Source organism: Astatotilapia calliptera, chromosome 18 (genome assembly GCF_900246225.1).
Source record: "Astatotilapia calliptera chromosome 18, fAstCal1.2, whole genome shotgun sequence".
Classification (NCBI taxonomy): domain Eukaryota; kingdom Metazoa; phylum Chordata; class Actinopteri; order Cichliformes; family Cichlidae; genus Astatotilapia; species Astatotilapia calliptera.
In genome coordinates, this window is record NC_039319.1 from 28,423,096 (window position 1) to 28,567,274 (window position 144,179).

General features: G+C 39.8%; 3 protein-coding genes and 1 long non-coding RNA gene across 8 annotated transcripts; 2 read left to right on the top strand and 2 right to left on the bottom strand.

Moving 5' to 3' along the window:
• Positions 1-17,163: 17,163 nt before the first annotated feature.
• On the bottom strand, positions 17,164-96,266 carry slc6a9 (solute carrier family 6 member 9). Of its 5 annotated transcripts, none has more exons than XM_026148788.1 (14): positions 96,170-96,266; positions 79,691-80,008; positions 36,339-36,495; positions 30,725-30,856; positions 30,296-30,569; positions 27,139-27,271; positions 26,894-27,028; positions 26,669-26,772; positions 25,203-25,440; positions 22,630-22,764; positions 22,376-22,475; positions 19,869-19,969; positions 19,165-19,335; positions 17,164-17,773 (listed from the first exon to the last, which is right to left on the bottom strand). In XM_026148788.1, exons 2-14 carry the CDS (start codon positions 79,718-79,720, stop codon positions 17,501-17,503), a joined length of 1,983 nt encoding a protein of 660 aa, XP_026004573.1. In that variant the 5' UTR covers positions 79,721-80,008; positions 96,170-96,266; the 3' UTR covers positions 17,164-17,500. The 5 variants fall into 5 exon arrangements, with proteins under 5 accessions (XP_026004573.1, XP_026004571.1, XP_026004572.1 ...); XM_026148786.1 differs by lacking the exon at positions 96,170-96,266 and adding an exon at positions 95,256-95,648; XM_026148787.1 differs by lacking the exon at positions 96,170-96,266 and adding an exon at positions 81,066-81,180.
• On the top strand, positions 95,055-105,849 carry LOC113010018 (uncharacterized). Its single transcript, XR_003270272.1, has 3 exons — positions 95,055-95,181; positions 105,418-105,643; positions 105,728-105,849. It is a non-coding gene; the product is annotated as an uncharacterized LOC113010018 (long non-coding RNA).
• A 3,277-nt stretch (positions 105,850-109,126) lies between these two features.
• Positions 109,127-111,642, bottom strand: klf17 (Kruppel like factor 17). Its single transcript, XM_026150973.1, has 3 exons — positions 111,477-111,642; positions 110,198-111,323; positions 109,127-110,088 (listed from the first exon to the last, which is right to left on the bottom strand). The coding sequence occupies exons 1-3, from the start codon at positions 111,540-111,542 to the stop codon at positions 109,913-109,915; spliced, it is 1,368 nt and encodes a 455-aa protein (XP_026006758.1). The 5' UTR covers positions 111,543-111,642; the 3' UTR covers positions 109,127-109,912.
• A 25,110-nt stretch (positions 111,643-136,752) lies between these two features.
• LOC113011406 (zinc finger BED domain-containing protein 1-like) lies at positions 136,753-138,955 on the top strand. Its single transcript, XM_026150975.1, has 3 exons — positions 136,753-137,695; positions 137,872-138,124; positions 138,297-138,955. The coding sequence occupies exons 1-3, from the start codon at positions 136,845-136,847 to the stop codon at positions 138,711-138,713; spliced, it is 1,521 nt and encodes a 506-aa protein (XP_026006760.1). The 5' UTR covers positions 136,753-136,844; the 3' UTR covers positions 138,714-138,955.
• The last annotated feature ends 5,224 nt before the right edge of the window (positions 138,956-144,179 follow it).

Below are 144,179 nucleotides of genomic sequence, written 5' to 3' on the forward strand. Positions count from 1 at the left end.
AATGAGTGCTAACAGTCTAATCCTATACTCACCAGCTCTGTTCCATTCTCAGCAAGCCTGATTATTTTTCTTATAACGGCATTAAAAAATACCCAACAGTACAAACACAGTCAACATGTCCAGTCTGATGAGCCAAAATTTGCAGGGGTGAGGCCTAACAGACAGCAAGCAGCTACAGGGTCCTGTCGATTAAAGCAGCCACACTTTTAGATTTTATGTCTTACCAGTATCGATGATGCATGAGTTATTGAAAACAAATCACCCTCTGTACAGTCGTTAGACATAAACTATCCAAAACAATTAGTTTAACTAGGCTGTAAACATGCCTTATAATGCTATTTAGTTGGCCATCTTACAAAGAGAGTCTATGGGGACTGACTTGCTTTTGGAGCCAGCCTCAAATGAGCATTAGAAGAACTTGGTTTCATTTTTTATCCAAAGACGTTACAGCTTGATGTCAACAGCACTCGATTGATCGCATTTTAAATAGGTTTAAACAGCCTACACAATTACTGAATACAGAATTAATGTTAATGTTGATGTGCATTATACTCCTTAGATTGACAAAATATGGTCATTTAGACTCTTTATCCTCTGACACTTTAATGTACGTATACTGTGGCTCTTGTGAGAAATTTAATTGAAATAATTACAAAGAATGAAAAAAACATAGTTTGCATGTGTCAGGGGGCACACAAACAGACATGTCTGGAGGTTAATGAAAATCACTAGTGTCAGTCAAATTGTAAATTGGGTTCACTTTTATCCATAACTTTCAACTTAACGATATCCACCTCTTCTAGCTAATTTTCTCTTTCATCCATTAAACTTCAACTTGAACAGATAGGATATATAAAATACAGTTAAATGGTTGACTCAGTGTTTTTGTTAATAAATAGCTCCAAATGCTAATTATGCAAAATGTCAAACAGGATGAAATTAACGATGTGATCACATTTTTTTCTTCCAATGGGTCGATCGTCTCTTCACTGTAATATCATTATGTCATTATTCAAAGCCATAACTCAGAAACAGGGAGGTTGTAACTATATTTCACCTGGGGGAAGCCACTGAATCAGCTTCGTCACTAAAACTAGGTGCCCTCCCTATAGCTTGAACCTGCCAGACTGATATGTGTGAGTCATCCACTAGTTAGAATTTGCAGCATCTTTGAAGCAACAGTCACGTTTCAAGCACCGTCTACACCAGCGGTCTCAGCTTGGTGTTCTGTCAGAATCAGCTTTATTGGGCAAGGATAAATACATTGAGCACATTTGATCCAGTCCTTTTCAAGTCTTCACTGTAAGTTGGGATTCTGGACAGACTTGGCTGGTGGGGGCATTCAGCTGTGAGGTGGTAATTCTTAGTGATGTGCGGATCGATATTGATTGATATTGATACCAGTTATTTATGTTCTAGAATCGATTCTCATATTAAAATATCGATATTTTAGTAATTTGGGGTAAATTTGTAGTTTATCATTAACAGGAACACAGTGGAAAGAAACTATATCATTTGGAAGGAACTACTTTCTCTTACAGCTGTATGAATGTGTGGCAGCCCCTTGGCATGTGCACTCACAACAGCAGCTGAGCATAAACGGAGTTGTGTGTAGACGTATATTTCCTCCACAAACAGCCAAGATGCGGTTTGCGATACATGTGGCAAGACAGTGAGGTGTTGTGGCAACACTACTAACCTTGTCAAACACCTCAGAGTAAATCATATCACAGAATATGACGAGGCGAACTGAAGAGGAGGAGAGGAGAGGGACAGGTGCTGCTAGGGTGAGGCAGACGTCTCTTGGAGTCCTTTAGTGCTGCAGGCAGGCAGCGTGTTCAAATAGCTCACAACTTCAGGTTTTTTTTGTTTCTATATGATAATTCTGCATTATTAATAATAATAATAATGGATTGCATTTATATAGCGCTTTTTGAGACCCTCAAAGCGCTTTACAATTCCACTATTCATTCACTCTCACATTCACACACTGGTGGAGGCAAGCTACAGTTGTAGCCACAGCTGCCCTTGGGCAGACCTATTAAACAATAGGAACAAGTAGTCTGATGCCCTGTAATCATAATGAAGCTATAATTTGAAATACAATAAAACATTAAGTTTTTGCACAAAGTATCGGATCCGTATCGTCGATACCACCCTGAATTTTACTTGGTATCAGATCGGAAAGGAAATCAGTGGTATCGTACATCACTAGTAATTCTAGTTATTCCAACTGTTTAATGGTTAAAAGCTAGATAAACCTGCTTTTAGCTGTTTTAACTGAACATATTACCTACTAATTTAAGCTAGCAGTTTTAGTCATGCTAATTATTTTAGCTATTTTTTTGATTACTTTTAGGTAAACTATCTTTGACACTCCGTTGTTATTGTAATTCTCTTAGTTAGTCTTTGTACATTTTTTTCCCAAAATCTTTTTATATAATTTTACGCTAGCAGTTATATAGCAGTTAGCTAACAGTTTACATCACTTTCTTTACTTGCTAGCCAGTTTCACACTCTTAGTTACAACAGGTGGCATGCCTTTAGGTGTTAGGGCGTGTATTTTTTATTTTTTTTAAGTACTTATGCTGCACTGAAATGTTACCATAAAACCCACTGCCACTGCTCAAGTCCACCTGGTGTAAGCTGTAGTTTCCAAACCTGGTTGTGAATCAAAGACACACATGCTCCTGTGTGTCTTTGATGTTGACTTGATCGCACGCTAATCACACAGTAGTTAAATCCGTGCTGACCCATATTTAGCGTTGCTTGATTGACAGCTTGTGCGTGCATGTTCGAGCACACACGCATACGCTCATACTTAAATGTGCACTGATGCATAGCCATATGTGAAAAGGTTCCCATGCCTAAGCAGGTATATTAGCTGGTGCCTAATTGCGTGTCTTTGTGATGCTGAGCGCGCCATACTGTGTGTTTGGGCTTGGATTTTAATGATCTCCTCTTTCCCCCTCTGGGCCAGGATGAGCCTATTTCGACCCACATCTGGATAATTAACATCACACTCAAATGTCTGTACGAGCACAGAGATCCTTTCACCATCTTCCTTGCTGCTCTTAACTCATCTCTCTTTTTTTTGGCTCACAGGAGAAGCAACAAATGCTAAATTACAACCCGCTGGCTATTTGTATGCATGCAAAGTCCCATACACATTTTATTTGCACATTAATTGCTCCATAAACTTCCCCAACAAGTTGTGTTTTCCAGCCATAAAAACCAAAAGCGCCTTATTAAACAGCTTAATGTGAGACAATCTGGCTTATGTCATAGTTGCCAGCATGAATCCCCGGATCTGCAGGGAAATCACTCCACTACACCCACTCACTATATTGCTCAACTGTCTAAGTGCACTTGAACTAGTCACACTTCCATTAGTGCTGCTCTCAGTCCAGCCTTAGAAGACTGAGGTTCTCTGGACTGTCTCCAGGTATGTGGGCATGTCTGTGTGTGTGTGCTTGAATAAAAACCCTTCATCCCTTTGCAGCTACTCCCACAGGGATTGACTGTAATTAGGAATGTTCTCTTTTCTCAACTTGCCTTGTAAATGAAAACACCTCTATATCAAAGGAGCACGTTGGATACAACCCTGCTACAGAGGTTTTCCCACCTCTGATCTTGCAATGACGGGCCTTTGTAGCTTTTTGCTTCCTCTGTAGTCGAGAAAATTCAAGTAGAAAAATGAAACATTGTTTTTACTTTTCCCTCACAGCATGCGGAGGAGGCTTAAATTAAGACATGCAAACTGGCACAGAAAAATACACAAGCTCTTTGTCACTGCAAGAAAGATAATTGTGACTGAATCATTCATCTTTTTGTTACTAAAATTGACAGGTTTGAGCAATTTTCAAAATGGCTGGCAAAGATAAAGTCTGACGAATCGACTCACAGTCCGACAGGCAGATGGAGATGGAGCGATACAGACGAAACCAAATTACCAGTGGGGCAGTATAATTTCCATTTACATATTTTACGGAGCATTATAAATGAGCGCAATTTCCATATAAATGCGGGGAAGAAAATATCCAGGTGAGGAAATCGCCTTTTTGTTTGTGGTGTGGTCTACAAAGGTTAGAATCAATAACATGCACAGAACAGATGCCGGGATAACAGCGATTTAAGGCAGACCTGCATGCACACACACACACACACTCACTCTGCTGTGTAATGAGATGATCTCCCAATGAAAAACATGCAAGACACAAGAGCTTTACAAATGGCCGGCAAAACAACAGTTGTAATACGACAGGCAGATATTTGTTCCACTAATCACTTAGGGGATTGTCAAATGCGACCGAATGGAGGCCAAGAGAGTCTTATGATATTAGGCTCTGCAGTCGGAACGCCACAACACAAACATACATGTACATTGTTGACAAGTGTGCAGTCCGTCATCCCTTGCCTTGGCCCTCACACCTTAACAGCTGTCAATGATTTTGACACGTGACATTACAGAATAAGGGGATTACACTGACCGGTGGAGAAAAGGAGAGCTTCAAGCAGATACATCAGAGAGCATGGGCTACACATCAAGTAAACAGCGGTGGATTGTACAAGCTTGCAGATTAAAGACTTAAACCTATTTAAATAAAATAAAAAACTAGTTATAGGGCAACAAAATCGAGTTTTCAACATCGTCAAAGGACACATTTCATATGCTATAACTTGTTTTGACCAACCCCCTAACCCATATGGCGATATGAGCCTTGAGCGTTTGTCCAGTGTGCAATTTTTATAGCTTTTTTCCAGTAAATTAGCAGAAACATTCATTACTCTATGACACAGGCATTGAATCGGTGCCGTTTCATTCCTGAAACTATGATACTGATCCTCAAAGTTGATCCTAGAAAAAATCTGTGCTGAACAAAAAACTAGAAGGCAGTTTTAGATTGTAAGACTTTAAACAAATGTCATCATCAGAGGCTGTAAATAAGACTTTGTAGTTATGGACCCCCTGACCCCCAAGTTTTTTGTTAGACTCCAATGGCTAGTAGTGCAATAAGAAGAACTTCTCCTTTTCGGTGTCCACTAAGGAGTGTCTTCTTGCCTTGAAAGCTAGGCCATCTAAAGTGCATCGGTGCATGGTTAAGTTTAAGCAGCTAAAACACACTTGGCTAAGATTTTGGTAAAGGTCAATGTTGCAATGAGCACATTGCAACATGAGGCAATGCATGAGGTTTTGGGGTACTCAACCTCAGCTTTCTCACCATTTGGTTATATTAATAAGCTTATTACAGAGCACATGTCTACCACTGACTCTGGATTAGGTTCCAAATTTTCCATTTTCCATTTGTGAATTAGAAACCATGAATCTGGAGCTCTAAGGAGCTTTAGTCAATTCAAGGCGAGCTAGAAGTGAGCACCTAATGACCGAAATATTTGCTCACGGGCCAATGGCCAAAAACAGAAAAAAATCAACAAATGATTATTGCACTAACAGAAGACTGACTCCAACTGAAGGCTAAAGGAAACCTATTGAGTTTAAGAAGGTAATTATCTTGTCAGCACTACAAGATAGGGTTCGCTTCCAGTCTGGTAGATTTAGATTTTTCATGTTATGGAGAACTGATCCCTTAATAGGTTTATCTATGTAAGCACATTATTAGACAAAATGGTGCTGCCTGGCACTCACACATCCAAACAGATAACAAGGTGCTAACAATCATGGGAGCAGTGTCTCCCATCTTCCTCGATATCCCCTGATGCCTTTTCATTTGTGATTTCAGGAAGTCCATTACTATTGCAGACGGGTCGTGCTTCTGCACCACAATCAATACTCTTCCATTAAGGTGATGAACGGTCCGTTTCTCCAACCTTCTGCAGTCCAGAATAATTCGCAGGACCCACTGATCCGAATCAGTCAATGTGGGCATGACAGCCCAACACCTCGGCAAAGGGAAAGAGAATGACTGACCTGGGAAGTCTAAGCAAGTTCTCAGTTTCCACATGTGGCCTATGCAACCCACTCCCCCGTCAACCTAAACCTTAATGCAGTTGACTTAAGCACTGTCAAGGCTTTCTCAAACTTCGGCCTGGCAAATAAGTTAATTACTTTGCTAGTGGGTGTTTACCCCCAAAAAGTTGGGAGGTAACATCCACCAGACCATTGCATTGCAGGGTTTTTGTACAACATGAATACTTATACCCACAAACAACAATATTCAGAAGATATCAAGATGTTAAGTGGTTTAAATGTTCTTTTTGTATAAAATAATAGGTCATATGAGCAAGAAAAACCCTAGGAAGAATTATTTTCACTCTATTCTGGCATCAGAGGTTTGGTATTACAACAGACTTGGCACATGTGGGGTTTAAACGCTAATGCAGTGCCAAGAAAACACATTTCCCAACATGCTCTATAAATATTTGCATCAGCACCAACAACAACACTCGCTGTTCTTTAATTCATAAGAGATATGCTGAGTCACCCTTCAGGAAACAGGAATTAACTTTTCTTGAGATGGACATATTGTGAAAACCTTGGCAAAGACAACACTATGTTAATTCAATAAAGTCTGTGTTGTTAGCTTACTACAGAGACTGTTTTCCTTCAATTTAACAGCTGACATGTTCTACTATCTTTTGGTAATCCGAAAAGAAATACAGAGTGGCAAAGCAATTACTGGGAGACTGACAGGTTTGCGGCTGAACATTCAGCTCAGCCAACATAATGCTCAGACAGTGTTCAAATCTGTCAGCAACACAGACAGATTGAACAAGGCTACACTACATTACTGAATGAATCAGACAAAGTAAGTGCTACGTCAATTAAATCAGTAGTTTTTACCAATTATAAATACAAATCAGCTAATTAAAAAGAGGCAAACGTAATGATCAAGTGCAGTCATCGGGTTGACATGTTTACTAGCCACAACTACCAAGCTTATGAAAATGGACGTGTGGTCATTTGTAAAAAATAACAAGAGAACAACAAAGTTTTTGAGATCGAAATATTCAGAGCCAAAGCTGGAGTGTCTTAAACTTGTATTCTTTTAACAACCATCAGGGGGCGACTTCTCTGGTTGTTAAAAAGATTTCTGATTGTAAACAACAAGTCCCTGCCTTAAGAGTGTGGAGTGTCCTCGGTTTCCCAGTCAGATCTACGCCCTTACTTCTCACATGTGGTTTCAAAACACCAAGATGGAGGTAGCCAGAAAGTCAATATTGGGGATTCAAATATGGATTTCACAAGGTAGTCATGGTAGCCAGTACATGTTATTTTTTTTCTAATATTTTATTTATTCTAAAACTAGATTTATCTGAGGGTAGGTTTATTTTCATTTTAGCTTGTGAGAGTTCAAAAAGTTCAAGGCTTTAAATATAATGCAATTAATTTAGGAAAGATATTGCCATGTAACAAATTATGACTTAAAATCAAATGACAGATCAGCTATTTAACAGGGACTTGTTTCATGAACAGCTCAATGAAAGCAACATTCTTGTATTCATAAATATAATTATGTATTAGAATCACCAACTACAGTGTTTATCCTTGAGCCACAAATCACTGATGTCATAGTCACTGATTTCTGTGTCGGTCCACAGTAATTTAGGTCATAATATTCTTAAGGGCTCGAAATGAAGGCAGCTGGACTTCTTTTTGGTCCAAAATATAATAAATGGGCCTGTCAACATTAGTATTAGGTGTAATAGGTATAGGTGTAAATAATTAAAAACCTTTCCATCTGTTAAATCTCTGAACTTGAATGGTTATTTGATACTTTCGCATCACATTTTCATTGCAGTAACATGTTTTTGTTGCAGTTGTCTGTAAGACTTACTCACTTTTACTACTGGAGAATATATAGAATCCCTTACATCAGTAATGTCATCTTGTCCACCACATTCTCCACAGCAGGATCTTCTCAGCATACCCTGATCTCTGGTAACATGTTGTCATAGACAACATCACAGAACTACAGCAAATTTGTCTTTTTTAATAAATTATTAAGTGAATAAATGAGCAAACATCATGCATTCCCATACTAGGTAACACAGTGATGCAGCAGTTAGCACTCTTACCTCACAACAACAGACCACTGGGTTCAAATCCACAATCTAGAGTTTGCATGTCCTCTAGGTTTCTCTCCTGGTCCAGAGACGTACATGTTTCACGATAGCTAGGCTTAAGCCCAGCAGGGATAAATGGCATTTCCATATTCATTTCCACCTGGCCACTTTTTTGTACATAAAGAGTCGTGTCCCACTCTGGAATGCTCGATTCTAGACCCCTGACCTTTTGTAACCAACAAAAAGTTACAAAATCGGGCCAAAATGTGGTGTGAGCTTCATGCTAACTTCATGCTAGCATTCAATACTTCAGTATTCAGTTCCTACATCAAGCTGTAAAACATCAGCTAAACTAGTATAACTAAGCTTTCTATATTCCTCCCATATGTCATATTTGTGGAACTTATTCTGAGGTCAGCAACTGCTGCTAATCAACAGAATATATAACTATGCTAATTAGCCAAGGTTAGCCAAGGTTTTTGAAATAAAAAGGCTCATAAAAGAGTTCTCTTTTAAAAAAGGAGAAAAAAGTTGCATGCTTTTATTTGACAAATGATTTAAAGAATGGATCCATTATACAAAATATACTGTAGGTTAACACTTAAGGTTGAACTTACTCATGTGGCCCGCAGTATTATAAAGGTGTCACAGCAGTGGGTATGTCATATATTACTCCTGACAAAGGTGAAGGACCAATAGCTTGCTTGCCTGTGACCCTGAATGAAGGCTGTTTTTCTCGTAAGATGGATTCCCAGAACTAAAGTCACCTTTCAAACAACAAGCAACAATAGACCCACAAGCAGCAAAATTACTTTCTGTCAAAAATGAAAACCTCAGTCTGGGAAATGTCCTTCAGCCACCCCTCAAAACAAAGGCTGCAACACTCCACTGCTGTTCTCAGTAGAATATGGTAAGTATTCGTGGATAACAATCAGCAGTTACGCCTCCACAGTTGTCCTCTGTCTGTTACTGTCCAGAAAGGTACTTAGAATTCAGCAGCTATGAGGCACTTCATTGCATCATGTTGTTTTTCTAACAAAACTGCTGTAACTGATGGGATTCTGGAACTTATAAGCAGACCTGATAGTTCACCAGCAAAGAGAATAACAAGCCTTGTGTGTGTGTGTTAGCGGCTAACAAGCCAATGACATCTAGTTGTGTTCATTATGTAGCTTAATCCTGTAGTCTGGTGGTACTCATGATGGATGTTATGACCCAGTGATAAAATAGCTTGGCTGCAGTTGCTGTGCCTGTAAAAGAGTCTGTTGGGTCTTACAGTCACACTCTCACTGCCCTTTTCTGATTACACTTGATGAAGGACCTCACTGAACATTTTAAGGATGATGAATCTGATGTGTCCATTCATCTATCCTACGTGACATTTCAGCCACTTTAGCCCAAATTGCTGCGGGGTCCGGCAGTCATCAGTCTCAGTCGATGATTCCTTTGGATTTTGGTCTCTTAGCACAGTGGGGTTAATGCTTTTGGTCTGCGACAAGATGCCTCACAAATGAAGAGAATGTGCTGTCGAGGTTACATACTGCACCTATGGTGACTACTGGGCTGCTTATCTCAGAATCTTGTCTGATGTGTACAAAAAAGATTTGATATTTATGATATCTTGATGTGTTACAAAGGTTTTGGAAGAGGACAGAAGCGGTGGATGTATCTGATATAATGCAATGAATATCAGCATAAATATAAAAAACATTTTGGAAGCATTCACACTACAAGCCTTCATTTGGATGAAAAGGCACAAACTTTAGCAAAAATGCTGAAACAGAATCTAGAAATATTACAACTGAGCTATTAACTGAGGGTTTTTTTGAAAGGTTTTTACTGATGACTATAATGTAATTAATTTAACACTGAAGAAATCTTTATATCCTCAGGCTAATTCTGAAACCTTACAATCCCTGAGCCATTAATCAGTTACGCACTGTACTGTGTTTATGAGTTTCCTTAGATCAATGATGAGATATTTTTATGCCAGTGAAACAAATGGATGAATGAGAACTTAGTAATACAGGTTATATATCAAGGATGTTTTTTGGGGCTGTTGTACCAGTGAAGATAAATAAGACAGAAGGCTCTAAAGGCATCTCTTTTGTATCTTAGGTGTCGATGAACATTACACCACCACGCATGGCTTCATTTTAGGACTCAACTAAGATATTAAAATATCCATATCCAAATAAAAGAGAAGTGAAAGCTACAATCTTTCCCCCCACATGAATAAAAATGTGTCTTTTTGTTGCTCATCTTTTGCTTGTACTCTTCACATCAGTGCTGACTAAGAAGGGTAAAGCTTTGCCTATGTGTTGATGATTTTCTTTTATATTTACAGCCATACTGCCCTCTTCTGACTCCACATGGGTAGTGTGATCATTACGTCCAGCATCCAGGACATACAGTGGAGTAAGTGATCACCTGTGCAGCTTCATTGGCATGGGTGCATATATGTTGAATCACTGTACATGCACTATTTAAAAAGCGTGAAGAAGAAAATGGATCTAAGCTTAGCCGTGTTAAAGAATTAAATGTTAAGAGGTTAGCAAGACTGAAAATTTTGCTTAACAGTGGAAATTACAGTTTAATACCCTTTCCCTTTAAAGTCCCTTTATTTCCCAAGACTTTCTTAAGTCACCATGTTTAATTCTAGGCATTGTATTGTAAACCTTGACCCTTTGACCCATAGAGTGAGGAGAAGATTGGTTTGATCCCACTCAAAATAATTACAGAGCAACCCCTTATTTCCTGTGATGAAAGTTTTCATCCTGATACAAGTCCTCTGTTCTTAAAATTGTAACATTGTTTTACAGTTTTGCCTCAGTACACCTCCAAAGTGGATTTTAAATCAAACAGTTAGTGCAGACTTTCAGCTTAAATTAAATGGGTTTTTGAACAACAACAAAAAGTATCAAGTGTTTAGTGAATTGCAGCAATTCTTTTACATGTTAAGAGGCTGAAAGTTAAAATTTAGGGACAAGTAGTTTCATGACCAGGTTAGATCTGTGACCTTTTACTATTTCATGAAAAATAAAGCAAACATGATATCTCAAGTTGAATCAAAGTGTTGATTTAGTAGCTGTACACTGTAATTTTAAACACGAAGGCTCTATTCAATTCAATTTTACATATATAGCACTAAATCACAACAGTTGCCTCAAAGCGCTTTATATTGTAAGGTAAGACCCTACAATAATTCAGCAATCAAATGACCTCTATGAGCAATCACTTGGTGACAGTGGGGGGGAAAACCCCTTTTAACAGGAAGAAACCTCTAGCAGAACCAGGCTCAGGGAAGGCTAGCTATATACTGCGAGAAGTTCAAGGATAATGGAAGGAAGATTTAAGTTTTGCTGTTGTGTTCAGAGACTTAAAGAAAAGTTGGTCGGCCATCTGTACATCTTCAAAATATGATGCAACAGGATGAGCAGAAACAGTGTGTCCAAACTAATTGTCAGCAGAAAGATGTAAAACTAACATTAGTCCTAATACAGTGTATCAAACTGAGTAAAGGTGCATTTTACACTGCATGCTATCAACTTTAACTTTAGTCCATACTGCACAAAAGGATGAGACTGCGATGGATTAAGTGGAGACTGCTCCAGGCCAGAAAAATCTAGATTAAATTGTTAACATAACTTCGGCTCTTCACAAGCATCTGTACAGACAGCATGCTAACGCTAAGCTAGCCAAGAACATCCATCTGGCCAAGAAGCCAGAGTGACGTTAAAGCTGAGTGATTGGTAAACCCAAGCCCAGCACAGTTATAAAGTGAGCCTTCATTTGCAGTGAAGCGGATGAGCAGTAAGGCTGCAGCCTGTTTCTAACTGTTCATGTTTCTGCAGTAGAATCACTGTGACGATCGCTTTAAAGTTTGTGTTGTCGGCTTTATGTTCATACCTAAATACTAAGGGAAAGATCACAGGGTTAATTGGTAATTATGAGACAGTGTGTTTAAGATCATTTTACAGAGTAACATGAAAGTAACGAAAAAATTAGTACAACGAATGTCTTTTTCCTTAGTGTAATTAAATAACGTACTGCATTACCTTTAAGAAGAGCGTTCTGTATAACATGTGTAGTAACTGTTTTGAGTAATAACCCCAACGCTGATCACAACAAAGAGGGGAAATACCTCCAACATGTTCAAACATTTGACCACGCAGCATGTAATTCATTTGTATGAATGCCTTTGATATGCTGGTGACTCTCAAAGTGGAGCCAATGAGAATCGATAAGGGAATTGATAAGGTATTGAATCTTTAAGCGATATCAATAATAGAATCGGAATCGCTAAATTCTTAGCAATTCCCATCCCAACTCGCAAAAAGATGTGAACATTTCAATCTTGTAGCCTCTGTACTGTGATTTGTGTGTGTGGGAGGTGGGGGGGTTGTAGCTCAAGTCATTTCCATACATATAAAGTACGTGCATTATTTTAATGCACGTGCATTAAAATCAACAAAAGTTTAAAAGACAACACCGAGCAGTGATCTTTAAAATAGATTTTATTTATCATTTTGTAACAGTTTACGATACACAGCTGACAGGACTAAGACATTTCAATGAATTTTGGCCCTAAAGGTTGAAGAACACGAAGAACAGACATGGTTAGATACACAGACAGATATGATAGAAGGTACCAGAAGAACTGTGCTCTTTTCTTTTCATTTTTTCTTTTTACTTGTGCTTTTTCCCCCTCCACTCCACCCATGAAACAATTCACATTGGCATATCAACAACAAAGCAATGTCCTTCAGCCAGAACACTGAACGGACATGATTTACTTTTCTTGTTTTGTTTAATTTTTAAAAAAAATGGAAGTTTGAGTTATTATTGTAATTATATATTTATACATTGTGTTGCTTATATAAACACTCATGATCTCTTTAAAGTGCTGTGACATGACATTATGCTTTTATGACCAGTAGTAAGAAATACAAGAGGTAATGTTTTGTAATTCACAGAGAAAGCAATGCAAAATGCAAAAAATGTTTTGTTTTTTTCACTACAGTGGAGCAGTTGTCCTGCAAACCTTTGCCTAGCTAATGTTCTTCATCAACACCAGTGACTTTCTGCACAGCCGCCAGCAGTGGAAAGCGATGGTAAGTAGTCAAGTTTTATCTTTCTATTCATGCAGTTATCAAGAAATCATAGTTAATCAAAACCAAACAATAGATGGACCCATTTCTGAAACATATGCCATGTAATTTGCCTACATTTCCACACAAAACAACATTACACGCAAGAATAAAAACTGTGTATTCCTGATGCCGATTCCATCGTGGTTGCTGAGTAATTTTGGTGTTTTGATTTCATAAATTTTTTTTGTTTTTAAGGACTACACAGAAAAAAAGGCAAACTGTTCACACTGAGGGCCACAGGATATTAAAAGTAAACAGTGATGTATGACTGTTGGCACTGCACAGATGAAAGTCAATGTAATACTGTTAAACACACACACATACAAAAAAAAAAAAAAAAAAAAAGCATTGTCATGTAGTGGCTGCCACTGTCTACACCAGAGCACACAGTAAAAACTAACCACTCTTTTGTAGTTCAAGTTTCAATACAAAGCTTTTTGTTTGGCAATGCTTTTGTTAATACCAGCTGGCTTCGTCGGAATTTCTCTGTGGATACAGTGTCAAAAACCAACAAAAAGTTGCGTCACTGAACGTGGATAAACGACGGTTAAAATCAGAGGATAAAATATGTACTTGTCCTTCTTTTAGTACAAAAGATAGACTGTATATGATTAGCAGAGTAGGACTAGATTAGAGGTACATGGACATCAATACTGACACTACGCCTGCTCTACATGCAGGCTCAGCAGTTAGAGCTAATCCACTACACGCAATACACAGTACACTCGACATTTTCTACATTACACTACAAATCAGGGGGAAAAAACAAAAAAACAAAACAAATAAAAACTGAAAACAACAACAACAACAAACACAACAACAAAAAACCTCAGTCGATATCTGCCCCTCAAGACCCAACCCCCCAAAAGAAAGAAAAGAAATGAACACCCACCCCAGAAATAAAAGCAAAGTAAAACACGCACAGTCTGATTATATACGTTTTTCTTTACATTACTGTACAATGTGAGGAGGAGATGCGGGGGCCAGCAGAGGTGGCCAGGGTTGAAATATATAGAGATAGCATTGCAGCAGGCTGGCTAATCTTCACTTATTACAACATGAACACAACGAGGCAGGCAATCACAGACAGGACGTGGTCTGAGCTACAAGCTGTCCCGACATACACTGAGAATAATCAAGTTCTTCATCATCTTTTTCAGCAAGCACGACTTTACCTATAAAGCAGACTTTCTAACCTATCCAACGTGGTAGGTTAAGCTAGGTTAGCAGATGGTGATAATGTATTGTTTCACAGAGCACCTGGTTTTGGAGTAATTTAATTAGAAATAAACACTAATCACCCCCCTGCCAAAAAAACAAAACCACATGTAGCCTGATAGTTTAGGAGTAAATCAGAACCAGAAGGTCCAAACAGTCGGCTAACTAACTGAAGTTCATCTACAAGAACAGCTTCCTATCAGCTTTCCTTTCCTGTTCAAAAGCTCCTTAAATACGATCAGTAGAATTGTGCTCATCTTAGAATGATCACTGTGCTTATTGGGCTCTCTTAATGTTTCTTTCAGGATATTTAGCCTCTTCAGCCAACTTTTCCACCCCCCAATCTTGTGCTCCATCTTGTGGATTACTGGAGCAACTGCGCTGATATACTAAAAAACACTTTCTGCTTCTGAAGAAACAACTGTGGGGACCTGAACTTGTTTCTTGACATTTTATTGGTCACAGATGCAATTAATGACGGCTCAGTTCCATTAAGAGTAGAAGTAAGCTGTGAAAGTGCTCTGGCACGGTCAAAAGAAGGCCCTCCAATAAAGCAGTATGTAGCTTTTCTGCGCTTTTCCTAGAGTCACAAGAATATGTGCAAGTCCATGGTGACATTGTGCTTAAATACATCTGATATAGGTATGTACTGAATCATTTACCATTTTTGGGAGTGTGCTTACTCTAAGTTCTTACTGAAAGTTAAAGACTGAATACACTACAGCTTGTGTTAGCTAAGCTTACAGCGTTAGCTTAGGCAACTGTGACTGTGTAGAAAAATTCACATCCTGCTCTTCAAATGGCCACTAATTAAAAATGAATTTGCTATATTTCTTCTTAATATTACTTTTTTTTTTAAAACCGAAAATGAAATAAGTTGCCTGTTAATGACTGAGACACCAGTCAAGGCACAGCGCTGGGCTAGCTGTAGTCCAGTTGTTATGCTAATGTAAGCCAACTATAGCTATGAGATTGGCATCGATATTCTACTCTAATTCTGAGCAAAAAAGTGAATATGGTTTCTACAAATAAATATGGGGAATATAATAGACAGTTTGGTTTATTATACTAACATGTTCACTGCCTGCACATCACAGCCCTCATTTAACCAGTCTGGATAATCTGACAAACTATAAGAACCTGGAGAGACAACTTTGCCTTTCAAGCTAAAAGCATCTCACAACATCTAAGGAGGAGTGAATAGAAAACCCTTGCCTTGTTCTTCCTTCACACCACCATATAAATCTCTGACATCACACTTATACAGCAGTCTACCAGAGGCCTTCTGGTCTCCGGGGAAGCCCGACCCTGCATGCTAAAGAGTCCACTCCCTAATGCGTGTCACCCTCCGACATAACCACAATAAGTCAAGTAACAGATGAGGAATGGTAAACACGGTTAAAGGTGATTCCGTAGTGTCACTTCTTTTGTACAAAATAAACATATGCGGCCGTTACTATTTACTAAGTTTACAAGAATGAGAGGTAATAAAGAGACGTCTAGCGAGACAGTACTATGCAGCTACATGTAAAACTACATCAATGAAAAGGTTTTCCTTCTGGAAAGAAGCAGCATCTTCTCTGCTTTCCGTCTCTGCCAGTTACAGCACAGCTTGGCTCAGAGCTTTTAAAAACAAATGTCTGTAAATACATTAAAGGTTTACACTGACTGTAAGTGACTGACGTTTCAGTCTCTGAGAAACATGTGTTACCAAAAACATGTGTAGGACTCAGGTAACTTAGGAAATGTTTTTGGTAACATGCCTGAATGGGGCAGATTGCTACAACCCATAGGACACACAGACTACGGCACACTTTTTAATACTTCCTAGCCTGGATTCTCCTTCACAGATCACATCTCATGATGAGTTTCACTCAAACAGAATTTCTGGAAGACTTAATAAGAGATGGCACTTCTATATATATATATTTATATACTTGTATATACGGAGTTGCATTGACCTGGTTTGCGTGTATGTGTATGTGTATGCGTTTTTGGACAACAAGGAAAGTCCCTAAAATCTAGAACAGGCCAGCTCAGTCGAAGCAAGGTTTCCACTAGCGAGGAACCACAAAGTTCACCTTCGCTTCGATCCAGAGAATTGGGCACTGGGACCTCTTCTGTTAAAAACAATGATTGCATGTCTGTTTATGTGTGCACATGTATGCGAATGCAGAGTTACAGTACAGTTCACTGATGTTTCTCTGCTTAAGGTTTAAGCAGCTTTAGTAGAAGGAAAAAAGTTACCAGTGGAGAAAATTTCCAGAGAAAATAAGCCCTAAGTGTCAGTTGTCATCTTGGGTGTTTGTTAAATATTTGTGCTCTTTCGATTTTTTTTCCTTTATAAGAAGAAGCAGCATAAAAAAAACAACAGGCTTAGTCTTAAACTGAGATCAACTACGGTTGAGGTCACTGTGTGCTGTAAAATATACAGATTGTATGAGTGTGAATGAGAGTATTCGCCTCTTTTTTTGTCTGGCTAAACAACAGAGCCTTTTACCATCTTTGTCAGACTGTAAATGGCCCGTACAGGCACATTTTACCCTTCTCCTCCATGTTACAGCACCACAACAAGTCTCCAGCTGCCGCTACAAAGTCGCCCATCCCAAACAGAACCAGCTAACGGTATAAAGGAGAACAGTGTGTGTCTCTATGCTGCTGCATGCACAAAAACATAACCATGCAGCATCACAATCTACTGTACCTCTAATGGCATATGAAGATGACGTATACAAGTTTCACAAAAAAAAAAAAATGAAAGGAAACCCCCCCCCCCCCCCCAATATTATTAAATTATGTAGAACAAATTAAAAACTCACTCACGCACATGATGCCATACGCACAAATCTTTTGGGTGATGAGCCAATTTTTCTTTTTTTCTTCCTTTCATTTTGTTTTTCTGCACTTATGTGGAGACAACACACAGATAGATAGAAGAGGTTAGGATAGATATAATAAGCCCTTACAATATGTAAAGGTCTCCAGTGAATGGGATCTCCCCCACAGAGGACTGTGGGAAAGTGGGGTTGAGGATGAAGGAGAAGGGAGGAAAAGGGAAAGGTGTGAGGCTTTTGCCCCCTGATGCCGATAGAGCGGAGTGCCATCTATGCGCTGGGGTTGGGGTTGTTGTGTGTGTTGGTGGAGCCGTTGCTTCCCTGGATGGTGAGGCTAATCTCATCCTTCCTCTCCTTCTCCTTTCCCTCCTCCTTCTCCTTCTCTTTCTCCTTCTCCTTTTGTTCTTCCTTCAGCTCATCCCTCTCCTTTAAGGGACGGGCCTCCACAGTGTCTTCGGAGGCCATAGGGGCGTAGCGGCCTGTCCGGTGCTCCTGGAGGGCAGGACCCCACTTTGGATGCGCTCGGCACGCTGCCTTCAACCTCTGAGAGAGAAAGACAGACGCGCCTTTTAGAGCAGAAACATCAAGACTTATGAAGTCAAATTAGGTTTTCATTAAGTGACGCTTTCCTTTCTTCAGCTGCTCCCACACATAACCACTGTGACTAAACTCCACTTAACTTTCATTTTCCCTCCATGCTTTTTAGTTCATCTGATAATTTAGCAGCTGCCATTGCACATTCACATCTCTTAAACAAGATTTATGGCCTGTCTAATTGTCAGAAATTGCAGCATTCCAACAGCAGGGCAGCTTTGTGCTGACACACATTATACTTTCTATACTTTCTCCCATTTGTTATTAACAGTTCTGCAGCACTTGTGGTCTTTATAAAACCAAACATGTGGCATCAGTGTGGTTACAATGTCCTCCAAAGATTGTATAAAAAAAGTGCACTGTTATAGCCTGCTCATTTTCATGTGTGTGGGTTTTTTGTTATTCTTGTTCCTTTTTAAAAAAAAATATGGCACTTCACTTGCGTTTCTTAATTCAGTGTTATTTATATAGCACAAGTTCACAATAATAATAATTTCCAGGCATTTTATATTGTAAGGTAAGGGTGGTGCAGTATTAGAGAGAGAACATCAGTAGACCAAAAATTCCCCTGTGAGAAAATGCTTGACGATAGTGGGGAGGAAGAACTTCCCTTTAACAGGAAGTGAGCCAGACTCAGACATGCAGAGAGAGAAGGAGAAAGAACGAGAAGGAAGCTAGCCATGTATTCACTGTGAGGTCATATTTTTCTGTTTATATCTCGTCATATCTTCTTGCTTTTTCAGTTTTGTTCATTGTTGCCTGCCTGTTTGCTGCAATGTTTGCATTTAGGCTCTCTACCCCAAACGAAGACTTAACACATGTGGTCCTTCCTCTGTTTTCCCAGTCTCTATGACAACCAGCTTTTCCCTCCTAGTGTAGCTATCGGCAATAAGGATCATAAAATTTCAACCGGCAGTTCAAGTGACGTCATCACTATCTGACACCAGCAACAAATTCTTTCCTCCTCAAACTAATTTGCCAAAAGCAGAGATGCTTGGATTGATATTTAAACGTCGTTTATGGTGTAAACTAATAGTTCGTCTGCTTTTAGAGCTTACGTAATGCAAACGGGCAATTGAATTATGGAAAGAGCTCTTTCCGTTATTCGGCAAACATACTTCAGCTGATATGCAGTTGAGAGCTTTTCAGTTGCTCAGATGATGTTAAAACTTTAAGTGCTTTAATTTGTAGTGCAGCTCTTGCATGCAAAAATGTTTTAACACGTTGACTTTTTTGAAAATTTGTTTAAATGCTTCAGAGGGAAATTTAGCCTTTTGTATTGAACTATAGAGCTGTTTATGTCAGCTGAATGGAGAGGAGACTTTCGGGGGAAGCTGTACCTCTCTAAAGGTAGCTCCTGGTGACTTTGAGATCTTGTAGAGGGCGTAGATGGGTATGCAGACCACCGAGGACAGAGCCATGGCAAAGCCAATAGCCAAGGACCAGCCGGGATACACGTAGTCATTGTAAGTAATGGGTTTGTACTGGATCACTGTGAAGATCAGGATGAACTGCAGGGACAAAGAGAGAATAGAAAGAGCCTGAATGTGTGCAAAATGCATGTATAACACAGTAATAAAGACATATGTCACATGGGTGGGTAAAAGCATGAAAATTAAGTCAGTGCAGGTGAAACCACCGTTGACAGCTTTATTTAAAAGTTGCAGATGATTGGGGCAGCACTCTGTGCAAAAGAAATGAAAGAGAGAGGAAAATGACCAGTAAGCCACAACAATGAATTTCTTGGTTAGCCCAGCAGCTTAGTGGACTAATACGCCTGCTTGGGAAATACCATTGATATCAGCTGCATGTGTCCATTTCCCAGTCAGAAAGCTTTGCTTTTGGAGGTTTTAACTGGAAACAAAGCCAAAAAGATTAGCACTGATGGCAGCTCAAATGTAGGTCGGGTCCATAACAATGCGTCAGCAGCACAGGGAAGTTGAGAACCTTCCACTCAACATCCTGCAGACTATGCAAAATATTGACAAGCTATTTCGTCACTATGTCTGGTCTTAGATCAGTGTGCTTGTGTGTGTTCACTTACAGAGATAATCACAGGCGAGATGAATCTCCAGCAGACTTTGAAGAAGAGAGGAGGAGGGAAGCCCAGCATCATCTCTACATCTTTGAAGTAGTTCCTGTGGCCTGCAAAGGAACAAAAACCCAGCATTCGTCATCATCATCAGCTTTGATTACTTGTACTGGATTATGTGACTAATATTATGACTCGCTGTGGTAAGTGGTATTCTAGTTTTTATTAGGTCTGTTAACTTAGCACTTCAAATTAGAGCTGGGCGATAGAACGATAACGATATGTATCGCGATATAACTTTTACTCGATAGAGAAATTAAGCTATCGCGATAGACCTCGCCGCTCTTGTCATCTTAAAAAAAAAAAAAAAAAAAAAAAAGGTCAGCCAAATTCAGTAGCGCAGAGCCGAACCAATCACAGCCGCAGCGTCACGTCGTGTGACTTGTTACGTACAGCACAAGTGCCAAGCCGCACGTGTGTTTGTTTGGGAAGCAGCCAGCGCGTAATGGAGGAAATGAGTGTGCCGACTAGAAAAATCAACCGAGCGTGACCGAAGAGAAAACAGATGATGGTTCCAATGCCGGAGAGATTGTCGAACGGAAGAGCCATAGAAGTTCCGTAGTGTGAAGGTATTTCGGCTATTTCAAGTCTGACAAAAAACAGAGTAGCGTGCACTGTAAATTGTGCCGAAAACAAGTCTGGAAATACAATAAACTGGTGCATGCGTCACACTGTGCGCCACGTTATTGTTTCGGTGAAATGAATTTCTACAATACTATTACTGTTAATTCTACTCTCTGCAGTGTTTAAATGCTTACACATACACACAGTTACTGTCCCTCCACACATACGACTCTGTTCTGCTTCTATGCCCCAGCTTTGTTTACTTTTTCCCACCGAGGCTTCTAGACTTCTGATTGGCCAACATTTCTGCACGGTTAGGAATCTAGCGCCACCTGCTGCTTTGGCATGTTCATAGCAGCGTTTTCCTTCATTTCTGCCTTTATGTGTGGACGGGATTCTTTTTTAAAACGAAAACGGAAAGTCTCCGTTTTCAAAAATACCCGTGTATGTGTGGACGTAGCCTCAGTCTCTGACTGGAAGCGCTAATTCGTCATTCGGCTTTTGTCAGACTAAAGTAACTGTTAAAACTGTTTGAAAAGCTCAGCTATACAACAAGGAGAGATTGAGAATTTCCTTTTAGTTCTCAGTTTATTTGATATTGACAAAAGTTAGTCAGTTTTGTCTGTTCTTCTGTAAAACAAACTAAGATTTATTTTTAGAATTAATATTTTGTTTCTAAGTGGAATTGACAATTTAGTCTGTTTCGTTTGTTCTATTTTGAAACTTAAACGCTTTAGCGGCTGCCTTTTGTGTAGTTTGCAATATTTGCCTTTATTTATCTGAAAAAGTCTCATGTTCCTTAAGTACATCTACCCTGTTGAACTTATTATGAGAAATAAATATTTAAATCAAAACAAGCTGCTGATTATTTCACATTTTACTTGTGAGCAACGGCACATTTAAATCTTACAAATATAGTTATTTGGCTTATATCGTGATAGATATCGTTATCGCCTGAAATGAAAAAAACATATCGTGATATGAAAAAATCTCATATCGCCCAGCTCTACTTCAAACTATGGAGTCCAAAACCACTGGGTGACATCACAGTGACCACGTCCGTCTTTGATACTGTCTATAAATGGTGAGTCATAGGGATAAAGGTCAGGTAACTGTTGAATTAGTTGTTTAAGCAGTTCTTTCAAAGCCCTTTGGTGTATTTGGGCTCATACTGAACCATGACCCCTTCTACACACAGATGGAGAACAAAGCCATCTATAAACGATGGAGTGATACTTGGATGGAGTGACCCATGGCCAGTGTTGAGTTGAATCAGGGGGTTCAGGGGGTTGGGAAGCTCATCTTGTAACCGGAAGGTTGCCGGTTCGATCCCCTGCTCTGTCTGTCTTGGTCGTTGGTCGTTGGCCTACTGGTGTTGGCCAGAGGGGCCGACACCAGTAGGCAGCCTCGCTTCTGTCAGTCTGCCCCAGGGCAGCTGCGGCTACAACTGTAGCTGCTTCCACCAGTGTGTGAATGTGAGAGTGAATGAATAGTGGAATTATAAAACGCTTTGAGGGCCTCCAAAAGCACTATACAAATACAATCCATTATTATTATTATTATTATTAATCAGTGCAGGTGTCCTATTCCTGAGTAGGCAAAATGCACAACACCTACTACCAGGTTTCACTGTGGGTATGGTCCACTGTGGTATCACTATCTCTCCTGTTCATATTCTGAATGACACCCCACTGTTCCTGCTACTCATCTATAACTTGGATCCATAAGTAAATTAGACCTTTTTCGATCATCCACTGAGTGTTGGTCATATATCTGAGATCAGCTTGAACACTTATTTAGGTGTGTTTCAGTTTGTGCCTGTGTGATTACATATTTGTAAAATTGAACTACCACACTTAGAAAGTGCACCATGTTCACTCTTTTTCCCTCCTTACCGTAAATATACATGATGCAGATGCACATGATGCATGAGATGATCACCAAAGAGAAACTGGCAGCATAGTTGTCCATCAGTAAAAGCCAATAGATTCCTGCCTGCGCACGCGTGCGCACACACACACACACACACACACACACACACACACACACACACACACACACACACACACACACACAAAGAATGAGTAAAAAACATCAGTCCAGTGAGAGAGTGATTGTGTTTAAGGATGTGCTCTCCATATGTTTGTACCTGTGTCGTTAGCGGCACTCCCAGTAGAAAACCAGCTATGGCCACTGACAGCGTGACTACGGTCTTGTTCTTGATGATCCAGTCTGTACCAATTTCATCGACGATGGCCGTCACTAAGGTCTCCAGCAGACAGAACTACATGAACAGGGAAAAGAATTTGACAGGAGATGAATTCTTGATCAAACTTCTGCTTACATGACGACAGACCAAAAGGAATCTTGACCAAAGGGATAATCCATTGTTGAGTAATTGTGAGAATAAAAATTCCTCAATTTCATTGTCCTGTCTATTTAAATGTATTTTTTAATGAAATACAATTGGTTTATTACAGCATTCCTTAAGACCAGCCACATATATATCCACTGTACTGTGAATTTGATCTGTAAATATTCAATATATGGAAGTAAAAATCCACCTCTGAAGCATAATGTCTATATTTTACCAAAAATACGCAGAAAGTCAAATAAATGTCTGAGAATAAAACACCTCTTATTCATACTGGCTAAAAGGTTAGAATAGTACTACAACCCTGATTCTGAAAAAGTCAAGTACACACAAGCAATTTCTACAGCCAAATGTTTTCCTGTTCTACACTCAGTGGCCACATTATTAGGCAGATACTGGTAAGTATCAGGTTTGACCCCCTTTTCCCTTCACAACCAACTAAATTTTTCATGGCACAGATTCAACAAGGAAATACTCAGTGGAGGTGAAGTGGACTCAATTTCATGTTTAAGAAACTAACTGTAAGCTGACTATAGCCACATTGATGGACCACTGTGGCTATAAAGGGATGGACATTGTTAGCAATGATACTACTGTAGGCTGTTGCATTTAAACAATGCTCAGTGTGTGTAGAAGATATCCCCCATACCATTACTGCACCAGCAGCAGCCTGAAACACTGGCAGGATGCTGGTGCCTTCATCTTGTTTATACCAAATTGTGACACTACCGACTGAATGAGACTCAGACTATTTTTCCAGTTCTGTGCTGGCCAATCTGCTGGAGCTCATCTGCTTCAATGTGTTGGCCATTTAGAGACGCTCTTCTGCATACCATGATTGTTATGAGTAGTTATTTTAGTTACTGTTGCCTGTCCATCAGCTTGAATCTGCCCAATCTCCTCTGACATCAAACAAGGGATTTTTGCCCAGAAAGCTGCTGCTTACTGGATATTTTCTTTTTTATGGACCATCCTTTGCAGAGATGCTTGTGCTGGAAAATCCTAGCAGATCTCCAGTTTCTGAAATCCTCAAACCAGCCTATCTGGCTAACAGCTATGCCACATTTAAAGTAATTTAAATGGCCTTTCTTTTCTATTCGAATGCTTGGTTTGAATGTCAGCAAGATGTCTCGACCATGTGCTCGTGCCTAAATGCTGCCGTGTGATTAGCTGATTAAACAATTGCGTTAATGAGCAGTTGGTGCACCTAACAAAGTGGCTGTTGAGTGTATTGCTTAATATAAGATTTCAGCAGCTTAACAGTTCAGAGCTGCACTGTAATATGTGCTGTGCATGTTATCTTGATGAAATAAACAAGCCCATCCCTGCCACAGATGTCCCCTGGATAGCAGCATATGTTGCTCCAAACTTGAATATATCCTTTAGCATTAATAGCACTGATGCCACGGTCACTGATTAACTTTACATTGAGAAATGTTAAGGAGGGTGAACGCCCATCTTTACTTCTGAAACACTCCATTTCAGCTTCTTTCCACTCGATAGTTTTGTTTTGCTGGCATCAAATACATCATTCCAGATACAAATTTCCCAGTTTCACCTAAATATATAATGAAGTAAGATGCAAATGGTTAGCAGCAGAAGACCACAGAGCGTGCCACTCCTTTATTTTAAATATTTAGCAGTTTAGCAAGTCCAAACTTGGAATCAGGGTTATGAGAGGTTATGTCTATTAAATTCAAACACTATTATTTAGTGGGACATAATGTTCACCATCTCATTTTAGCAGGAATATAATTTTGTAGCTACGGGGCCACAATCACTTCAAAAAGATAGCATCTAAGTTATACCTACAAACAGCACCTATAGTCTCCCTGAGTCAGCAATGAAAAACGTGGCACACAGGCAGACTAACTGTTGACTGTAAATGACTTGTAAGCTTTTTAGCATTACACATCAGCAGATCCAGATCAGATCTAATCCTGATTTCCCCACGCAAACAATTCCAGTCAGTTCTCATTCCAGTGAGTTTATTTGGTCTATTTAGAGTATCAGCATGGAGGTTCACTCAGCATGCAACAAATATGGACTAAAGACAGCATTTGCATGTTGTTTTGTTGTTTGAAGGTAAACTGGAATTTGGTAGACCGCTCCAGCTGAAAACATGAAAAACAATCTATACTAATGACTGCACATATACAGTCACCTATCTATACGTCTGTCTCCATACACATTTAGTGCAATGTTTAATTGATTATATCCACAAGGTCAATGCATATTAATTACTTATACTGATTACTAAGCTTAATTAAGAAGTTAATTATATGATTTCACACAGTTCATAATGAAATCTTTGAGCGGTGCGTGACGCTGCAGTTTCTTGCTCTCACCTGAGTTCCCAGTCCCAGAAGGATGAGCATGAAGAAGAAAAGCAGCGACCACAGCGGCGAGATTGGAAGCAGAGTGAGGGCTTCTGGGTAGGCCACAAAGGCCAGCCCCGGACCGTGGTCAGCCACCTCTGACACGGGGACGTTGAGGTGGTGGGCCATGAAGCCCAGGATGGAGAAAATGACAAAGCCAGCATAAACGCTGGTGGCACAGTTGGTTATACTGATGATGATGCTGTCTCTGTATGTTGAAAGGAACAAAGAACAAAGCCAATTATATGAATACATACCGAACACATTTTAAATGGTTAAAGAAAAACAAATGGGATCAGCTGATCTCGATCTGTCTGCTGAAATATCAGTGTTTAATAAAACCGTGAATTAATATAGAAGATGGCTTCATTAGTCTTAATAGGCCCGATGTATGAGTCACGATAGTGTTCTAAGCTCATTTACTCTGTTTACACTAATACACTAGTGCTGGTTTTCTGCTCTTTTTTTGACATCTGACTGTTGCCCGGGAAACACCTTTTCATCTTCTCTTCCTCCGACACAGACTCGGACTTTGACCGTGTTCAGATCTAAACAAGGGAATACTGTGTTTCCACACTGCTTTCCTTTCTCACATTTCCTGTTAAGGTTACTGCAGAGGATGTCTTTGATCACTTTGATGCCAGTCCGTTTCCCCACGCATACGGATTCTGTTCGATCCCACTCTATCTGCACTTCTGCATGCGCACCAACTGGTGGTGTTACAGGAGTGCAAAAAGCATCTCCACCAGGGATGGAGCTGCAGAACACAAGCTGATTAAGTTGCCGTGCAGCTGTGTGCACTGATAGCACAACTTCAAGCTTCTGGCAGAGGAACACATTATATCTTTAGCTTCTCTCCTTAGCCCCCTCCACCGACACCCTCACTCCATCAGCATGTGTGGACAAGCTCAGGAGAGTAAATGACATCGTTTTCCCTCCTTATCTCCTTCTCTGTCCTTTTTCCTCCATCTTCACCTTCTCTTTGGCTTCTTGCACGCTCCCCTGGTGTTCAAGCACATGGCAACCAGCCTCCTAACACAAGTCCAAAAGAGCATTTATCTCTGTGCCCACTTACCTCACCTTCTCTTTTTGCGAATGACTATTTTACCCCACTGCTCATAGTTGCTCCTTAGCTCTTGCTCTGACTCATTAGGTCATCTGATGCATAAACTCAAATAAAGTCAGGCTTTTTCCCCAGAGCGAGTTATACTCAGCACAGCACTCACCACAATGACAAAACCAAACCTATATCGTGGTAATGTTTTTATAGGTGTGCTTTTAAGGTGCTGGCAGTTGGATTTTAATCCCATTAGACAAAGCAAAGTCTTTTCCTCAGAATTTCTTCCTTAGTAACTCATCATCGCCTGGCCCTGAATGTGTATTCTTTTTTATTTAAAGCATAGCTTATAATGAGTTTACTCATCATCTTTACCAACCTGAAACAGTTGTTGTGGAACTTGTTATATGAAGCCATGGTAATGAGACCACCCCAGGCACAACCCAAGGAGTAGAAGATCTGTGAGGCGGCATCTCCCCACACCTACACAAACAAACCCACAAACCGTCAGAGGCAGTACAAAGATGGGGGAAAAAAACCCAGTTCAGAAACATTTCTACATCCAGCACATCTCATTTATCTACATGCTAATGGAAGTGCATACCTTTGCATCAAGGACTTTCTGCCACTGTGGAGTCAGGTAGTACTTGATGCCGTTGATGGCTCCATCCAGGGTGATGCCACGGATGAAGAGGATAGTCAGAACAACATAAGGGAATGTGGCTGTGAAGTACACCACCTGAACACACAGATGATCACACAAGCTGATAAAATCATCCTATACACAAGCGCCTTAAAATGCCATCAAGCCAGGGTGTGTGTGTGCATGTGTGTGTGCTCTAGGCTCACCTTTCCAGAGGATTTAACGCCCCTGATGAGACAGAGGAAGACAACAGCCCAGGATACAGCCAGGCATCCCAGGATAGGGAGACGGACCTCTCCAAAGTTCCCAATATCATCAGAGATGTTCAACACATAGTGTCTGATAGACAGACACACAGACAGAGAAGGTTTCAGGTGCTTGAAATACTTTACATTTACACGTCTGACTAAAGTTGTGCAAGAGAAGAAAACTCTGAAAGAGGAAAAAAAGCCCAGCTTTGCACTCTATCAACAGTCTTCAGCACATAGATAATAGAAAACTTTAAGCAGAGCCACAAAAACCTTGTATCTTGTGATCAAACAGATCCATCAATCTGAAATGGTATTATATGTGGTATTGTAATTAGTAATGAACAGGTAGTCTGTACCGACAAGCTGAGCAGTCCCACATTACATAATCATATGTACCCTCTGTCATTAAAATGCCAAGAAAAGCATCAGGGAGTGCAGTTACAGGGCTGCTCCTTCTGCAACACATTTGAATAAGAGGCAGCAGATAATGACAACACTCTGACTTCCACTTTGATGGCCTATATTAATGCTACTAATTATGGATGTTAAGTGATGCGAATGCCACAGGAACTGCTACACTGGCACAAAAATGATGATAAAATTCTAAAGAAGTTGACAGTGAAATGCTACTGAAAGTACCAATGTTTTTGGAGATTTCTGCAAGCACTAGAGATCCTGTACAATAACAATATGTGGAATGGCAGCGGCAGGTGCAGGACAGGTCTACCTCAACTTTAGTAATTAAAATCGTGATATTTCTCTTACACTTTTGCTCCCTGTGCAACAAACTGTGAGGGCAAAAACTGAAGCCAACGCGGAAGTGCCAAAATCTGTAGTTCCTGGAGTGTCAAGTCAGTCACCATAGGATTAAAAGCACATTTCCAGCCTTTCCCCATCATAACTGTATGCTTAGAGCTGGGCGATATGAGATTTTTTCATATCACGATATGTTTTTTTCATTTTAGGCGATAACGATATCTATCACGATATAAGCCAAATAACTATATTTGTAAGATTTAAATGTGCCGTTGCTCACAAGTAAAATGTGAAATAATCAGCAGCTTGTTTTTATTTAAATACTTATTTCCCATAATAAGTTCAACAGGGTAGATGTACTTAACTCATTCACTGCCATTGACGTCTATAGCCGTCAATTGCAGTGAATGAGTCAATGGGTTTAACTCATTCACTGCCAATGGCTGGCAGTGAATGAGTTAAGGAACATGAGACTTTTTCAGATAAATAAAGGCAAATATTGCAAACTACACAAAAGGCAGCCACTAAAGCGTTTAAGTTTCAAAATAGAACAAACAAAACAGACTAAATTGTCAATTCCACTTAGAAACAAAATATTAATTCTAAAAATAAATCTTAGTTTGTTTTACAGAAGAACAGACAAAACTGACTAACTTTTGTCAATATCAAATAAACTGAGAACTAAAAGGAAATTCTCAATCTCTCCTTGTTGTATAGCTGAGCTTTTCAAACAGTTTTAACAGTTACTTTAGTCTGACAAAAGCCGAATGACGAATTAGCGCTTCCAGTCAGAGACTGAGGCTACGTCCACACGTACACAGGTATTTTTGAAAACGGAGATTTTCCGTTTTCGTTTTAAAAAATAATCCCGTCCACACATAAAGGCAGAAATGAAGGAAAACGCTGCTATGAACATGCCAAAGCAGCAGGTGGCGCTAGATTCCTAACCGTGCCGAAATGTTGGCCAATCAGAAGTCTAGAAGCCTCGGTGGGAAAAAGTAAACAAAGCTGGGGCATAGAAGCAGAACAGAGTCGTATGTGTGGAGGGACAGTAACTTTGTGTATATGTAAGCATTTAAACACTGCAGAGAGTAGAATTAACAGTATTGTAGAAATTCATTTCACCGAAACAATAACGTGGCGCACAGTGTGACGCATGCACCAGTTTATTGTATTTCCAGACTTGCTTTTGGCACAATTTACAGTGCACACTACTCTGTTTTTTGTCAGACTTGAAATAGCCGAAATACCTTCACACTACGGAACTTCTATGGCTCTTCCGTTCGACAATCTCTCCGGCGTTGGAACCATCATCTGAACTCATTTCCTCCATTACGCGCTGGCTGCTTCCCAAACAAACACACGTGCGGCTTGGCACTTGTGCTGTACGTAACAAGTCACGCGACGTGATGCTGCGGCTGTGATTGGTTCGGCTCTGCGCTACTTAATTTGGATTGGCTGACCTTTTTTTTTTTTTTTCTTGAGGACAAGAGCGGCGAGGTCTATCGCGATAGCTTAATTTCTCTATCGAGTCAAAGTTATATCGCGATACATATCGTTATCGTTCTATCGCCCAGCTCTATGTATGCTGTTTGAGTTTATTTTTTTAATTCATCTTTTTGGGTACCGATGGCTACTGTGACTGATAGTTGTTCTTACACAAGCAGCATCTGCCAGTATAATATATATTATATATAGTACGGTACGGCCTCTAACATAGTAAGAGTCAAAATGCTAAAGTTGAGACAAAATGCAATTTCCAGAAGCCAGCTACTAACCTCATGGTTTATGCACACTCTACAATGCAAACCACCAAATTTCTAGCATTGTCACATCCCTGATAATTGATGCATATACACCACTCTCACTTTTACATAACATAGCAAAGCCTGCACTTAAACAGTAGATGTACCTGGATATCCGCTTAAAGATCTCCTACTTTATGCAGATTTTTGTGACTGTGCTGCACAACAGAGTGCGCAGGGGTATGGTAAACACCCTGCATGTCAGCTGAGATGATGCAGACCCAACACTGTACAGAAACTTCTGCTAGTCCAGTCAAATCTAGTCCAAATATTTGAATACTTTCTGCAAACATGAGGCCTCTTTGAGTCAAACTTATCTGATAGGTCTGAGTCAATTTCGACCTCTGTTAAGAATGATAGGCCTACACAACCAGGTTCTAAGAGGTTACTGGTATAACTCGGCAAAACAAAGTGCATTACAAAACTCAATCATTGCATGAGCAAGCATTCCTGATTTATTTTATATATAGTACTACTTCGCAGAGAAAAACTTTTGGTTTAACTGTATTTTTAGTGTCAGCCTAAGTGCATCATATACTTCCTGTTCTTACTTCCAGTACTCCTCGCTTGGGCTGGTCCTCTTGGTCCGGTTCACTACCTCAGACACCCCAGCTACCAAGCTACTGGTAGCATTTGCCAGGCTAGCGTTCAACTGGTAACTGCTAACGACACCGCTGCAGTCTGGCGTGTTCCACGGGTTGTTGCAGTAAGTCCATGGAAGCAGGTTTGTCATGGACAAGAAAAAGTAGTAGAAGGCAATGCAAATGACCACATTGTAGTATATCCCAATGTAGGTGGACACCACCATCATGCCGTAGCCCACGCCTTAAGGTAGGACAGGATGGAGAGAAAAAGATAACCAGGTAGAGAGCATTAGAAACTAAAATGTGAAGTGGATGTAACTACTGCTGCCTAATTAAATTTTCATATGAACAATAAAATCAATATTCACACAAAGACATACACACGCATATACTTACCTTTAAACATGGGGCTGATCTTCCAAACCCCCAAACAGCCCAAGCTGGCAAACTGACCAAAGGAGAGCTCGAGGAAGAAGAGTGGAATGCCACAGAACACAAGCATGATGAAGTATGGCAGCATGAAGGCACCTGGAGGAGAAAATTAACCAGGAAGTCAATTTCTCTGGTCCAGAAAGACTGGGAAGGATACACGAACACATTGATTTAAAGGGACATGTCATATTTGTTTTCAGCTTTATATTTATATTCATGGATTTTGCTAGAGTAGCTTAGTATGAATCCCAGTTTAAATGTGAATCATCTACTGCTGGGCATTGGTGGCCTTATTTCGTCCAATGTCTGGAACAAGCTGTTTTAACTCTGTCAAAGCCAACTGTCTTCTGATTACAGCAGCTGGATGGGCCTTGTGTGCTTACAGTTAGAGCTATTAAGATATATCAGAGAAAATGAAGACAAGCATAACTCGTCCCCTCTGATATAAATGGTGCCCTATTCAGTGTTTTGTTGCTAGCAAACTCTTAAACAGCTAGATGCATGGTCTGTACAAATTACTGTGTTGTTGTGAGAACACTTTTTGTGTTAGTCGTGACAAAAATATCCAAACCTACGAGGCAAACAAAAGTCAGCTGCCTCCTATTCTGTTACCTGACAAAGATAATAACTACCATGGAGCCAGATGAGCATAATTACTGCAGAGATGCCAAGTCCACAGACACCAGCAGACAAAAGAAATCAGGCACATTATATAAGCTGGCAGACGTAGTCTATAAGTATTCTACATAGGTAGGCTCTCCAGCTACAAGCCAGAGAGGCACAATGGACCATATGTTGTCATTAAAAACAGGCTGTGCTATTATACGGTTTAAAATACTTACGTGTAAGCAATGACGTGCAATTTAAAACTTAACCAAATCAAGTCTTACATGAATTGGACCCATGCCATACAGACTTATAACTGAACCTGAAATTATTATTATTATTTTTTTAAAAAGCAAATGAATTTCATCTGTTATATAACCTCCCTAGAGTGAGCAGAGAGGTCACTAAATGTCTGTTCAGCAGTGCAGCAACTCTCTGGTGGTTCAGACTGGACCAAAAACCAGACGGTCAACTAGAGGGACAATCTGTGCGTGTGTGCACGTGCTAGTATGCTTTCATAAGATACTCCACATGTGAACTATGTTGGTGCAACCAGCTGATACTGTCCAAACCTTTTCACTGCTGATAAAGTGAACGGTCACTGCTGCAGTATCTGCAGCTGTGTGTTGAGCTAATGCATGGCCTCCATATACAAAGTCCTTGCGCAGGAACTCAAGGCTCCTGCATGCATGACACAAATCCAAATATTTGCACTGTAGGCTTATTATCTGCAGCTGGGGTCATGCCAAGGAAATCAAGCACTGAGTGAGGAGAACTGGACCAACACTGCTGCTTTTCACTACACGTTGGTACAATTCTTGCGCATGTTTTCAAAGGAAGATGCAAGGTATTTAAAACACAATTTAGGCTGTTTAATGTTTAATCCACAGGTTTTAGGATGCATCAGAGTAGGGAGCAAAATACTGACAAAAGAGCTTATTTTGCTGTCACGATGTTCTTACGCACTGAATACGGTAGCTTTATTATGAAAGCAGCATAACAGCAGCAGCACCTGGATCTGTTCTATGTGCTCAGACATATTTTGACAGCAATCACAGCCCAACAAACAATAACTGCAAACCTTTATGCCTAAAAAGATGTTTTGCATTGATGTTGAGCACGTAATGTGTGAGCTATTGTGGAAAAAAGACAGCTGCACCGAGTATAGGTCTATGAAATATGTTTGAAACATCCGGCCTGCACAATGATCTGACTTTATATCTCAAACAAATACACACAATAAAAGATCTTGCTAATAATGTTAGCACAAATAAGTAATCATATCTGCTAAATTTCCCTTTTTTTTTTTTAGATTCTAACCCCAGTTTAACTGTTAAAGACCTATTATTCTTTTCCTTTTTACTGGCACGTATTCAGTGCCGTGGAAAAGTATTTCCCCCTTTCCAGATTTCTCCTTTTTTGTGCATATATGATATATAAAATAAAATGCAGCTTTTAAATTTTGATTTCATTTATTAAGAGGGAAAAAACTATCCAAACTACCTGGCCCTATGTGAAAAAGTAATTACCTCCCCCCCTTGTTAATCATGAATTAACTGTGATTAATCACATTTGTTTGGAAAGTTAAGTTCAATTTCATGAGCCAAACCAAAGCCTGATAACTGCCAGACCTGAATCAAAAAATCACTTAAACAGAACCTGTCTGACAAAATGAAGCAAGGTAAAAGATATCAAAAAGCAACACATCATCCGAAAGCTAAGAAATATAGTCATTGACATCTTTCAGTCTGGAAAGGGTTACAAAGACATTTCTAAAGATGTGGTACTTCAGGGAGCCACAGTGAGAGCCAATATCCACAAATGGAGAAAACTTTGTGGTGGACCTTCCCAGTAGTGGCAGCCCTACCAAAATTACGGTGAAAGTACACAGATGACTCCTCCAGGAGGTCACAAAAGAACCCAGACCAACATCTATAAAACTGCAGGCCTCACTTGCCTCAGGTAAGGCCAGTGTTCATGATTCAAAAATAAAAAAGTCTCAGCAAAAATGGCATCCATGGGAGATGTCCCAAGAGAAAACTACCCACAGATTAGCTAAAAAAAACAAAACAATTTTTTTTTTTTTTTTTTACTGTTCCCCAAGACTTGTGAGAAAATATTCTGTGGACTGACGAGACAAAAGTTGAAAACCACCATTTCATATAAAGAACATCATACCAACAGTCATATTTGTTTTCAGCTTTCTATTAGGGGCAGGGATAGCTCAGTAGGTAAAGTGGTCGCCCCATGATCGGAAGGTCGGCGGTTCGAATCCACTTAACGGCTACCCTGAGGTACCCCTGAGCAAGGTACCGTCCCTACACACTGCTCCCCGGGTGCCTGCTTAGTGGGCTGCCCACTGCTTCACTGAGTGAATGGGTCAAATGCAGAGAAAAACAAGTAATTTCCCCATTATAATAAAGTATCCATTATTATTATTATTATTATATTTATATTCATGGATTTTGCTAGAGTAGCTTAGTATGAATCCCGATTTAAATGTGAATCATCTACTGCAGGGCCTATTTCGTCCAATGTCTGGAACAAGCTGCTTTAACTCTGTCAAAGCCAACTGTCTTCTGATTGGATGCCCCTCATAAACAGAAGGTTTGTACAGCAGCTGGATGGGCCTTGTGTGCTTACAGTTAGAGCTGTATGCTGACAATAATAGACAATATTATTATATCCCCTCTATATGAAATCACTCGGAGCCAAAAGTAGAAAAAACAAAACACAAAACTGAAACTGAGTGTTTAGTGAGTCTACTCAAAAGTCTGAGCTGACCTGATTATTGTACCACTCAGTGGTAGTGTGATGGTCTGAAGCTACTTTGCTGCTTCAGGACTTGGATAACTTGCCATAACTGATGGAACAATGCATTTTGCTCTCTACTGAAAATCCTGAAGAGGAATATCCGGCCATCAGTTTGTTCCCTGGAGCTCCTGCACACTTGGGTTATGCAGCAGGACAGTAAACCAAACCACCTCTGAATAATAATACATTTAATAATACATCTTATTTGAAAGCGCCTTTCAAAACACTCAAGGTCGCTGTACACAGTAGAATAAAAGCAACATAAAAGCAAGAAGTTTACAGAATCATAAAAGCATAAGACATAAACAAATAAAATAGGAGAGTGGAAAGGTTATGTGGGATAAGCTATTTTGTACAAGTGGGTTTTGAGTTGGCTAAAAAACCCAAAATGACATGGAGTGGCCAAGTGAAAGTGCGGACTTAAATCCAATACAGATGCTTTGTCATGACCTTAAACAGGTCAATCAAGCTCAAAAACCCTGGGACAAAATTTCTCCATGGCGATGTGAAAGACTCATTCCCAGTCATCACCAACGCACAAACACTAGTTCTTAGGTTTGGGGGTAATTACATTTTCACACAGTACCAGACAGGTTTGGAAAGTTTTTTTCCCCTTAATAAATAAAATCATCAATCCAAAAAAGGATTTTGTATTTACCCGGATTTACTCTGTCTAATATTTAAAAGCGTTTGATCATCTGAAACATGTAAGAGTGGCTAATTTGCAAAACAAATTGGAACTCAAACACTTTTTCTTGGAACTGTATATCCGATTACAGCGTTGGATTGTCATTTTAAACAACACTTAAACAACGCTTCGACCAACGATGTAAAAGTAGTTTCCGTGAGTCAGAACAGAAGGCTTTGCAACCAATTAGAAGAAAATAGGTTTAACCTCCTGAGACCCGAACTCTTTCATGGCATGTATTTTTAATTTCTGTTTGCTATTTGGGCTGATTGGGACCTGTTGAATATAAAAAAAAAAAGAATTATGTGATTTTTCTGATTTTTGTTTCTGAGAAAAATGAGATCCACATATAAGGACATTCGCTTTAAATTTCGATAGGACAGTGGCAGTATAACGGCCTCATAAGTGGATAGCAGGCCCTTGTAGAGCAAAATTTAGTATGTTGGTCTAGACAACCCAAAGTGTGATGTCCACATACAGTATGTGGACGCCAGGTCCTAGGAAGTTAAAGGAAGGGGGGTCTTAAAGGGAGAGGAGCCATCTTGTTTCAAACAGAGGATTTCTCAGCAGCTGATAAATTCTTAGTATCTTACTACACTAGGGTTACAACCCAAAATACACACCTGATCATATATACAGTGTAGCGAATATAATGGCAAAGTACAATCTCAATACAACAAAAAAAACAGAAAAAGAACCCTGAGAAAACCCGAACTTTCTCAGTTCTCGACCTATAGACTGTGTCCATCTGCATGCCTATATTATGCACAGGAACCCCCTTTTAACAGAAAGAAATCTCATTCTACTTTTGAATATCCTCTGAACCACAAGTAACTCAGCAGTCGGAGAGCAAACTCCTTCGTTAGGATAACATGGTACTATGGAGGTCTTTAAATATGATATCATTATTCCAGTACTTGTATGTGAGGAGGAGGATTTTAACTTCGAGCCTGTAATAACAGGGAGCCAATGAGGAGCCAATATAGGAGAAATACACTCCCTCTAAAGATATTAACAGCTCATCATAAGTTTATAAAAGTCGATAAACAGAACAATAGTACATAACTGATATGGAAATATTACACCTGCTAGGAAGGTATGAGAGGGAAGCAAGTCTAAAGGTTCACAAGTCTATTTTCTTTTGTTTTAGTTAGAATTTATTCTTAAATTATATATGATATATACATAGTAAGCTTCTTTTCAGCTTCACAGTTTCATTCTAGTATTCCAGTGCAGTAATTTGTCATCATTTAAATGTACAAAAATAAATAAATAAATGAATGAATGCAGCCTGTAAACGATTGCCACTCGTTTACATATCTGGACCTCATTAATAGAACAATTATAATAAATGCGGCTTCTGATGTTTCATAAAAATCAGTGTCTGTATCATATTATGAACATGGGTACACTGTCGTTTAGTTTGTCAATGCAAAGATAATGGGCTCAGGTCGTCATTGTGATGCTTACCTCCTCCATTTCTGTAGCAGAGGTATGGAAACCTCCAGACATTGCCCAGGCCCACAGCATAGCCCACACTGGTGAGGACAAACTCAATCTGGTTTCCCCAGTTCCCTCTCCGGGAGTTTTCATCCTTCTTCACTGGCTCTCCTGGAACTGCTCCGTTCTACAACAAAGACACACAGAGAGATAGAGGTGACTTCAGGTGACACAGAAGCGAGTGTGTTCCTGAGATAGTGCTGCTGCAGCAGGTCCGGCAAGTGCACCAGGCAAATGAAAAATCAAAAGGGGAAAAAACCCCATCTCATTTAGAAGCATGAATGGGAAATGGATGCTATGACAGAGAGAAGAATCCTGAGAGCCTCTTTTTTCTACTTTTTTAAAACTTATTTGGCCATCGGATTCAAATGGATTGAAAGGATTGTTAGCAATCATCTTGGAGTGCATGAGTTTAATTATTCACTGCTTGCACTCCCGCTCATGGAATATATTCTGTAAGCTACTATCTCGTCTACTGCAAAGTTTAACATAAACATAAGGTGGGTGCGCTGGAGCAAACAGGATGAGAAGTGAAATCAGTGCCTTAAGAACAGCCGATAAGCTTTCGGTCATGTCGTCCTGATTTGCAGCTTCTCCTCTTCCTCCACTCCCTCCCTGCATCCCTCCATCTGCTGGCATCAGATGGTCGTTCTCCCCTGACCTCCTCTATAACCTCAGCTGTGTCTGGCTGTGTGTCTGTCTGTGGGTGCACAGCAAGGTACTTGTGCTCTTTCAGTGTAATAAATGCTGCTAATTTAGGATGTACTTTATTTTAGTGAAATTTGAGCACTGCCAGAGATGCATTCCTTCACCTGCCTCGCTACGATCTACGAAGTCTTGGGGTTTTACATAGATTTGCCTTCATTCTGGTAATTCAGTTAGACCAGTGGTTCTTAACCTGGGTTCGATCGAACCCTAGGGGTTCGGTGAGTCGGTCTCAGGGGTTCGGCAGAGCCTCCGCCATGACATGCATGGCTCATTTTGTGCATCAGTAAAAAACATATCTGTGTCTTGAATTTGAAAAAAATCCTATTTTATTTTTCACTAAAGAGGGGTTCAGTGAATACGCATATGAAACTGGTGAGGTTCGGTAACTCCAACAAGGTTAAGAACCACTGAGTTAGACAAAGGCTTGGTCAGTACAACAACACAAAACTATTAAAAAATTTTGCTAAGTTTTCAAGAGGTAAAATTTCTGTATTTATGTATGGTTCTGCTGGAGGTTTCCTTCTGTTAAAAGGGAGATTTTCCTTCCCGCTGCTGCCAAGGGCTTGCTCACAGTGAGTCGTCTGATCTTTGCTCTGTATTATTGTAGAGGGATTTGGTACTGTATATATATATGAATACAATTTTTTGAGAGATTTGTATGAGATTCATAATGTGAAATAAGTGGAAACTTTCTTTTTGATATTGACCTGACAAAGCATCATTTTCATACATTTAAGTTTTTTACCTTTGTGTTAAAAGCAAGATGGTTGGATGGACTATTACATTAGGATTTACTTTGCCAGTTTTTTATGAATTTTCCTTGTTTTAAGATGCTTTTATACAGCAGTCTGGTTCTGGCCAATATAAATATATGTCTTATAAGCTCTTGCAGTCTGCTGTATGAATGACACCATTCATTCATCTGGGCTCCCTGTGTTATCTATGTGCGGCAGAGGCTGCTCTCTGAGACTCGTTGCATGAATACCCTGGTATTTTCAATGCGATTGGCTTTGAATCTGACGAAAATGAGGAATACTGGTCATAAAAACACACCCCCTCAGTGCAGCAGCAAACTGGTAATTCTTCTGCAATGCCATAAAAGTTTAAAAATATATATTTTTATTTCTTAGATTTGCATGTTTGGTTTTAACATTACAAAAATATTTCAGGACACGATGTTCTGGAGAGAAAACTGTGCACAGACAAAGAACCACGAGCCTCACACTTCATGCTTCCAGAATATGGCGAGACATCTTGTTCATAAACAGAAAATTACAAATAGAATTTTTTTAAAGTCAGAAACAAAACAGCAACAACCGCACAAAACAAACAAACAGCTGTGCTATTTTCCCCAAAGCCCTGTAGTTTGTCTTTGAGTCTAGCTGTGCTTGCATGTTAGAAGAGCAAAACAAAGATCTTTTTTTTCCCCTAGCATCCTTGACCTTTCGTCGTGCTAGGCTAAAGGCTGCAGGTGGGACACACAGGAAGATCAGCAAACACAAGTGTCGTGGACAAGGAGCTGTTCGCAGTGAAAACCACGGCCACAGCGGCGTGCAAGTGGAAACCATCAGCGGTGGGCCTGCCAGCGCAGCGTGTCGCACATTATGACATCTCCGTCTGGAGTTGACTTTGGAAGGAAAAGAAACATGCGAGACAGCTGCGTGTTCTTGCTGTGCCTCTTGTACGTCTTTCCCTATTAGAAACCAGGTGTGGGCCTTTAGAAGATACACACAGGCACATGCACACGAACACAGGTTGACACACGCTGTGTGTCCGAGACCAGACAAACATGAGCAAGAGACAAAACACTAGGAATAGTACTGACCCCTAAATCTTAGGTGTCAGCTCTTCAAAAGTTCAACCTGATGTTTTAAGACAGGCACGCACGCACGCACGCGCGCACACACACACACACACACGCACGCGCGCGCGTGCGCGCACACGCACGCACGCACCTCTCTCACAGTGAATTTGAAGTTGAAAACAAGCAGTGGACATGAATCTTTTGAAAAACAGACACTGTGTCAGTGCAAAGTTCATACATTTAAAATGCAAAAATCATTATGTACTGTGAAAAACCTGATTATTCTTGTAGCAATAAAATACATTGGAATGAATTGGTATCCAATTAGGTCAGACCTTTTCTGGGAAACACACTTATTTGGTCACAGTCAGATGAGAAACCTGATACTGCTCTAACGTATGCCATATGCAAACGGACAGCCAGCAGTAGCTTAGCTTGGCTAACTTGCTGTAAACAGGAGAGACTGGGCGCATAAAAACAACATGCTTGGGATTAAATTTCAGAGTATTTGCAGCTATCTGAAACATGCAACCAGACCTGACTGGTTGCTTAGTAACACAACAGTATCATCAAGACAAGATTAAAGGTCACACCTAAAATCACTCTGAAGAAAAAGCAGGCAACTATTTAATCACAGGGAATAGTCCTCATCGATCAGACAGCAGGATAATTATGAGGCACCATCTTTCTTTTGCATCATGAGAAACTATTTTTCATGCAGCAGTCTCCATCCATCCAAGTCCACCAATTCATATAAAAGTTGTGGGAGCATTTATAGTTTTAACTGGGCAACTTGAACTTTTATATAGTGTACCTTTATCATTTTGAATATAAAACCCTCCCAAAAGTAACATTAAATGTCAGATGTCACCATCTTAAACTCTCAAAAGCTAAATTAACCATTTGAGAGCACTTAACATGTAGATGTTTAGAGGTTGGGCTTTAATAGCATACATTTTCCAGACTCGTTTGCTCATTTAGATGCAGTAAAGCCTCCTTCATCTGCTTTGTTGGGTCCTGTGGCTTGCTGGATTTGTCCAGAAATGGATGCCCAGCAGCAGCAATTGTTGGATTAACACTATGTGGAAAACACAACATTTGTTTGAAGATGTGGACGAGCAGACTGAGATACGTCACTTTAAAAGTGCTTTATCAGAAAACGTATAAGGCAAATGTATAGTGTTTGGAGATCATTGTTGGGCTTACTGAAGCTGACTTTAGGCTCATCTGTAGTAAAAAACAAAAGGTTTAACTACTTTATATACACACACATCTGTTTGCACTGCGCAAAAGCAACACTTTGTGTTTTTCATGACCCCCCTTGCTTCCTTGACTGACCCCAATATCTGTATCTTTCCATCCAGGTGTTGTAGCCTTCAGTCACTCAGTCAGATGCACAGATTCCGCTCTCTATTTCCCTCCACCCTTCCATGTCCCCATCATGCGCTTCCCTAGAACCATCTGGGCTTTATGTAAGACCCACGCGTGCCCTCTCCCCGTGGCTCTCCTTCTGTTTCGCTTTAAAATTCTCTCTCTTTCCAGGGTCTCTTTCGAGTGACGGTGACTTCACTGAGACTCATGACTGTATCATCTCAGTTGCTGCTTCGGTACTCCAAACTGCTCATAAAGACTTAAAATGAAAACCACTAAATTTTGTTCAGCTTAAATCAGTTCTTAAATCGTGTCACATTATGCTTCATATAATGAGTGCATTTCCTGACCAGGGTCACAAAGAGCGTGCTGTACCAGAAACCTCCTTGTCTTCATCGGCGTCTTCAACATACAGCGCGGGCGACGACAGTAATCTGCTTTCAACCAAAGTAAAGTCTACTTTGGTTGAAAGCAGATTACTGTCGTCGCCCGCGCTGTATGTTGAAGACGCCGACTTGTCTGCAAACATTTGCCATTTACCCTCCGAGCCCTTGCTAAACTTCAAAAAGCGTGATGCAAACCAGAAATTGCCTTCAAAGAAAAGATAGTTGGCAACTTTTACTTTGAAAGTAAATAATTTCCATTTCTGTTTTCCAATGTACATTTTGAATTTTCACTTGGAAGCTTGCGAGCATCTGCAGACAAGTTATCATTTCCCATACAAACCACAGTTTGTAGTCAAACCAGTCACAGGGACGTTTTTGGTGCAGCACCTTCTGTGTAACTAATTTCACACTAGAGACTTCAAGTAATCTCCAGCAACCACTTGTCAACCGGTCTGGAAATATGCTTTTTTCTTAGTGACTGGTTGTTTGTCAGGTGCTCACTGACCTGATGTAGGCCTCCCTGAACATGGCTTTCACAATCAATTTCACAGCAACCAACAGCAAGCATTCACAACTGGTTGGGGAATACACATTTTCTATTGCAACTAGTGGTCAGTTGGTCACCAGCTGGGCTTTAAGCCTGTGTGACTGAGGCCCATTACTATCATTATGTCAAACAAAGAAGACAGGAAGTAGATCTGACTAAGAAACCAAGGGACGGTGAACGCTCATAGGCTAGTTACTTGTCAGCTACAAAGAAAAGCATAGCTGATTTATCCTCCTATTTGACTCTAATGTGGAACCAAAATTTACAACATCAGCATTGTGTTGTATTTATTAAGACATTAAACTATTGAGGGAACTGCAGAGTCCCATAGACTTCTGTACAACCTCATGTTATGTTTAAACCAGAGGTGTCTAAGACATTTCCATAATAGCTTCATTTTTACAGCCTTTGTTGTTAAAAAACAGAGACTACAAGAATAACAAATTATTATTCAGCCTCATTGAGGAAACTGACTCGTGGAGTTCAAAATATCTTAATGGAGTTTTATAGCAATAGTTTAATGAAACATAGACATACAAAAACATTATTTACATTAAAAAAAAAAAAGTAATCTACCCTTAAATATAAAAACTACCAAAAAAAGATGGCAACCAAACAGAAACTAAAATACAAAAATATATTTAAAAATGACTTTGAACCATTGACACACTGAACCTGTTAGACACATTCAGTAAAATATCAAATGACATCATTTGTGGCTGCACAACACAAGTTGCATCACTATCATTTTACTAAATGGTTTACTAAACAAGGTGACAGGAAGTGTGATTAGCTGAATGCTCTGCACCAGCACCAAATAAACAGAATAGATGGAGCTGGGGCAGGTTTGTACTTTTGCTTTCACAAGCTGAAATCAAGTATTGATTCAGCTTGTGTCTGATTCATTTCTGATTAGCCAGTGTTTAATTACATTCAGAGCCTGCTGCATATGGGCACTTAGCAGTAACAATACATCGATACTCGCAATATTACCATTAGTTACCTATTCTGCAAAAGTAATCTCACCAGTGGGACTCCAACATTTTGTCAAACTGCAGCTGACAAAATAAGACCATCTAACTCTTCTCTCCCAGAAGCTTAACTTGAAAAGACTGTCAGCTCAGTGCCTGAAATGTAAATGAAACGAGAACTGCTGATCTGCATTGTGCAGGCTTAGAATGGAAAGTGACATAAGGTGGAATCAGTGCGATTTACACAAACATGCGTAACTCTAAAGGCTTGCAGGTGTTCTGTGAAGAGAATAACTGCTCTCCAGTAGGACGGATGTATAGCCCTTCAAAAACTCACTAAGATGTTTTTCACAGCATGTCACATGTCTGCTGCAGGTAATGCTTTATCAAAAAAACAGAACAAAAAAAACATAGACGTGTAAATAAATGAAAAGCATGTTAGGATGTATCACATTCAACATCAGTGTCAAGTATCACCGCCTGCTCGTTTTGGAAACCCGTCATAAATATTAAATAAATGTAATAGACCTTATTGGTTTGTGTTCTCGCTGCAAAAGTAATTCAGTTTTATCCCGCCGCTGCACCTCTCCCCTCATGTGTTTCCTCTTGAAGTTGCTGTTGCTCATCCTCCCTCCTCTCACAGCCCACAGAGAGCACTTCAGCTTTGTGGACTATACACAATATCACACACACACATGCGTTTAAATGCACACACTGGGTCAATTTGACAGACAGCAGCACAAACCTTCAAACCGACATCTCCTGACAGCTGCAGCCATGTTTGTAAGAGATACTGTCCACTGGAGTGTGGCAAGAACAACAAAATTCCTTTCAGCTTATGGAAACGCACATGCACGCGCACACGCACACAAAATTTACTTTGGCTTCTACAACCACAAATGTGGTTAGGACACTATGTTCTTAGAGCACAGTGTACTGGCGCTTCTCTTATTTTGAAAATTCCCTGTACTACTTCCATCTCTCTCACACACTTCAATAGTCACGGGGAGCACAGTGCTGGGCTCTGCAAAGACTTGCTTGATAATCTCTCCTAACAGAATGTGATTTGTTAATATCGTGCAACTGCTTACTGTGCGTGTCATTTCCTATCTGAAAGAAATGTATTTTTGAGATGTCTCCTGTAGAGCGATGGCATTTTACCGACAGTTCAGCGGTCTCACATGGGAAGCTGGTTCTCCATGCACATCTGCAAGTTCCATCCAGTGAAAGTTTAAATGGCTTCTTTAAGCAAATAGTTACATCCATGTTCATTTTAGAGACACCATCAGTTGTGTGATATGTATATTCAAGGACAGAAGTGGTTTAGTAAGAAAAACAATTCAACTAAATAGGATTTGATAATAATTTTTGTATGCCATAAACTGGAATCATCCTGCTAATAATTCATATGTGTATGACATGTAACAGCACTGTGGGGCGACTGTACCAAAGGTTTCCACAGTAAATGCAAAGCTCTTTACAGATGCCGTAATGTAGGTGAGTAACAACAGCTGTTAATTTCACACAGGCACTGATTAATCTGCCTTTTTGCACGTGGGGATGAGTTTACAATGTTTGTCCTGTTGCCTAATAACACTTGTAGTTTTGGGTGTGACCTGAATAAAAAACAGCCACAAATCGAGATTCATTTGTAACATAAAATGTCTTTTAAACGCTCATAGACGCTCGGGTTACTTATGTGTGATTGTAGATGTTGTGACCGGAATCTCTGTTTTCCTCTTATAAATCCAGATGTTACTATTCGTGGTTGTAGTTGTGCTCTGCAAATCATCCTCCAGCGCTTGAAAACACTACATGGGAGGGGAACTTTATGTTACAGTGTTAGAGCCCTACAGAAAGCACACATTCGTTGTGGTTACGCATGAAGGCATTAGGGGTGGGGGAAAAAAATCGATACTGTGTAGTATCGTGATATTTTGTTTGCTAATAATGTATCGATACAGGGACAGCAGAAATTGATATTTTGTTACAAAAAAAGTTTTTGTGGACTGGAACTCTGACTTCAGAGCATGTTGATCAGCTCCTTTTTGTGAGCAAGAATCCTGACATTCCTTCACTGTCCAAATGTGTTTAACTTGTTTTTTGGCAGCAATAAACATGACAGTTTACTTCTTTTAATTTAAGACATGTTTTATTTTAATTAAGTTTAAAACTTTTATTTAATGTAAAATTATATTTTGTTTTAATTTACTTTCAAATTCTTCAGTTGCTGAATGGGCTGCATAGTTATCATAAATTGCATAGTTCAGAATAGCTATAATTGTACCAGATGGTTGCATTCAGTTAAGTTGGACTAGACTGTAATACAAACTGTTCAGTTTGTCAACAATAAAACTGACTGAGATGAGAGAAAGACTGAGTGTGAGACTTTGATATTAGATAAAATGAATATTGATAAAGTTTACCTTTATGTACAGAATCTGAATATCGCAAAATATTTTTAAATTTTGCAATAATATCGTATCGTGCGTTAAGTATCGTGATAATATCGTATCGTGGGATATATGGTGATTCCCACCTCTAGAAGGCATATTTCAAATGAAGACCTATCCTAGGTGCCGTTATTAGCCTTTTTAACGAAGCACTCATTGAAACAAATTGCCAGAACATCAGTCTGACTGCTTTTGTCCGTTCAAATCTCAAACAGATCTGAAGCAGTGGTAAAGATTGAGCTTTATTACAGCAGCCAGTGAAAGATGGCCTTTTTACATGAGGGCTTTGCCTTAATCAAACGTACCAGATAGTAGCTGTGATTATTTTACTTACTTTATTTGTTTGTGACCATTTTTGGTCACCATTTCATTACATACTGTCATATATGTGAGAGAAAACCCACACAGGATCCAATATATAATTAGCATGTGCACACTCATGCTGCTGTATTATGTACGTAGATGCTACTTTGTGATATCCAGGTGTTATTATTAAAACAGACCTTGTTGTTTCGTGAAACTTCAGCTATTTTAAATTCAAATTGGGTCAGTTAGTTCTTAATACCTCATTTGGGTTTATGAACTTGAAGTGGAACTGGATAAGGGAGAAAAATAAATGTGACAGATAAAGGAAATGGAGACTGGGAATAGGTCTGTCTAAATCAGTGTGCATATGTGGGTTGATTAAAAAAAAATGTCAAGGTTTTCTCCTAATCCAGTTAAAACTGTATAGATTAAATTTATCATTAGCGTTACAGTCACTGACTCACCAATCTGGATTCGACCAGCAGTGCAAAGAGAAATAAAATAGCTGTTATTATAAACATAAATTGTATGTAGTTTTTGCAGGTTTAGTGTAAATAAGAGGCACAGCTAATGTTAAAGTGTCCTTTGACCTGTCATTGTGAGTTCTGTGTTTAAATTCAATCAAGGAGGTAAGCAGCCAGTCTGCAGTACAGCCATGTTGCATCATTATATGATGAAATGGTGAGTAAGAAAAGAATGGCTGTGATAAATCATAACAGACAGATACAAAGAATAACGAGGCTTCAAGGTGGATGAACATTCATGTAAACAAAATCACCTGATTCAAGTGTAATCATTTTCAATTTTATAACCGTGGAGGGTTTGAATACAGACTGTAGGCTGGATACTTTCAGGTGACCTGGTGAATATCGTGCACTTAGTTTCATCAGAGTTTAAAACAGCTTTTGTCTGATGAAAAGATTTCTGAAATATACTGTATCATAAGCAGACTGTACATGTGCTGATCAAGGAAGGAGCCAGTGGCATATAAAATAGTGTAATCTACATAAAAATGTACATTACAGTTTTGGGTGGCAGAGATAATATTGTTTGTCTACAGAGTAAATAAAAGAGGTCGAAGAAACGATCCTTCTGGAACATCTACAAATGCTTTAGCTATTTGCTTTACCTGAAGAGGGTTTGCTTAGTCGATGATTTTTACTCAATCAGGGAGAGAAACTTTTATTATACCTCAAAATGCAATGAAAACACATTTTCTTGTTTCTGGAGATAAAAGTGAAAATTAGACCACATAACTGTCTCACACACTATTTGTCAAATCGGTAGTCAGGTGTATTTTGTGTGCAATCTCACAAGCAGCTCCAAATGTAACACCAGATCTCTAAATCACTAGTCTTGTATTTTGGGCACTATGTAGAGCTTTCAGTTAAAGAGGACCTCTAGCACCAGAATGGCTTTTTGATGTCGGTACTTCTCTAGCACCAGAATAACTCACTCAGTCTCTTGAAATTAAAAGCAAAGGTCAAATGTCATTCAAAGAGGAAAACTAGAGAAAGTATTCAGTATATTCATGACCATATAAATTCTATGAGAAATCAAAGGCTATTAAATGTTAAAAGAATAACTCTTCAAGAAGGATTTAACAGTATATTCTGTTCCTTCCCATCAGTTCATTGTGCTTTTCATTCAATCTTCTTTTACATTTAAATAATTGTACAAATTTTTTGCATACCTATGTTAGTTCAAGAAGATCATGCTCAATCCCAGCAGATCAACAGCTTATATGTAAATGCTGGCCAACACCACCTGGGGCCTCAGCCGATTCCATCTGTGCATCCTATTTTAGTCTTACAACAAACATGCTGCTTAAGATACTTCAGTATGTATATAGTTCCTGCCCCACTGCAATCCACTTTGCAACCCAACATGTTGCTCACCATTTTACATATACAGTCCTGATACTACTAGTGAAATAAAATGTCAACACCAGTTCTAGGTGATTAGGGAAGAAACATTATCATTTTCCCAGACTGTCCTTCAGCCAGTAATCAGGGCCCTGGTGTTTGATTGTGGCACATGTAATCTCTCTCACTCCACCTATGCAGAAGCTTAGTAAACATGTCTGTCTGCAGTGACTCAATCCAATTGGTTATTATGGTACAAAAAGCCTACCGGATCCCCCCGCAAAAACAGTCTGCTCAAAGCTCTCTTTATGAGTGGGCTGTGAGGTGAGAGTAATAGGCCTAAAGACACTGCAGACCGTGGCTTCTCAACCTGCTACCATTGGGGCCACATACCAAAGAATCCCACTGGGCAGGGACTGAATAAATTCCGCTCCATGGCTGATTAATTGAAACCAATGGATGGGGTGTTGTGAGAAGGAGAGAGGAGGATGAGAGAAAACCAAGCACTGTCAGATGAACGGTGGATAGATGGCTGCCCAGAAGCTAGGGTCACCTACAGGTTACGTTGCTGAGTGTCTTTCATAAGGTCAGGCATCTCTATTTCACTTTTAAAAAGTGCTGATGTATTAACATTCAGCTTTGCTTCCAGGTGCACATATTTAGGAGTGACACGTTCACAAGTGAATGAAATTAAGCACAGTATAGATTAAGAGGAGTGTATCAAAATATCACAACAGCTAGCCAAAGAGTATGAGCAATGGCATAGTTAAAGCCTAACCTACTACAGCCTGTCCAGAAATGCTATATAGAAAAATAAAAAGGAAACCTCCTTTCATGATCTACAAAGCAAGTGCTTGGCCGATCAGTAGGAAGCTCTAAATGCATGTTACTCTTCCCAAAATACATTAAACATGAGATCTCAGTGATTAAGCTGGTTAGCGATAGATTGATTTGAGGTGTTATTTGGTAGGCATTTCTACAGCACTGAAAACCCATTAGAAAGTGTCTTGACAATTCTGCTGAACATACCTGGATAAATTTAAAGCATCAGCATGCTTCTTTTCAGTTTCACAACTGTTTCCAAGTTTCCAACAAATAATGTGAGAAAGGAAGAATGTCTGTGGGATTTTTTTGTAATTCTTTGCAATTCTGACATATGTACAACCAAGTACAACACCATAAATATGTGGTAATGCTGCCCATAAGTATGTGCCATCATCTTCCACTTGCTGTCTCTACCCAGTATATCCAATTTCTGAAGAATCAGGTTGGCAGATTGTCCACAGTATTCCACTCTCACACAGTCCAACATGACACTGACCTGTTTTAGAAATGTCTTTTTAGCTGCAGCAGACATTTACATTCTCACATGAATCGGTTTAGAGAGGTCTCTTTTTTAGTTTACCTTTCTCGAGTCATTTACACCCCCACCCCCTAAAAAACAAACAAAAAAACCCAAAACTGTTTCTCTCTGACGTGAGGTAATGATATTTGGAGATCAATTCTGCTTCAAACATATTACAAAGTATAAGACGGTGTGTGCAGTTGCTCAGTGTGTCAAAGAAAAGACACCGTAAATCCTCAGGTTACTCTGGAAGGCGTTTGTGAAATGGTTTGCTTGCTAAAACAACAACAACCAAGTCAGCCACTTGGTGATTGGTCAGTTGATTGGTAAGATGATATCTAGTGAACTGCGTGAATAGAACCACAAAGTAGAACCATGTGGCTGTTTAAAAAAACAAGACCAGCAAGTACAAATCTGTACTCAGTGGCTTTGGGAGAAGCTTGGCTGCTTCTCCCAAAGACAAGAACTAACAGACTTAAAAACTCCTTTGTCCCACACGCCATCAAACTGTTTAACTCCTCTCTGGAGGGGAGAGGGAGGGGAAACAGGAGGACAAAGGAGGGGGGAACAAATAAGCTGCAGTGCCTCTTCACCTCACTGTGCAATACCTTTTGTGCAATACTTTTGTAAATAGTCAACAGTGCAATAGACCTCAATACTTAAAATGTGCAATTCACTTGTATTTTTTATTTTTTATTCCTATTTATTCTATTTATCCCCTTCGTATATTTTATTTATATTGTCTCTATATTTATATATATATATGTGTGCGTGTGTATATATATATATATATATATATATATATATATATATATATATATATATATATATATATATATAAATAAAATATTCTGTAACTCTGTAACTTCTGTCGGTGCTGTGCTTTTTTGGAAATCGAATTTCCCAGAGGAACCCACCCGAGGGATTAATAAAGTTCTATCTAGAGCTGGGCGATATGAGATTTTTTCATATCACGATATGTTTTTTTCATTTCAGGCGATAACAATATCTATCACGATATAAGCCAAATAACTATATTTGTAAGATTTAAATGTGCCGTTGCTCACAAGTAAAATGTGAAATAATCAGCAGCTTGTTTTTAAATATTTATTTCCCATAATAAGTTCAACAGGGTAGATGTACTTAAGGAACATGAGACTTTTTCAGATAAATAAAGGCAAATATTGCAAACTACACAAAAGGCAGCCGCTAAAGCGTTTAAGTTTCAAAATAGAACAAATGAAACAGACTAAATTGCCAATTCCACTTAGAAACAAAATATTAATTCTAAAAATAAATCTTAGTTTGTTTTACAGAAGAACAGACAAAACTGACTAACTTTTGTCAATATCAAATAAACTGAGAACTAAAAGGAAATTCTCAATCTCTCCTTGTTGTATAGCTTAGCTTTTCAAACAGTTTTAACAGTTACTTTAGTCTGACAAAAGCCGAATGACGAATTAGCGCTTCCAGTCAGAGACTGAGGCTACGTCCACACGTACACGGGTATTTTTGAAAACGGAGATTTTCCGTTTTCGTTTTAAAAAATAATCCCGTCCACACATAAAGGCAGAAATGAAGGAAAACGCTGCTATGAACATGCCAAAGCAGCAGGTGGCGCTAGATTCCTAACCGTGCAGAAATGTTGGCCAATCAGAAGTCTAGAAGCCTCGGTGGGAAAAAGTAAACAAAGCTGGGGCATAGAAGCAGAACCGAGTCGTATGTGTGGAGGGACAGTAACTGTGTGTATATGTAAGCATTTAAACACTGCAGAGAGTAGAATTAACAGTATTGTAGAAATTCATTTCACCGAAACAATAACGTGGCGCACAGTGTGACGCATGCACCAGTTTATTGTATTTCCAGACTTGCTTTCGGCACAATTTACAGTGCACGCTACTCTGTTTTTTGTCAGACTTGAAATAGCCGAAATACCTTCAAACTACGGAACTTCTATGGCTCTTCCGTTCGACAATCTCTCCGGCATTGGAACCATCATCTGTTTTCTCTTCGGTCACGCTCGGTTGATTTTTCTAGTCGGCACACTCATTTCCTCCATTACGCGCTGGCTCCATTACCCGCTGGCTGCTTCCCAAACAAACACACGTGCGGCTTGGCACTTGTGCTGTACGTAACAAGTCACGCGACGTGACGCTGCGGCTGTGATTGGTTCGGCTCTGCGCTACTGAATTTGGATCGGCTGACCTTTTTTTTTTTTTTTTTTTTTTTTAAGAGAACAAGAGCGGCGAGGTCTATCGCGATAGCTTAATTTCTCTATCGAGTAAAAGTTATATCGCGATACATATCGTTATCGTTCTATCGCCCAGCTCTAGTTCTATCTAATCTAATCTAATCTGTACTCAAAAGCACAAACTCTAACAAAAAGCAGTGTTTAGTCTATCAAAGTAAAACCTGGATATTACTAAAAATAATCTTTTTGGGAACCTATTTTACCCTTACATTATTTCAACTGTTTACCCTAAAGCTCAAATTGATTAGCCACTCTTGTATTAAACAACTCACATGCGTAGCTCATTGAAAACTGAAAAGGACCTCCACGTTTAAACATCTGGACTATGTCATTCACCTCCTTACCTTGAGATACGTTTTCATGGTGGGGGAACTTGGAAAAGCAGCATGAGCCCCTCAAACGCTCCCAACGTTCTTGTGAATGGCCAACTTCTCTACCTCTGTGATACTTATAGAACTAAACTTACCATGCTGGAATCCCCAAATGGCTTCCCTGGGGGACAAGGAAGGTGAGGGGGGGCTAGATGTGTTGACATCTTTATAAGTATGGTGGGGGCTGGGTCTAAGAAGGGGCAAGGAAGATGGGTGTGGTCAGCACAAAGGTTAGTGCACTGTCATTATGACTGACTGCACGAGTTTCTAAAAGTGAATGCTAGTGGACCTTTATATTTTCATTTATGTGCCGCACATTAATATTACACATGTATGTAGTCAGTACAGGTGATGTGATCAGAGAGTTTTATTTCAGGAAGGAGGACGGAAATAAACACCAACTCTCCGACTGTCTCCACATTTTCAGCCCTGTTTGTGTATCTCAGCCACATGCCGATGCATGTAAATACCATGAAAATTTTGCGTGACCATTACCATCTCATGCAAAGCCCTGATCTGTTGCGACAGTCTGTTTTACGGTCCATTATTTGTGAATATGGGATGACAGTACCTTGTCAAGACATTGTGAGGATAATCTCCCAATCCAAATCAGAAATAGGCTGTTCTCTAATAAAACAATAGTATTACATGAGCTGAGTGAAGGAGAGAGATGGGAAGAGGCAGACTGAAATAGAGTCGCATAGCGAGAGCTCTCTGAGAGGATAGAATGACAGAAAGGGAAAAGGAAAAGAGGGGTGATATGCGCAGACAGGAAGGCAAGTCTAGCAGGGGCTGCTGTAGCCATGTGCACCTACACACTCCTGCCGCTACCCTTCACCCATACCCACACCCCTCCCTTGCTTGTTCACTCATTTGCTTAACAAGTTCATTTGTGCATAGGACTTCATCGGGCATGGCTGTCAAGTGATGCGCGAGACTGGCCTGCGGAACTGTTGGCCCTTGCAAGCTGTTCACCTGCATCCATCTCGCCCCCATACACCCCCACACGCACCCACACACACATGTAGGGACACACATCCTTATGCAAGAACACAGACATGGCATCCAGTGATGCCAGTAGTGTGAGTAAACAGTGTGTTCAAGTCGGAGTGTTTACTACAACTTGGGCTGCAGGGCAGTATTGTTTTTGGCTTGCGTTGCTGAAATGATTCCCAAACAGTGAAAATTCACACATGGCTAAACTTATCTTATATTTCTTTGATTTAAATTTGAATACCTTTGGATTTTGAGAGTTTATGATGGGCTTATTTCTTTACAGAGTTCACTAAACAACATTTGGTCAGTTGAAAATTCACAGATGATGGTTTAGGGCTTCGTAACCCTGTTGAGTCACCTGAAGTAGAGTTATTTGTGACATTGGTGATACCTGCCATACATTTGCTTAGGGTTGTACTGTTTGATATACTGTAGACTACATTTAAAGACAGTTTTTAAACAGCCACAATAGAAGATCCATGTATTGTTCTTCTAGATTAACCTAAAATTCAAATAAAGCAAAGAGATTTTAAAAGTAGAAAGCTAATGGAAAAAAGGGGGTCAGTTATTCCTAGTCAACATTTTATGCCACTTGAATTTCCTGTTAAGCAAATCAAAATTTATTTCTGACATATTTAGTTGATTTTTGGCGACTTATCATTTTGTGCCATCACTGATGGATGCATCGCTGACATTTATCTGCTTTTCTTCCTCCTTTTCAAAAGCAAACGCTCATCAAAATGCCGGGGCCAATCTTGTTCCGTCTCTCTTATTTGCTCTTGTTTTCCATCATTGCTTTGGCCCTCTTCACTTGAGGCAGAATTAACAAGCATTATCTCAATAGAGTCGCCCTCAATCCTCGAACAGCACAGCAAGTGTGCTGCTTCAACAAGAGTGTGCATGGACAAAATCACACACGCACACACTTATGCAGCCTCAACAAGCATTATCAGCCCCAAACCCTCCTGTGTTTCCTTGCTAACACGGTGAACATGCTGCCTCAACGAGCCCCATCATCAGCTCTTTTCTCCCCTGGTTTTTGCTTCCTACAAATCCATGACAAAGCTGATGAATAAGCCTCATCAGCCTTTTCTCCTCAGCCCATTTCAGAGTTTTGCTTGAAACTTGCTCTTCTTTCTGCAAGTTGCAGTGCAACGTAATGTAAATGTGAAGCATGTAGGTTACAGCAATGCACCTTCCACTGCTGAACAATGTGGGCTTTTGCAGTAAATACATAATTTAGTTCTGATTTCTTTTCTTCTTCTTTTTTTTTTTTGCACATTTTCTCACACTTGCATGTTTCAGATCGTTGAACAAATTTTAATGTTAGACAAATATAACTTGTGTAAATATAAAATACAGGTTTGACAAACGTGAGATGAGCCTTTGTGTTCTTTTTGGTCAGCATTAGGGTTCGTGTTTTTTTTTTGGTTTTTTTTGTTTTTTTAAATCATCTCAGCCATTGATGCCATTTTTTCCCCCAATCTCTGTCTTATTATTGAATTATAAACACTGCCAATAACTTGAGTTCTTTAGATGTTGTTCTGGGTTCTTTATGACCTCCTGGATGAGTCAGGAGTCACTTTCACAGTAATTGTGTAGGCCACTCATAAGATTCACCACTGTTCCAGGTTTTCTCCATTTATGGGTAATGGTTTGGTTTAGAAATGGCTTTTTAACCCTTTCTAGACTGATAGATGCTGATGACTTTATTTCTTATTTGTTCTCAAGTCTCTTTAGATCCTGGCGTGATGTGTTGCCTTTTGTGAATCTTTAGACTACTTCCACTTCGTCTGTTTATGTGATTTGTTGATTCAGCAGGTCTGACAGTATTGTCTCCTGATTATTACTCCTGATTGGGACTTTCTTTAAGTCTATGTACTTCCTTTATTAGTTGTTCCTGATCAGCTCTGAGTCAAATACCCAGACAAATCCCCCTCCCAAAAAAACAGTAACAAGTCCTTCATTATTCTTTTTCACTTCTCTTTAAGTATGAGTACGACGTTATGAAATATCATAACCTCCACCTCCCCATTTATGTGTTCCCTCATCGGCGTAACTTTGTGCTGAACATTCGGGGGGGGGGGGGGGGGGGGGGGTAGTAGGGGTTCAGTAGTCTGAAGCATTGCTTAATCTGATGCTTTATACTTTTACTACTATCGATATAATAATGAACTTTTTCACTCGGTTTTGTAAAAAGTTGCCAAAAAAATGTATGTCAATATACTGAGAATTTATATATTTAGATGCATTTAGATAGATACATTTGTAAAAATCCCTATAGCAACATTACAGCCTAACCATTAACAAAGAAAAAGGCACCACTACAGTGTGATTTGGAATATAAAGTTGTCACACTGACATTTAACTTTAGTAAGGGCGTAATTATACCTACAGAGAAAATTGAAACATTGTTCTTCAGCTGTTATCCAAAAGATATTGTTTTATTGTTTTAGTCTATGGAGGGAAGAGTTGCACCAGCTGAGAATGGAAGAAGCACATGTGGTCTGAATAGGAATTAAATATGCGCTGCAACTCCTGCAGCCACCGACTTGCTGTTTTGTAAGTTATTTTGAAGAAAGAAGAATGACTGTCTGGACAACCCAAATTGATGCAACACAGAAGAGGGTAACTAATGTTGGAGTGTTTTTTGTTGGTCACTTTGGTGGAAAGGCTATGATTCTTAATTACTTTAGAAATGACTAATAAATAAGGAGGCATCTGGATGAATTTACAGATAACTGTAATCTTATCTCAAATGAATTATAGAGCCGTTTGACTAACGGCTATTGAATAGTGCAACTTAAGGATGGGTGATTCTGCCCAACATACGATAGTTGTTGTAATAACCAGCCAATCAGGACTGTGGGAAAGAAATAAATGCTTATGAGGAATACGTAGGGAGGCACATCCCACAGTGAGACATCAAAACAAATGCCTTTCAAAATTAAAAAAATAAGACCAAGCTAAACTGTAAAAAGTCCTAGGATGTTGCATCACATATGTGGCAAATATACTTGATATATGGACACATTAAACTGGACGTCCAATTTCTTAACATAACAAAGATTGTCCTGGACAGAGATGCTGGCAGCAAATGCTAAATAAATACAAACTTCTAACTCTACCATGTTGCCTGTGTGGTATTTTAGAGAGCATTTGTTAATCAGCTGCATGTGAAGCAGTAAAAGCGCTGCATAAGTCTGATTCTCAGCCTGACAGACTGTAAAAGCATCCGTCACTGTTAACTAATTATCACAGCAGTCGAGATGAAAAGGAGCTTCCATCCTAATTCCCCAGAATGACAAAATTAACGGTAGTACCTGATTAGCCTGAGACTGACTTTAACCAAAAAAGGCAGATTTTCCCCACAATGATCCAGTTAATTCCAGTTTGTATTAAAAACTTGCATGAACCTGAATAAATCAGTGGTCACCACAGTGTTGTACAGTCCAAGGTCAAGGGCTTCTATGGCTTCCTGAAAATGTGACCATGTGGACCAATATAATAATAATTAGTCAAAATCAATGAATTCAAACACAAAAAGGTACAAAAACCCCACAAACATCTTTTAGATTCAGTCTCTATTTTTTTGGCCTAAAATCAAAGGCCAACGATAAATATCAATGCTACCATAGGACAAAAAAAGATTTATGTCAATCCCAATGGCTAAAACCCCCAGGTTGAAAGGTGCTGACCAGTGACATTAAAAGCTTCAGGCTTTTTCACCCTTGCCATGACCCCAACATTCCTGAATAGGGTGTTTTTGGAAGAAGATGGTAACTCTAGCAGGGCTAACTTGAGCAGGGCTAACTGACCCACCTATACACACATTTTGCTCCCTACCCTTTATTAAAAATGGTCAAGAGTGCATTTTCACATTTGAGCCCCTTTCATCTATCCATCAATACTATTTATAACAACTTTAAGGATGATAATAAAAGATCACTTGAACTGACAGTATGTCTACGACATGGCATGACGTCGACAAGTTTTCACAAAGCAGGAGGGAAAAAAACCTGACCACTTTTAGAGATAGAATTAGATAATAAGATAATAACTACAACAAAATGATCCGTGTTTAAGCTACCTTATGGTCCGGCCCCCTAGGTCAAAGCCTGCTTCCACCTTTCCTTTTGCCTCAAGCCCAAACCCTGTCATTTTAGGCATCTCTGGCATGTGAAACACATTCTAGAAAAAGTCTTCCCAGAGTTTCTTATTTCAGCGGTTTGGCTTCTGTGAGCAAAACTTTGGGTTTTATGACACACAAATCATTGCAAATACATCTTGTAATGTTTGAGCCTTGTGCATATTAAGTAAGGTACATAAGAAAGAAATATTATTTTCCCCCTTTTTCAACAAATTTTCAAAAGAAATTCCAAAATTGCCATATAATTTGTACCACAGGAGTTTGCATGGAGGGACAAAGTATTTAGCTGTAGAATCAGGGGCGAACAAGCTAGTGTTGCCCCAGAGACAGATGACCCTAGTGGCGTCAGGAAAGGAATCCGGTGTAAAAATCTGTGCTAAATCAAATATATGGAGGCTTTTCCTGTGGCAGCCCTATGGGAAATGGAAGGTTAGGTAAGGAAGCAGGACGTGGAGCAACAGTTTTCTGACCGTCGCCGTTTTAATGTTATTTTTTGTTGTAACATAAAGGGAATATAAACGGAGCTCCCACCAGAGGCATTTGTTTTGTACCTTTCGATTTGTATGGAAAATAAATGTTTTGCCCCTTTTTTCCTTCGCCTCGTTTTTTGCTACCGGAAGGCATCCAAGCGACTTAACAAGAGCACGAGTCAGAAACTTTACGTTCTGCAGAAGCGGCAAAGGAGGACCGAAGGTCTCCGCTATACAAACTTTGAAACTCTGTGGCACTAAACACTAAGGAGAAGCTATTACACTAAATTTTACATTCATGAGTCAAATTGAAGTCAAAGCACAAACTTGTAGTAAATTAATGTGGTGCATTTTCCATTGTTATACCTCTCCGACCTGTCTTCCCCATGTGATGTTTTGTGTAATGTATGTATGGCTGGAGGGTAAGATGGCGCCGCCATTGCGTGCAATAGGTCGGCAGCCTTATAAAATTTCCCCTTGTGGGACTAATAAAGGTATATCATATCAAATCAAATCAAATCAAATTAAAAAAAAAAAGCATTTCATTTTTAAGCAAAGAAACAAACAAAAAATGAATCTGTTGTGTGAATTTATATATCTCAGCATGAAAACTGGACTTGCACGTTAAAACAGCTGAGCAATAACAATTCCCCACAGTTCTCTATCCCTCCCATCAGTTACACAGCTCTCCTTTTAGCAAGCCAATCACTTACTATCCATCATTAATTCTTCTATTCTTCTGTTGAACCATGCATGTATCATCAGTTTGCTGTGTGTGATGCAGTATGAGGCTGTGCTTCTGCAAAGCAGCTGTGAGCCCGGAAGCCCAACTTAGTGAAGTCAGAATGAGACCGAAGGTTAGAGCCACCACAGGGAGATGGACAAGGGGCACACGCACACGCACACTCACTCACACACATACATTTTTTTTAAATTTGTTTCAGCCTCTCTCGTTTCTCGCTTCCACATGTGTCTGTTCCCTTACTCGCTAAGCCTTGGTGCAGTGATTGAACACGGCTACTTTGCACTTACGCTCCATAAACTGCAACACCTGCCCCCAGATGGGCAGAGTTTCTCTTTCTGTGTGTGTGTGTGTGTTCATGTGTGGGCCCCTGCTGGCTTCCTACGCTAGATGTAATGTACTGAACTGTATTAGCAGCAACCATAACATTATATGTGACATCCAAAGATGTTTCACAGTTGATTCCATTCCAATATGGTTCTTAATTCCTGATAATGTTTATTTTTCCAATACTGTGGCCAAAAAAAAAAAAAAAAAAAAAAAAAAAAAAAATCCGTTTGTGATGTTTAAGCTAAAAGGGTTGTTTTAGAACATCAACTGGCACTAAAACCGTGACCGCCTGCAGGGCAGACAGGCTAAATATGTCGACGTACGCCCGTGAAGGCAGACATAAACAGAAAAGGTCGGTGTTGGAGTGCAGCAGCGCTGGATGAATGCCTCCACAGTGGAAGAACTTTTCTGCACAACAGCGCTTCTTGTCAAAGCACTGTGTGAAAATCTGCAAAGCAACAATCTGGGTCAGCTGTTGAAGCTATAAATGCACTCTGAGTTATGAAAATCTGAAACAAAAAAAGTTAAGAGACTCAAAAGCCTCAAAAAAAAGTTGCCTTTGAGTAATGTGATTACATGCAACTTTGCTATACAAGTCTAATGTAAAATGGTAAATTTGACAGAATTTATCAGATGAAATTTACTTGATTAGCACGCATATATATAATTGATTGCTAAAGTAACGACAGGCTGAATCACTTTCTCAAAACAATATGAAGTCAAAGCTATGACAGAGCACTCAGAGCCATTTTCGGGATATGGAAATAGTTTCTGATCTATCTCATCTCTTCTTTCACTAGGATGTGTGTCAAGACCAATCACAAGCACTCACTTAGCAATTACCAGATCCATCTGAACTTCTTATTATTGCAATTATTAGTCAAGCGTGCCTTGAAATCACACAAGACCTCAGCGGTAGATCGTACTTGCCGTGTTGGGACAATAGTCTATGAGGAAGGACGTGACCCGTGTAATGACAGCGGAAATGAAGGAGCACAGTTTTGATCGAAGCTGGGCAGCCACGCTACTTTTGAGACAGGATATTGGATGATTTTAGAAAATGGAGAAGTATTTGAAGACTGTGATAACGATAAGGAAAATGGCAAGGCCTGTGCCAGAACAGAACTCTTTTTTTTTTTTTCCTACATGCAGACTGTCTGGAAGTGAGGAAATCCAACGACACTGGTTTCAGTCACGAGTTTGACTAAAAGGCACCTGGACAAAAAAAAAGAAAAAAAGAAAAAAGGAAAGCCAAATAAAATCAATGGTGCCGTTGGATGAATGTTAGGTTTGAAATCAAATATTCAAATAAATGTAACTTTAAATTAAAAGGAGTATTATTTTTTTTCCTTTTTAAAACAAAAGCTATAACCTTTAAGTTAACTAAAATACTTTGCCAGCCTATTGTTCCACTTTACTGTTTGTACACATGTAAGAGCAGCTCAGTTCTTCTCATACCGATGCTCTTAAAGGCCACTGAGTAGGGGATTGCAGTTGGTTAAACCATTTACTGTTATGTATGATCTCACTGGTGTCATGCCCACGGTGCATCACTCTTTTCTCTCCTGTGTCAGAAATGCCCTGTTCTGTCTTTACCGCATAATTAGTGTTAGAGTGGGTGGATGTCACATCACATGATTCATTCATCGAGTCACTGCCCTTCAACATGACTGACAACAGGTCAGAATAACAAACTATAGCAAAGATGAATATAATCTCTGGGATGCACTACTTACTCTTCTCCTCTCAGATTGGACAGAGGTGAGAGGACGGTTGGATTACATAGTTACCTACGAGTACCTGTTGAGATTACCTAGTTAACATGCAAACTTCAGTAAATATGTCTGTAACACAATCCACAGATGCCTTTGCCAAATTTAGCAGATGTTATTTGTTTCATATTCTGATCGTGTCACACTGTGTGTGTGTGTGTGTGTGTGTGTGTGTGTGTGTGTGTGTGTGTGTGTGTGTGTGTGTGTGTGTGTGTGTGTGTGTGTGTGTGTGTGTGTGTGTCTGTCTGTCTGTCTCATGAACTTTATCAGCTCAGCCAGCACTTGAATCTTTCCACAGTAAGCAGCTCAGACAGTACCGGCACAGAGATTTCCCTCAAACCTCCTGATTATATCCTTCACCTCTAGGGGAAAAAAAAGCAATGACTAGTAGAAAACTGACACATAATTTATATTAAAAAGCCAACTACTCTCTCTCTCTCTCACACACACACACACACACACACACACACACACACACAGCTCAAGAAATTAAAAAATGACTTAATCACGCATCAGAACTTCGTGAATAAAAATTTCAAATTGAAAATCTTTACTGACATACAAAAGGAGACAGTGTTGAAAACAAATCATCAACCCTTTGAGGGCCGAATTCAAAATCACACCCAAAATGAAAGCAAAACCTGCTCATGGTTCAAACCTTCCTTCAATTTTTTGAGCACTATATAATTAACACTTATAGCATGACAAGCATTTACAAGCTGGTAACACAACCTCAGGTTGTACATATTGCATATATTTTAATAAGCCTCAGGCTATAATAATGATTTAAAAAGTTACATACATGCATAATCTTCACAGGAACTACAAATACCCCACAATTTATGGTGAAATGCGGGAATGTTAGCGCTCCAACACCTGCCTTCCCAAATACAGGGTTCAGGTGAGGGAATGGTCACCAAGTCAGTGTGCGAAATAGCTTGTAACATGTGTAGCACCATCTCTGAATGGGTTTTAATGAACATTTTGGTGGATATATCCACAATGACATGGTCATTGTGCGAGCACTGAGCTATCGCTGCCGTTTTGCACATGCAGACAGCTCAAGAAAGCACCACAACTTTGGTGGTGGAGGCTGCCTTTGCAAAAAAAAAAAAAAAAAACGATCTCCTGAACACTGTTAATAAACTACCATTAACAGGCTTTTGTTCGTCTTTTAAAATTTAATCGTCCATTTCAGACGTTACCTTATACAAGATAAAATACTGAACATCACATTCAAACAGGTTTTTTTCATTCGTAGGCTTGTTAATTGCTGATTAAAAAAAGAATGAAAAAACCCCAAACACATTTGCTCCAATGAACAGATACCATACTTGTATTTTATTCATTTTTGGGGGGCTTCTATGAGGTCACGGTTGTTGTTTTTTTGTTTCATTTTTTTTTCAGTCAACACTCAAACCACGTCTCCTCAGCTTTTATTGCAGACAAAAAGCAGCATCTGCAAACTTTATTCAAAAAGAAAAAAAAAATATGACAGTGAGTCTGCCATCAAAACTGAATGAATAAATATAATTCTCTTCAAACATGCACAAATTAGAACTCTAAGAGTTCAGTTCGCACTCCACGGGTAATGATGCCAGCATTTAACTTCGACGGGCAATGGAGTGAAATCTGCATTTATATGCACAGGCAACCCTACTTTGGAAGTCCTGAAAGATCCAGTAAGTCCTGTCAGTCAAAGCTTTGGGAGAAATGTGGCGCTTGTGCTACCAAACCTAAACTGTCCAGAATCAGCGGATTAGCATGTGGACTGCTGTCAGTTGTGAATGCCACTTCAGGGAATTGTTCACAGTAAGAACAAGCAAACACACACATCCACCCAAGTAGCCTCCACCTGCATACACATACACACTGTGACGGTCCAGATTTCTTCAGAATTCTGATCCAAAACCTTACACTCCAGGATTTTTCCTTTTTCGTGGATGTGTACGTGAGTAATTTAAGTACCTGTTTGAATGAGAACACATATAACTTGAAACATTTGTGTGCATATGCCCGCAGGTGTGAGTCTGTATGTGTTTTTTTCAGCGTGTGTATTTGCCTGCACAGCTACAGCAGGCTGAGTCAGCCTTGACAGCAGCAATCGGAAACAGGAGACAAGGACTTGGCGAACAACACAAGCCAGCAGCAAGGTCAAACGCTCACACACATGCACACACAAAAAAAAAAAAAAACCCAAAACAAAACACACACATCTTTTTTTTCCCCGTCTTTTTGTCTCTACCTGCTGTAAGAAATAACTGTATATCTTATCTTAAGCAGATCCGAGGATTTAATTGTTTCAAAGTGTTTCAAAGTCAGCCGAGAGTTAATAAAAGGAAGCGGAGCAAAGGATGTATGTGCCAAAGTGTGCAATTAAAGGCGCTTTCGAAGGAGGAAAGGGGGGCTGCTGGGGGCTGGGGGGTATAAATATCGTCCCTTTCTGGACGCTACTGCTTTTCCACTCTGTCACTCTCTTTCACACACACGGCGGACCAGCCCACTTCCTTACCAACCCCATCTCTCACAGCGCTAGCCCGGACTTCCCACTGCAATTACTTATAAAACTTTTCAGGGCTGCCACACGTGGTCGGGTTTTTAAAGAGCTGCGTCCCCCTCCTCACGTGGTGCGGGGGGTATTGAGTCGTCACAGACCCCCTGAATGATCACCGAAAAATAAGGCGGCGCAGACAATAGCTCGTCTTGATGAATTCAATTCTTTCAGGACCCTGTACCGTTGTCCAGGCAGCTCCGGGCAAAACAATCGTTGCTTTGATAGTCCAAGAAACACACACTCACTCGGTTGCTCTTAGAAACTCCCTCTAACTACTTCCGAATTAGGATCTAAAGATAATATACATCTGACCTGAACCTGTGATTTCTTTTTTTTTGGGGGGGGGATTCAGCTTTTGTATTCCTAGCGGTCTCCTTCCGCTTAAGCGTCAGGTGCACCTGATAGAGAAGAAACATCCGCATGCCCGCTTCTGTTACAAAATTTTTAAAACAGAAGAAAAAAAAGAAGAAATTAAAAAAAAAAAAAAAACCCAGAAAAAAACAACGATAACTTGAACTGACCTGGTCCGCAGTGGAAGCAGCAATGGTGTTCGACTCGGACATGATTTGATGCTGTGACCCAGTGGTGCTTCTCTGCTGGCCACTGTGGGCTCCTTCATTCACACCTTGGCTTTCAGTTCCGCAGCGAAAAGGGGGGGGGGGGGGGGGGGGGAAACACAGTATACCCTCCCTTTTGCCCTGGCTTGATTAATGCCTGAATTACTTTCACCTCATTTCATCTGATGGAGCTCCGCTTCCTCTCCGCCTCTCTTGCTCATTCGGCATGGTAGCCCACTCTCTCTCCCTTCTCCCTCCCCCCCCCACCTTCCCACTGTGAGTCCAGCTCTGCCTCCCCTCCATCCACCCCGCTCTCCCTTCCTCCCTCGTTTTGCGCTCTTACTTTAATTCACCCCTCCCTTTCTTTCTCCTCTAACTCTTTTACTTTCTCTCACTCCCCGCCTCCTCCTTTTTCTGTCGTACTTCACCATTTCAGGAATATGCCCCCTCCCACCTTCTCCTCCGCCATCCACTGCCCCCCCCCCCTCATCTCCCACCATCACCTCCCCAGAAAAAAAAAAAAAAAAAAAAAAAAAAAAAAAAAAAACACGCACAGGAGAGATCCACAGTCTTTTCCCTCTACCTCCACAATGAATGGCTCGTTGTCACTCCAGCACCTAGGCTGAATACAGAGCAAGTAAGTGGGAGAGAGGAGGACCCATGGTGGTGGTGATGGTGGAAAGGACAGGGGGGTGTCGAACTTCTAGTTTAGCTGGCCGGAGTAAAGTTGGAAAGGGGGGGGGACCCGTGGAGGTCCCATTGGCTTTGGCCAAGCACTCCCTCTCTCTTTCTCCGAACAGATTAAAGCCAGGAAACAAAAAAAGGAAAAAAAAAAAAAAAAAAAAAAAGTGAGGAGCCCACAAGTGAAGAGCCCACACGGCTTCCACCGGACCCCCCCCCCCCCACCCTGCCAACCCTTTCTCTCTGTCTCCCTTATTTCTTCCGTTTGTTTTCAGAGGCAGCTGCTGCAACTCTGCAGACCACCAACAACTTCCCTTTCAGCAGTACTTGACTCTTCCAAATCCTCGTCCGTCTCTACACCCTGACACTGCCAATGCCCACCCAGCCTCCAGCCCCCCCAAACCCACCAGGTCACACCGAGAGGCTGGCCAAGCCAAAGCCCTCCTCCTCCTCTTCTTCCGCAACATGTTCACAGAGTAACACCCTTTCAATTTTAAGCGCTTCCCTCCTAAGCCTCTGTTTTGATGCGCGCATTGTTGCACCATATGGCTAATGGCTACCCACAACAAAAAGAGAAAGCAGAAATGGGGGGGGATAAAAGTGCATCCAAAATGGGGGCGTGATTGAGAGGTCGAAGAAAACATCACTCATGCGGGAGAATAAGACGGTGTCTTTAAATAAGTCACTCAGCATCAGTTCAACCTCCGGATGTGGTTTAACATCAAAATGTGAAGTTATGTCAACAGCTGACAGGTAACTGGCCCCCAGCCTAATGGGTGTTTGATAGCCGTGGACAATAGTAGACCAACACCACTTGAGTGGAAGCCCTCAAGTTATATTTAACACATGACAAGCACTGCAGACAGGATGCTAGTCATTCATCTATCAGTTCACAGCATTTGAATCTCCCCTGGAATAAAAAGAACGAAGGCGATAAAAGAGTCATTAGCATAAACCTGCCCTACTCAGTGTGCTGAGAGGAAGTATTAGCAATAGTAGCAGTAGAAATTGACTCTGTAGTTTTCACATTTTTCATTGTTATTTTATAACTGACTTTATTTAGAGAATATGGTGGAATGCTATGTTCTCAGCTTGTGCTAGCATACTTGTTTAGCAACTTAAATCGGTAAATTCTAACGATGTAGCGCACAGAGACCGATACCTGGTAATATGTGACAGTAAAAGGCAAAGAAAATTCTAGGACTTCACTCAGACTTCTTGAATCAATTCTACTACACAATAAATCTTTGCTACACTCTCATAAATTCTATTAAAATGCTCTGAAATGTTTGAAATTAGCTAGCTTGCTAGCATCTAGCCGTGGTTGTTATTTTCATGTTTCAGCCCAGAGGTTGCTCCTAGTTTGCTATTTACGGCACTTTTTAGCACCTTGCAGAGCAACTTGCTACTTTTGTAACCACTTCCATGGCTAATGAGTGTGCATAGATTCACAGTAGCTACCCCAACACTAGATAGAAATTTATAAAACGCATTAAGTCTTTGTACAGGTCAGACTTAAAGTTGTAAGAGACATATTAGATAACATCACTATCTGTGATTATTCACAGGGCGAAGACAGCACCAGCTCAGGAAGCCTGCTCAGTGCAATCTCTACATTCTCGAAATGCAATTATTTCTCATGTTAATGAATACAAAGGCTCCGGCTTTCTTTGCAGCAGCTATCCAGACGAGCTGGGAAACATATAATTAAAGCACAATACAGCCTGTCAGTGCGACCCACTCCTTTGCTGCTGGGGTGGTCCGACCACTGGGGAAAAATCTGATATATAATCACAGTTCTGCATCTGAGGCACCTACAGTGGGACTGCTCTACAGTGTGGTATCAGTTTGGCTTTGTGCAACATGTAGAATGCACTTCTAGTTGTAAGAGTCACATTTGCATAGATAATGCCTCACTGCTTTTATGCAAAGAGGTTTTTTTATGACGGCAAATACTAGTGGAGCAGGCAATGGCGGCTGGTTTTTCCAAGGCAAAAGTTTCAGTGTGTGCATGTGCATGTGTCTGCGTATTTTGGTGTTTGAGCCAGTGCTTTGTGTCAATGTATGTCAGAGACCATTTTTGTGAAAGCAAATTTTTTGAAATTGTGAAATATGAGATTACTGGAGTGAATCTTAGTATCTTTTATGGGGCTATTTAAGGGATATAACAACCTATTGTAACAATATGGATGTGTGCATGTGCATATGAGCGTACTGGGTATTCAAGCACGCATTTGAGGCCAAAACTACGGCCAATCATTAGTTCCTCCACAGGGATCCAGCCACTTCTTACTAGCTTTGCCTCCAGAGAGTCTGTTGGCCTCAGATTAAGTCAAAGAAAATGAAAAGCTTCACAAGTGCACCCACCCACACGCATACTGACACTTAACTACACATAAATCATGCAGGCAGTAAGTGTCGGGGTAATCAGTGAAAGAAAACCCAGTATGAATCTGGTGGGTCAAACAGATCTCAAAACAATTGTTTGTTGTGGCTGTAGCTGCAGTTTGTGGAGGGGAGGGGGTCCTTGTTTCATTAACTAATTGCCCCATTATGTTAGGTCATTTAACTCTAATTGGAGAAGCACAGATGCTGCATCTGAAAATAATGCCAACTTGTTAAACTGCACATTTAATTTCTCTGTTTGCTTGCTTCGATTGCAACAAGTCCAAAGAGAGGATATCTTTCTTTGCGCAAACAGATATCTCAGTGCAGATCATAGAGAATAAACCCTGTAATGCCAGCAGAGGGAGAAGAAGCAAAAACATCATACTTTAACTCCAGATGGAAGCAGTTGCCAAAAAAACTAAATGAAAATAGCTCCCCTGCCTGAGACCTAGTAGATTAATTCATTCAAACTTAAGAGAAGTCTGGCTGGAAACCACTGGCATGGATTCTAGTAGCTTTCAAATATAAGCAAGGAAACATCAACGGCCAAAAGCCGAAAGTCAAATAATGAAGGGGGCAGGCAGCAGAACACTGATAAGGTCAGAATGGATCTCCTTTTTTCCTCAAGGCTGTCTATTTAGCTTCCAAACACATGCCAGCTTCTATTACAGGTAAGTCTAATGCTTTAACACAGACACTGATCCTGGACTCTGCCATTAAATGTTTAAAGCAAACAATGGAAATAGAGGAATTACTTTAAAGCTCCAGCTCAGCCAAACATGGCTTCACACCGAATCTCAATTAAACAATATGCAGTAATTTGAAGATTAATGTACCCTGGGTCTTACGTTTCTTTAGGAGGCTTACTAAGCAGACTTTGTAAAGCAGGTACTAAAATGTGCTTGCTGTGTTATTTTAAGCACATCCAACTCTAATAAGAAAGCAGGTTGACTTTGGGCCACACAAAGAGAAGTGGGGGAACATTTTACAAATGAATCATTAATTTAATGCATTATTTGATTCATTTTAGGTTAAAAGAAAGAAGAATGTGGGCTTGAGATGGCATGCGTGTGTGGTGTGTGACTTATCAGCATTGGTTGTTTACACATTGTTCTTAATAGTTGGCAGCTGGCAATGACATAAGACAGTACTGTAGAATATACTATAAGAGGATGCTATAGAAGATGTAAAGTATTGTACATGTACAAACTGTTGCACATGGATTTGGGTTTATGACCATGCCCTCAAGCATTCAGCTGTTTTTATCTGTCCACATGTTATAATCATATGGTAAAAAGTATTAATGTTTTTATCTTAAGGTCTGCCCATTGGCAGAATCTGCTACCCTTCATCTACCAGCTCACTGATTTGCTCATACTATTTCCCACTATTAAGGTTTGCTCAAAATATCCATATAGCAAGACATATGTTAATGTTTTGAAAGAAATATCAGTTAGCTATTAAATGGATCCCATTTTCAGTTAGACTTAATAGAAGATTAGTAATAGAAGATATTTTATGTCCTGCAGCTGTAGCATCCAACCGGGTTGGGAGATGAAAGCTTATAAGTTGGAACAGCAGGAGAACTTTGGTTTACATTGGCCACTTGTTAAACTAATCACATATCAGGAAAAAACTACTTAGCTAGTACAATGCCTCTGGTATTACACACCCTACAGTGGGGCAAAAAAGTATTTAGTCAGCCACCGATTGTGCAAGTTCCCCCACTTAAAATGATGACAGAGGTCAGTAATTTGTACCAGAGGTACACTTCAACTGTGAGAGACAGAATGTGAAAAAAAATCCATGAATTCACATGGTAGGATTTGTAAAGAATTTATTCGTAAATTAGGGTGGAAAATAAGTATTTGGTCACCTCAAACAAGGAAAATCTCTGGCTCTCACAGACCTGTAACATCTTCTGTGAGAAGCTTTTCTGTCCCCCACTCGTTACCTGTATGAATGGCACCTGTTTGAACTCATCTGTATAAAAGACACCTGTCCACAGCCTCAAACAGTCAGACTCCAAACTCCGCCATAGCCAAGACCAAAGAGCTTTCGAAGGACACCAGGAAAAGTATTGTAGACCTGCACCAGACTGGGAAGAGTGAATCTACAATAGGCAAGCAGCTTGGTGTGAAAAAAATCAACTGTGGGAGCAATCATCAGAAAATGGAAGACATACAAGACCACTGATAATCTCCCTCGATCTGGGGCTCCACGCAAGATCTCATCCCGTGGGGTCAAAATGATCATGAGAACGGTGAGCAAAGATCCCAGAACCACACGGGGGGACCTGGTGAATGACCTGCAGAGAGCTGGGACCAAAGTAACAAAGGTCACCATCAGTAACACACTACAACGGCAGGGAATCAAATCCCGCAGTGCCAGACGTGTTCCGCTGCTGAAGCCAGTGCATGTCCAGGCCCGTCTGAAGTTTGCCAGAGAGCACATGGATGATACAGCAGAGGATTGGGAGAATGTCATGTGGTCAGATGAAACCAAAGTAGAACTTTTTGGTATAAACTCAACTCGTCGTGTTTGGAGGAAGAAGAATACTGAGTTGCATCCCAAGAACACCATACCTACTGTGAAGCATGGGGGTGGAAACATCATGCTATGGGGCTGTTTTTCTGCCAAGGGGACAGGACGACTGATCCGTGTTAAGGACAGAATGAATGGGGCCATGTATCGTGAGATTTTGAGCCAAAACCTCCTTCCATCAGTGAGAACTTTGAAGATGAAACGAGGCTGGGTCTTCCAACATGACAATGATCCAAAACAAACCGCCCGGGCAACAAAGGAGTGGCTCCATAAGAAGCATTTGAAAGTCCTGGAGTGGCCTGGCCAGTCTCCAGACCTCAACCCCATAGAAAATCTGTGGCGGGAGTTGAAAGTCCGTGTTGCTCGGCGACAGCCCCAAAACATCACTGCTCTCGAGAAGATCTGCATGGAGGACTGGGCCAAAATACCAGCTACTGTGTGTGCAAACCTGGTAAAGACCTATAGTAAACGTTTGACCTCTGTTATTGCCAACAAAGGTTATGTTACAAAGTATTGAGTTGTATTTTTGTTATTGACCAAATACTTATTTTCCACCCTGATTTACGAATAAATTCTTTACAAATCCTACCATGTGGATTCATGGATTTTTTTTTTCCACATTCTGTCTCTCACAGTTGAAGTGTACCTCTGGTGCAAATTACTGACCTCTGTCATCATTTTAGGTGGGGGAACTTGCACAATCGGTGGCTGACTAAATACTTTTTTGCCCCACTGTATACTCAGGATTATGTTCAAATAGGCAGTTCCACTTAATCACAATCAGGCTTGATGCTCCTGTCAAACCTTTCCTTCTCTTGTAGCTGTGAAACTCTAAGCACTGATGGGCGTTATTTGGGGATTGCACCCACATGCTATTTTGCCCTGTTCTGTCATGGTCCTGGGTCTTTTGACCCAGCGTTTTAAGTTTGAGTTTATTTTGTTCATTAGGTTATCTAAGTTCATTTGGTTATTAGACTCCTTGTGTTTTCTTCCCCTGTATTTAAGCTTCCCCTCACCCTTCGTGTTTCATGCTGCGTGTCTTATGTTATCAAGTTTGTATTATCATGCCTAAGTGTTTCTAGTTCTTATTATTTCCCCCTCCGTTTCCAACCATGTTAAATCTCCCCTGCTCTTCATGCGTTTCATGTCTGTGTCTTACGTTGTCAAGTTCTGGTTGTCGTGTCTAAGTCTGCATGTTTCCCGTTTTATTTTGAAAAGGGGTCTTGTGTTCTGTGCTCATGCGGTTAGTTTTACTCTTGCCTGTGCATCATTATGTTTATCCTAGTCAGCTGTTTCCTCATGTGTCTCCACTTCCCCTAATCACCTCCTGTGTATTTAAGTCCTCTGTTTTCAGTGTGTGATTGTCAGGTCGTCTGTTGTCCATGCCATGCTTCCAAGTTTCTTGTCTAGGTTTTTCTTATTGTTTGTTTAGATTCCCCAGTTTAGGTTTGTGTTAATTTTGCTTCAGTTTGCCTTGCCCTTTGTTTGTACCTTTTCTACCAGCCATATTAAACGGCTCACCTTTTGTTAACATTCAAGTTTTGTTCCCTGTTCCTTGGAGTCTGCATTTTGGGTCCTTTTTTCAATTCATACAGTCTGCCCTCACCAGACTGTGACATGTTCAGTAAGTCTGGCCATATGTTTAATCCTAATATTAATCAATAACACCAATTCATAGCTTGAAAAGTTCACCTAATTTTTATGTAACATTATTTCTTATGGAAAATCTTTTTTATTTTTTTTTATTTCAGAAGATCAAATTTGACAAAGACCATTTAGTGTAGTCTAACAGTTATGGTTACTGTGGTAATGTTGTGTATGTTAAACTTTGACTTTTGTAATGACAGAGTTCTGATAATCTCCCAAGTATAAAGGAGAAAGTTGCTTTGACAGTGGAGGGCACGTGATGGAGGAAAGTGAGAAAAATGCACCACTTGGACATGAAAACACTAGTGTGAAGACAGAAATAATCGCTTTCCATTTGATTTTGCTTTCCATTTCATCTCGGCAGTCATGCTCGTCTCTCCTTTTTGAAAGCCCTCTTATCTGCACTGACAAATAAACTCAAATATCACTGCATAATCAGACAGATAACTCATGCCTTTCTTTTGTTGGTTGAAAAAAAAAAAGCTTTGTAATCCTAAAGGCCAGTCAACACAATTGATATTCAGCTAAAAGTTACTAAACTGCACAGTCACACAAAATGTTCTTTCACTCAGGTGAGTTGACACGAGTTTCCTCTAAAGGCGATGCCGATAGGTGTAATGGCACTGTCACTATATCTATGCAGGCGGCTGCTTTTTCCTTGACCTCCATCCAGTGCTAACAGGATGGATAAGTGTCTGTCTTGCATACAATATTTATATTTATAATGCAATCAAGAAATGTCTTCTGTTATTTTAAAAATATCTCCACAATTTCTGATATCAAGTTATTTTTTTTCTAAAAATTTCCTGGTTCAACTACATCGTCAACTCAAACAAACGCACAACTTGTGCAACGTATCTACTTTGAACTGAGTTGACTCAACCAAAACTGTGGTACACAACAAAAGGGATGAAAAGAACAAGAAAAAAAGAGCAAACTCCAAATGCAAGGTCAAGCAAACACAGTTGGTGATCAGTGGCTGAACTCATACAGTGGTGCAATCTTAATACTAAACTAGTGAGTTTGAGAACAAACACACACAACAGTGCACCCTGATGAAGGCAAACATTCAATAAATAAAGCACTATTCTAACCATATTGGACATTGTAGCTATATAGCTCGTGTAATTTATATCTGCACATGGAACTCATACCTAGCGCAGTACTGTAGGTACACTCAGGACCCTGTTTGTTAATCCCAACATCCCTCCATCCTCTCTGTAATGAATATATAATATATAGAGAGCATAATGCCACTTGCACTTACTTGCGATGACAATAAACATCACTTTGACTTTGAACAGTCATCATCTGTCAGCTGGAGCATACTAGCCCAGCCTGACACTGTGCCATTTTTATATTAAAACGTGCATTCGAGTAAGTTTTAATCTGCAGCCACAAAGTGTAGCTTCACTATTTGCACTGTATTGGTCAGCTACTGTGCCTACTAAAGCCAGTGCTAGGGAGTCTACCAGACAGACCAGAGCACGCTTTGGAAGGATCTCTCCAGTCCATGTAGTCTAAGTATAGGTCTATTTTTGACTTGCACTGCTTTGAGCAGCACAGAGGAGATGAGAAGAGCAGGAAGTTACACAAAGAAACAGCACAGACCATCAAGTGAATTTTTAAGAAAAAAAAAAAAAAAAAAAAGGGCTCTGTGCTGACTCAAAGATCCACTTCCGAAGCCTTCGCTGTGTCCTTTGAAGCCACTTGAACGAGGAAACAAAACCACACTGGAGACTTTTGGTCGCAAACCCACATCCAGTGTACCCTGGAGCTAAGTACTGTTTGCAATCCTAATATATAGGTAATCTTTCCATTATATCCATTAACCTCCTAGGACTTGGCGTCCACATATGTGGACATCACATTTTGGGTTATTTAGACCAAAATACTCAATTTTGCTCTACATGGGCCTGATATCCAGTTTCGAAGGCATTATACTGCTACTGTTCTATCAAAATTTTAAAAGAATATCCTCATATGTGGTTCTTATTTTTCTTAAAAAGCAAAAATAAGGTTAAAAAAAATAAAAATCTGGTAATTCTTTGTTTTTACATTCACCGGACCCCAATATGCCCAAATATCAAAGAGAAATTAAAAATGCATGCCGTGGAAGAGCTCGGGTCTTAGGAGGTTAATAAACAAAAAAACCCTCAGTGTAACTATGTGCTTCTGGCAATTTGGGCTTTAGCTAACTGAATAAATACCTTTTTCACTGCCTGACAGCATGTCTCCTTGCCCTTTAGCATTCACAGATCAACATGCATTCGCACTGAACCGCTAATCTCACAGGGAGCCAACATCATGTCAAGACTTATTACATCCTCCACAATCTATATATCTGTCCCTTACAGCAATTAGGTTAATATCTCTTCACCTCTCATTAGCTCAGCACGCCTGTGATGGGACGTCTGACTGTGATAGAGACCTCCAGCTGAAGCATCGATAAGCCCAGACTTTCTCTTGCCTCCTGAGCGGATCATGTGACAAGTATCTGACACAGCGTTTAGGCCCGAGCGGTTGTGAGAGAAGACAGGATGACATAAGTGCACGGAAGAGCAGTGGGGAGAGAACTTCACAGGGTTGAGGTTCACAATAGGACAAGCGCTGCAGGAGCCGCAGAGCAGGGATAAAAGGAGGAAAACACAAAAAGATCAGTTTTGCAACAGCACTTTGGCTTTGTCTGGCGCCACAAAAGACAAAATGTGTTGAAGCGCAGTCGGAGGGAAAATCAACCTTTTTTTATTCAGTCCAAAACAGCTAGCTCTTTAATTGGGGGGGGGGGGGGGGGGGGGGGCAAAAACATCAGCTGTGGAGAAAAAGAAAAAAAACAAAAGTCAAGCGGGGAGATAAAGAAAACATAGAAGGGAGATGGGAAATGGAATAGGGTATTAGTGAGTGATGTTTGTCCAGCCGTCCAGCTGACCTGAACACAAACTGGCCTAGCCAGCACCTGAGAACCCAGGAGAGAAACACAAATGAAGGAAAGGAAGAGAGAGTTAAAAAAAAAAAGAAAAAGAAAGAGGGAACAGAGAGACATTTCCAACGGTTGGTTTAACCTGAAGTTTCCATGATAAATTCTCCACCCATCCCCCTGACCCCTCATCTCTCTGCTTTGGCTGGGAGGGCCCCAGCTGTTCGGTCTGTATAAATAGCGTGAGGCTTTAGCTCGGACCCCGGGGGAGCGCGGGGCTCATTGGAGAGAAGGCACGGGAACAAATCGGGCCGGAAAAAGCACACAACATACACATTTTGACAAACATATGGGACCATTGCTGGGGATGAAAGTGCGAAACATGTGAGTGAAGTTGGCCTCACGTGGCAAAAGTCACTGTCGCGCTTAAAATGTGGCGAGAGAGGAAGAGCGGCAAACGGCCAGGAAGAGACGTGACATCTTCACTCGCTAAAAAAACGTCTTCGAAGACAGCCACTCGAACAAAAAAGGCAAACATGTTTCTTTATGGCAAAAGCGTATGCACACTGTACACCAACTACATATTCTACTCTGAGTCTATAAGCAACACAAATCTTTCAGAAATGACTTGAAGATTAGAGCATTAGAGATTAAAGCCACCTTGACTACCCTTCTATGAGCACCTGTGGTTTGAGGGACAACAATAGCCCTCCTGTTATTCATTATGCTTTAAAATAAGCTTTGGCCTTGTTGTAATGTATTGTTCATTTGCTTTTTGTTCCGTTTCACTGCTCTATTTAATACTGCAAAATATTAGAGAGAGAACCCTATTGATTTGACAGTCCCCTATGAGCAAGCGCTTAACGACAACGGGAACGAAGAACCCCCTTTTAACAGGAAGAAACCTCCAGCACAAGCAAGCAGGTTCAGACAGGATTCATCTGCTGTTTGATAACATGTAGTAGTGGAAGATGAACATATTTGGAGGAATGAGAGGGAAGTGCAGGAGAAGAGAATGTTCCTTCAGAGCCTATTGCAGTATAACTTCGAGATGATTTAGGGTCAAGTGATCAAGCTTCAACTAAAAAGCCTTACCAAAAAGGACTGATTAAGCCTAATCTTAAGGCAAAGATGGTGTCTGACTCCTAAAGCTAAACTGGGAGCTGTTCATTCAGGACTTTGTATGCAAGGAGAAGGATTTTAAAGTCAATTCTTGATTTAACGGGGAGCCAATAAGAGAGGCAAGTATGGGAGAAAAAGGACCTGTCTCTCTCCCGCTCTCTAGTCCTCATTAGTACTCTCTGTGCAGCATTTTGTATCCATTTAAGACTTTTCAGGGAGCCATTAGGACAACCTGATACAGATACTAAGCAAGAAGCACTCCGAGAGCGCAATCTTCTCGGAGTGCTTCAGCATTTACTTTTAAGGGAACAGTATTGTATTTTGTGCAGTAAAAAACAAACAAACAAAAAAACGGATAACAGCAGCATGACAGATGATAATTACACAACATTATGTATGAACAGATAATGAATAATAGGTATTGATTTGTAAATAACTGCATATGAGTAAATTGAGCATTTATTTATTATTTATTTATTATTATACTACAGGATATCAGACTGACTAGACTCTTTCTCTTAACAATACTTTCTTTATTGATGTAACAGATTTTAGGGTCAGATGTGACATGATATTTGGATTCAAACTATAACGGGATATTCAGAATACCTCCTATACATTATCATTTCGTTAATGTTGCCAATCCAAACAAAAGGCATTAGAATTTTAAACATAGTTTTTAAGGTAAAAGACATTTTATGAAGGTTTGACCTTATTTGACCTTGAAGAGGTCAGAGGGCTGAAGTGACGGGATATTTAGCGTCCCCATATATCATTCGCTGTATCAATATATGTTGTCAATAGAAACAAAAGAAGAAAGAAACATAGTTTTAAAAAGCTCTACATGGCATTATTATCACTTTGACCTTCAAATCATTCTGTTGACCTTCAGGTAGCGGTCAGAGGTCAAAAGGGACATTTTATATCTTTGCTCTGATATGTTAAAATATGTGATATTTTAAATCTTTATACGGTACTTTCTATATGTTGACAATACAAACCAGCCATCCACCATCCATCCCACTGGTGACATCATGGCTAACACAGATGGCAGTGATGGAATGCACCCAATGATACTATAGATTCCATCCCATGAAAAGGGGTAAAGAGAGGGGGAAACAAAGAAATGAAGAAAAGTGCAGAGGGGTGGAACCACGCATTAGAGGGCCATGCAGAAAAGACCCCCCTTGGGGGGTCAGGTTGGGTTCAAGCGCAACAAATTACCTAAATATGGTTGTGAAAAGGCCTTAGAAAAAAAGGTTTTGATGGAAACTGCAGAAAGTGATAATAACGCTCAAAGAAAAAGGGGGGAAATTTAGGGGCTCTGCTGTGCAGACACAATGTCACAAACCTGTCCATAATTTCACTGACTACAGAGGATAAAAATGGAAAAAAGTGTTAAGTCCCTGCTTTTTAACTTGCTCGTCCCTTTTGTGCAGTGGGAGGGAGTGGGATCTATTGAAGGAGCAGAAAGAAAAAGTGGAAGAAGTGGAGAGGAAGAAAATCAGAATACGAAATTTTCAGCCTGAGTGGTTTTTTCCAAACGAAATCTAAAAAGCTCTGAAACACAATGGAGTCCCCTTTTCCCCCCTCTCTGCTATGTGTGTGTGAACATACATAGGAGGTTGGTTGGTGGTGGGTTACCTTTTCAAGAGTGCCCAGCAGTGGACGTGTTTGGCATTTGCGGCCCTTGTTGCTCAATTGTATGTTCGCCACAGCAGCTGAATCTGGGCGCCGCCTGTGACCCGTGCGGATGCTTGTATTTATTTTTTTCCCTCCCAGTCCTCATTCAGCCGATCAGTTGGAGGGTGGAGTGAAATCAAAAACAGAAATTATGTCTGACTTCTCCTCCACCCCGACCTGCCTTCAGAGATCAGTCTCTCTTAGTTCACATCTGTTTGTTGGCCCTTCGCCCCAAAGGCAGTCAACATGGTTGCTGAGCACTGCTGTTAACTAAACCGGCTGACTGGCAACTCAATATGTTTCTTACATAAGTGGAGAAAAAGAAGGAGAGAGGCTGTTTCACCTGTAATAAGTGTATGAGGAGTATGCAGCGCACATGGTCAACATTGTACTCACAAAAGGCAGCTCCATGGGGCGGAAACTACAAGAAAAAACAACATTTTGCAACATTCACAGGCTCAGGCACATGAAGCAGGGCTATTAACAAAGTGATGTGCCAGGAAAAAAAAGAAACACTTCTTTAAAAGGCTCAGCACATCCCTGCTAACTCCCAAATATATCCTCTGGGCTTGCATTTATTACTTTCAGACCAAAAGTCACAGCCTGGTCGGCCTTTACTCCACACACAGAGGAGAGCCATAAAGACTGGATGTGTGAGTTTTGTTCTGCGTGTGTCAGTATGTACAAATACCCAGATTGTTTGTGGGTGTGCATCTGTATTTATCCAGGTGGTGGTAAAGAGTTTCATATCTGAGCGCTTGCTCACATATCTAAAATATGTTTATGTGGTATTCTAAACTGTGTCAGTGCCTCGTGTGTGCGTGGAGGCATGCGTGTGTGTTTGTGTGTATCCTGACCTCAGGGAGGTTATGGCTGTGGGTCCCACTATTTCTTTCCATTTAGTTTCCACTTCACAGCCTATAGCACACATTAGCCTCACAACCCCTGGGAAATGGCGCGCGCACAAACATAGTGAGAAACAGACTCTCTCACACACACACACACACACACACACACACACACACACACACACACACACACACACACACACACACACACACACACACACCACTCAGGGGGCACAGAGAAAAACACATTCCTGTATAATAAAGTGACATAACTTTTGTTGCATGACTGATTAAATGAGTAACTGTACATGCCAAATGTATGTATGCGTATATAACTGTATAGGCCAACTTTTTACATTACTGGCAGTATAAATCTGTGTAAAGAATGCAGTGGATCAGGAAATAACTTGTTCCAAGGACCTTCTGTGCTACTGTCCACATCCCACACTAATAGGAATTACAGTCTATAAAATGTTGCAAATTAGCAGCATTCAAACACATTAGTTACATATACAAAGAAATATGTCTTGTATGATTTGGGGTAGCATTGCATCTAATTTCATGCAGTTTTTCATTGCCTTATTTTTCTGTTTTTTAAGTTTTGTCAGAAGGTAAAACCCTTTGTTTGAACCTGTGCATGTGCATCCTTAAATGCACAAACGTGGGAGGCATTGTTGTAACCTGGAAATCACTCCTTTATGTTCTGTAGTTTTTGGTTACTTCGTAACTTGAACTAAACATGGATGAAAAATAGCATTTAAAAAAAAGAAATCTCTTGACAATTGCATTGAGAGCACATTGTAGCTTCAAGAATCTGCTGCAACAAACAATTTGACATTAAGGACTTAACATCATCTTATCACAGAGTGCCAGAAAGTTTCAGTTTTGAGGGAAACACAAATTCTTATCATGTAAGAATGTCAGGATTTGAGAAACTGAACTTAGAATCACTGATAATCCCTCCCAAGTCCAAATGTCTCAGCAATTATGGACGAAAAGTAACAAGCAAACTCTTAAAGGCTTGCCAACATTAAACTCTGATCAGGAGCCAGTCCTCGCTGACCTTTTCCTCCTCCTTTGGCCTTGATGGTGATGGAGGGCCAGCTCTGGCCCAGCACGGCCAGACATATCAATACAGCGCCCAGCAGAAAATATAAGCAAAACCTCAGTCCAACTCCTCCTCCTTCCCCTCCCTACTCTCACATCCACATACATACATCTTAACAGCAGACGCTTTAAGGAGTAAAGACAAAGAGACAGCTATCCATGCGACAAAACCTTGTGCCAGGGCACCATCTGCTCATCCGCTCAGTGGAAGTGGTAACTTCCAGGGCAGTCAAAGACAACGCAGGAAGATTGAGGAGACGGGGCTCCCTTTTGACCGCTGTGAAAGAGCAAGGGAGTAAAGTTTGAAACAGAAAGAGTCCCGGCAGAAGGCTACCAGCCGAGCCAAGCAGTAGCAGGAAGCGAGCGCCTTGTGTGTCCTGAGATTTACGGTGACTGGTCCATCCACCAACCACCTGGACCTGCATAAATAAATTTAACCAGACAATTCAAAAACGGGTATTGCTGAGTGGAATCAAACGATGAAGGAGGAAAGACCATTTCCGCCCTCTGAATAGAGGCAAAGATGAATAGACTGAGTCACATGATAAATAACTGCATAAATTCAAAATCATCTTCTGGATGAGAACATGGTCTAACACGGAGAGACGGAAAAAAAAGAGCTCAAGGAGAGGGAGGGAGGGAGGGAGGGAGGGAAAAAACACAAGTGACAGTTGGCGATGGGAGAGCAAGATACACACACACTTATCTGTTGTTGCCATCTCTAAGACACAATTGGCATCACTGTCCACAAATGCTGAAGACAACAATCCCAGCCATGAGAAACTGTGTGTGTGTTAGCTGCTGTCTGCCATCACTGCTGCAGGTGGCGTACGATCTACCTGCAGCTCTGTGCCTCCATTACGCTTTTCAATGTGTTAAATCATCATAAAGAAGCAGTTTAAGTAAAGCACTCACTGAGCAGTACAGCAGAATGGCTTCAAACGCTTTGGGTCGACAAAATTCAGTTTAAAGATTACAAATGATAGAATTTTAACTTCTCTCAGGTGAGATGAATAGCTAAAGCCTGCACTGAAACAGTACAATATCCTGAATTGATCCATTCACTTTACTTTATTATTATTAGCCTTCAAACCGCTGCTGGCTGCGAGGAGTAACTACAGAAACACTTGATTGATACTTCAGTTGTTTCCTCTATACTTGCCTGCTGTGTGCGTGAGGTCTGTAACTTCCTAGTGGCCACAGAGTGCCACTTACATCTCAGTTAAATGCAGGCACATGTAGCCAAGAGTATTCACATCTACCTCTTGACACAATCATTTAAAAATCTCCTGTTGAGCTACAGCCAAACACACAGAACTTTTTGGTTTTCTTCCCCCCCCACAAATACCCGGCAGTGCCAAAGCAATCAAACAACTGACTGGCTATCTGTCACTGAGCTGTAAACTCTCCAACACAAACAAACAATTTTTGAAAGCCAAAAAAAATACAAAATTATATCTCCATCCTCCAAGCACCTTCAAATGTTTGTGCGGGAGAGACGCTGATAACGGCGCCCTCTTAACTTCAGACGGTGTGTTTGCATTTTAGCGGGGATATACATCTTAAAAGGATGCGGCAGTGAGAGAGACAGAGAGAGAAAAAAATGTCAGCGGGGAGGAAAGCAAGGCTTCAAACAGGCAAGAATGTCAGATGAGAGTTGGAGCTCAGTTATCGCCGTCTCAAGACGGACTAAAGGGAGAAAGCCAGAGAGAGAGAGAGAGACGGAAGGAGAGGTGACCGGACTGCCAATGACGCCAAACCTCTATTTAAAGCTTCCCCAACAGTGTAGGCCTGACACTGACACATTTACCTCTTGGCCTCATGTTTTATCAGCAGCCACCTCCTCTCCAAAAACAAAACAAAACAAAAAAAAGTGAATCCACTTTTACTGTTTTCAGCTCTTGCAGAGATCAGATAGCTGGTGAGAGTGTGCTGAGAGGAGAGCTTCTATGCCTGCAAATGAACTTTGGGGGCTTTTGGGACCGTGTTTAGTTGCTAATGTGTAGTTAAGCAGTGCCATTGTGAACAGCAGGGGGTGACAGCTCCGTCTCCTGCACATAAACACCGACAGGATAATCACCCTGGTGGGGAAACTGCGGCCGTTTTTTTTTTTTTTTTACTCAGCGAAAAACCTGTGAATCCTAATCCCAGGTTACAAATTTCAACATAAAAACGGGAGAAAAAGTAGGAAAGTATGAGCACAACAGCCTACTTTTGAACACATAACAGGTTAGAGTCCTGTGAATGATCCCCTAGTGAAATGAAGCCAAACCACCTGGCCTCCAAAGGGGAGCCAGAGGGTGACTCAACTGGTGGTCCAGCAGCTGCATCCCACCAGCGGCCTACAGCTGAGATGTGTTTGCATCTGCATGTTACTGCTTTTAAAAAAAACACGAGTGTGCGCACACGTGTTTACTGAACAAAAATGAAACTTACCAGGATCCCAGCAAACTGCTTCTCTTCCATCCTTCAGGACCTCGTCGGCAAAGATCCCCTGCCTCTCTCTCTCTCTCTCTCTCTCTCGCGCGCGCTCTCTCTCTCTCTCTCTCCCTGTGTCTGGGATGGACTTGTCTGCCTCTCGCCCAGCAAAGTTTGGAGTTTTCTGAGGTGGTCGAGGTTCGCTGGAGCGTCTTCACCCCCGTCGCGTCGCTCTCTCCGTCTCTGTCCCCCCTTCTTCTGTGCTGCTTGCAAGTGTAGCTGAAGTGGCGTCGCTGCTTTGTGCTAATTCTGCCCTAATCCAGAAACTTTTCTATGCTGTGAAAAGAACACGTGACAGGCAGAGAGGGGTGGAGGGAGAACAGGAGTTGGGGGGGAGAAAGGGGTAGGGTAAGTGGGGAATAGGGGGGGAGGCAAAGCAACACTTTTTTTTAGTTTCTTGTCCCCTTTGGCCATGTTCAAAACCGTTTGTCAGTCTTAGTACATGACCTGCTCTGAGGTCAAAATTTTTAAAACCACACATCAACTGTTTATGGTGAGAGTTAAAGAAAAGGTGGGAATGTAACTGGTAAAGCGTCAGTTAGTGAGGATGCAGGCAAACAATTCAGAAAACATGTAGTGACAGATTTGCTTTTTTTTTTTTTTTTTTAGCAAAGCAGCTGCCATAACAAAGTGCCCTTTTGTGTAAAGAGATTAACTGTTAGGGAAACGTTTAGACTGCCCACTGACTACTGCTGTATGGAAGCCAGACTGGGAAAAGAACACTCAGCCTGGATCTGGAAGAAAAGTGGCCGAAAATACTTTGGATTGAAAAGTTTCTGAAATGTGCATCTGGGCACTTACCTTTCACTGCATCCCTGCACGCATGTTGAGAGCAAACAACATCAACAGTAGTTTATAATAGATATACACCTATAAATACTACAGCTACAGATTCATCTGCAGCTGTTTCTGCTCATGAATTAATTACTGATTTGGTCTACCAAACCTGAAAAAGCCAGTCTTCCCAGCAGCTTATATTTCTCCAACAGTCCAAAACACAAACAGATATAAACTAGACATCCCTCAAATCTGAAGTATGTCTCCCTTTATTTGGCTCAGGGAATAAAAAAAAAAACAAACAAACTTCAGTATACTAAAAGCGCTCGTGAAAAAAGGAGAGAAAAGGTGGCCAAATATAGCCACTCTTTACTGTTACAGGCATTAAAAAAAAATAATAATAAAATCCCCCACACATGTACACATGTCACATACACGGGAGCCTACAGGGACTGGAAAAAAATGCCTCCCCCTGGGGTCAACCATCATACACATCATGATGCTCACTGATAAAAAGATGGGAAGAAACAAAACGAGGTTAAAAACGGATCCTTACCATCCACAATATGATGTCTGAATAGAGAAAAACCACACAACCAAGACACAACCTTGTACGTGAGGAAAAGGGCTAGCAGCTCGGCCGTGAGAAACTCACTGACACAAAGGCTGAAGTCTTTGATCAAATCACCGTGCTCTGGCTCCTTCTCACTGGCTGGGTAATGTATGTACATAAGGTAAGAGTTGAGCCAAGCCTATTGGGCAATCCGGGGAGGCGTGTCAGCAAGAGGTTACGTCCAACTTACTCTGAAACCTGACGTGTCTGTTGGCCCTTGTGAGGTAAGTAGCTTCCAAGCACAGACTGCATAATGTCCCACGGTACCGCCTTGTCCCTAACATGAAGTAATCTTATCAATAAAAAAAAAAAAAAAATGCCAAAAACCGTCTGATTATTGTAAATGTGAGAACTTTTTTTTTATTTATTTATTTCTTTTTTTTTACATGAAGTGTTTTCTGGTTTTGAACTTTATATTACTTTCCACAGAGGAGCGGATTAATGGATTAACTGAGAATGAGAATTATGTTATTTCCTGCCCCATTCACCACTAAGTTGCTTGTGAGGGGAAAAAAAGCAGAAATATCCATAACCAATGAGCTTGGCAAGAGGGGCTCAGGAGGTGAATCTTGAAGATAAAAAAACAAAACGTTTTTGGTTTGGACGACGTTGGCTCTTTAGAGAATTTAAACATTTCCCTTAGTAAAAAGACAGGCTGCAGACTGAACACTAATACGTGCCCCGACTACACCACAAAAGGCCAAGGATGATGCAAAGTATTTTCAGAGCCGACTGCTTACACAGCATTAATGATAAACCCGGTAAGAATGAGCTCCTCAGCCTCTGGTTACCTCTCATTTCTTCCACCCTTGTATGTAAAATTACTTGGACATCTAAGGAATATTAAAAAAAAAAAAAAAATCAGTTATAATGATGAATATGAGCTTATTGTGCACACTGACATTTTTAATTTGAGGTTATTCACGACCAAATTAGAGGGAGGGTTTAGGAATTACAGCACTCCAAAAGTAATTTGAAAGTTGACTGAAAAGCCATTTCGTGAGCAGGTGAGTGCTATTGTTTAGTTATTTCTTCATAAATTAAACAGGTCAGGAGTTGTTTGCAGGATGCATCACAACATCAAGTCCAAATAAAGAACACTCTCTAAGAGTTCGACATATCACAATCCGAGTCTACAGTACTGAGATGTTGTATGAAGAAATGCATAGGAAGTTACTATAAAGAGCAAAAGAATCAAAAGCCTGCAGAATAAAAAGGGGTCAACTTTATAAAACATAAAAAGAGATCATTTCTGGCACAGAATTATCTTTAAAAGCTGTTTCAGTACCATTCAAACTGATCTGTATGCATGGCCATACAGATCAACAGCTCTTAGTTTGTTTGTCGGTTTCCAATACATGGTTCCTGGTTGATTTCTCAAGGTTTACATTCTCAGGTTTTCCTATTTTTGCAATTGAGCTTTGTTCCAAGTTATAGTTTTGTTTATACTTAATTTCTTAAAATCATTTTATATTTTGCATTTTGGCCTCTATCAAATAAACTGTTTCCCTTTTGTAGAAACCAGCCTGCATTTTGGGTCCTCAACTTCACATAGTCTTCAGGACCTACAGACAGTGACAGTATGGTCTGACCAGGCACAGCCCCAGCAGACACAACCTGTTTACATTAGAGGAGTTCTTCTGTTAGGTAGCCAGGCTCCATGGATAATGGTTTTCTGCATTCACCGCCCAAAAGAAACAAGATGTTCAGATCCAGACTAACTGGGTAGTTTGTGCTACTCCAGATTATGTGGATAATCCAGAGTCTGTGCAGGATGCCTCCGAGACTGTGCCTCAGCTGGTGACTTTCATTTGTCCCGAGCCTCTGGTGTATCCGAAGCCTGAGCAGGAGCTGCCAGATCCCGAGCCAGTGCAGACTGTGTGCCCTGCACAATCCCAGCCAGAGGAGACTGTGTGCACTGTGCAGCCCCAGCTTCCAGAATCTGAGCCCAAGGGAATTGTGTTGTTTGACCCCGAGTCTGAACAGACTAAGATTGAGCCAGGATGACTCTTTTGTGAGCGGCTTCCAGCTCATCCACCTGACAGTCTCCTTTGTTGAGAGTCATCTGCTGATCATCTGTTTGGCCTCCAGAAGGTCTCTTTGACCACTACTGGACTTCAGATGGTCCCTGCCTCTGTTGTTAGTATCCTGCCATGAGGGGGTCACCCTCATTCGTAAATGCCAGCCTCTAGAGGGTCTTCGTCTCCATCACTGGCCACCTGGCCAGAAGTGGCGATATAGCCCCCAGAACACCTCAGTCACCACTTCTGGCCACCTCTGGAGAGGTCCCTCTGATGCCGCTGCCCACCTGCGGGCCAGCCTCCTGAACTGCTTGGTCTTCAACGCTGGGCCCCAAACAGACCCTCAGAAGCATCCTCCTGCTCAGCTCTGCATTTGGGTCAAACTCCTGAGCGAGTACTTACAAAATTAAAAGTCTTATTCGATTTTTTACAAGGCTACTTTTCAGTTCTAATAGAGTTTTTTTGTGTTCATATTATTGCGTGAGTAGAGTCTTTAATCAATGAAAACATGAGTAAATTAATAAGTAGTTAATAGAGGTAGAAGCTGAGGATGGACACTTTTCAGCGATGGCAACTACAAGACCCTGGTGAGTAGCAGTGTCAGCCCGTCTCTCCAGTCCAGAATAAAATACCTCAGCATTTTTGCTGTCAGAGGATGAAGTCCAACGTTTCTTTTTTTGCAAAGATTAGAGAAAAATCAAAGATTTTCACACTTGTGCCCAAGTACATGCACTACTTTTATGTTGAAAACAAATGCATGCTAATACATGAAACTAAGATAGCTAACATGATTAACAATATAAGAAAAAGAATCTGGATTTCATTGTGAATCCCCAAATGTAAAAGAGTAGGAGGCTGCCTGAAACTGTGCAATATATAGTTTGCCTTAAAGCGTTGGGTTGGGACAAAATCCTTCTCAAACAAAACCCGACACTCTGGGCCTCTCCTTGCCTTGATTTATGACCTCTTGACTTTCCATATCTTTAAATTTAAATAAGTTCATAAAAGTGACAGACGACTTATGACAGAGGTCATGGCAAAATAACAAGTGAGTAATAATAAAGAGGGTTCAAAAGTCAAGGCTCAGGGTTTGCTCTTTGCTTTCAAGTTAATTCCATCAAACTCACAAAGCAAAAGAAAATGTAGTTAATATATTTCAAAGTTAATCCACTTATCCTAAATGCTGCATTAGAATTATGCTGTTTATCAAGGTGGGGGGAAAAAGCCATGATGGCCCTGGATAGTTACACATTAAACACTATGCATAGGCAGTTTTCTTTTTTTGTTGGGGCCCCATTGATCTGGGGATAAAACGGCCTGCTGAGTCAAAGAATTGGAAGGAACGAGGTTCACAAATGACAGATAGTTTGTTGTAATTACATTTTTGCTGAGCCATCGCTTCAGCAAATAAAAGAGCTAAGGTGGATCCACGCAAGAAGAGCTCATGAATTACTTTCCTTTATTTACCAGACAGATGCACCACCAGCCTCCTGCGTGAAACAGTCACACAACCTGTACTTGATTTGTACACATCTACACTGTAGCACTGTGAGACACGACGTACAACGCAGTGGATTTAAGACAAAACAGCACCCATTATTATTGTTTAGAATGCATCATATTTTTGCAAATCGGCCGTGTTTACTTTCAATAAAGTCAATATGCAGCAGAATGATTGGAGCTCCACAAGCTCCGTTTTGTCATAGCAGGCAGTCTGTTCCTCACAACTAAGACATTGTGAGGGTACTCAAAACAGCGGTAACTATGCTTGGGCCTTTGTTCAGCATCCAGTAAATCGAGCCAGCAAACTATGCATTACTTGTGGACTGCAGAAAAAAAAAAAAATAGGGATTCTCACAATAAGGCAATGGCATTGGGAATGAGAAGATATGGGATTTGTGAAGCACACAACGTGATTTATTATTTCTGTATTGTGGCATTTAAATTATATCGTCTGCTGTTGCACACTAGTTTGAGTGGAAGGAGACTGCTGCAAAAACACAGAAACATATCATCAATAGGAGCAAATCTCCTGCCAAGACAACAGGTAAAATTAGTGCTAAATATAGAAATGCAGATAGCAGAGAAAACCTTTTCTGACGACAATCAGTGAGAAGCAGCTGGTACAATAAAAACACACACAGGCATATACATACCTGAAGAGGGCCTGACCTCTCTTATCTTAATGGAATGGAGACTTTGGCCCAGAGATAATAACGATTTAAAGGACCACAAATACACATCGCTTTACAGACATATGCCACAAAAGAAAATGCTCACATGATCTCATGTCATATGAGAAAGGTTGTATCAGTGGGTAATTAAATATCACTCTAATTACTGTGATCTATTAAGTGTCTTTAAGGTACACTTATTCCAGTACAGTAAAGTATAAATTTTATGCCCCTTTCTCTAATTCCCTTGATTGTGAGGACTTTAAAATATCTCATCATTAGCATACATGTCTGCATCAAAGGATTTGGGTAATCTGGAGAAATCTTGGTGTGCAAGAGGTAATGCCAAAAATCAGTATTGAATGTTCATGATCTCTGCACCCTCAGGTGGCACTGCATTTAATAAACAAACAAACAAACATGATGACTGAAATCACTGCATGGGCTCAGGAACACTTTCGCTTCATTGTTTGTGAACATAGTTCACAGTGCCACCCACAAACACAGGTTAAAGCTCTAACATGCAAAGAAGAAGCCATATGTGAACATGATCCTGAGACACTGCTATCTTCGCTGGGTCAAAGGTCATCTAAAATGGACTGAAGAAAAACCGGAAAACGGTTCTGTGGTCAGATGAATTAAAATTTGAAACTAGAGATGGACCGATCCGATATTACGTATCGGTATCGGTCCGATACTGACCTAAATTACTGGATCGGATATCGGAGAAAACTAAAAAATGTAATCCGATCCATTAAATATCACGAAAGCACCTCACAAAACTTGCAACACGCCGTAACTCACCTCAGAACGTTAGCACGTCGGAGCAGTATGCATCACGTGATAGAGCGGCTGTGGCATGCGGGACCTGTCGGTGGTCTGGATAGCATTTGGAGCTTCGCTAGCAACCCGGCATTTCATCTCCGACAAAGTTATCCCGAGAGAAGTAAAGCAAGTGTGTAAGTCCATCTCTGAATGTTTGTAAAGCATTCCTGCGTTAAGCTTAACAAACGATATATGGAGCTACTGCCTCTTCTTGCTGCTACTTCAATCATGAAACTGCTTAACGATCAGCTGATCGGCTTTTCTGTCGCGAGTCCGTGTCTCTAGTTTGCTTTTGGCCCATTTTGCACCAGAAAGAGGAAACCAGCGGCTGAACAACAGCAGCACGTTTAAGCTTGATCAGCTGTTGTTAGAATTTATTTAATATTACTTTCTACTCCAGGATCTTTTTCTACGTAGCTGACGTAACTGTGCAGGGGCGGATCTAGCAAAGTTTAGCCAGGGGGGCTGATAGGGCATTAACAGGGAAAAGGGGGCACAAAGACATACTTTTCTTTCTTATTCTCATTTAAAATGTCTAGCTTTTAATAAATAATTATCTGACACCCAAAGTTTTAATTTGATGTAAAATGAATAGAAGTCAATTACTGTATATAGTGACTATTAAGTCTAATATATACACCCTAGTAAGCTATAGTACTTTTTCCTTTGGGAAGGTACCATCTGTGCAGTCTGCAATTTTGTTGAAGAAAGATGTTGAATCTATTTAATATTTCTTGAAAAATAATTGATTTCTGTGCATTTTTTTTCACACTGCATCAAATTAAGGTTGATTACGTCGATTAAGCATCATGAGGTGGAGCGTGAGGGGTGGTTCCCTATTTTTTATTTATTTATTTTTGTTGTTGCTGGGAGTTGGAACCCTATTAGTTAGGTTGCTTAATATTTATGCTAAGTACTCTTTAAAATACCAGAATAGGGAGGATGGTGTAGGTTTAAGTTTATTAGATTGATCAGTATTGCTGAACTATGAAATTTTTTTTTTTTGCATACAGGTATAACAGAATAGCTTTAGTGTAGTTGTTGTTTTAAACTTGAGTATGAACTTATACAAAATGCAGCAAGATATTTAAAAAACAGTTTTGTTGATTAAAAAACACTATATCGGATTCATATCGGTATCGGCAGATATCCAAATTTATGATATCGGTATCGGTATCGGACATAAAAAAGTGGTATCGTGCCATCTCTATTTGAAACAGAGGCCACATCCTCTGGACGACGGGGACAATCTGTCTTGTTATCAGTATTCAGTTTAATAGCCTGAATCTCTAATGGTATGGACGTACATTAGAGCAGCGGTCCCCAATCCCCGGGCCACGGACTGGTCGAATTTTACCGGGCCGCGAGAGTTGAGGTGGGTGTGAAATTTATGGTTTTCAGGTTTTTTATTGTTATTTTTTTTTAAATCGTTTTTATTGTTAATCTTCTTTTTCTTGGTACCGGTACTGGTTTTATTTTGTTGTATTTATCCGTGACACCTTAAAGGCCAGTCCATGACAATGTTGTCGGACATAAACCGGTCCACGGGGCAACAAAGGTTAAGACCGCTGCATTAGAGTCTGTAGAATAGGCAGCCTACACATCTGGTGGATAGCCACTGACAATTAATGCTGAAAGTTATATGCAGGTGTTAGAGCAACACGTTCTCATCCAAATTACTTTTTTTTTTTTTTTTTTTTAAGCGAAGGCTTTGGATACTTCAGCAAAACAATGCTAAACCCCATACAGCACCCATTAAAACAGCATGGCTTCAGAGTCGGAGAGTCTGGGTGCTGAACTGGCCTGCCAGAAGTCTAGGCCTTTCACAGCTAAAAATATTTGGATTATCATGAAACAATAATTATAACAAAGACGAAGAACCATTGAGCACCTAGGATCTTTTATCAGACAAGAATAGGAAAACATTCCCCTCCCAAAGCTCCAGCAAGCGGTGTCCTCAGTTCCCAGACCTCTATGGAATGCTGTGTGTGCTGGGAGGTGGAAAATGGTGGAGCGGCCACAGCGTTTAAGGATTGGAGGAATGGCTGTTACTTTTACTATACTATTTTTTTATTAGTCCTTTATTTATCCAGGTAAAAAAAAAAAAAAAAAAAATCTCACTGAGATTAAAAATGTCATTTCCAAGAGAGACCTGGCATCATACTAAAAGATAAGAACGCAATGCTGAAATGGAAACTGCGTCAAGGACGGAAACAACTGCATTATACTGCTGATACAACTTGAACTCCTGCCTCTGAGTTGTCATTTTCTGAATTTTCAGTTTGTATCTCTTCTTGCGTCATCTGTGTGTTTATTGGTGTAGAGATATTTGTAGCAACTGTAGCCATCCTTACTTACTCTGTCAACTGTGTTTTGTCATACAGTAACTATATGTTGGGACTCCTTGTGATTGTACATCTCAAGCAGTTTATGATAATAAATAAACTCAGTCTCTACTACTTCCCAGCGTAAAAAGTGCTTCAAAAAGTGCTTTAGTCTGACTCCTGAATGAATGAAGGTAAATATTTTACATTTTGATTGTAGGAGATGCACTGAGGCCAGGTGAATAAACAACTCACTTGCAAACATGCATTAATGAACAGGAACACAGCACAGTATAAAGGTGAAAGCCCTGTTGAATTAATTTGTGATAAGCCTTGAAACATCTTTCTATTTGTTATATTTCTTCTACAAGCTGCACTGAATTTAGATGAATAAGAAGGGTTTTTTATTTTTTTTTATTTTTATTTTTTAGGCGAAAAGGTTTTACATTATTAGGAATGTTGCGCAACATGAGTGTGAAAGCAGTGTTATCCTTACATGAAAGTGTAATAAAAAAAATTAAAAAAAACTGTAAAATAATCATGATCTCTATATTGATCAAAAATAATCATTTTGGTCATAATCGTAAAGCCCTACCTACTGACCATCAAGTTCTCTGAAAATAGCATCACCATTCCTGGAAAACCCCTCAAACATTAGTGCAAAAACAGTAAGTCTTTGTTGATCCCTCATGAGTGGATGAAATATACAGGGTTGGCCATTTATATGGATACACCGTAATAACATGGGAATGGTTGGTGATATTAAAGCCCTGTTTGTGGCACATTAGTATATGTGAGGGGGCAAACTCCTCAAGATGGGTGGTGACCATGGTGGCTATTTAGAAGTCGGCCATCTTGGATACAACTTTTGTTTTGTCAATAGGAAGAGGGCCATGTGACACATCAAACTTATTGGTAATGTCACAAGAAAAACAATGGTGTGCTTGGTTTCAATGTAACTTTATTCTTTCATGAGTTATTTACAAGTTTCTCTTTGTTCACAGCCATCGACATGTTGAACAGGTTAACACGTGAGGAGCGGATCGAAATTGTGTTGATATCTGGTGAACGCAGTAACCGGGTCATTGCAGCAGATTTCAATGGAAGACATCCTACGAGACCACCCATCTCCCATGCTACAGTTAGCAAACTGCTTGCTAAGTTTCGTGAAACTGGTTCAGTGTTGGATTTGCCAAAATGTGGACGCAAGAAAACTGTCACTAATGAAGAAAGATCAGTGGCTGTCCTAGCTTCATTCAGCAAGAGCCCACAGCGTAGCACTCGCTGCATGTCACTGGAGAGTGGCATTAGTCGAACATCCCTTCGGCGGATATTAGCTACTCACAAATGGCACCCTTACAAACTCCAGCTACTGTAGCATCTCAACGAGGATGACCCAGATCGGCGCACAGAATTTGCAGAATGGGCAAAACAAAAATTGGAACAGGACCCTCAGTTCACGCAGAAGATTTTGTTCAGTGATGAGGCAAACTTTTATGTGAATGGTGAAGTTAACAAACAAAACCACCGCTATTGGTCTGACACTAACCCACATTGGGTGGATCCCTCCAAGACTGTTGGAACAACAAAAGTGATGGTTTGGTGTGGTATATGGGGTACAACGATAGTGGGTCCATTCTTCATCAATGGAAACCTCAAGGCCACTGGATATTTGAAATTGCTACATGATGATGTGTTTCCCTCTTTATGCACTGAAGCTGGCATGTTCCCTGAGTTTTTCCAGCAAGATGGTACACCACCACATTATGGGTGCCAGGTACGAGCATTCCTAGATGAACAGTTTCTTGGAAAGTGGATTGGTCGTCGTGGGCCCCCAAGTTGAATGGCCCCCAAGGTCACCTGATCTGACCTCCTTAGACTTATATCTTTGGGTTCATCTGAAGGCAATTGTCTATGGTGTGAAGATACGAGATGTGCAGCACCTGAAACTACGGATACTGGATGCCTGTGCTGGCATTTCTCCTGCGGTGTTGCTATCAGTGTGTGAAGAGTGGGAGAAGAGGGTTGCATTGACAATCCAACACAATGGGCAGCACAATGAACACATTTTATAAGTGGTCAGAAACTTGTAAATAACTCATGAAAGAATAAAGTTACGTTGAAACCAAGCACACCATTGTTTTTCTTGTGACATTACCAATAAGTTTGATGTGTCACATGGCCCTCTTCCTATTGAAAAAACAAAAGTTGTATCCAAGATGGCTGACTTCTAAAATGCCACCATGGTCACCACCCATCTTGAGGAGTTTGCCCCCTCACATATACCAATGTGCCACAAACAGGGCTTTAATATCACCAACCATTCCCATTTTATTACGGTGTATCCATATAAATGGCCCACCCTGTATATCCTTTGATGAAACTTTATTGCTTGATTTGATGTCTTATCAGCTGCAAAAATTTGTATTGTTACATCAGCATTTTTGAGTAAGAGATTGGGGGTTCTGTGTATCTGAGTTCTTCTTAGCACAGAGACCTCTGATGTTGTGTCTCGAATGAAGCTTTAGAGGTTACAGCTCCGAACACTCCTATTACCATTGTGACCACCTTGAACTTCCAATAGTAGCTGAATAGCGTAGTGGCATTACTCTTTTTGGAACAATAAGTCAGCGTTTAAATTCCAGCCAGGGCAGGGGTCCACAGACTAGAATCCCTCATGCTAGTTGTGCCTCCCTCTGCTCATGAGTAAGAGATAAAAAAACTAAAGCCATCGTGACTCAGATATCACCGAGCTTAACAGAGTTTAGGTCAGATGTCAGTGAACCAAGGCATAACAGGCCCAGTTATAATCTGGACACAAGTTCAATTGAGATTTTTTGGCATAAACAAGCCAGTTGTGCTCAAAACCTGTCGAACATGGACAAATTCTGCAAAGAAGAGTGGAAAAAAATCCAAAACAGTGTAAATTTACAGTTGCTGTCATTTCAGAAATAATTTTTTCTTTAAAATGAAAAGTAAGTCAAATTCTATTGGAAGTTGAATAAAATATGCAGGTTTTTGCTGTGGATTTTGTGAAAATATGTCAGTCCAGCAAAAAATGCAGGACATAAGCAGGGTCGCCATAATTAGTAATTTCCCCCCCACTTTGAGCTGCCTTTGATTTCCTTGCAGATTATTTTTGCACCAGATCCACTTGGGCTCTGTACAAAAAACACCTGATGTTTTTCATGACATGATCTTTGAGGACAAATACCACAAAGCAAGAGTAAAGAGGAACTTCGGTGCCCCCTAGTGGTGGTAACATATATTGTGGCTAGAATCCATCCACCCTTTTAAACCAGTCCAGTGTCATCTCCTCCACTTTAGGGCGGAGTTTAACAGAAAGCTTTTATGCATTACTTAACGGTACCATCAATTACTCATTTTGATCCTACTTCAAAGCAGCTGCAATTACAGCTATTAATTACAGAGATCTGTGACACCACAGCTAACCCGCTGATGTTGTGTTGCTACTTCTCTGCATACCTTTGCTCAGTTTTCTTTTGTTTTTGTCTTGATGTCTTTCAGTGCGTAAAGCTCATCTTCTGCTCTAGTTGTCTGGGCATTCCAGACATCTGGACATGTCCGACCCAACGCTTCACAAAAATAACACTGAAATATCTGAGAGCATTCTGTGAAAACTGTCTGATGCAAGCCATGGGAAAATTCCACAGTTACAGGTATTCAAAGCTATAGACAAATGTGTTGCAAGATACCTTAAAGCACATGAAACCCTTCTGTGACACATGACTGACATCTGGACTGATAATCAGTGCCAAAGGATACAGTTTTTCTATAACTTGATGATTAAGTAACAAGGTGAAACATGGATGATGATTGAGTGAACATAGATGAATGGACCACAGACTTCTCAAGCTGTCACACAGTTTGTCAGATAACATCCAAAAAGGCACCAACATCACCACGGCAACTAACCAGTTTTTGGAGCCAGCCCTGCTCAGTTTTTATAACCTACTACAATGCAGTTCTTCTGCAACACTTTTAACCCCAGAGTTACCATTTAGTTAAAGATTAAGTGAGCAACAACATGTTTTTAAAACAGAGCATTGACATATTATCATAACCTTTTTTATGGCATACGTGTTAAGACTTAACTACTTCCACATCCAGCTGACAGTTTCTTTAATTCATGTTGTCTATTTCATTCATATTGTGCCAAATCACAACAACTGTTGTCTCAAGTAGAGAAAACCTAAACAATCAGACGACCCACTATGAGCAAGCAATTGGTGACAGCAGGAAGGAAAAACTCCCTTTCAACAGGAAGAAACATCTGGCAGAACCAGGCTCAGGGAGAGGCAGCCCTCTGCCATGACCAGCTGGGGATGAGGGGCAGGAGACAGAAGAAAACACATACTGTGGAAGAGAAATTCATAATAACTAATGATTAAATGCCGAGTGGTGTATAAACACATGGAGAGTGGTAAGAGGCGAGTGAAGAAAAAAAAACACTCATGGAAAGCCCCCAGCAACCAAGGCCTAATGCATTTAACTTTGAAACTGTTCTTTGGATGTTGGCATTCCAATTCCAGACGGGTAGGATTTCCTTTTCATATATGAAAACATAAGGAACCAATGTGACAACTTACAGGTAGGGTTTAACTTTACAGAACCGGTGATGGGGAACAAATTTTATCACTTATAACTTTATGAACTATTTAATAAAGTAGGAAAAATGAAGGCTCGTGTTAACTATTGGTAGCTGGTTTACCACTTGGCAAATGTTAGAGCTTCCTCCTACACTACCACTTCCCCTTCAATGTTCAACAAGAAACTTGCAGGTAAGCCACTGAATAATAGCTTAAGTACACAAAGCTATTCATTTTAAAGTTTAAATGTCCTTAATTAAGCTATCAAAACAGGTTTGTCAGCCCTGTCTAGACCCCTTCTCCACTTTGTATAACCTGGATTGTTCAGATGCACACATGTTTTGTAGAAAACCTGAACTCTTTAACAGAATGAGACTGTGTGTCAGGAAGTGCATTATGAAACCATGTGAGCAAGAGCAACTCACTGATGTTTTTCATGTAAATGGTTAGATTTGACAGTTCAGTAGTCACTACCTATAAACATTGTTATTTAGCTATGAGGATGTGTTGGAGACATAACAAAGTTGGAAAAGCTTAATTTTCATTTTCTAGCATTAAATTACCACATTATATTGTTGAAATAACACTCTTATTGGTAATTTACTTTTCACTAGCTTTTAAAACACTCAAAGGAGGGCTGGACTTGTGATCACGGTAAAGGAACCCATGTGGCCTAGAGAGCAGTGCCTCGGGAAAACAAATAGAAAATGTTAAAGAAAAGTACTCTTTTGTGGGAGTAAAGATTCAATGGAAAAGGGTGGCATGTCTTTTTATAGTGGGCTGGACTGTTGTTAATGCATGCACAGTCTCTGTTGACATACTACACATTTATCATTCAGCCCAACAAACAATTTGAATAAGTTGTGACGATGCACTTGAAGCATACAGAACACATTAATTCTTTACTGATCAGTGGGAAGCTTAGACTGCATTGAAAAACTAGAGAATCACCATTGATGACACAATGATTCATTTTATCATCAATGAAACAGCAACTCTTTATTTGATGTTTATCTTTGTTTATGTAAAACTGAAAGTTGTCTCAATTAACATCATCAGGGATTTGATACTTTTCATTTTCTGTATAGAAATTCTCTGTAAATACTACTACTGCTACCACTAATAATAATAATAATAATAATAATAATAATAATAATAATAATAATAATAATAATAATAACAACAACAACAACAACAACAACCTGGCTTGCTGTAATATTACAAGAAATGCATAATTTTGTGATTTTCAGGCCATTACAGCATTTATCATCAGTAATAACACTAGAAGTTCAATAACCATTACTTGAATTAAATAAATGTAACATTGGCATCTTACCTTAGGTACATAATTTGTTATTCACTTTAAGGTACATAACAAATCATGTAACTAAAAGTGAAGTTTTCAAAGAAGTTCACTATGAGCACAAGCAATTTTCAGATATGTAATGGTAGACAGCATCAAAGTAAGAAAGGAAGAATAGCAGCAACAGAGCTGTCAGGAATGATCAAGACGGTGCCAAGAAAAGAGTCTGACCGCTGCACTTGATTCCCACCCACTTTGACAAAGGCCACAACCATGTCACCGCAATGTCATTGCATGAGAACAAAAAAAATGTGTTTGATCAAGTTGGACAATTGCTGATTGAGGCCAACTCTAAACCTATCTAGCATGTTAGATCGCTACAACTAAGTTTCTGTAGTTCAAACGTGGGCTTGTTTGATTTCATTCAACAGTGTCTCTGTTAGTGATACAAGCCTTTCACCCTTGAGACAAAGTATCTGACAGGAAGAAAGGGAAGAGGACGTAAGAACATTCTACCGCGGAAATCCCCCCCCCCTCCTCCCCCTTCAGTTTCTTTATCCCGCCCCCAAACACCACCACCACCACATCATCTCCAAGCATCCCCCCCAAAATGCTCCCTTTCCCCCTTCAAGTAGTAACAAGGAGGGTTTACAAGCAGTGCCACGTGTTCCCTGCTGCCGTTAAAATAACAGCTCCTCAACATCACTTAGTTACCAGAGCAATCATCACCCTTACTTCAAACCGAGACCGCCGGCTGTACGCTTTGTCTCCCTTTAACATCAGCCGCTCGACGCGCAACGAGGTAAAAGACAAAGTTGCTCCTTAATGACTCCGCGTTAAAAGACCACTGAGGTGAAAAACTGAAACACAACCTACTTTTTCTTTTGCCGGTCGTTAGGAGATCTGGCCGTGTAGAGGTGATCCTGCCACCTGGTCGCACTCTGCACTGTGTACAAGTTTTTCCGCCAGTTTTGGCTTATTGGAAGTTGCATCACCTTGGTTTTGTCGTCCACCCCCCGGCGTCTGTCACCGCCTGCCCAACAGCAGCTCCTCCTTTTTTTCTTTCTTTCGCTTTACTCCAAAATCGGCGACCATGTGGGGCACACTGACTGAACAGACCTGTCAGAGGCTCTTATTGATGCGGGTTACTGCGTCAGTTTGGCGGTGCTACCCTGTATCTGCTCACTGTAGTGCATGGCCACCTTCAGACACTCACCAATTACGCGTTTAAGTATCGATCCCGAACAGCACGTGCCTTTTCTATATATGAATACAAGCCCTTATATGGTGACTAGAAGCCAAACTTGGGTGCCATGGAAACATTGTAGATTACTACGGGAGCATTTAAACTGCTGTGACACGATGTAGGTGCCTGTCACTCCCTCCCCCTCTACATAATGCATAATTAGTGAAGCTACACGTGTTCAGCGGTGTGCTGAACGCTTTCTCTTTTGTTACACTGCAGCGGTTCCTCTCGCAGATCAGTGTGTTTGTGACTCACCGCATGTGCGTGTTTTCTGACATTTTGTATGTCCGGTATGGGTTAGTGTGCTCTGATGAAGAAGCGAATTGAGCCCAATAAAGGCAGAGGTAATGAGTCCATGCGATGCCCCAGACAGGTGCGGTAGCCTATAGGCTGTGTAGTGCAGTAAGCCACTGCTGATAGAATGAAGCTTCTGGGCGTCCACAGAAAACATGATGGGTGTGTGGCGGATGATAAGACGCAGCTGAAGAATGAATGATAATACTCCGGAGGGTTTTTTTGAATGGCATGCAGATATGGGCTTTACCTTCTACCTTGCTTCTGGAGAGATCAGATTGGAGGCTCGTTAGGTTTAACGCCGAGGAGAAAGCAGGCACGCCGGCATGGTGCTGGTCAGAGGCTGGAGTGAGAGGAGGGAGGTGAGGGTTTTCCTACAGTCGGGGTGGTAAACAACATTTTGGTGAAGGTGTTCATGTTGAACGCCGTATAATAATGTCTATCTATAATGCCAATAAAGGTATGAAAGCAAATGGATCCACAAATAGATGCTTACATTTTTCTTTCTTTCAACACTATATAATCTAGAAATTAATAATATGGCAATTATGGGGATTCGGAAGTTTTTCTTTTAATGTATAACAAAATAGGATTGTGGAATAATCTCTGTGGGCTTTGACAACCTCTAAACAACTCAGTTACCTCAGCTGGCTCTTGGGTAAAGTTAAAGATAAGTTTGAAGTTGACAATTTCATTTATCTTTATATTTCTTCCAGAAAATCAAATTGCTGAATGAGCACTATGGACATAAACCTTAAACCTATGGAAATAAACAATACACATATATACCCATAAGAATATATAAATATATGAACATCTATTGCATATCAACAATGTACTGATAATATTACAAAAAATATTCTTTTCAGTCTTGCAATATCAAGAAAAAGTAAAGTACTGGACGACCCCTCATTTCTTTATAATTTGCGTCCAAGGAAACACATTTTATTATGCATTTTTTTCCAAGTACTTTTGAGCAGTAGTTCTTCAGGTTTTCGAAGGTTTCAATAATTTTTCTTTCAATGCTGACTGCTTTGTGCCTAACCCGTTTCAGAGGAAGCCACCTAACACTGAATTATTCACAAGAGCCTGAAAAACTATTCCTGAAGACCACTTAAAGAAATTATAAGAAAACCAGCCAAAGAGACTTCAGGCTTTGTTAAAGAATAAAGGTGGTCATACAAAATCTAGTCTTTCAGCCGTGCTAGAATTATACAAACAGTTTCTACCGTATACACTGTATTTCCATGTATCTTGTAAGAAGTTTTGAAAAATTGCTGTACTTATTTCCCATTGTCCTTGCAAAATATTTTTTTAAATGACAGTGAGTGCAAGACTTTTGCACATTACTGTACATGAAGTTATTGATTTTCTCCATTTGTAAATTGTGATCTGATACATTTGCAGATTTGGTCTGCTCTGCTCTGGTGGCCTGTTCTGCTAAACATTCAGTTGTGTGTTTTGAGTCTATATTACATATTCTATGCATTTCTATCTTTGAGACTTTTCAGCTCTATGATCATGAGCCTTGTAAAATAGATTTTTGGAAGATATGGTTCAATCAGCAGGTGTGATGTGTGAATTAGACTTGAGGCTTGCTAACTCCTGAATTCAATTAGCCTTCATGTCTTTAGCCTAGAGATGTAAATATTTTTAAATCTATACTATGTAGATCTGTATGTAATGTGGACAAGGATAGCACAATTTTTGTCACTCACTTAATATCACCAATCTCTAAAGCCCATTTGAATAGTACTGGATACTTTGTATTTAAGTACAAACAATTTTGGACTCATTACTCAAGACGTACTTTAAACATGCATTAGAAAATATGTTTTGTCTATCGACTAAAAAGGTTCTTAGAAATAAATCTAGTAACCTGTCGATGCAAACACGTGTGAAATCACTCAAACCGAAAGAGGAGGAAAGAGAGACTTCTTGCTTTGTGCTTCTTTTTTTAGGGGCAGCGTACTTTACAATAAGAGGCTATAATTCTGCAACAGGAACTTACATAAAACTCTACAAGATGTTACAAGAGGAAACTTTTCTGTTCCATTTCTTGTCTATCACAGTTCCTCAAATTTCTTTGGTCTAATGTGCTTTTGAAGTTATTTTTTTTTGCTGTAAAGAAACACGCCTTCCGTAGAAATGGTTGTTACATAGCTTAAAATAAAACCGGTTACATATGTTAAGAATGGGAAAAAAGTTATGTCAGGACATTTAAAGCATTTCTATTGTCTGTTACTTTTAAAAAAGAAACTGGAATCGTGCAGAGTGCCATTTTATATATATATATATATATATATATATATGTATATGTATGTATGTATGTATGTATGTATGTGTATGTATGTATGTATGTATGTATATGTATGTATGAAGCGTTTAGAAAGTGTCGATGAGTGACAATATTTATCTGGATATTTCATGAACTGCACTAATGGGTTAATTTAATGTTGATTTTATTTATCAATTATCTAGTTATGTGATTTTGTGAATTTGCCACTGTAAACATACTGCCTAGTGCGGTTTTACGACCTCAGTACAGCCACTAAATATTCATTGATTTCTACAGTGCAGTTTTTTCAGCTGACAAATAGAATGCACAAAATAGATTTAGACATTTTTTTTGTGAGTCACTTTGAAAAGTAAGTAAAACTAAGCTGTTTTTCAACTAGTTAAAACTGAAAGTTATTTCGACTGAATGGTGCAGAAGGATGAGTCTTCTCATGACCTTTGACCCCAAAAGATAGCATCTAAGTGTTTAAGGAATGGCATGTCTGAAAGGAAACCCTGTCAAAAAGGATGTTTTCAGAAAATACAAAAATAAGTGACTTACAACTTTTTCACTGCTTCAATAATTTCAGGCAAAGTGTAACTAAAGGTGACATAAGATTAAGTAGTCAAAAATTTGAATTCATTACCATTATCAACCATTTCCTGCCTAGCATTTGTAGATGGGTAGTGACTTCTGACCTAGTGACAGTTGACAAGGCCCAGAATCCCTTGGGTTAGATAAACAAAGCCAGAGATGTATACATAGTTTAACCTCCTTGACAACACTCACACAGAATGCAAATATTCCACTAAAGTGAACTAGCAAGGAGTTGTGTTACAGAGTGGCTCAATACATAATATTGTTGACTCATGTTTGAAAAACGAACCTATAATTAGTGAGACTGACTTTAAATACATGATCGTTTATTTCAAAACATGAGGACTTGCAACACCATACATTGCTCCTTTTGAGCATATCTTTCTTTATTAGATTTATACAGTTATAAGAGCACCCTCGCAGGAAGTGTATCATTAAGTAAATGGTCCTTTTTTTTGCTGTAGGTTATGGGATTCTGTTTATAATTAAATTCATTCATCAGTTCATTAACTTTCTTCCACTTATACAATGTTGGATCATGGTAACAGCAGACCGAAGGTTACCCACCCATCCCTCTCACGATGAATATTTTCAGCACTTTCTGTGGGTGTTCTGTGAGTTTACCAGTCAATCTCTATCGAGTTTGACATGCCCCCAAAAAACAATGATAGAAGTCTTTTATCTGGGATCTGCAATGGATGCCCACAGCTACTTTGAGCTCCTTCTGGGTGTCTGAGCTTCTCACACTGTTTCTGTATGGGGTACATTGCAAAGTCACTATTTTGGTCACTACCAAAGCAACGGTAAAGTAGCTTCTAACCTTAGTGTAGCTCAAACTTTGGTCTCACTTATGGGCATGGCAAAGTTTGGAGATTCACCTGAATTCTTATTAGGGATGGACCAATCTGATATAGAGTATCTGTCTGATCCTGACCTAAATTACTGGATCGGATATTGGGGATATTGCTTTCACACTGAAAGCACCTGGAGCCTCGCTACGTGCTGCCAAACCAGCGTTACATCTCCATGCAAGCTATCCCAGAGAAGTAAAGCAAGTGTTTAAGTTCATCTCTGAATGTTTTTAAAGCATTCTGATGTTAATCTTAACAACCGATATATGGAGCTCGGATGTCTGTGCGTTGTTGTTGCTAAGTCTGACCATACAATGGATAGACTCAAGTTATACTTTGAAAAAAAATGTGCTGCAGGCTAAACAGTTTTGTGGTTCAGGAAAAAAAAACCTATGAAAAACACTTTTTTTTTCATACTTGTGTTAAGTTTTGTATAGAAATTACACAAAATTCAGTCTCAGGTTAAATGTGATAGAAACAGCTTACACTGACATCCATCTTGATAAAAGATGAGTGTCATGAAGCTGTTTTCTCATTTATTTGCACTGCTTTCCACTCTGGATGTCTATTTATGTTAAGCTTTAAGTATAAAAGGGTCCAGTCTACAACTTGTTTTTTTGAACTTGTTGAATATAAACATTTTGTGCTGATATTGCACTTCTTTTTTCAGAACCAAAGAGTTTTTGAAATCAGTATAAAATTGCATTTTAAATTACTTTTTAAATACTAAGATTTAAAGTTCTCCTAAAGGTTTAAATAAAAAGATCAGTATTGCTGCAAAATATTTTGGGTGCAGTGTATTTTTGCATACAAGTGTAATAGCTAAGCTATTACACTTGTGTTTTGTCTCTTTAAGCTTGAGTAAACAAAATGCAGCGAGATATTTAAAAAAAAAACAAAAAAAAACATTTTTATTGATTATAAAATAGACTATATCGGATTCATATCGATATTGGCAGATATCCAATTTCATGATATCGGTATCAGTGTCGGACATAAAAAAAAAAGTGGTATTGTGCCATTTCTAATTCTTATTTGTGCAAATTAGCCTCTATGTCATAAATTCCTCTTATGTTTACATCCTAAGACAGAGGGATGTTTTATAGCCCATTTCTCATATCTCAACCTAGTGTGGCAGCAGAATTTTTTTGTTATTGTGTGATGTTTCTTCAGCCTTACACTAAACTCCACTAGCATATGCCTTAGCTCCATCTCCTTACCCAATACATTCAGTCAAGCCAATAAGTGGTTTAACAGCCTTTTCGGTTAGTTTCATCCCCCTTCGAAGTTTGATTTCCAGGTACTGCTTTAGCTCGTTTAGTGCATTGTTAGCAATAGCCAGATTTTTCCAGAAGATGATGCACTTGAGATGAGTACTCCTTTCTGGTAGCAGGGTGCTGTAATAATTCCCACGATTCACCAACCTCTCCAGTGGACCTCTGGAGACTCTGATTTGGATAAGCAAATTTAGATAAATAGACAGTATTAAAAAGAAAGGATCTTATGTATGATAACCACCTTAATTCTTCAACACAGTCTGAGCTGTCTTAGGCACCTTTCTTGTAAATTCTTTAAACAAATAATCCGCATGCTGACTTAATGCAGAGCGACAAACATACAAAAAAATGTGTGGTCAAAATATTAGGACTTCCTCGTTTTTTGGACACACTACCGATAAAAATGATTTAAGTATTCATGTTTATACATGCATAAATACATTAAAGCAAAGCGTCACAGTAAGTCTTTAGGTACTTTAACCAATCCAGTGATTGACTCCCCAAAACAAACAAAATTCATTATTTTATTTAATCACAAGAAAGTGGAAACAAAAGCAATAAGGGACTGTAGGATCTAAAATGCATGAACATAACTATTATGCATAATGAGTTATAAGAGGTTTAAACAAGAAGCTAATCTGATTTTTAAATATAGTACCAGTGGTCGGCTACTTGTGATCTGCAAATAAGAAGGACAACTAGTGAGGAACCTCAGGATTTACAAAGAGTTTCACAATGCAACACGAGCACTGGAGCACTGGAGTTGGACGAAGGGTATAAGACTACAGTTCACTGCGTCTTATGTCTCGTTCAGCCTTCGATACAAGTCAGCCTGCGATATAAATCTAATGATTAGCAGTTATCTGTTGACTTTTCGCTCTCACCAGATTAGTGTACATGTGATGAGTTGTGGCTTTTTGGATAATTGCACACAAGCATTAGTTGAATCCCAGCATGCCTTTTCTCTGTATAACTAGTCTTCTTAGTAACATGGGAAAAGCAACAACAAAAGTAAACACTTCAAGTAAAAACTTGAAGTGAAGTAGCTAACAGTATGTTTAATACACTGCCCTCAACTGGCAGTAGCCTAAAACAACACAAGCACGATGCCCAGACGTTTGTACTGGGGTTACTTTCAGTATTCTTCCTGCATACAAACACACATTACATGGCTGTGCAGAGAAAACCCTTGAAACTGAACTACAGTTTGGATCAAATTCATTTTTATTTTTTAAAAACACAAACGATATTAGTAACATGGATTTCTGGTGATATATTTTAGGTATTTGTGAGCTGCTGGAAATCCAGAAAACAACCTCATAGCACATAAAATTTCTCTACTTTGTTATGCACCCATTATTATGGTAATGTCCAGGTGGAAGAATCTTAAGAGAAGTTCGACTCAACACATGACAAAGTAATTTAGACTTGGTCATTTATGATCTGAGGAAAAAAAATCCAATAATACACAACTGTGAGAGGCTGCAGTGTATGAGCCTTTGTTTTCAGAGTGACTGCAGTAATAGGTTCAGCTAAACATTAATTTAACAGGAATTTCAGCCTATTCCTCTCTACAGAAGAGCTTTTGGGATACCAGTGGGTTTTATCACGTGCTATTTATTTCAAGTACACAACATTCCATTGAAAGACAGTTCATGCATATATTACTTCGAGGCTGGACTATTTTAATTTATTATTTTCATGTTCTTCTAGAAACTTTGTGAAAAAACTTCAGTTGTTCCAAAATGTGACAGTACTGTCAGGGATTAGAACGAGACAGCATATTTCTCCCATATTGGCGTTTGTTCATTGCTAGCTGTTAAATCCAAAATCAAATTTAAAATCCTTCTCCTCTCATACAAAGCTCTCTATCAGAGTGCTGGTTTACTTGTTGTTCCTAGAGTAGTTAAAAGTAGAATGTGAGGCAGAGCCTTCAGCTTTCAGACCCCTCTTCTGTGGAACCAGCTCCCAGTTTTGATTCAAGAGACAGAAACCCACTCTACTTTTAGGATTAAGCTTAAAACCTTACTCTCTGATAAAGCTTCAAGTGACCCTGAATCATCCCTTAGTTACACTGCAATAGGACAAGTCTGCTGCGTTTTTCTTCTTCACTCAGCCTTTTTGATGATGATGATGATGAAGATAATCTTTTATTTTGGACATATAAAACAAACAACCAATATATACATAGATAGCTGCATATGTATACACACATACACAGATATATGCTCAAACAAAATAAACCAAATCTCAATGACATGAAATAACTCAATCATGAAGTCCGAAATGGTTTAGTTCTGATGGGTGAGTACTGTGTGTTAAGGACCGAAACATTGTTACCTCCTAAATATGATGTCAGGTCCTCTAACAAAGGTGGTGGGATTACTGACTGTTCGGCTGCACTGTCTAGCCACACTGCTAGAAGGTGTTAACCTCTTACAAACTACTACTATTACTACTGTTTGTAAGAGAAGGAAATCACGGTTTATGAAGAGCTAGCGGGAGAGCTGGGATCTTGTAAAATTTATTCTAACATGCCAAGTGAAAGGAATGACGTTTCCCATTCAGGTTTGTAAGAGGTTAACACCTTCAAGCAGTGTGGCTAGACAGTGCAGCCGAACAGTCAGTAATCCGAAAGCAATTATAGATGAGAGGGATTGTGATTTAAATGACTGTACTGATAATGTGTCTGCAGAAAATGGTAGAAAGATGAGTAAAACAGGAGTGTAGCAATCAGTTTTGTTAGTCTGAATCTCTCATCCTGAAGCCCCTGGTCTATGATATTCCCTCCAGTGACATTCTTTTATGTTTTGATTTTTCTGTTTCTGTGTTTGACTTCAAAAACAGTTCCCCAGTTGACAGGGAAAATCTTACCCCTATTGTTCCATGAAGATTACTCATACACCTAAAACTGGAGTTATCAAATCTGACACTGAGTCTGCTATGTTGAAATGAAGCCATTCTTCCCAGTATTTTTGCAAAGTCGTTTCACTTAGTGTGTCTGCATGCTGACGCCCTCAGCATCATTATATCAGTGTAATGCCCTGGTGGCAAGGGTTATTTGTCAGGTAGAATGTGTAACACTCTGTGTAATTAATGTTACAGTTATGGATTTAAAGAGAACTAAAGAAGGAACTAAAGACAGAGAGAAACAAGCAATTTAAAAGTACAAGGAAAGTAAAAGTAACATCATAAACAGGAAGCTAAGGAGCTTTAACATGCTTTAAAACCAAAAAGAAGTCACAAACCCACAATAGGCAAAATGAATCTAATGATCTTCATAAGTTTGGCTCAGAACTAAAGGTAGAGAAACAAAGTGGCAAAGGGGCTTGTACCAGGGATCAGGAAAACAATCATGCATATGAAGTTTGGATTGACAGACTTTCCAAGTATCCTCATGTTGTATTTAATGATAAATCATTCTGTGTGAATAAACCTTAACACTAGTTAACAACTTTACATTCCTATTTCATTATATATCTCATTAGGTTAGATGGGGCAGTTAATTCTCCAAACAAAGCTAACAAAGCTGGACTTGCAGCAGTGATATTGCTCGCTGGGAAACAGATCACTTGTTAAGAACTCATTTCAGGCACTCCTAAACTGGCAAATGTTTACAATGCTGACATGTGAGAATCACCCTTCAACACTTTCCTTAAAGATGTAAAGCACGGGTGCTTGTGGGGAGAATTTGCATATGCATACCTGTACAATGCAAAACAGGTTTTATTGCATGGGGCCTGAAACAGAAGGAGAACCTAATTCTAAGATGTTTCCAACAACATGAAAAGTACTAACAGAGCTAAAAACTAGTACTTTTTGTTCCTTTTAAAACCTTTAACAACTGTTACTTTCGTGGTAAATGGTAAAAACAGTTTAAATGCACGTTGCAGTCAAGTCTTATGGCAGTTGAAATTGGCAGCAATTGCAATGTATAAACTTGTGACTCTTGTTTGACTGGTTTATTTATACCTAGACACTTTCTCTGATCCATAATGACTAAAATGATTTTTTGTGCAACATTTGCTTTAATTATACTTTCTGCTGAGTGTTTCTTGCTACACTTGGTGTTGGCTCTCACTGTAGTACTGTAGCTTAATCCATGTAGGTTGTTTTAATTATAAATCTTTAGATAGTGACTTATTTCATAGTGTAATCATCACGTTTTATCCAAAACAAAATTTCTGATTTCCGAAATTGATTTCGGGAAATCTTTGAAATTTGTGTGTCGTATGCTTAAAGATTTTTTGAAATCTTCTGAAACTACAAATGTGAAAAAAAAAACCCAACTGGGTACCCAGAAATCTGGTGAATAATATTTCTGGCAGTCTAAGCACAAATACCTTGGTGTGAAGCTGTTCATTAGAACAAATGGTTAATCTGATAAAACTAATCTGACAAAAGGATGCACTACAGGGGTCTTTAAAAAATTACTTATGCTTTGGCTAATTTACTCATATGAACAAATGGATGTTTTTCATTGCACTGTCTCAAGCGCAAGGATGAGGCTTTTCAAAGATGCCTTAAAAAGGAGAGCTCAAACCCCAGCCTGCGTAGACCAGCATTAACTAAAAAAGACACAAAGATGAACAGCAGGAAACAACACTGGAGCTGCACCTACCAGACGTCTGAGGGGGCCTATGGATGAGCTTAAAATTAAGAAAACCCTTCTCTGTGAGAAATTAAAGGAAAATGAGGCTGAATGGGAAACCTTGCTTCAGGTTAGCTGATTGTGTCACTCCATCATAATGTCATTTTTGGTCTTAACATCTTTTTTAGACTGAGTTTAACAAAATAATTTGTAGTCTTTCCACCCAGGAGCTTGCACCCAATGCCAAACATCAGGAACAAACCCTAGAAACAAGTTCTCGTGAGGAAAAACTGGAAAATCAGAGAGGCAGAAGAGGAGGAAATGAACAAAGAAAGAAAGGACAAAAGAAAGCAGAAAGGAAAAGGATGAAAAACGAAGAACAGAAGAAGAAAGTGAAGAAAACTTTGAGAGTGAGAGAAAGATGTGATGAGAACATAGAAGATCAAAATAACAGCTGAGAAGAAACGAGAAAAGGTGGCAGACGCAAAGCAGCAAGAAAGAAGAAAAGAGATTAGCTCGAGCAGAGGATCTAAACCCCAACCTCTACCCTCTCTCCTCCTTCCAGTCTTACCTGTGCTCTCACTTTCCCTACTACTATTTACCCTTGTTTTGCAAACATGTACAGTGCACCAATTTCGGATGAAATTTATTGAACTATCATGTATTCATTTTAAAATAAACAGCGGTGCTCCAGTTTTAGTCTTTGCCTACATCATTTTTCATCAATAACAAAAGGAGGAGGGGGCTCCAAAAGAAGAAAAGCAGGTTACATAATGTTTCCCCCAGTCCCCCTTTGGCTCTGTCTTTTTGTCTGTGTAGTATCATCTTCGAGATAGTCACTTACTAGTTGTGTATATTCTTAAACAATTTGGAAATACAAATTGTTAGTGCAGAGATTTCATTTCTTTTTTCCTCTGGAGTGAGGGCAGAATTCACTTTAATCTTTCAGTTTGTTGGCTTAATACCAATCATTTATACGTTTTGTTTTTGTTTTTCATTGTCCTGCAGATATATTTGAGCTCAGTTTTAAAAACTTTCAGAAGAAAAGTGTAGCACATAGAATATTTATACAGATTTCTTTATTCTGAATTATGTTTTAAATGAGTAAAAAGACAATTTGTCAGAAACAAGAAATCCATTTCACACCGTGCCTCCTTACTGGGATCCTGAAAATAATTGTTAGCAACATTATTTCTTGGTCTTGAACAAGAAAACAGTTGCCAAACCAGAAATAATCCACTAAGTAATCTGCAGGCAAAGAATACAGATTCATATAATGCATGATAAGAGTATCAGCGATGTGAGAAATAAACATTACAAAAATTCCTTAGCTTATTATCCAGGTAAAACATTTATTTTAAGTCAATGACTTATTTTAAAGAGTGTGAGGAAATGTCTTAATTGCAACTAAAGTACTGGTACACGTAGATTTTATTTGAGTTATTAAATTTTGTATTTTCTAATGAGCTTTTATTCATATTTCATTTTGACTTTTTAACCTGGTTTAGTTTCCATAGTTGATTTTCTTGTTTCACTCTGGTTTTTATGAACGTGTTTACTTTCAGTTTAATTCCTCTTAGTTTTAGTCTTTTATACACATCAGGAGCATGAAATGAAAGCAGTTGGCTCACAGTCAACACAGTAAGCATGTTTATTGAGACTTGTAGAGTGATAACAGATACTAAAACACTTTATTTTATTTTATTTTAGTAAGTTTTCAATTTGTATATTTTTTATTCTAAAGTCTAGTTTTTATTTTTAATGCGATTAACTTATGTTACGTTTTTCCCACATCTAGTCTTAGTTTAGTTTAGTTTGAATGAACTATAATAACCTTGATTCCATATGTGTAAAATCCCTCAATTTAGCAATGTATGATTCAAAACGACAAAGGAGAACAATTAATAAACATTTACAACAGAAAATGAATTGTGTTTAATTAAGAAGCCCAAAAATCAGTCCGTGAGGGCTAGGTGGCATAACTGGCTCTTTGCTAACATTTTTACTGAAAGGTTATTAAAACAGGGGACGAGTGAGACAGTCAACGGGCGCTGTTGTTCAACTGCCTGATGTGGGAAAACTAACAGCTTGGCTCCTTTATCTTCGCCGGCAACCTTTCATGGTTTAAGTACCATTTCCCATTCACAACCAACATTTAAATATTTGTAGTAAATGGCAGTTCGTCGCATTTCGCCCACAAACAGATGGAGATTATCATATACATTAACAATAGAGGGCAGTGTTGCTTAAGCAGACATGAAAAGCTCGTGAAATGTCCGGGTGTGGTGACAGTGCGCCGGCGCCTGGGATGCATTTTTATTGTAGACGGTTGGTTTTATTATCAGGGAATCGCTTCACAATAGATCCCCAGTTCATACATTCCTGTGTAGGAGGACCTGTGAGCTGTAAAGCACGGGTGCTTGTGGGGAATTAGCATATGGATACCTGCACAGTGCAAAACAGGTTTCTCTACATGTTCCAGGGCAGACAGAAGCAGGACCCCAGTCCCCAGTGTTTTCACACGGTTAATTGATCAATGAAACTGAGGTGGAACAACAAAGCAGTCCTCTTTGACCGTTTGGTCCTTTATTGCTCCCACGCTAAGTAGTGGTCCGTTTGAATGTTGGTTGTAAATTGAACACGTTGAGCATACTGTTGTATATCAAGTTTCCTCTTGGCAGAAGCACAGTGCTGTGACTGTCCTGGCTGAATTTCTGTCTCATGATTTACTCTGGGTTCTCTTCATATCTTTTCAACTGACTCTAAAGTCGTTTCTAAACATATTTTTCCTCTGGGATTAAAATATTCTGATTCTTAAGTATAACAGTGATCACAAAGGAAAGAGAAGTCATTGTATCACAAAGCAGTGTGGAACATATTCCTGATTCCAGATTTCACCATCTCTAAATAAATATTAGACAGATGAACATTACATACATGCAAGAGGATAGTTTAAGACATTGAACGCCCTGTTAAAGATAATGTTATTATCTGAAATGACATTAGATGGCAGTCTTTCATAAGTAGTGATCCAAAGCTGTTTGAGTCATTAATCCTCTATGAAAAGTGGCTTTATTGTAGTTAGAAATTTTGTGATTTCAGGTCTCAGTACAGAGCATGTCAGGATATCTAAGCATATAAAATAAATGAAAGCATTTCAGTTTTTTCAACTTGAAAAATATGGTAGCAACATCCTTGTTCAATAACATGTGTTCTGTTATTACAGGAACACCTGGCCATTAAGGGTAAACCATGGTTTTAAACTGTGGGGTTTGAAGCCAGGAGACAGGAAGTAAAGCAGAGTTAAATGAGTACATTTTGTGCAGGTAAAGTAAAGCAACAAGAGCTTACTGATGCTTCTACATCCAGCAATTTCAGTAAGATTTCACCTTGATTCTTATTTTTTTGTTAATGTTTGATGGGATGTTAGGCACAAACTTTGTCCCCTACATTTCCAACCATGGACTAGAGTAACACATGCACCTACTAATATTTTGCCCGTTCTTGGGATTGTGGGAACACACAAGCCAGAAGGAAGGATAAAACACCATGACCAGACAAACCTGCTTCTGGAGAGATTACATGAGTGAGAAATGCACAATAACAAACTTGGTGCATTTGTAAACAAACTTTTATTTTGGAGCCCTTGAGCGCAATTTAAAACAACTGCATGTTAGGAGAATGACACTTTTCAAGTTCACCAAATCGACCATTGGTTGCAGTGGATTCTTTCTCACAGCAAACATAAAAACATAACAAAAAACAAAACCACAGGGACAACTTTGCCAAAAACTCTCATTAACAAAAAAAAAAATACATTTCACACTGCACCAGTTTCTTGGGATCCTATAAACAATTTAGTACCTGAATCTTTGCTGAACCAGACTATAAAGATCCACAGCAGTCTACAATGCTTAGCAAATGTTTACAATCTACGATAAGAAAACAGAATACCAAAAAAAAATAATAATAATAATAATTACCACCCTGACTGATTATAGTATCAAAGATACAAGATGTAAACATTACAAAAATACAAAAAACTGCTCAGGATGAGCAGATAGGCCTATGTAATTCTGGTAAGGCACTCACGTCAATAACTTATTTTAGAGACAGTGTGAGGAAGTGTCTTAAATACTACTGAACTAGAATTTAGGCAGTGTTATACATGTATGCACAGATTCTGTATGTACAGTAACCACCAGAGGCACTTAATTTAGCAGTATACAAGTGGTAATAAAAAAATAAGAGTGGAGTGGAAGAGGACAACTGCAACTGTCTGTCAGGGGGAAACAGTTCATGCTACACTGATTTTGGACAGTCCAGCAGGGAGAAACCAAGTCGGTCCTCTTCTGAGGGGTGGATTCTTATGGATGCAAGAGTCCAGAAGAACTGTGGCCTACATGTGCCTCTTCATGTGGAGAGCCAAGTGGTCTGAACGGGAGAAGGCACGTTCGCAGAGGTGGCACTGGAAGGGTCTGTGTCCGGTGTGCTTTCTGAAGTGGCGGGTCAATTCGTCTGATCTGGCGAACTTCCAGCCGCATCCTTCCCAGTTACAGTGGTAGGGCTTCTCACCTGAAAGATGTAAACAGAAGCATATTAACATATTTTATATGACATGTTCACAAAACAAACAAAAAAAAGCAGAAGAAAACAAAAATTATATTAGATTTTAGATTCTCACCTGTGTGTGTTCTCATGTGCGCTTTGAGATGGGAGCTCTTTGTGTAAGTCTTTCCACAGCCGGGGAACTCGCAGTTGTGCGTGGCAGCGCGTTTTCTAGCCCACGATCTGCGGGCTCGTTTCTGCTTCATGCACCCGGTCTCATCCTGCGAGTAAAACTCGAGCAGAACCGGAGAAGGAGAAGAGGGAGGAGTGAGCACCATCCCCTGCATCGACAGTGGACGCTGCTGCTGTTGCTGCTGGTGAACGTGGACCTGCTCTCTCTGCGCGTTGTAGTGTCCCTGAAACGATGGCACACCCTGGTGTGCGTAAATCGAGTGATATGGCGCGTTCATATATTGACCCTGGAGATGGCTTTGATTACTGGGATGGTGAGAGCTCATGTGCGCGTTTAAGTGGTAGTGTGCCGTATGTCCGTGGTCTGCAGCGTGCTGCATGGGATGCGTGCCGTGAGCCTGCAACCCACCATGAAATGCAGCCTGGTGGTGCGTAAAGGTTACTGGCTGCATTAGGTTTTTCTCGTGAACGTGTTCCATAAAGTTCTCACCGCTGGCGGCCATCATGCAAGATGGACCCCCAGACTCGGTTTTGATTTTATATCCAAGCGGGATCGGTGCGGTGGCAGCTGGGCGGTGAAGGGGAGCCGATGGAATTGAGGCTGAATTCAAAGCTCGCAGTTCGGTGAATTCCCGGTCATCTCTCTCCTTGCCCGCGCAGTCCGGTGAAGCATCAGCCGGGTAACCTATCTCAGGCCTGAGAAGCTCCACCATAAGACTGTGAGCTGGGCTCGACTTTGCGACGTTTGCAGTTCCGTGGCAGCCCAGGTGAGAGGGAGGATGATCGCTGCACTCCGTCACAGCACCACCGCTGCAGCTTTCCGGCGAATCCGGGAGAGAATACATGCAGTTCTGCTGCTGCTGCGTTGGTGGGATGTTCCCATTGCCGTCGCTGTCGCTTAGAGCATCGCGGCCGATGGTGTTGGACAAAATAAAATCAAGATCCAAAAACTTTCCCAGTTCGTCGTCTTCTTTGGAGGGTAAAGCAGGAGAACGCACCATGTTGAACTCCACTTCCCACGGCGGGTTATTTGCATCACCTGTTGCGCTGTTCTGCACTCCCTCATCCACCTTTTAGAAATGTAAAGGAGCGCAAAATTAAAAAAAAGTTAGAAGAAAGCCAAGCTGCATAGTCGGTCAACAGTGAGAAATAGATCTACAAACATATTATGATAACACACTAGAGTTACCACAATGTGCCATACTTAAATGTTCTCTACTTACATTATCCAGTCCTTTGAGACTCGGAAACGAGATTAAGGCAGGCATCACTGCTTCAGCCACAGCCATGTTGACCGTTTTTAAAAAGAGTTTAAAACGCCGAAGTCCTGCAGATGCTGTCCTCCGCGTCCGTGTGCTCTCTGAGTGAAACCAGGATTCAGGATATGAGTAACAGCCCGACTGATGGACTTTTTATAGTGGTCTACTGTCGAGCATACGGAAGTGTGGGTTAACCCCTCCTCTTGCGCGCACACACGTACACACCTCCCCCATCACCTGCACATTCACACAGCAAATAGTGCAAACAGGTTAAACCAAGCACGGGTTCGTGTCAGGTAACCGCTGCTATAAATGTAAAACAGAAAGAGGAAAACAAATAAGATGAATGAAAACTTAAATAAATTCCAAAACCAAAAATAATTATTTTGATTGAATTGACTGGATTTTATAATTTTTGATTTAATGTGGTGAATATGTTGGTTTGTTTTCACTCATCACAAATATGCTGGTAAATAATGACGAGGCTTAATAACAATAAAACTAACCTTTCTCACTGTGCTTGTAGATTATTTATTTATTTATTCTTCAGCTTTCTGCGATGACTTTCCTACTTGAACATAACATAAACGCGTGGAAAAGCATCGAGTTCACCTCTACAGCAGTAAATCTAGTGTATCTCCCAGGGAAGCCGAACATTTCCCGTGAGGAAGCTACAGAGGGCAGCTTAGGAATGGAATTTTAACTCTGTGTATCAAATATTCCAAGATATATTTGGCATATATGCTTTGCTGAGGTGCCCTTCAGTACAATGAAGTGATTAAAGTAATGTGTTTGTGTGTTTTATAACTGATATTGTTGAAATCGAGAACAAAACATTGAGTGCCTTTAAACGCAGCAAATCTGGCATCTTACCAGTTTCTTTCCAATCTCTGACATACTTATTTGTCCTACATTGATCTCTGCGTGTGAAGCTGCTCATTCCCGAGGCCAGTCCGAACAACCGGTTAATCTGATGGTAAACAAAGGGCTACATGTTTCGAAACGGTCTTCCCCCGCAAAAGGGCACGATACGGCACCCTGCAGTCATTCTTATGATAATGCACAGGTTGACTGGGTTTCGTGGTGGGAAAAGCAAAAAACAAAAAACTGAAGACTCCAAGAAAAGAAGGAAAACAGATCCATGAATAATGACCCCCCTCCAACCACCATTTGTCTCTGTCTTTTTGCATGCCTGTTATCACCCCATTAGAGTAATATTCCATGGCAAACTAGTTGCATACTTTCTAAAATAATGTTGAGATACAGATTACAAACGATATACACACATTATATTCCTTTCCCTCTCGAGTGGGAGGATGAATTCACCTTTCAAACTTTTAGTTTGCTCTGCAGATATATAGAAAAGGAGTTCTTGTCTACTGAAAAATGTTTTTAAAAAATGTTTTTACATTTTTGTATTCAGTTTTGTTGTCACTGAGCAGAGAACTGATACAAAGCCAATGAAATTTACTCAGTATTTAAAGAAGAAACGCACAGAAAGAAGAAGGTACAGCAGTATGTTCAGTGGCTGCATGCGTCCGTTACAGTATGTCAGTAAGTGTGGAGACACTTATAAATACAGACTGTATGCATAGATTACATTACATGATTTGATGTTAAGATAACAGTAGTCTAATATTCTTACAGATAACTGATATTGCAGCACAACATTTCACTTGCCCGTATCTCAGATATTGGGTTTAGTTTCTGTAAATTCGTAAATTGCAGCTAAGCCACACAAAGCAGTGTTACTTTTGTTCCACCCCTCTCCGCTCCTGCAGGTGTTGTCACAGGCGGCGTCCTGCAGCACTCTGCTTTTATACTCTGTTATTTTTGACCTGCTGAGCTTACGCAAAACAAATTCCGGTTCTGTCTGTGAGCCAAGTGGAAATGGACTCTGTTTCCTGAGGAAAAACTTCACACTTGCTTCCCTTGCTTTCACTCTCAATCACCTTCAGATGCTTGAAAGCATACAGACGTGTTGAGGTGCTCTGGGCCTGTTGCATTTTAAACCACTTATTATGTTCCTGTGTTGGAAAAGAAAAGTATGTCTGCTTTACTTTGTGTTTTGTGGGATTATGATAGATGTTTAGAGGTTTATAGCTGATTAATATAACTGAATTTGTCCATAACACTAACACACTGAATTCTGCTGAATTTTGCTTAAGAAAAACAATAAAAAACAAACCCACACGATGTGCAAAAATCAGCGATTTACCTTGGGTCCTCAAAGGCCTTATTACAGTCACGTCATGAAAAATACAAGTAACAGAGACTAGAGAGACAGATACAGATAAAGAACTGCCCTGGGCTCAGGTTTCTCTTTTGTCACGGTTTTTAAAAGGGAGGAAGTCTTTCAGTTTGAGTGCTTTCTAAACACAATTACTTAAGATTACAGTTGAGCAGACAGACAGATCTTACCCTGGATGCACAAACATGTTAACTCGGAAAACACAAAAAGCTGTTTCACTGTCAGCTCTTTGCGTTTCTAATTAAGTTCAAAGCTGTCCTCTTTTCCCTTTGTTTGTGTCTGGTTTGTCATGTTACTTGATTTAAAAACATTGCTAAAAGATGGATATCTCATTTTGTTTGTTGTCATTTAGAAAAGTGTTTTATTTTGTTGTGGTGTGGTGCTGTGGGTGTGCGTCCTTTAAATACACATAACAGACTATTTTAATTTAGTTTTGTTCATTTAGTGCCAATTCACATCAACAGTCGCCTCAAGGTGCTTAATATTGTAAGATAGAGCTCAAAATAGAAAATTAGAGGGAAAACCTCAACATCATATAACTCGCTGTGAGAAAGCGCATGGTCAAAGTGGGAAGGAAAAACTCGCTTTTATCAGGATGAAATTCCAGCAGAACCATGACGGGGGGTTGGGGGATGACACATTATGGAAGACAGCCAGAGTTGGATAATTAGTAATGATTAATGCAATAGTGGTGTATGTGAATGATAATGGGTTAACTGCTCAGTGCATCATAAAGCCACCCAGCAGCCTAAACCTATTGCAGCTAGTTCAGACTCACTTGTTCCAGTCCTGACTATAAGCTTGATCTTTTAAAATTAGTTAGCAAGCAAGGAACAGCATTAAAACAGACAAACATAGCAACTGTTGGCTCTCAGTTTGGGTAAAATGTAGATCGATTTGATAACAAATTATCGCTAACTGCTAACAAGCAAAAATTGTTAAGATAGTCCAGTAAAGAAACCACAGTTCTCGCTAGGAGTAGTTTCACTAAATTGACAGTGGAAGTAACTCACTGAAAGTAGCTCCATTGTTAACGATCTGCAATAACTAAAGGAACTGTGTTTGAGCTAAATTGTCACAGTTAGTTAAAATGTCAGTCGATACAGTTGGCTTGAATAAACTGATGCATGGTTGCAATAACTCTGAACAGCTGTTTAATGCCACAAGTAAAGGATTTAACAACAAGAACAAGAACAACAACAAGTTAATAGCTGCAAAGGATAACGTTTCAACAGTAAGTAAAAGACCAATGTAGATATGTTTTAAAAAAGAACAATTATTGTTAATTTTGTGTGACATAAAATCCGAGAATTCAGAGAATGACATGTGCCAAAAGAATACTGAAGTTCATCTTTGATCGACAGCCTATGGGGGATATGTTAGACATAGATTTTCAAGATCATATCAAAACCTGATCCTCTGAAAACATTTCTTCTATGCTATTGAGTGCAGTCAGGCTTGAGACAAAATATGTTTCACAATCACTGTCATTTTCTCATTTAGAGGCGCACGCATGACCATAAATACACATTGTTTTTCTGTTCCTGTCCAAACAGTAGCTGTGTTCAGAGCAGCCAGGAACAATTTACTTATGTAGTCTTTGGGGACACACACACACACACACACACACACACACACACACACACACACACACACACACACACACACACAAACACACAAGAGGGAGAAAGAGAGAGAGAGAGAGAGACAGACAAACACACACACTAACAGCAATTATCCTCCATCACCCACAAACTGAGGGGAAACCCAGCTGTTATCTTGGATAAATACGCTGCCATGCATGGCATGAATAAGCAACAAAGTGGTTAGAGAGAAAAAAGAAAGCATAACGATAGCACAGAGACTGGCTAGTTATATTCTAGAAAGATATCTAAAGGAGTCGGGGAGGAGAGGAAATAAGAACAAACGCAAACCAACAAGGAGAATCATGGGAAAGAGGTATGGCAACAACATTGCCCCGAGACCCTCTAATCTTTAATTCTGCTCTTCCTGAGGCCAGACACTGACGCCTGTTGGCTTAAACAGTCTGATTACAAGGGTAGAAGACTCTTTACCTCTGACCTGGCTAGACTGGGACTTTTTAAAGTACCGTAGCACCGAATCCTTTCAAATCCAGAAACACAGCAACTCTAAGATGACACAAACCTAAACTGAAAGAGTTTTTATATTTTGTTACAAATCTGGAAATGCCTGAATCGCATGTTCGGCCCAGCATCACCCCACTTAGACACTCCTTATGTGAAACAAAAGATTACATCCCTGCTGTATTAGAGTATTTAGCTACCAGCAGTGCTAAAAGGTTTACTCACACTCATTTTAGCTAAATGGTTTAGTAGCATTCAGGACTAATGAAGTCATTTGCATCAAGGTGACAGCCTAATGAGATAAGGGTGCTCCACATTTGACTGCTCTTGAGTAGATTATTGGCTGATTACATATCTTTTGTGTGTATTCAGGATCAGATGTAATGAGGAACTTGAGTAGTAATGATGATCCGCTGATCCGTGATATCACAGTTGACGTTTCTTTCATTAATCATGGTTTAATTATCAGTCCTCTGATATTGTGGAGAAAACGGATCCAGCTCAGTAGTAACTGAAAGCTTCTGATTTCTGTGGAACTTTTGTGGTGTTTAAAAATCTTGGACACAATAAAAGGAAAAAAGTTAAAATTCTGAGAGAGAAAGTTTTATCTACTTTCTGAAAAATGTGAAAATATTCATACGATTTATGAAAGAAACTAATTGTATGGAGAGACTTCACAGTGAGTCTGATTAAAGAGGATAGGTTTTGATTGAGTAACTAAATTGCTGACTTAAAGGCTGGCAGGTTTTATTTAACGTCATCTATAATCCTCGCATTTTTATTCATGTGGGATGGGAAGAACCGGTCTCACTTCTTTTCGTCTTAGTTTCAGGCTGATGTCTCTCAGCCTGTAACAGCAGCTGAGTGTCAGCTACCAATTCACTCAGTGCCTCGAGGGCAATTCACCCGTTCCACCTGTTGAGATCACTTTTGTGTAAAGTCATGCCAATCAGAATCAGTAGGCTGTATGACATGTGTTAAAAAATACAGAGTTTGTGGTATTTGATAAGATTATTGTTTCTATGAATATATTATATGATTATTTCCTTTTAAATCTATTGCGGTGGTGTTCTGAGCCAAAATTATATATATTTTTAAAAAAAACCTCACAGTCATTCCCAAAACAATATAACTGTACCAAAAGCCAACACTGTGAAGTAATTCAGCAAATGTGTAAATAGGGAATGATTCAGGAAAAGTCAGTGGCAGTAAAACTAAAAGAGTTTCTTTTTTTGAATAAGCTTTCCTCTGTGTTTTTAACTCCTGATACTTGTATCTACCTCAAGCATCTTCCTGGTATGTGAGACAGGAAGGCAGCCAGGCTCTCAAGCTGTCCTCCAAGTTGTCTGCTGGCTTTGATACAGCTAACATATCAAAACCCAGATCAGAAACCACAGAGAACGTTACTGAAACTCATCATTTATATATACATTTCACCCAGTAGTTACGAAGTTCAACTTTTTTAAACTGTGAGACTTACTTTCCCTTTGTATCCTAAATGTCTTAGCTGGCTTTGTAGTGTGCTCCTTTACTAATCCAAGAAAATGATGGTTTTATTATTAGTTTTATTATCATTTAGCCAATATTTTTACATTACCATAGCTCCTGTGAACTATTTTGGTCTCTAAATGTTCATGTCTATTTTTTTAGGTTTATTTCCTTTTATGCTAAGATTAAAATATTCCTACAAGTCCTATAAGGATACTTAATTCATAAACATAATAATAATAAATGATAACTTCTTTACTTATTGACTTTTATGGATCTTAAACCAAAAAAACTTTTGTTCTCTTGCCAAAAAACCCAGTTTATATCACTGCGTTTGGATTGGTGTTCAATTCACTTTCAATTCAGTTTTAGTTATACAACACCAAATGACAACAACAGTCGCCTTAAAGCGCTTTATAGTATAAGGTAGACCCTACAATAATACATACAGAGAAAAACCCAACAATCATATGATCACCTATAAGCAATCACTTTGGCGACAGTGGGAAGGAAAAACTCCCTTTAAACAAGAAGAAACCTCCCGCAGAACCAGGCTCAGGGAGGGGCGGGGCCATCTGCAGCAACTGGTTGGGGAGAAAGTATCTTTTTGTTAAGCAGTGTTAAAAACTAGAGGCAACCTTGCAGTCCAATCACACCGTTACATCGTCTCCCACACCTTTCAACTTTTTTTATTTCATGATCAAAATAAAAATTAGTCTCCATGAACCCATCCATCCATACTCTTAATCACTCATCTAATTCTGTGTGTCAGGCAGGATGGAGCCCATCCCAGCTGTCACAGAGCGAGGGTAAACTGAGCATCTTAAAACTGTTCACACTTGTTGCTAATGATGTGATGAAACTGATATAGGCCAGTTCAGAGTGCTCAACCATTCAGGGTGAGTGTCATGGTCTGTGAGTTTTGTTTTGAGTCTTTAGTTTAGATTTTTCAGTCTGACCTCCTGATTAGAGCTTTTTGTGTTTCTTGAAGACTTTTACTTTGGCTTTATTACGCTTCCTAATTTTATGATTTATGACTGGTTGATTTTGATGTCATTTCCACGATTATTTGAACACAATGAGTGTTGTTAGTACACTGAGCTATTCATATTTATTAATATTCCAGAGTGATTTGATGTATTGTGCTAACCTCCCTAGTCTTTTTGTGATGCCCTTTTCTCTTTGTTCAGTGTTTACCTGTTGAGTTACTTCCTGTTTTATTTTGTTAGTTCCCTGTGTTGATTTGATCAGTTTCATCAATGTTTCATTATCATCACGTGTCTCCTTCTTTTTATTACATCATGTGTGAGTGTTTAAGCCCTGCCTTTCACTTTAGTATTTGTCTGAGTGTCTGCTCCTCTCCTTTGTGTGTTTCCTGCCTGTGGTGGAGTCCTTTGGCTCTTATCTGTGGGTGAACTTTTGCTTTTCTCCCAATTTTGCAATCAGCCACAAACTAAAGGATTATTTTTGTTTTCTTTCAGTCTGTTTATTAGTCTGCAACATTATGAACCTCTGATCAGTAGTTTGTGCCAGTGTTGGTTATTTCGTTCATTAAGCATTGTTTTGTTCAGGAAACAACCTGAGAGGCAGGGGGAGAAGTGCAAGAGCAGGAACTTCAGTTTAAATCTGAGCAACGGTGACATAGAAGCATGTTTTCCTTCTATTTCAGCTTTTCCTTCAGTTTTTTTTTTTTTTTCAGTTTTGTCAAACCAAAGCGCTGCAGTGCTCATTAGCATTCATTATTTTAATTGCACGGTCTGACAACATGATGTGGTTTTGAGCACAGGCAAAGTAGTTGAATGCAGTTTGAAATCTTTCAGATTTAAAGTTTTTAAAGTTTTTAAAATAGAATGGAAGGTTTCAGGAAATGTAATGGGAAAGAACATTTATTTTGGCCTCCACAGCATGCCGGTGTAGTTATGTCTGCAGCTTGTAACACTGCGGTGTTAACAAAGACAGTGCACACAGGTGTACAAACACCTGTCAGGTCCACTTTTTAGCATAACGACAGACACTCACCAGGTGAAAATAATAACAACTACGCTACAGCTACATTATTGCTGTTGGTAAAATAATAAATTGCATTTGGTAAAATAACGCAATTAAAGAAGTTATATGAAAATATGAAAAAGTGCAAAACGAGAAGATGGTGTAGTGTTGCTGTTGATGCATATGTGATATGTTTAGGTGCAATCACTGTGCTCTTGGGTAATAAGCGATAGTTCATCCAGTTTGCCTGTCCCACTTAGCTCGTCTTTCTGTAGCTAAGCTGTGTTACCTTCCTGTCCAGCAATGATACTCTAGCCGGAGACATGACAAAAGGGACAAAATTACACCCATTGTTATGTTCTTGAAAGAGGCATAAGAAAAACATATGATGCTTAAAATTCCTGGTTATTATTTGACACATCACAGTGTTGATTTCGTTTGAGAGAGTATTACGGTAGATTACAAGATGCTGATCCACTGTTTGTGTAACAGTTTCATATTCACACCAGCAATTTTTTCTGCTCTGACATGAGGCATCAGAAACCAAATTTGTGGGTTTGTGTTTTCACCAGAAATGATTCATTCAACCTGATCAGCTTCAGTGTGATGGATGTCAAGTGGTGTAGTGAGAACTAAAAAAATTCAGGTCTTTGCCTTCTGTCACGGCCAGTGGAGAAGCTAAATAAAGCTGGTGCTCCACAAGGGCGAGTGAGAGGCCAAAGGGTGATGCATTGTGTGTAACTTTGTGTATTCAGTGTCAGTATAGTGTCTCATGGTAACGTGCTGATTTTGTTTCCCAGTGGGGCCACCCATGCAGACCATAAATCTGTGAGAAAAGAATTTTGTCACTGCAAGACTCTCGTTGGTATGAGTTTTGACAAAAAGCAAACAGTGCTGTGCTTGTTTTTAGCTATACTAGCAGTGCAGCTATGTTATCAGGCCACTTCCTTGGTGCGTACTAAAATGATGGCAAAAGAATTGGGACTCACTTAATCCTGGAATTCAGTTTTCAGTCCCATTGCCACAGGTGTATAAAATCAAGGACCTAGTACAGTAATGGGATTCCTCTGTTATAAGAAGTCAGTCTGTGAATTTCTTTCTTTTCTAGATATTCAACAATCAGCTCTAAGTAGTACTAAGAAGTGTTTAGGAACTATAGAAACTCAGTCATGAAGATCACATAATGTTACAGTGGAATCTTTAATCATACTGAGGCACATAGAGCCGAAAGGTGACAGAGGTTCTGCTGACTCAGTAAAGAAATCTGAGCTACATGGCATGGGTTTCCATGGCTGAATAGCTCCTGTAATTATAATGTGTAGGCTGCCCAGTACTTGTGTCCATATTCTATATCAGTTCTGTTGGCTTTATGATTGTTCAAGATGTTCACAGTCCTGAGAGGATAAAAGTTGTTAATTGTTAAATTATGCTTAAAATATGATTATTGTGGCATTATAAGGCTGACTGGGCAACCATGTTCAGTTCAATTTCATTTATATATCAATCAAGTCATACCAACAGTTGCAAGGTGATTTAAATTGGCCTGCATTTTTGTATAGCGCTTTACTCAGTCCCTAAGGACCCCAAAGCGCTTTACACTACATTCAGTCATTCACCCATTCACACACACATTCACACACTGGCAATGGCAAGCTACGTTGTAGCCACAGCTGCCCTGGGGCGCACTGACAGAGGCGAGGCTGCCGGACACTGGCGCCACCGGGCCCTCTGACCACCACCAGTAGGCAAACATGGGGTTAGTATCTTGCCCAAGGATCTATTACAGCCTGGAGGCAGCCTGGGATCAAACCACCGACCTTCTGATTAGTGGCTGACCTGCTCTACCACCTGAGCTACAGCCACCCAAGGTAAAGACCCTACAATGAAAACCCAACAATCAGATGACCCCCTGTGAGCAAGCAGGAAGAACCAGGCTCAGGAAGGGGCAGTCGTTCTCAGTGGCTGGTTGGGGGTGAGGGAAAGAGAAGAGAGAGCTAATGACTTTGGTGATCTCCTGACTTCTCGTAGCATAACCAGGATTACATTTAAACACTGACCATATAGACATTAATTTTTGTTCCAACATTCAAGATTTCCTGAGAATGTACCCAAATGACGGTGATGAGTTTTTGAGAGGTTTTTCCTTTGGCATCTCCACAAGAATGGTAATGGATATTTTAGCTGAAATGTCTTCACATCTGTGGATGGTTTGCAATGAGTAACGCACGGCTCATGTTAAAGTAAAGAGGGTGAACACTGAGCATTTTAACTGTTAAAGAGTCACTGACATGTATGTAAGAAACTATAAACAAACCCAAACCCCAGTGATTGTTTGTGCATTTACACAGTAACTCTAAAACTACAGCATCTCAGAGAGATGCAGGAATGCTACTAAATACATTTATTGCTTCTGAGTGGAACTACTGTAATTCATTGTTATTGATTTGATATAAAAGTTTCATAAAAAGGCTTCAGTTGATCCTGAATGTTTGAAAGAGAGAGCATATTTATCCCATACTGGCTTCTCTTCACTGGCTACCTGTTAGATCCACAAAATGAATAAAAAGTATTCTCTCACATACAAGGCTCCCTCTTATCTTCACTTTATAGTACCATAACTCCAATACAGCAGTTCAGTCTCAAACTTCTTGTTTACTTGTGGTTCCTAGAGTTTCTCCAAGTAGAATGAGAGGCAGAGCCTTCAGCTTTCATCTACCTCTTCTGTGGAACCAGCTCCCAGTGTGGATTTGGGAGACAAATGCCATCTCTTCTTTCAAGATGAGGCTTACAATCTTAAAAGCAGAATATAGCGCTTATAGTTGGGGCTGGATCAGATGACCCAGAACCTTCCAATAGTTATGCTGCTGTAGGTTTAGGCTGCTGTGGGACTTCCTGTGATCAACTCTGATGCATCGCTCTGCTTTGCCTTTCTCTCTTTCCCCTCACCTGCAGCGGATCACGGCAGATGGCTGCCGCTCCCTGAGGCTGGATCTGCTGGAGATTTCTTCCAGTTAAAAGAGAGTTCTCCCTTCCCACTGTGGCCAAGTGCTTGCTCATAGGAGTTGGTCTGATTGTTGGGGTTTCTCTCTAACATGGCAGGGTCTTTGTTACATATAAAGCCCCTTGAGGTTTTTAGGCAAGAGTTGTTGGATTGAGAAACAGAGCGAGGTCTCTAAAGATCAGCAGCTCTTTGGTGATATATCTTTATCTTTACAGATGCCTTCAGTGGACTGTGATCATCACTGAGATGATTTCAAATGCATATTTTTATTGAAACCAAAGACCCTGAAAACAAATAGTCAGTGAAGTTGATGTTTTTACTTGCAAACAGAAATAGTCAACCTACTTCTTTGATGAATGTGTTTGCAAATAAGATGGATGGGAAATATTTGAAGTATTTGCATACAAGTAATTGGGCAATCCAGTGTTTATGATGAACTTAAGGTTTGAAGTTACTAAAATGTTATGGTTACTTAGCCTCAGGGACAATAGACACATACATGACATAGCAGAGAAGCTTTTGAGCAACAGCTAGTGAGCATGACACGCTTTGCTTGTGGGTTAGGAAAGGAAGAAGAAAAGTGACTGGAACCACCTACGTTTCCTCACCTGATCTATATCAGTCAGCTGTAATAAGTTATTAAAATCTGATGTTTGAGGGAGTGGAATCATGTTTGTTTGATAATCTGGTAATATTACTGTAAAACCCAGTAAAAGTGAATCCAACAAACTTGCCACTGTCTCTGTTTCCCCTCAGAGCCGGCAGCTGAGCGCTCTGAAAGCCAGTAGACAGACACAAGAGCAAATAATTACCTTTCCCAGGTAGCTGCACTGATTGTCGGGCGTTAGTGGATGAGTGAAGAGGTCCCTCAATGTATGTGTGTGTGTGTGTGTTTGTGTGTGTGTGGTGTGTGTGTCTGAACATGGCATGTCCTTTTGACCTTGCAGCACTGCAGACACACACAGAGAGACGGTTTTGTGTCCCCAGACAAGAGGCCTGCTTTCACCTGAGCAGGCTCGGCCAATTACCCCCACCCCGCACCCCCGCGCCACCAACGGAGACAAAGGGGAGTCGAGTAGGATGAGTGACCGGGACCAGGCTGGGAGGCTCTTCATTAGCGGAGGAGGGGTCAGGTGTGTACATCTGTGAGTACAGAGAGGGAGGAATTTCTGAAAGGAGCTGAAACTTTAAAGAACTTAAAAGAACATACTTATTGTTTTTTTTCTTTCATTTAATTGAAAGTAATAAAAGCATCCAAGCATTTAATGACATTCCTCTATGCCTTGAGGTGCGTGAACATGTTCGAGCACGTCCTCAAGCACTTGCACTGAACGGCTTTACTCACAGATCTGGCATTGTTGCAGGTGTCAGCTGGCTTCAGATCACATTGTGCGATTTCATACAAAAATCGGGCAGAGAATCCAGATCCCTCCTCAGTGGCGTGTGTGTGTGGCTGTGATTGTGAAATCATGTGAATACTCTAACACCTAACCCCGAAACTGGTATTAAATCTGCTTGTTTTTAATCTCACGCAAGCATTTATGTGGACGACACACACGCCCGCATGGATGGTGCTCACACTTTACCTCATAGACAGAAACAAAAATGTATATTTTGATGAAAAATCTAGTGAAGTAACTTTTCATCTTTTACCTGATGTCACTCCTTACTCTCGTGATTCTCGAAAGCTCGAAAGCTTGACGCAAGCAATCGTTCAGTCCATGCCAGCATTGCTGTGACTTCTATCCAAGAAAAACATTGCGAAAGACTTTCGCATCATCAGTTAAGGAGTGCAGCATTTCTTTGTGCAAGCCTGCCAATGAAATGTCATATTAAAGATCAATTTAAAAAAACAAACAAATAGTGACTGAGTCAATTTAAAAGTGATAGGGAACACTGTTTGGAGTACTGTCTACGCTGTTACTCCCAAATCAATTCATTTCATTTCTGCTCTGATATCGAGACAAAAGACCACATCTGACGGCACTGCTGAGGCGCAGCGGTGTTTTCATGCTGGCGTACAGCGTGTGATTCCCCGTGGAAAGAGGGATTTACCTTGTATCCACCTAAAAATAGCAACGGACAAATATGACTTTGATCTCAGCATCTTTTTGAACCCTGACTTGAGCCTTTAAGGCAGCGTCTGAAACATTATCTAAAGGATGAACTTAAGGAACTTTGCTGTCATTGCACAACATCCTGACATTGTGGTTTTAACAGCACTGCGTATATTTAACAGCTGTGGTTTTTGGATTGGGTTTTTTTTTTCTACACGCGACAAAAAATTCAGTTGAACAGATGAAACACTAAAGTAGAATATCTTTTACGTAGATGCCAGACCATTGAGAAGCGTTATTGATTCTGTTCTGTTCTGTGTTTTGAGTGGGAGAAATGTTTCCTCGCTCATCCAAGTGACGAAACGTTGCAGTTATTGAAGCCATTATAAGATTAAAGGACCGAACAGCCGCAGGGCCCCCGATCAAAGAGAGCAAGTCCTACCTTCTTGCAAGGAGGGATCCTGACACGCATCCAGTCTATCTCTCTCACACACACATGCAAATAAAGATACTCTAAATGCAGAGCAATGCATAAAGGCATGCATCTCTGTGTTTGTGTATGGATGCACACATATACCATGGAAGGAAAGGGCCTAAAGAAAAGGTAAAATCAAGTCAAACATCAAGTTGGTAATCAAAAAGTAAGAATTTTTAAATTGTATTAAAAATATTAAAGAATATTATTGTACAGAACAAGAACCTCAGTCACCTGAGTTAAAGTCCTGCATGTGTCTTGGCTCATATGCTTTGTATTTTAAAGTATGCTGCTAAAATAAGAATGCACATTTAAAAAATTGCCATTATAAAGAGCCTTTTGGTCCACCACAAAATTCTGGATCCTTTTGTTTAAAGGTTCTGGACTCCACTATTCCCGCAAAATGTTCCTCACCCTTTGGTGTTTTGGTGACGGTTGATCTTTATTAACCTTTATTCTATTTTTTTCCCTCTCATTTATAACCTGCCTGCACTTGCATCTTTTTATTGTATGTGGGGGGAGGAGGCTGCGAGCAGAAGAACAGGACCAGCTGCTGGCTGAAAGCCTCGGTATTTGTCGTGCAGCCATCTCTGAGGAATTTTTGAAACTGCACATCACCACCCTTTTCAGTGTCCCCTCCACTGTCCCCCCTGTAGTGTCACTTTTGTCTGATGACTTATCCAACACCTACTGTGGTGCAATTATGCACACATGAAATGCTAGGAAAGCATGTGTATGAATAAAATATTATTAGATGCAATCTCAACCAGTAGAAAGGATGTTTCACATTCTGGTAGACAGTCGGCATGTACCTCACGTGACGTGTACATACATCTTTATAGCATGGCACAGAGCCACGGCTGCTGGAGTTTTTGCTCCCTCCAAGTCTAGACTGTTTTATGGGGAAAGCTTTTTCAGTGCTATTTTTCCTCTCTCACAGAAAGCAGCTCCCATACCTCCCATTGTTGTGTTTGCCATGAGGAAATTGAAATTTCAGACTTTTATGTGCGCTGTCATTGAGAGAAAACATGTATCCACTTCATGAAAAAGAGACTTGCTTTGTGGAGTCATCTTCTGGTATCTGAGCTCATTTATCTGTTTGTTTTTCTCTGAAAAGCCAGCTGTTTAGTCTTAATTTGTCATTATATTTGGTTAATGGTGTAATTTTCTACAGACAGGCTAAATCCTCTCTGCCTCTGTGAACTTCCCTGAGAACCCTCAGGTGGTCTTTGGATGTTTTCCGCGGGGCTTAGTTGCCACGCATTCATCTTTTGGCTTTTCAAATGAGGCTGACAAGTTTTCTCTCCCTCTAATTTATCATCATATGTGCCCGCTGACTTTGCTAAATCACTCACCCTTGCTCTCCTGTCACATGCAGAGGGCTAATGGGGTCCACTTGAGATAACTGTTGTTTGACCAGGTCTGTCTCATACCTCTGTTTTAACAAGCAGAGCACCCAAAACAAATTTGAACAAAGAGGTTACCCGCACTACGACATACCTGCACAATGCTTCCCAGGAACAAGCACAGAATCATAATTAATTATCGGTAACATTTCTGCATTTTTTCTGCTACAATATTGAACTTTCAATTGTAACGTTTCTGGGTTTGCCCATGTTTTCCATGTTCGACTTTCCAGATTTTTGTGGTCGTTGACTGGTAGCATTTAGCAGTTCCTTAGCTGTCAGTTTATAGATTTCAATTCTTACTCTCTTCAAAATCTATTAATATCTTTATAGTCTAATTTTACTTTATTCATTTATTTCTATACAAACAAGAGCTGTTTTGTCTCCTTTGATGGAGTGATGTTCTGTGAATGTACACAAAGATTTTTTCTAAAAGTTGTCTCTTAATTAGTTAGCTTTTAAATATTTATTTAATTAGATTCCTGGTTGCAGTTCTCCTGTCTCCCACAGCCGCACTGCTTCCATCAAACACCGTGATGTCACAGTTATCTTCCTCTCTTGCATGTGCTAAATGTGCCCGATCGGCATCATATTAAGTGCAATAGTAAACTGTGGCCTGTAATTCTTCACAGTATGACTGGATTTCTGACCATCCTGTAGGTTAGAAGGTTTCTGCTTGTGAGCAGATGCTCTGTCATGTTTTCTAAGATTCGTACGTGCTGATGTTTTATCGCCTCATCCATGAGGTGCACGTAGAGGCCTGGACAGTTCCTCACAGCTCTTATCACACTCTGACCTCTTGTGTGTCCGTTAGAGAGAAGGCGCTATCTCACCTAGCCCTCTATTCTGTCCAGTCTGTCCACCACAGATTAGTGGAGATAACTCCACTTTACAAATATTCTTCCGTACTCAGTCGGCCTTTTGGCTGCTGGAATTCTAGTTTTATTTGTGCGCTGCTTGGTTTTGTTCTACTCTTTCTTTCTTTAGTCTTCCACAGCTCAGTTTTGCACTTCACCCAGAGCTTCCTATCATTAGAGGGAATTCTCTGAAAGATTTTCATTTTTGAAAATATGGTGATATCACAAGATTTGAACATAAAAATGACTATTGTCTTTCTCCTGTGAGCAAATGTTTCACGTGTTATTATTTGGGTTTTGCCTTCTTGTAATTGTAAAGGGGTTCTTTATTTTTAAACTGAGAGTTCAGTTTTGAAGATGATAGTGAGTCTCCAAAACCTTGGAGAGTAGTTAGGATGGTGGTTATTGTGATTAGCAAACTTTGGCAACTTTATGTCAATTCTTCGTTACTTCCTTTCTTACTTGTCTACTTAATTTGGCTGCTAAACCAAATTAAATGATATTTTATGCTTGAGTTCTCTTGGACATGTTTCTGTCACTTTGATGGGATGATTTTGTACTGCAGCATGTGCTTGGACATGTCTAATTGTTTTGGCTACACATGCAGGCTGTTTGTCACAATCAATCTCGTGATTCCAAATGAATGTATCAGAGTAATTATGCTGCCTTGCCCAGTGTTCATAGGTGTAGCTGCACAGTGATGGTTGTAATGAAACAATGTTATGTAACCAATATGAAGGCTTGATGAAAATCTTTTAATACAGTTTAACATTTTGGGATTTGTCTGGTGTTTAATCAGCCACTTGTAGCAACACCTAAGAACAAGACTAACACTAAAGCAAGAAATGTGCATCATTTGCCTGATCTGACTACTTAAAAATTTATGTGTGCATAAAAGAAACAGCACTGTAGTGTTAATCAGTAAGAGAAGAGTGAGCCAAAAAACTGTTTATGGTGCTTGTTTCAATTTGGTAAATTCCATTTTTTAAGTTTTTTAAGTTTTTACAGCAATTGCTAAGTTTTACTAGACTGACTGTATGAATCTTTGAAGAAGGAATTGTGAGAAAGAGAATGATCTGTCAAGTTAATTAGAAATGTACTGTAGTATATTATTAGATAATAAGATCAAATTATTCATGTCTGTTCATTTACACACCAGCTCAACCAATTATCCATTATCTGCTCCTACATAATGTTTATGTAATCAAAGTAACATCTGTCAGGCTGCTCCTGATTTTTACTGCACTGTAAAATTCTTAAAGCATGTTTAAAAGAAAACAAAATGAATATATAGAAAATACAATACTATTCCATACATATATACAACATACTGGGCAAAGAGTGAGCTGCTTCGGCAGAGCAGCACTCTGCTCTGAGTGCTTCGTGTGAGGCATGTCTTTACCACACGGGGAAGAGAATGCAAAGGTGTGGGAAATAGTGCACAGCTACGTTCTAAATAAACTGCATTTGCCTTATTTGTTTATATACTTATTTAATCATTTATTTTCTTAATCCTGCTGAGATATACAGGGTACTTAATTATTTTATCCAGAGTGGGGTCTGGCTCACTTTGTGGTCTTTGATGTTATTTTCAAGCAATATACTGCAACTCTCTTGCACACCCACACACTAATAGTGACAACCATCTTTGCCAGTTCAACGGTGCGTACCTCACATCAAGAGCAAACCACACATTTTGCTAAAAAGCACATTGCTGGTGTTGTGTTCTTTTCTTTTTTCCCCCTATTCTTTTTTTCTTCCCTTCTATTGGTTGGGTCCTGAAATGGCGCCGATGGTTTGCTGATAGCGTCGCTTGTTGCAACCACATGAAGAGAAAAAACCGACAGTCAATTATACCATTAGCAGTGAAGGAACACAACATCTTAACAGCATATTAGAATGACACACACAAAAAGATAGTAGCAGTCTCACAAGCTTTTGCACCTGCACAAAGTCTCACAAAGTGTTCTCATGTTTTTAAAGGAGCCGTCACTTCATTTAAAGACATTTAGATGACAGTCGCTCACAGAATTACTGGTCAACAAATGACAGTGTTTATACCAAACAAGGATTGAAGATTTCTTGTGAGGTCACTGCGGCACTGTTATGTTACCTTTCATAACTTAAATTACAACACAGTTTTCTCTCACACTCTGTGACTCTTCATTTGATGAATGCCTACCCCGTTTTATCTCGTCTATCTCATTTCCTCTGTCAGTGATGAGTCATCCAGTATGTGGAAAGTCACTATTTTCGGTAAATATCCCAAGTAAGAAATAGGAAAAGAATGATACAAACATGAATTTTCTTGCACAGTGTGTTAGCTTACAAAGAGCTTTCTAAGAAGATAAATTAGGCTTGCCTTAAATATACTGGAAATAAACCACTGTAACAGGATATGGACTGAACCTAGTTGCAGAACTCTCACAAGATGGGGTGGATGTAATTCTGTCTGTTTGTCTGAATGCATCTTTGCGTAAAATCTGCCCTTATGCTTAGGAAATTGCATGACTGACACAACTCACCAGAAATTTGTCTAGCTTTAGCAATTTCTTTGTCATGGAAAGAAAATAAAAGGAGGGTCCTAACATATAATCCATCCAATATCAGAACATCAAAAATGATTTTAAAAAAAGGTCTTTTACTTAGTGCTGTGCCCAGCCATGCACTTTATTGATGCAGTTTGCTAACCTTGTCACTGTATTTCTGTGGATGATAGCATGTGGTATGAAAAATCAGCCCTTTCTTGTGGCAGGATAAGGTGGTCATCTGTGACAGCTAACAGGTTCAATGACCTCCTCTCCTCCACAGCTTCAGAAATGTTCAATTTGCAGCCAGTCACAAAGTCAGGCCTTTTTAATCAGTTTATTCAGTGTTCCAGTTCAGCCTGGACACCCAGGTCCTACCTCACACTACACAACCTTGTTCCAGAATACACATGGGTCGTCCATCTGATTCAAATTCAGAAGCAGATGATTCCTCCCAGACCGCTCTACAAAACCACACAACAGAGTTCTCCTCCCCCTGCCCATTGCTAACACATCAAACATCTGCAGAATCAACAATGCATTTCTGCAGGTGTCATCACTCGCAGCCCCTTCAGCATAAACACATTCAGCATAAATGAATTGTGTCTATTAGGAACAACTCTCATATGCAGTAGCTAAAGCAGCATCATCAGCGTATCTGACATGTTTGTCTGTGCTCTTCATTGGTTTACAGTTTTGTTTTCATTTTCAGCTTTACTGTACTTCTAGTGTAGTGTACTTCCACATCACTGACAAGATAAAGCACATACTGTACGGGTCAGGCTGGGGGACTCTTTGTTTTTATGTCTTTATACAACAAATGAAAATGAAATCCTGAGTCCTTGATGTGGAAAGTAATTCCATATTTGGTATCTTGGAAACATAATAAACAACTACCTGTAGATGGATGACTCATTCAGTAGCAATGCTGCTTGCATCAGAAAGGTTCTACTGTTTCACGGTATTATCTCTGTTTTCCTCTGAAGACCTAAAGATTATGTAAAACATGGAATGCATTTAGGTGTAGATGTGAGTGTGAGAGCGAATTTTTGGCGTGTTCACTGGTGAGCTGTCCAGCACGTTTTCCCTCCCTTTTAATCAGTGCATTGCAGGGATGGGCTCACTCATAAATTTTCCATGTTGGTGGAGAAAATCAACAAATAAATAGATAGTGAGGATTAAAGAATAATGCATGACAAACTGACAGGGATGTCACTCTTATTCAGAAAAGCTTGAATGACCTGTTCTTATTTCCGAGGCGTTTAAAAACTACTGTTTTGTGAGATATGGCGTGTCAGCATTTACACCCATCCTCTGATGCAACTAGTTATGGCCACAGTGACGCTTAAGTAATTCATACAAGCCAAAACCATAATTCATGACCATATAGTTTTAAAGTACCTAAACATAACCAAGTGTTTTTACATGTTCAGACCTACTGATAGAATGGAAATAGTGAGTAAAGTAAAATTGCTTATGACCTAAGGTACTGTTACATTTCTAGCCTGCTAAAGTGGATTTTTAACCAAGTGTAACCCAGATTTTTACTATCCCAAAGTAACAAAACAGCAGGAGCCATTGCACATTGTCGAAAGTGCACGGCCCTATAATGTGGTTAAACTACAAATATTATGTTTGCCATCAGCATTAACCCAGAGTACCCCAACACGCACAATGATATATATTAAACTATCAGATGTTCCACAAGGTGTTTGAAATGGAAATCAACTACTAAATGACTTAATGCTTTAATAAGAGGCAAAGCCAGGATGCAGGAACAACAATTGAAAGAAAACTTAAAGATAATATTTTTATATTAACAGTGGGACAAAAGTCAACATCTAATGGGAAATGTGTAGCTGTAACTCCACTATTTTGGATCAGTTTTTGCTGTTGTTATGGCAACCCATTGTACACTAATTGGTGCTCTGCCCAGCAGCAAACACATGTCTGGACACAACTGAATATTTATCAGATTTACCTTACACACCTTATATACAGCTATATACACACCACAGGAATAAAACCAATGGCTCAAGCTTAAAATCATTTACCAGAGCAGCAGGAATATTTCAAGTTAAAAACAAAAAAACACACAAATAAAGGATCACATAGTTTTTTTCTTTTTCTTTTTAAAGAATCTCTATAGTCAAAACTATTCAGTCTGAAAGCTATCTAGTTGGACAAAAACAGAGAGAGAGAGAGAAATGTTTTGACTAATCCGTTAAATCTTGAATTAACTGTGATTAGCCACATTTTTAAAAAAAGCTGAGTTCAGTTTCACTTGGTCACACCTTTGGATAATAAAAGTCACACTACTGCCAGACCTGTTGAATCAAGAACTTAAATACAACTTTGCTTAACAACATCTTTGGCCGGCTGACAAAATTATTCCAGGAGAGCATCAAAAATTCATCAAAGAGGTCAAAAACAGAACCCAGAACAATCTGTAAAGAATTTCAGACATCACTGCTGTCGGTTAAGGCCTCAGTGTGTGTGATTTAAAAAGATCTGTAGGATGAAAAGGTACAAGTTGAACCGTTTTGAAAGATTTGTACTCTGTTATATCTGGGGTAAAACTAGGATTTAATAAAAAGTGTATCATACCAACAGTCAAACATGGTGGTTGTAGAGCAATGGTATGGGGCTGTTTTGATTGAGCTATGACTTTCTGCTCTCTATCAGAAAATCCTGAAGGAGAATGTCCAGCCATCAGTTTGTGCACTGAAGCTCAAGCTCACGCGGATAATGCAACAAGTCAGTGACCGAAACACATCAGCAAGTCCACCTCTGAGTGGCTCAAAAACAGAAAAAAAAAGAAAAAGAAAATGAAGATTTTTATGTCCAGACTTAAACCAAATTGAGATGTTCTGGCATGACTTTAAGCTTCCAGTTTTCTGCTCTTAAATTAGCATAACAACTTTTTTCATCACCAAATTCAGTTCAGTAGGGAATTCAGTGGGTCGTTCAGTGGGTCTTTCATTTGCTCATTCAGTGGGCCACTCAGGAGGTCGGGGGCCAACGGGGGGGATTCCCATTCATTTCCTTTAGAACCGGGAACACCACAGATGTAAGAGGTTGATTAAAACACTCAAACTTCAATGAAAGGGATGCTCATCACTTTTATATTTTCAAGTGCATAGTGTGGAGGATGTCACAAAGCCTTGAGGCAATCAAATGTAAAACATGAGTGTATGAGTGTTTTAAGTTGTAAATCAGGGCGATTTGACCCGATCACAACCGGAAGGTTACATTGAAACAATTCTGCAAAGAAGACTGGGCCAAAATTCCTCCACAGTGATGTGGAAAAATCCAGCGTTATTAGTGTCAGTTACTGGATAAGGCTTGATTGCAATACTTGGTGCCAAGAGTGGCACCATCAGTTATTAGGTTTAACAAAGGGGGGCAATTCAAGGGACATAAAGGTGGGTAGGTTTGTATAGCTTTCGTCTCTTAATAAAGGAAATCATCATTTAAAAACTATTGTATTTATTCAAGTTATCTTTGTCTAATTTTAAAAGTTATTTGATGATCTGAAAGATATGAGTGTGACAAATACAAAAAATAAGAAATCAGAAGGAGGCAAATACTCTTTCACAGCTCTGTAGGCTGTTGTGTCCTTTCTCTGGTTTTACACTTCAGGGCATAAGACAAATGGGACTCACTGGTTTCCTATGGGAGCTTATCCACACTGGTAACTCTGTATATCTCTCCAACAGAAAAGGCATCTTGAAAACACACACGCACGCACGCACACACACAAACAGAAGCCTATCTTACCTGTCACTGCTGTTATTTTGGAGGTGTTGCTCTGGCTGGTAAGATGAGACGAGCTGATTTGGACAGTTTCCAAAAGAAAGAACAGTGTGTGTGTGTGTGTGTGTGTGTGTGTGTGTGTGTGTGTGTGTGTGTGTGTGTGTGTGTGTGTGTACATGTATATAGGTAAATGACATACCGTATTTCCCGGACTACAAAGCGCACCTGAATATTAGCCGCACAAGCTAAAATCAGGGGAAAATCCTGTTTTGTACATACATTAGCCGCACCTGACCAAAAGCCGCAGGTGTTTCAATGTTGACTTATCATATGCAAGAGAATATGCACAAAGGGAATTGTCAGGAAAGAGATGGCTGTTTGGAGACATCACTTTTATTAATATTTTGAAAAACAAGTTATGGGTACATATTTGCACATGTAGTACATAACAGTAACCTACAGCACACCAGAAAAATAGATTCGGACTACCTTTTAGGCTCAGGTGCAGTGACACGGCTTTAACAAGAAGAAAAGTCAGTCATTCACCATCTTTCTCTTCTTCCTGCGCTCTAAAACCACCAAAGTCCTCTTCTCCAATGTCGGAAAGGAACAGGCTCAGGATGGCTTCGTCATCCACTCTCCGCTTCTCTCCTTCGTTGTCACTTTCAAAACCAAAGAAATCCTCATTGTCAGAGTCGAACACCCTCAGAAGGGCCGTGGCGGTGTCCTCCTCTCCATCATGCAGCAGTCCAGCCCTTCAAAATCCGTTGGTGATCGTGGATGTTTTCGCACTTTTCCACGCTGTCAGAATCCACCAGTGGAGTTGGGCATAACTTGCTTTTCGCAAGTTTATCGCCGCTCGTCATCCACGCCTCCCGCTGAATGCGTAGCGCTACTTTGAAGTTTGTTTTTCGCGCTACTTCGTACGGCACTACGTTGCCTGGCGGACGGACATGTGACTAACATACCACTCTTGAACCTCGATCCTTCCGCCAGGCAACGTAGTGCCGTACAACAGCGGAACAAACAAAACAAATCGTCTTACGATATCACAAAAATCATGGAAAATCCATAGAAAAGCCGCACCTGACTAAAAGCCGCAGGGTTCAAAGCTTGTGCAAAAAGTAGCGGCTTATAGCCCGACAATTACGGTAATTGTAAATGTTTATTTTTGAAATAAAAGATGTCAGCATCATTATTCTCCTTCCTTTCGCCAATATCCTTACAGATAAAAGATTTAAGATTTGGTTTATATAAATGTTAATATTCATATAACGTTCAAGCCAGTAAAAGTAAGAGGCACTTAGAGGCAGGTGTGTAAAAACAAGAGCAAGAACATTATCAGTCTGAAATGTTGTGTGTTTTTCAGTGTCTCTTTTTGTTTATGTTTTTTTTTTCTTACGTCCAAGATTTTTAGACTTAAATGTTGCATGAAGTGTGTCAACCTATATTATGCCAATATATTAAGCTATATTACCTAAAACTCTCGATCAGTTTTAGGTCAATATTTCACTTACTGAAGTGTAATGTAAATATTGGCACAGTGCACCGTTATCGTCGCTTATACAGTACATTACAAGTCAATCCTCTCAATGAATACCTTCCTTATAACTTCCTGGCACCTGATAAATAATCCTTTGTATTTGTATCACTGGCCCCGCCAAAAGGATAGAAGTGTAACCTCAAAGCTTTTAAGGAGTGTTTCAATAGAGTCAGATCCCCTGTATAGTTTGTATTAGCATTGCTTCTCCAAACAGAGGAAAATACAAGTCTGCCATGTCACATGATGGTTTTTTTCTTACTGTGACCGAGTACAGTAAAAATAGCCATATCCTGCATGAGTGACCGCCTACAGTCGTTTCCAGAGGATATAAAACAAACTACACAGCATCAGAGTAAGCTTTACTGAAACTGGGAACAGGTGAACGAGTTTCACCCGAACTGAACAAATAGCCTCGACTTTTGCCCTCTTGACACTTGGAGTGCCTTCAGGGCAAACAGGTCCTCTGCTCAGTGTCATCTGCAGCCCTTAGTAGGTCCCTTTTATCTTTGATACTCTTAAAAACGTAGGGCTGCACCAGGGTTACTGGTCACAGTACTCCATCCTGTTACACGGAGAAGCACACGTTCCACCCTGGCAGTGGAGTGAACATGCCCAACAGAGATTGTGTAAGAAGTACAGGTGACTCAACTAATCCAAGCATTAACTTTTTCTCAAGTACAAAACCACACACACACACACACACACACACACACACACACACACACACACACACACACACACACACACACACACACACACACACACACACACACACACCTAGCTCTATAAACCATGAAAGTATCTAAAAGTTTTTAAATCACATTCAATCAATAAGAGTTTCACAAGGCCAATATAAATAAATAAATGTCCTCCCTGCGTCTCTGTGGGATCTCTTGGATATTCTAGTTTTTTCCCTCACAGTCCCCGACTTGGTGTGGTTAGTAATCACATCATTTATCACCATCTGTGGAGTAGCAGAACTCTGTAAAGATCATGGATACTTGTCCCATTCACTCATATCCTAGTGACTCCTATATGTGGCAGATAAAAAACTGCATGTAATGGATCTTTTGGGAGTTATAAGGGCTTCTTTGCCAAGTAAGATTTGAGGGTGTGGGTGAGTTTACAGAAAACTATGAGTTAAGATAAGTTAACATTTGGAAGGATCTGTGTCTGACCCTTGATATTTTCATTTCGCCAAGTCGGTAATGGTGATATAGGTGAAAATAATATAATCCCGTTTTATTTCATTATATTCAGATATTATATTCATTATATTTCCTGAATAATCTTTGATGACATTTTGCCATATCTGTGATCTTTGTGATACATGTAGTTTGTATTTTACAAAATATTTTACGATATTACTATTAGGGGTGTCAAATTATCGCGTTAATTGCGATTAATTAATTACAATGCTATTTAGCGCGTTATGTTTTTTAATCTCGTTAATCTAATTTTTAATCTCTTGACGTCATTGATTTTGTATGAGAGTTGCTATGTTATAAAATCCGTTTTTATGTGCTGGGCTCCTTGTGCTTGACTTGTTGGGGGTGGAGTCACGTCGTGAGGTCAAGGTGAGAAGTGGTGATTAGCTTACAGTGTGGATATGGAGGCGCATCTGAGAGTTGTTGGCCCAATGAACGGGAAATTTGTATTTCATAAACGCCCCGACGGCACCATTGACAAAGGTAAAGTGGTCTGCCTAGAGTGTAAGAAGGAGTTTGCTTACCACCGAAGCAGCTCAAGTTTGGCCTATCACCTCAACGCAAAGCACGCAGCCGCGAGTGCAGCAACAGCTAGCAGTGAAGGCGTTAGCAATATAGCAAGCCAGAGCAAAGCTTTTCGCCAAACAAAACTAGAGAATACCCCTCGTATGAGCAAGTCTGCGACCGACAGGCTGACTAATGTTATTGCCAAGTGGATAGCGATGAACTGTAGGCCGATAAATATAGTAGAGGACGAAGGATTGACAGAGGTGTTGCAAATTGCGTCCAATGACCCGTCATACAAGCCGCCGTGCAGGACTACAGTAACGACCAAAATCAGCAAAATGTACGACGGCGAAAAGAAAAACAAACTTGAGATTTTGGCGGAGGATTCTCCCAACTGTGTTGCTATAACCGGAGATCACTGGACCTCAGCTGGCAACCACAGCTATTTTGGGGTGACTGGACACTTTATTGATAGTGAGTGGAACCTCAACTCATTTGCACTGACCGTCATGAGAACAGAAACCAGGCACTTTGCTGATAAATGCGCCGAACAGTTCCTCAAGGTAGCAAATGACTGGGGTATTGAAAACAAGATATCCACCATTGGCACAGACAGCGCAGCAAACATGCTGGCTGCTATGAGAGCACTTCCATATGAGCACATCGCCTGCAATGCTCACATTCTCCAGAGGACCATCACGGTATGTCTCGATAGCAGTGGTTTTGTCGGTGTACTGGCAAAGTGCCGCAAGATTGTTGGTCATTTTAAACAAAGCCCTGCGAGTACCACAGAACTTAACCAACAACAAGTAGCACTCGGAAAGAAGAGCGATCAACTTATACAGGATGTACCCACCAGGTGGAACTCGACTCTCGCAATGGTCTCACGCCTCCTATGTAACCGAGAGGCTGTCCAGGCTACGTTGCACCAACAGAACCACAGGTTGGTCTTGCCAACCGAAGCTGAGTGGGCGAAACTGCAGAGGCTGGAGCTCCTGCTTGAACCATGCAAGTAAGTTCAAATAAACACCTTCCCATTTTAATTATATAAACTACTGTTACATGTGTAAAATCAAAATTAATGAACATAACAAGGAACTTTTAAGGACAATTAAATTGGAAATCAGTTACACTTTGATTTAAATGAATCCAGCTAGGTTTATTTAGCAAACCTCTCCACCTCTGCAGGTATGTGACAGAGCTGCTGGGTGGTGAGGCCTACGTCTCTTGCTCTGTAGTGCTGCCTGCTTTTCGCCATCTGTACCGTGTCATGGACATTACTGATGATGATCCTGCCTACGTGGTGAAGTTCAAGAATGCCTTCCAGAAGGATCTGGCAGCACGACGAGCTAATGGCAACGAGATATGGTTCGAGGTGGCCACAGCATTGGATCCACGGTTTAAGGATTTGAAATGTCTTCCAAGAGAAAAGAGGGAACAGGTAGGACAATAAGGTTAAGCTGGACTAATGAGTCCAATTCATTATCAAATCAAACTTTTATTTATTATATGGAACACAAAGTTCTTTACAAGATTAAATAAAAAATAAAAAAGCACTTAGTTTTAATCACAATCATTCATTCATTCATTCATTCATTCATTCATTCATTCAGGTGTGGACCATTCTGGAGAATATGCTCCAGGCAGCAGAGCCCAGAAGAGCAGATAGTCTCCAGCCCTCCACAGAGGATGATGGACCAGCTCAGAAGAAGAGGAGGAGCGAACTCCTTCTGGGGTCTGACTCTGACTCAGAAGATGGAATTGAGTCTGGAGAGCTGCAGCGCTACAGAGCAGAACCCAGCATCAGTATTGATGACTGTCCCCTGCAGTGGTGGTATGCTCACTCAGGAGTCTATGAAAAGCTGTCAGTCCTAGCACAAAAGTACCTGGCCTCCCCAGCTACCTCTGTACCCTGTGAGAGACTCTTTAGCCTTGCAGGCCACATAGTGCAAAAGAAAAGGGCAGCCTTGCTTCCAGAAAATGTTACCAGGCTGGTGTGTCTTAGCGACTGGCTGAGGAAGAAGAAATGAGACACATGTGGTCAGCATAGCTGCTGTGTCATTTGTAGCCTACTAGAATAGATTGCTTGATGTTCAGCACTTTTTTTTGTGATGGAAGAATACTTTGATGTGCTAACTTGCAGCACTGCAATGTCAGTTTTATTTTTCATTATCTGAAGCAGAGGAATTTCAGTGCTGTATTGCTCAGAAAAGAGCAACTCTGATGTGCTAACTTGCAGCACTTAATTTATTTGATTTTATTTGTATTTATTTTTCCATTTATTTTACAAAAGAATACAACAGTATGTAAATGGTTGCATCTGTTTAACGTTTGTTAAACAATAAATGACTTTATAAAGTCACTTTCTTTGTTATATCAGTCTTTTGGTCTGCCACAATAAGTTGAGGGCTTTCCTCAGCTATTTTTAGGTGAGATTAAAAAAGAGATTAATTAGATCAATTAATTAAAAATCATAATTAATTAATCTCTATTTTTTTTTAATCTCTTGACAGCACTAATTACTATCCGGATAATATCCATATAATCATCTGTGACAGATCAGGTCCTCTAAACATTACAAACTGACGACTCTGAATTGGATAGGCCAAAAAAAAAAAAAAAATGGATGGATCACAGCCAATAAAATGATGACTTATTACTGTAACTTCATTATTATGTTGTTCCTTTGAACTCTTGTATGAACCGGGAGCATGTTGCGATATCTCTTTAATATCTATTCAACGAAGTGGTTTTTGTTGTCAAAGTTACCAACCTCACATTTTGTTTTAGAATGACATGCGATCCTTTGTCAGTGCTACACCTTTTTTGTTGGAGTGACTTCTATGTTAATGTTAATCATTCCTTTATCTCCCAACTGCCTCATGTCTCTATCGTTTTCTGTCAGCACTATGATCCTTCTTACGGTCTCTGCTCATAGTTGCCTTTGTTTACCTCCTTTCACTCTCATTCTTTAGTGCTCTGCTGTCTCTAGGGATGGGAAGCGTATCTGTAACCGGAAGGTCACCGGTTTGATCCCCGGGCTCGCTGTCCTGGCCCTTGTGTCCTTGGGCAAGACACTTTACCCTACCGCCTACTGGTGTTGGACAGAGGGGCCGATGGTGCGATATGGCAGCCTCGCTTCTGTCAGTCTGCCCCAGGGCAGCTGTGGCTACAACTGTAGCTGGCTCCACCAGCGTGTGAATGTGAGAGTGAATGAATAGTGGAACTGTAAATCACTTTGGGTGCCTTGAAAAGCGCTATATAAATGCAATCCATTATTGTTATTAATCCATCCATTATTATCAGTCTCATCACCACGGTGAACTCCAGGATGAAAAAAAAAGCCATCAGATGTTAAGCCAAATGGAGGAATCGTAAAACCAAATCCAAAGTGGTTTTAAGTTCTAATAAGTATGGTCTTTCACGCTCTCTCTCTCTCTCAAAAACACCTTCAGCTGTGCAGCCATGATTTTGGATGTTCGAATGGTCGACCTACACATAGACCAAATCTTTAACCTGAAGCTGGAAAATGAATGGGACTAAAGAGTTTATGTTTGACTGTTTACACAGATATATGTCCTCATGATGCAAGCAATAAGAGAACACACACACGCGCACACACGCACACACACACACACACACAAAAGCTTCTGTCATGCCCGGAGCTGTTTCATGTTCAGTTAGTGGACTTTATTGTTTGCATAAAGAACTGCTCTTCAGAAAAATCCAGTAGTCAAGATGTCTAGCAATCACACAAAAACATCCTACTTATACAGAAAACCCTTAAAACCCTTTAGATCTATTACACAGCACAGAAAATATTATGACAAAAGCGGCTTTATGAACATTTACAAAACTTCTCATAATAACTAAACTTAATCAAATTCACGGTGCCGTAAAATTAGTCAATGGTGAAAAGTTTTTGACTATGTTCAGTAAAATGTCCTCCCAAAACAATAATGTTACATTCTTATTACTTATTTGTCCAAGTAAAAACCTAAATACAATTAAAAATCTCTTGGTTTCAAGAGTAGATAAAAACAAGATAGATCTATTTAACAAATACAACCTAGCACTCTCCCATTTGACAATCCCAGCACTGAGGTACCAGCATACAACCCACAACGCACTGTAGAGGAATGCAGCTTTAATTAATGATGCAATCTGAAAAGTATTCTTCTCTAGAAAGCCAAATGTTATAATCATGAGCGGTGACTAAACTTATCTAGAGGTGTTGTGTTCGGTTTCTCAAACATCTTATGAAGAAACAATGTAACATAAAGACTGCTTTACCTGCAAATCTGACGGTTATTAAAATGAACTAATGATGCTGTGCTCACACATTGACTTAAATCTCCAATCACATGTCATTAAATTGAAAAATTTGAAAATGTTAAGGAGTGTGTGAGAGGACGCACATAAACAGAAACACATGCACACAGACACAGACGCGCACACACACACATATATACACAGACACAGTTTAGGACATTTAAGACAGTTTAGTTGAGACATCTGACTCACTTCTAACTGATATCATCTGAGTCACCACCCGGATGTATGATAAGCAAATAGAAGTGAAGAAATGGCTCCTGTAATTTTTTTTCCCCCAAGAACAACTTTCCTCACAGTTCTGTCAGTGTTAAACAGCAGAATCACTGGAGCTTTTTTAAACTGGCTTGTGTAAAAGCTGACAGAAGAAATCATTCTGAGGCCATTTCTGTAAAATGTGGTCAATGACTCGAAATTGGTTGTATGTATTGAGCATGGGGAGCAGCTGGTGCATCATAAAGATGCTTTCTTAATGTACAGTTGTTCATATGTTAAATATTATAATTTAAGTGGCATTAAGAATCCAGTTTTTTAGGGTCTAAGATGAGCTGTGTAGCAGTATTACAGGAACAGGAACAGATTAGTGTTTTAGATGAATTGATAGTTCCAACCCTAAACCTGTGGATTAGTTTTCACTGGGATATGTTAGTTGTGAATTATGAAGTGTCAACTTTTCATTTATTTATTTATGTATTTGTGTTCTAGTTTTTGTTCAACAATCAGAGGCAGTAGTTTGGAGTATACTGCTAAATGTCCCCTAAAAGCATTACATTTATGATTGCAGCTTTCTGTGAATGAATTATAAAGTAATTTCTCTTAAATACACAATGAATGATCCTTTGTGCTTCCTTGGACCCTTGGTTTTTATACTCTTTCAAGGAGCAAAGTTAGAACAGGTTAGCCCTGAACCAATTAAATGCTTTTGAAAATGGAGAGTTTGTTCAAACTTCTGATTAATAAGAAAAAATTAATAAATATAAGTTCCACATATTAGTTTTGATTTGGATCATTTTTGCTACATCTGGAATTTTTTATTTTAATTTTAATATTTTTAGTTTTAATTTTGTTTTTTCCTGCAGTAAAACCAAAATAAATGGCAAAAAAACTTTTACACTGACTGTGTAGAAGTGTCAAAAACTCCCAAACATTCATGCATCAAACATGATACACTTGGCATCACAGTGTTCGGCACTAATTCTTCATTTATAATACCGTGCTAAATCTAAGGCACAGCTGTCATAGCCTAAAACATCTGCTCAGTTTGGATGGCAGTGTGACACACACACTCCAGCTCACAAATATATAAATAAATATAAATTATTTATTTTTTTAGTTATGACAGATACATAATGAGGTTTTAGAATTCATTAAAGTTAATGTAGGTCCTCACCAACTTTGATAGCCAATCATAGATTAAAAAGAAAATGAAAATGAAATAAATGTAAGCTTGTTCCACTGATACAATATACGATACAATACATGAAAAACCCTGTGAGAATAATTACAAGGATTCTCACATAAAATCTCTTTCATGAGACCGTGGCATGACTGCTGTCTCTCCAAGTGGACCTCTTGTCCTTCACAGCGCAATTTTCAAAACAAAACATATGCGTTTACATTGTCGTGTCCAGCTGCAGGATAAAAAACAAGCCAGACAAAAATCCATTCAGATTTCAGCCCGTAATTTCTATGAGAGTTTTGTACCCAAGTGCTTCTCTCCGCTGCAAATAAAGTGAGGATGGAAACACTTGATGATCAATGGGGACACTGCATACTCACAAAACACATGTTTTGTAAAAGAAAAACATGAATAGCATCATGCGAAGGACAGAATAACATTCATTAATATTAGTGACAAAAGGGGTGAATGTGATAGCGAAAGCGTTCGTCTTTGCAACTGTGCTGTTGACATACATGCAAAGCATTACTTCTTTTTATAATAGTTGTTTCAGTCACAGCTCAAGTTGAGATGTTTCACCCAATTACCTCCGTGCATGCATCGTCACTTTCTACTAAACTTCTTTTTATGATGTCTTTAAAAAATGTCATTGAGTGCTGAGGGATCGGACAAGACAGCTCTGCAGGTACATACTGCTAACAATAGATTTTGAAGAAAGGCACAAAAAAAAAAAATAATAATGTGAAATATTTTTTGATTATCTTTCTGTCTCATGGATTTATTTTTACCTCTATGTTTGGGCAACATTTGTATGAAGGCATATGTGTGTGCATGCAGGTTTTTCTGTGATTCTGTCTGTGAACACAATAGTTCGAAAAGCTTTGAATACATTATGATAACACAGTGGATATAGAGTGAGGTCATGTTAACAAGTCAAAGACACCAAGGTCTCCAAAATCAACTTAGTGATTAATCGGTCGAAAATTGACAAAAAAAAACCCCTTTAACTTTGAAACTTTGATTCTTACAAGAATTCTTTTAATTGTATTGTATTGTCAACACATAGAAATTACTGTATAAATATTTCAAATATCATGTAACAATTGACTCTGATCTCTCCTTTAAGGTCAACAGATTGATATGAAGGTCACAGCGATAATCATGCTATATAGAGCTGTTAAAACTAGGTTTCTTACTGTCATTGTTGGTATTGACAACACATGGGCATATAGGGAATGATATATGGGGATTCTACATGTAACATTTAGACCTCTGAGTAAAAGGTGAAAGAAGGTGAAAGGTCTTTCACCAGGTAAAACTTTCACAAAATGTATTTTATCTTTAAAACAAAGCTTAAAATTCTACTGCCTTTATGTGAACTGGTAGCATTAAGGAAATGAAACTGGTATATGGTGATTCTAAATATCACATTATAGTTTGCCTCCAAATATCATGTCACATTTGACCTCTGAGCTTGCTTTTGTGTTGCACATCAGACTTTCCTTCAAGTTCAACCCTTATTCTGGTATATCTTTAAAGAAAGTACTTTCAAAAAGAGAATGGGTTGTCTAATTAGTAAGAAATAAACTGCAGTATAATAATGATAATTAATATGATAATTAACTAAATGTAGCCTGGCATAAAATTCTGAAAAAGCCAAAAAGCAGATTCAGGTGCTACATCATTCACCAGCTTATTGAGTCTGTAGGCAAACTGCAGAGCATCTATTTGAAGGGATGTGTTAGAGGTTGGGGAAGATTAAGGT

Bases quoted from the DNA above. Each gene is read 5' to 3' on its own strand.
- klf17 (XM_026150973.1), bottom strand. From the start codon at position 111,542: ATGGCTGTGGCTGAAGCAGTGATGCCTGCCTTAATCTCGTTTCCGAGT. The intron at 111,324-111,476 runs GTAAGTAGAGAA...CATTTCTAAAAG, and splicing joins GTCTCAAAGGACTGGATAAT to GTGGATGAGGGAGTGCAGAA. The intron at 110,089-110,197 runs GTGAGAATCTAA...TACATCTTTCAG, and splicing joins GCACATGAGAACACACACAG to GTGAGAAGCCCTACCACTGT.
- LOC113011406 (XM_026150975.1), top strand. From the start codon at position 136,845: ATGAGCAAGTCTGCGACCGACAGGCTGACTAATGTTATTGCCAAGTGG. The intron at 137,696-137,871 runs GTAAGTTCAAAT...CCACCTCTGCAG, and splicing joins CTCCTGCTTGAACCATGCAA to GTATGTGACAGAGCTGCTGG. The intron at 138,125-138,296 runs GTAGGACAATAA...TCATTCATTCAG, and splicing joins CAAGAGAAAAGAGGGAACAG to GTGTGGACCATTCTGGAGAA.
- slc6a9 (XM_026148784.1), bottom strand. From the start codon at position 62,323: ATGTCCGAGTCGAACACCATTGCTGCTTCCACTGCGGACCAG. The intron at 30,857-36,338 runs GTAAGCATCACA...TTTCTCCTCCAG, and splicing joins CTGCTACAGAAATGGAGGAG to GTGCCTTCATGCTGCCATAC. The intron at 19,970-22,375 runs GTAAGGAGGGAA...GTTCCTTTGCAG, and splicing joins CTGCATCATGTATATTTACG to GCCACAGGAACTACTTCAAA.